Below are 144,179 nucleotides of genomic sequence, written 5' to 3'. Positions count from 1 at the left end.
ATCATCTACTTGAATACCCTGCTGTGAGTAAAACTGCTGGAAATGACTCTCCCCATAGCAAACTGATTGATAAGGTAACTTGCTAACTAATGTATTAGCTATAGTTGTAAAATAGCTACTCAGACTATCTGCAACCATGGTCTTGTCTGATGTAACCTTTCCTACAATATCCAAGCTGAGATTGAGAGCTTTGGTCTTTAATCTGTTTTCTGTAACCTAACAGCTTCGGACACTTCGATAATTGACTCGGATTGTTCCTATTTTTCAACTAAACTAAACTAAACTAAATATTTGTATGAACATAAGAAGATTCAACAACTGAGACATAAACTGAACAAGTTCCACAGACATGTGACTAACAGAAATTGAATAATGTGTCCCTGAACAAATGTGGGGTCAAAATCAACAGTCAGTATCTGGTCTGGCCACCAGCTGCATTAAGTACTGCAGTGCATCTCCTCCTAATGGACTGCACCAGATGTGCCAGTTCTTGCTGTGAAATGTTACCCCATTCTTCCACCAAGGCACCTGCAAGTTCCCTGACATTTCTGGGGGGAATGGCCCTCACCCTCCGATCCAACATGTCCCAGACGTGCTCAATGGGATTGAGATAAGGGCTCTTCGCTGGCCATGGCAGAACACTGACATTCCTGTCTTGCAGTAAATCCCGCACAGTACCAGCAGTATGGCTGGTGGCATTGTCATGATGGAGGGCATGTCAGGATGAGCCTACAGGAAGGGTACCACATGAGGGAGGAGGATGTCTTCCCTGTAGCGCACAGCATTGAGATTGCCTGCAATGACAACAAGCTCAGTCCGATGATGCTGTGACACACCGCCCCATACTATGACGGACCCTCCACCTCGAAATCGATCCTGCTCCAGAGTAACGCCCATTCCTTCGACGATAAACGCGAATCAGACCATCACCCCTGGTGAGACAAAACTGCGACTCGTCAGTGAAGAACACTCTTTGGTCTGGTCCTGCGACAGTGGGTTTGTGCCCATAGGCAAAGTTGTTGCCGATGATTTCTGGTGAGGACCTGCCTTACAACAGGCCTACAAGCCCTCAGTCCAGCCTCTCTCAGCCTATTGTGGACAGTCAGCACTAATGGAGGGATTGTACATTCCTGGTGTAACTTTGGCAGTTGTTGCCATCCTGTACCTGTCCCACAGGTGTGATGATCGGACGTACCGTTCCTGTGCAGGTATTGTTATACGTGGTCTGCCACTGCGAGGACGATCAGCTGTCCGTCCTGTCTCCCTGTAGCTCTTTCTTAGGCGTCTCAAAGTACGGACATTGCAATTTATTGCCCTGGCCACACCTGCAGTCATCATGCCTCCTTGCAGCATACCTAAGGCATGTTCACGCAGATGAGCAGGAACCCTGGGCAACTTTCTTTCGTTTTTTTCAGAGTCAGTAGAAAGGCCTCTTTATAGTGTCCTACGTTTTCATAACTGTGACCTTAATTGCCTACCGTCTGTAAGCTGTTAGTGTCTTAGTGACCGTTCCACAGGTGCATGTTCATTAATTGTTTATGGTTCATTGAACAAGCATGGGAAACAGTGTTTAAACCCTTTACAATAAAGATCTATGAAGTTATTTGGATTTTTACGAATGATCTTAAAACAGGGTCCCGAAAAAGGGACATTTCTTTTTGAGTTTATTTAGTCATTAAAATATTATTTCTTTGCTTTCTGTATCATCCTGTTGACCTCATTTCTTAATTTCTTATAGTCTATAAATATATTATCTGCCCTGTATTTTGTAAACTCCAGAAAGCATTCATTTCTACACTTAATTGCCTTTAAAATGTTATAATTTATCCATGGTTCAGTTTTTTGCTTAATTCTAACTTTTTTTTACTGGAGCCTGCTTTTCTACAGCATGTAAAAACAATGACTTAAAATGGCCCCAGGCATTCTCCACCTCATTGCATTTCAGTACAGCAGACCAGCCAATTTGCTCAAACAATTAACAAAAATATCTGCACTATAATTCTTCATAGCCCTAATTTTTTAGCAAGTTATGACAATTAAAAACTGTTTTCTGAACCTTCCTACTACAGAACATGATGGAATGATCACTGAGCCCATAGTTTACAACCCCACTGTTTGATATCCTTGATCTTTCCGACACCAACACAAGGTCAGTGATGGTTAGGGTAGAAGGACAGACCCTGGTGGGTTCATTAATCAGCTGCTATTAACAAAAAATATTTGTTAAATTCTTAAGAGCTTTAAAAATAACATGGCCAATAACAATAACCTCTGATTTACCAAAGTCTGTACAGTTGGAACAAGTCTCCTCCCAACAACTCATAAAACTTGTACTGATCTGTTGGTCTATAACAGGTTCCAACTATAGTAGGTTTACATTTAAAAAATGTCCAACCACACAGCTTTAATCGCGTCATGGTTTAAATCTGATCTATAGTTGAATCCAATATCTGATCTTTCATAAACACAAACTCCCCGCCTTTTGTGTTTGTGTTTATGTAAGACTTGGAAAACCTTTTTTAGAGTCAAGGTCTCTGTTGGAACTGTCAGCTGAAATTGTTCACTTGAGATGATGGTTGACTCCATGCAGTCCAATCGCCTCAATGAAGCTCCATCCAGAATTCCCGGTGGCATTTGAAAGAGATGGTTGTTGCTCCTTCCCTTCTGACCCTCTCCATTATAGCAAATGGATTTATCGCTAGAAAACAGAACGGGGCACTAATGGACATCTCCAGACAGCAACAGGCACAGTGTAAATATTAGGTTTCCACCCTCTATTTGGCGTTTTTCCCCCGACCATAAACGCCCTTTTGGAGGGACAGTGGCTGCTGGAATATACAAACATGTTAAATAGGGTGTATTTCCTGTGGTCTTCTGATTAAAACCGCATACTTTGTCAAAAGGACATCGACTTCATGTACAAAAAGGGCCAGTATCTATAAACGTTCGTATAAAAGCGTAGATTTAAAAAACACTTGCCAATACGCCAAACTTTCCGGCTGCCATCTTGGAGGTGAGATGTACAATTGAGATGTCTAACAAAGATCTTAATACAAAGTCTCTGGGAAATTCAGAGTACTGGAACTACCCGGTGGGGGGGAAAACATTCCTAGCCTGCCAGAAACCATTGTTGGTCATGAGACATGGGCGAAGGAGCCAATGAGTCCTAACACAACATTAGGGAAGGGGGCTTAGTTTTTTGGAAGTAGTGCCATTATATAAGAAGAATGGTGGCACTTTCCGTTGGTATAAACCCCCTTAACAATCCAAACCAGTCAGTGAAACTGAAATCACATGTTCACCAGAGCTTGACTGGGCTCCAGGCACTCCCCGTGTTTGCTAAGACTCACTATAGAGTCATGTAACATTTATAATTATTTCAAACAGGCCAATTCATGTCCTGGTCCCCTTCATGTTTGTTTCAAGGTTAAATGCACCAACACAAATTTAGACAGTCAGAATGTCATCAGTACTGGCCATGCCATGTGTAGCTTTGACTATTAATTTATTCTGATTGGATTTTGCAGGAAGTTTAGGGTTTTACACAGGCAGCCCAATGCTGATCTTTTTTCCACTAATTGGTATTTTGTCCAATCATATCAGATCTTTTCAAGCAGATCAAAATATCAATTAGTGAAAGAAATATCAGAATTGGGCTGCCTGTGTCAACACATAGTAGAATGAAAAGATCCAGGTCAGTATGAACATTCAACCTGAGATGATGGTCCAGTAGGTGGGTCTATGCTGCGATGAAAAGCCTGGAAAACTGCTCATTTCTAGTCAGACACCTTGGAATGAAGCTGAAATCTTAATTCATTTCCATTACATTTCCAACAGACCCGAGTTTTGCCATTTGTCAAGTTCCCATCGGGGTGATTGCATTCCTATGTGACTTAATGAATGAATTCTCAATGTGATCTCTAGAGCAGAGCACCAACTGCTGGGGATCAGAGTAAGAACGGGGTGAGGATGAGAATGGGCGTCAGCAAGCACATTCGTCCATAGCAGGCCTGGGTTCAAATACTACTTGAAGTTATTTCAAATACTATCAGTAGCCTGTTAGTGCATGTGTGATATATAGGCCTAAAGGCGTCTGCATGCTTCCCAGACAAAACAGTTTGGAAGAGTTTGTGCATGCTGTATATTATTGTAAGGGTTTTCCTGTGGTGAAGGAGAAGCGGACCAAAATGCAGCGTGGTGGTTATTCATGTTCTTTAATAAAGGAACTAGACATGAAATAACTAACAAAACAATAAATGTGCGAAAACCTAAACAGTCCTATCTGGTGCAAACACAGAGACAGGAACAATCACCCACAAACACACAGTGAAACCCAGGCTACCTAAGTATGATTCTCAATCAGAGACAACTAATGACACCTGCCTCTGATTGAGAACCATACTAGGCCGAAACATAGAGATATCCCAAAACATAGAAAAACAAACATAGACTGCCCACCCAACTCACGCCCTGACCATACTAAATAAATACAAAACAAAGGAAATAAAGGTCAGAACGTGACAATTATGATGACATTGTGTGACTTTTTTGTTCGTTTTGGACATCCGTAAGGGTTTTGTCGGCTGTTCGGGCAAACGAAAAATGTTCTCAAGGCAATCCGAAGTCGGTAGTCGAAGTCGGTAGCCGAAAGCCGAAGTCAGTAGCCGAAGTCTATGCCTCTTCGTAGGGAATTGGTCAAAAGTAGGGATTCTTCAATAAAGTCTTTGTTGTCATTCAATGAAAAACGACTCGTTATCATGCATTTTTTTTCCATTGAGAAATACTGCACCAAACATCTTAGTTAGATGTAAAATTGTGCGACTAAGATCTCCAAGGGAAAAAAACTAAAATCGTATGAGTTATCTTAGATTCATTCTAACTATTTTGAGGAAGTGTATACTGGTTACGGTGTCTCAAAATGGACAAACAGTACTAGGTATTTTAAGGGAGTATGCGAGCACAATCGTTCGGTTCCACTAGCTGAGTTCGACTAGGCGCCACCCAAACTGAAGCATGTCGAGACAAGAAGAAGACATAGTATCAGAATAAATTCAACCACACCTTTGTTTCATCACAGAACTGGAGAGCAACATCTGTCCGGTGAAGTCCACAAAACATATTGCATGTAACAAATAGTTACATGACCTCCAGCATGGTCCAGAAAATGAATGTCACTGACTTTTCTGCTCTAATAAACAACTATTGACTTAGATCCATGGAAGTTAGCGCAAGTAGCAAAGAAAACAGGCGCTGCCTCCACTATTCCAGTACCAGCTTAATTTCAACATTGCTTGTGTGTGTGTGTGTGTGTGTGTGTGTGTGTGTGTGTGTGTGTGTGTGTGTGTGTGTGTGTGTGTGTGTGTGTGTGTGTGTGTGTGTGTGTGTGTGTGTGTGTGTGTGTGTGCGCAAGTAGAAAAAACATGTTAACTCAAAAACATATTGACTCAAAAACATGTTGACTTTCATGGGCAACGATGTGCCAGGCAATCAAGTTGGAATTAGCCATCAACATCTAGACACTTTTATTTGTTGCGACAGGACCAAAGCTCCCTTAGTTTAACTCAATGCTGATTGGCTATTATTTTATACTTGTTTTATCAATGGAGGCCAAACGCTTGCTGGCTTCCCTTGCATTCAATTCTACGGGCGACAATAGTGTCATACTCTTTTCGACCAGACAGATGGGCTAAAAATACTGAGTCAGAGGGGGTGCTGTTTCATTAGCCCCCAGAAAATAAAAGGTGATACCACTCTCCCAATTACTCGAAGTAGAGATTCAGTATAGAGGGTATTGATGCTAGTTATTCAAACGCAGCACCTATAACGACTCTGAATGTAGTGTAAATGTAACAAACTAAAAGTCCAAGTCCTGTCTAGGCTATATTCCAGGACATGAAAGTCAGGTCTATAACGCTTAAGACTTGACATTCTTTTTGTCACAGAAAGATAGATCCAGGAGCGAGACGGCACCACTGGTGTGCATATTGATGGGATTGTCAGCGTGTGTGTGTCTGTGGAGCAGGATGAAGGGGACGTCTTAAGTTGAACGGTGGCTCTGAGAGATAAGGAACTAGGCTAGGTAACCTATGGGGTTTGGTGGGTGGAGATGACAGGGGATGATGGGGGAGGGATTAGGAATTGAAATTCAGATCAAACAAATTAAGAGCCATCCCAGGAGGGCCACTGAGGGGATTGAGAGGGTCTGTTTGTCTGTCTAAGACTTATACCAGGGATGGAAAGGAAAACAGTCTCTGTGCAATAAGAAAGGCTGGCTTATCTGCATAACTTCACCCTGTAGCTCACTGTTAGTGTTTCAATAAATTGAAATATTGATAGAAGGTCCAGGATAAATATTATTTAAAGGAATTAAGTTTGCTTTATGTGTGCTATTTCAACATTCTGTCTTTCGTTCATTTGATGATGATCTATACTAGGCATTATATCGTTAAAAGTTCATGAATTGAATGAGAAAGTGCACACTGTCAGAATACCATACAGCTATGGCAGTAATACTGTCTGTCTCCCTGTCTCCATCTTTCTTCTCTCAGACAGCACTTCTCTCAGACAGCAGTGACTTTCTCTGACGCTATCATCCATCAAGGGGCATTAGGGTGCTTCTTCGGAAGGTTAGAGCCCTTAAACCTGATCTTGTGCAATCTGGGCCCCAATGATAAACGTCTCACGCAGCTAAGACTCCCCCCATCTAGCAGTCTCATAAAATAAAATTCACCCACACCCCAACAATCAGCTGCAGTGGCTGAAGCAGCATCAAGGCCGCCTGGCCTCCAATGGCTAAATATCAGCACTTCTGATGGTTAATATTTCCTCTCGTGACATTTGAAGTGCTTCCTGGTCAACTAGGAAAAGGGATGTGCTTCGCTCGCTACTGAGAGGGTAATATGAGAGGGTAATATGATGACAATGTTGGGCATTAGCTGTGAGTACAGAGCAGCCCCTCAGAGCATCAGAGAGTACAGCATTTTGCTGGTACACTTTTTAAACAAGGCAGGTCAATGTCAAAGGCAGGTCAATGTCACCGAACTTCTTGAGGATGAAGTTGGTTGTCTGTGTTCAGCTACATTCTATGAATGTATAGTTTTGTTGTGTGTACCTTTAGCCAATATTCTCCTTCAGGGTTAGAATAGGAGTTATATAGCAAACACTTATTTAAAGCAAATACCAGCTTCTAGCAACTTCTTGTTGTTCCATTCTCCTATTTGGAAAAGATATGACCTGTAAAACACTTTCGACAAATCTTGTGTTGAATTGTTTTTATAATAGCAATGTTTTGTGGTGCTACCATGACAACCTTCTGACAAGCTGGGACTATTCACTGTTGAATAAAGCCTAGAGCGATTGTACTGACTGCTAAACAGACAGGCAAATCTTCTAATGTGTCTCAGAAAACTATCAGGAAAGTCTAGTGGGACTGTCTTATCTATTGAAAGAGAAAGGGATTTTTTATGCGAGTCCCCGAAATCCATTTTTGTCATTACTGAGTTTTGATCATTTGCAGAGGCAGACACTAGCCCTTATCTGGCCAGGTGCATACAGTCATTAATCATTTTGCGGTGTTCAGATTGGGCCTGAGAATAGGACACCTGTGTGCCTCACCGTAACATCCCACCTGATCATCCTTGTTATGATCTGTGTTTGGCCGGGGGGGCACTATCATCTTTCATCCTCTCCCTTTTTTTGCATTGCAGTGAAACTAGAACTGTTTCTCTCGACACTAGGGTGACACAATCTTCTTGAATAAAATATGACTCTGGGATATGAATAATAGGCCTAAATGTTATTTGCATATCAGAAGAGTGAAATGTCTTGTTTCTATATGTGCATGGTTGATTTATATGCTGTTGTTTTCTTAGTTTTGCTGTTGGCATATCCAATACATATCCAATATCCATTCAGTCATCTCTATCATCTCACAGCTGGTTAGACAATGTTAATAAATGCAATGTTACACATACAGTGAGAATGTCTGCCTGTCAGTGACGGTGATGAGGAAGTGAAACTACCAAGCTGCTCGTCTGCCAGTTCATCCTTATACCCAATGACAGTCGGTTTGGCCTGGGGTTTCCTTTGAAGAATTGTGTCAGCAGCAGCCAGGATTCTTTAGATTTCCAAATTCAGATTTGCCGCTCTAAAGGTTTCCCTGGGGGCAGTGGAGGATTTAGACATAGGCAGCCGCCCTGGGCAGCATCTCAGAAGTACGAGATGGGGAGGGGGCGGGGGTAGGTTGACCTCAGGTCTCCCCACTGGATGCCCGGGGTACGGGGAGCAGGGGAATCTATCAAATAGCGTACCTCTAACTTTGTACAGTACTAATGCAATTAGTAATGAAATTAGTTGTGCAATTTAATTTGTATGTTTCTTGTTTGAAGTGCAATAGTGTAATAATCAGGTTACTTCTTTTTGATATTTATGAGTCTTATTTTTGTATATATATTTAGATGTATATAGTTTTAAATGTTACGATTATTAATTTATGTAGTTCCAAATGTCTGAATAAAAATTACAGTTAGTGCAGAGTGGTTATTTTTTATTTGTTGGGGGTGGGGTTCGCCCAGGGAGCCATACAAGCTAGAACCGCCACTGCCTGGGTCACCTGCATCATATCACCTAGGCTGGCTATCACTCCCTGATCTACCACCCTCTTCTCTGGTCTGCTCTGCTCCTCCACCCCTGTATTCAGCCAAGATGACTGTGTAGAACTTATGACTGGGTAGGACTTATGAATGGTACCGGGTGGTTTTGGTTCTTCAATTTAAAACTTCTCTAGGATAGGGGGCAGCATTTGAAATTTTGGATGAAAAGCATGCCCAAATTCAACTGCTTGCTACTCATTCTTTTTTGAGGTCACCCTCTTTTCAATGGATTTTAATTGGGAATTCAGATTTCTAAGGGACTTGCTTGCAGTTCCTACCGCTTCCGCTGGATGTCACCAGTCTTTAGAAATTGGTTGAGGTTATTCCTTTGTGTAATGAAGAAGTACGGCCATCTTGAACGAGGGTCACTTCATGTGTATTGTTTGATAGAAGCGCATGACCAGAAAGCATGCGTCAGTTTGTTTTCTTCCTGTATTGAACACAAATCATCCCGTCTTCAATTTTATTGATTATTTACTTTAAAAAATACCTAAAGATGTATTACAAAGGTAGTTTGAAATGTTTTGTCAAATTTTACAGGTAACTTTTGAGATATTTTGTAGTCACGTTGCGCAAGTTGGAACTGGTGTTTTTCTGGATCAAACACACCAAATAAATGGACATTTTGGATATATATGGACGGAATTAATCGAACAAAAGGACCATTTGTGATGTTTATGGGACATATTGGAGTGCCAACAGAAGAAGCTTGTCACCGTAGCACCTTACCGTGGCTCCTTGCTACACTCGCATACCAGGCAGTCAGCCTGCCAAGCAGTCTCCTCGTGGAGTGCAATGTAATCGGCCATGATCGGTGTCCAAAAATTTGATTACCGATTGTTATGAAAACTTGAAATCGGCCCTAATTTAAAATCAATACACAAGTATATATTTTTAGACCTGCATATTCAGTTAATATTGCCTGCTAACATGAATGTATTTTAACTAGGGACATTGTGTCACTTCTCTTGTGTTCTGTGCAACAGAGTCAGGGTATATGCAGCAGTTTGGGCCACCTGGCTCGTTGTGAATTGTGTGAAGACTATTTATTCCTAACAAAAAACAGCCAACTTCGCCAAACGGGGGATGATTTATCAAAAGCGCATTTGCGAAAAAAGCTCAATCGTTGCACGAATGTACCTAACCATAAACATCAATGCCTTTCTTAAAATCAATACACAGAAGTATATTTTATTAAACCTGCATATTTAGTTAAAATAAATCCAGGTTAGCAGGCAATATTAAACTGGGGAAATTGTGCCACTTCTCTTGCGTTCATTGCACGCAGTGTCAGGGTATATGCAACAGTTTGGGCCGCCTGGCTCGTTGCGAACTAATTTACCAGAATTGTACTTAATGATGACATAACATTGAAGGTTGTGCAATGTAACAGGAATATTTAGACTTATGGATGCTACCCGTTAGATAAAATACGGAACGGTTTCATATTTCACTGAAAGAATAAACATTTTGTTTTCGAAATGATAGTTTCCGGATTTGACCATATTAATGACCTAAGGCTCGTAATTTCTGTGCGTTATTATGTTATAGTTAAGTATATGATTTGATATTTGATACAGCAGTCTGACTGAGAGGTGGTAGGCAGCAGCAGGCTAATAAGCATTCATTCAAACAGCACTTTCGTGCGTTTGCCAGCAGCTCTTCTCTGTGCTTCAAGCATTGAGCTGTTTATGACTTCAAGCATATCAACTCCCTAGCTAGTTAGCGGGGTGCGCGCTAATGGCGTTTCAATCGGTGACCCTCTGAGACCTTGAAGTAGTTGCTCGGCTTTTGTGGAGCGATATCTGGTAGCTGTCGTTGATGTGTTCGTAGTTCGAGCCCAGGTAGGGGCGAGGAGAGGGACGGAAGCTATACTGTTACACTGGCAATACTAAAGTGCCTATAAGAACATCCAATAGTCAAAGGTATATGAAATACAAATGGTATAGAGAGAAATAGTCCTATAATTCCTATAACAACCTAAAACTTCTTACCTGGGAAATTTGAAGACTCATGTTAAAAGGAACCACTAGCTTTCATATGTTCTCATGTTCTGAGCAAGGAACTTATTGCACATATTGCATTTTTACATTCTTCTTCAACACTTTGTTAATGCATTATTTACACCAAATTGAACATGTTTGATTATTTATTTGAGGTATCGGCGTTGAAAAATCATAATCAGTCGACCTCTAATGCAAAGTGCATCTTTAAAAGTTCTTCAAGTATAAATTACACAAGTTACCATATATCGCCATAGATGACCTGTTAATTAACAAAATTACTGGAGATTCTGCTAACTTTGGTAAATTACCGGTAGCTTTGCAGCCCTAGGCCTACTCAATATCCAACACCCCTTTTATCCCTGGAGTAATTAGACAGCATCGCAGATAACCTCAGAGAGGGAAGCATCCAACATTGGAAATGAAAACAGCCCATAGACAAGCAGAGGAACATCATTTGTACCTGGTTCCAATTACAAGTCAGTAATGTGTACTTTTTATCGGGCCCATGCAGCGAATCCCGCGCCTCCCCTTAGACACACAACCCATCGCTTTGTTTATCCATACACTTTTAGAAATCAATCCCCATCGCTCTCAGTAGAAAGAATGGGTGTGTGGGATGCAAGAAAACGGTGTATGTTCATCCCACCCAATCTCAAACAAAGCAGAGCTTAAGTTTAACATGGAAATAACAAACAGGGTTTACTGTATGTGCCATCTGTCTTGTGATATATACAGCAGTTCCACTCATCAAGGGGTTAGAAGTAACATCGTGGGTGACTCAGCCACCGCAAGTGACACACAGTGCAGAAGTCACAGTGTAAATGGGACCACAGGATTATTATTCCATTCACTGTCCCAGACAGAATAGTCTGAATAAACATAGAGAGAGGCAGACAGAGGGAGTGGAGCTGGAAACCTAAGAAACCTAAGAAGGAGATGACAGATGTGTTTTCACTTGGCTATTGAGTGGGGGGGGGGGGGCAAGAGGAATGGGAGTGAGTGGATGGTGGGTTTGGGGGTGAGGTCGGGGCGCAGGAGTAGCTAAGGATTTTGGGGGAGAATGAAATGTGCTTCAGTGTGTGTCCACTTGTCTGCCTTGCTCTGGAGGACTAGTCTCAGCCTCTTTCCTCCTCTAAATATCGTCCAGTCTCAACCCTCTACACCTGCCTACTGCCACACGGGTATAATTAAGTAACTGTCTGTAGGTAAAGCTTGAAAGTGAATCATTTAGATTTGTTTCATTCTTTAAGAATAGAAAAGTGCTGTTACCTGTCCTGGAAAAGTAGATACTTTCATCACATTTTGTCAAACAGATAATCAGAGGTTATTATTGATGCTGCAGGACAAGATTTCCCACATTGTTCATTGTTTCTAAAGGACTTTTAGATGAAAGGCTGAGATAAATGTACCTCTCTGTGGTCTATCCATCCCACTGGCCAAACTGGGAGACTTGGCCCTGTCATCCTCCCTCAGTAACAGGGTGTGAAGCAGCTCTCCTAAAGTCCCTATATTTGCCCACAGCTATATCTGCCGCCTACAGACATGACCCTGGAGCTGTCTCCAATGGCAATTAACTCTGCATACATCATACATCTTCAGTAAATGTTTACCTTGCGATCATCTTTATCAAGTTCTGTCTCCCCCTCCTTTCCTCCACAGCTGACACTCACAGGTCACAGCCGCTACACCACACACACTGTGATGGACATTTTCCGACACCGCATTCTTAACAATCAATCAATCAAATGTATTTATCAAGCCCTTTTTTACATCAGCTGAAGTCACAAAGTGATATACAGAAACCCAGCCTAAAACCCCAAACAACAAAAATGTTGGTGTAAAAGCACGGTAGCTAGGAAAAACTCCCTAGAAAGAAACATAGAGAGGAACCAGGCTATGAGGGGTGGCCAGCCCTCTTCTGGCTGTGCCGGGTGGAGATTATAACAGAACATGGCCAAGATATTCAACAAGTTGGTTAAAGCGAGATTGACCACTCCCAACCCATCATACACCCACTTTAAATCCCTTGATTAGAGGTGGGGGTGCATATAAAGAACTGGGCATGCCTCTATCTTATTTTGTTGTGCTTGGGGGAAAAAAGTCCCTCCCAGCAATGATCATCAGAGACTGGGGGTGATTTGAGATGACTGTTTGCATATTAAATTCCTCAAAGCAGTGGTTTAGTCATGTCATTAGTGAGTATGCTAGTTTGTGGACCACTGACAGGTTACTACAGTGTGGTTGGGGGGCCGAACCGCAGCCTCGTTGAGCGCGCTGATTGAAATCGAGCCCCTTTAATGTCAACTGCCTTTTTCCATCTCCCTCTCCCTACTCTCTTCTGTCTGGCACGGGGAGGCATTGCTGTGGTAAAAACAATGAGAGATGGAAGTGGGCAATTCCTCAGCCTGATTCCAATATGGATATGATCAGAGACAATGTACGCCGGAGATCTGTGGCCTGTCTGGGGACCCTTTCCATAGTTTTGCACCAAGTATGTAGGCACAGACCCCTGCCACCAATCAATCAGATTCACTTGGAAATAAATCATGGTGGAGGATGGGCGTGTGCAGAGATAAGTGCAGGGGCCCTGTCGGCAGGCTGAAAACATCTCTTTCCACCGCGGTCAGGAAACAAGGCTTGTCTGACCCGTAAAAGCCTGTGTGGTAGATGTGGGGAGGCATGAAAAGTTGATTCCAGCGGGAATTCCTGCTGACCTCTCCCTAACTGCCAGGCTGTAATTCCAGCACTCTAAATGGGCCCTTTTAAAGGATTATTTCAGCCGACTGTTACTGGAGCGGAGGAGGACCCCACCATTAAAATGCCCATTGAAATGCCTGGATGAAGAGAACACTGCATTATTCACTTCAGTTTGTGCATTGCTTTGCTAATGGCTTGGCGGTCTACAGCACTAGAGTGAAGAAAACCAAACACAGTCACTGGACCACACAGATCCAAAATGGCTGCCTCATGGTGCTTCCTCTGCAGATGGCCTGATGAGGGCTCTCAGAAAGGCATTTGGAGCAGCCAGATTAACAGACCAGTGGTGTGAATATTGACCCAGCCCGTGCCAAGGAATATACAGAGCTCTGTATTCAAACACCAATCGAATCTTGCCTTACACAAATACCGGACGATCAGCATTCACTGACTTTTCCATTGCTGACATCATTAATGGGGCAATCAACAGCACATTACAGTATGGTAGGGCAGGGAATACATTATGGATGTGTTTCTATATAGGCTGGTCGGTCATGAGGCTGAGACATCCAAACTGGAGACATGGGCAAGAATAGAGTTTCACTTAGTGTTAATTGACATGGGCCTATTGGAGTTAGATGAACTACATTACATCCTCTTAATCCTCCCACACCACCACCACCACCTCCCTCTACTTCACTGCATCCACATACTGTACATTACTAGAGGATGTTGGTATGGGCCCATACAGGCGTTATGTGCTTCTGGACAGTGGTGTGTTGTTCTACGTTGTCAAGGAACAGCCTTTTGAGTGTCTTATGCAATCATCCAGTACCCATGCAAGATAAGTGGATGTACTTCAGGGATTCTGGAAAGATGGGACTCAAATAATAAATATTTTTCTAAATATTAACAACATTTGAAATATAGATAACTGACTAAATAAAGGGCGTTGGGCCACCATGAGCCGTCAGAACAGCTTCAATGCGCCTTGGCATAGATTTGACAAGTGTCTAGAACTCTATTGGAGGGATGCGACACTATTCTTCCACAAGAAATTCCATAATTTGGTGTTTTGCTAAGGTTGGTAGAAAAAAGTTGTCTCAGGTTCTGTTCCAGAATCTTCCATAAGTGTTCAATTAGATTGAGCTCTGGTGACTGAGACACACACACACACACACCCTTTAAACTCCCTATGCTCTTTTGAGACCCCACTTTCAAAGTCCCTGAGATCTCTTCTTCTGGCCATGGGAGCCAAAATAATGGTCAATTAAACATTTTTATACATGACCCTAAGCATGATGGACTGATAATTGCTTAATTAACTCAGGAACCACACTTGTGTGGAAGCACCTGCTTTCAATATACTTTGTATCCCTCATTTACTCAAATGTTTTCTTTATTTTGGCAGTTACCTGTATATATTTTGTTAGAGAAAAAGTATCAGCTATCACACCATGTAAAGAAATGCCAATTTATGTATTTATTTTTTATAAAATGCAATACATTTGATTTATGTCAACTCTGTCAGACACCATAAAACATATGTTTTTGGGAGATGCTGGGTTATCACATATCTGTTCGCAAAATATCCTTTCGGTGGATACCCAGAGGCAAAGTCAGCTATATCTGTTGGGTGATTGGTTGAGGCTTCTTGGATGCGTGACGTCATACCGACTTCTTGCCAAAACACAAAACATGATGGATAGTTTTTCTATTGGCTCAGATCTGAAACCAATAGTAACCACCAACTTCACTAACAGTTAGCTTAAAATTAAAAAGACAAATCTAACATACTAACTCCAATAACATTGTCATCTCAGCCATTTTCTTGTAAAACAGCTCCGCTAACAACTGAAATGCTAATTTCCAGAGATGTGGACTCGAGTCACATGACTTGGACTCGAGTCAGACTCGAGTCACAAATATGATGACTTGAAACTCGACTTTGACTTTAACAACGACTCATGACTTAACTTGGACTTGAGCCTTTGACTCGAACTGACTTGATACCCTCCCCAAGCCCAAATATTAGAAATGATGCTATTAAAAACAGTGTGCAGCACATCAACTCTTCATTTAATGGATTACAGTTTGAATCTGACAGCAGCCAATCAAATTGTGCCAGCCGAGAAAAAGTTGAGCGTGGCATTGCATAGGAACGTCGGCGGGTGAATTCAGATGGAGCCCTTGGAAAGATGATACCCAAAATGATTATGTTCAGATAGAAAGACGCTGTATCAACGGATTGCAACTTGCAAAAAATGCGGGAAGAAAATGACAGACGGAGGCGCATCAACCTCCAACTTTGTTTGACATTTGAAGTTGCACAAGAAACACACATTTAAAGCAGATACATACAGTGGGGAGAACAAGTATTCGACACACTGCCGACGATGCAGGTCCTCCTACCCACAAAGCATGCAGAGGTCTGCAACCTCCACCATAGGTACACCTCAACTGCGAGACGGAATACAAAAAAAAAAAAAGAAAATCACACTGCATGATCTCCAAGCAATCAATCAAGTCGTGGATAATATAGCCGACAGCTATATAATTTATAACTTTGCTAGTGTAGCATCTAGGCTAACGTAACTTTAAATCAATGAGCCTCCACACAGTCAGTCAGTGTGGGAACGTGATCATTGCACCCAAGATTGAACTGGCTAGGTAGTTGGTAGCCTAAATCCTGCCTGTTACTGCTGTTCCTAATACCATTGACATACGTTAGCCTACTGTAACCACACACAGAGAGGGTGTGTGTGCGTGTGTATGTGTTGTGTACAAGCCTACATCGCCTGATTGCGCCCCAAAGCGATCCTCGATAGTTGATCGCTATGGGGGGAGGGGGGGGGTCTTTCTCATGGCTACCCATGTATTTCCATGGAAATATAAAGTTTATTTGGAAAGTAATAGATATATATATGAAAGCATTCATAATTTGTGTAAATGTAATATACTAACTATTACTCTTGTCAAAAATATGAAATGGTATTACATTTGGTGAAGAAGACATTAGGACTTGTTTAGGACTCGAAACTCAAAGTTTAGGACTTGAGACTTGACTTTTACTACAGGTGGTAGCAGAACAACTGATTGCCCACCTCAACAACAGCCCCTTCACATTACACTCCATGCAGTATGACTTCAGAGCGAAACACTCCACAGAAACAGCCAACTGCTTTCTTCTGGAAAATGTGAAGTCCAAGATGGACAAAGGGGGCGTTGTTGGGGCTGTGTTTCTGGACCTAAGGAAGGCTTTTGATACTGTTAACCATGAGATTCTCATCACAAAATTGTCCAAGTTCAACTTTTCCCCCGATGCCTTGAGATGGATGAAATCATACCTTGAAGGCAGAACTCAGTGTGTCAGAGTGAGCAATGAGCTGTCTCCCACTCTTAGCTATGATGGCCCCTCCTGTTCAGCCTGTACATTAATGATCTGCCTTCTGTCTGTACTGGGTCTGAAGTTCAAATGTATGCAGATGATACAGTGATATATGTGCATGCAAGGAGCAAACAACAAGCTGCATAAGAACTCACTACTGTAATGGTCCAGGTTACAAAGTGGCTCAGTGACTCGTGTTTGCATCTCAATGTGAAAAAAAAATGTTTGCATGTTCTTCTAAAAGAGTGCAACAGATGCTACTGAGCCAGATGTCTATGTGTCAGGGGAGAAGCTCCAGGTGATATCTGATTTTAAGTACCTTGGCATCATACTTGATTCCAACCTCTCTTTTAAAAAGCATGTAAAAAAGGTTATTTAGATAACCAAATTCAACCTAGCTAATTTCCAATTTATACTAAATTGCTTGACTACAGAGGTAGCAAAATAGTACTTCAAATCTATGATACTCCCACACTTAACATACTGCTTGACTAGTTGGGCCCAAGCCTGCTGTACAACATTAAAACCTATTCAGTCTGTCTTCAAACAGGCTCTCAAAGTGCTTGATAGGAAGCCCAATAGCCATCATCACTGTTACATCCTCAGAAAGCATGAGCTCCTGAGTTGGGAAAATCTTGTGCAATACACCAACGCATGTCTTGTATTCAAGATCCTGGCTCCCCCTCCACTCAGTATTTTTGTTAAACAGACAATCCAAACATATGGCAGCAGATCCACAAGGTCTGCCATGAGAGGTGACTGTATAGTTCCCCTTAAGGATAAGCACCTTTAGTAAATCCGCTTTCTCTGTGAGAGCTTCCCATGTCTGGAATACACTGCCATCAGACACATACAACTGCACCACCTATCACACTTTCACAAAATGTATGAATACATGGCTAAAGGTCAGTCAGATTTGTGATCATAATCCCTAGCTGTGTATTGCCGCTTTCCATGTTTGTTGTCTGTAGCTTGTGAGGTGTGGAAACACTTTGTTGCTTTTATGAATTTTGTCTTGCTACTTTTTGTTCTATGTTCCTCTGTCTGTATGCTACGTCTTGCTTGTCCTATGTTGCTCTGCGTGTGCTCACTGCTTGAAAATTAGCCGGCTGGCTAAAACTGGCACTTTTACTGAAACGTTGATTAATGTGCTGTAACGCTCTTCTGTGATGGAAGAAGAGGAGGACCAATGCGCAGCGTGGTAAGTGTGATAATTTATTATCATGAACACAAAAACAAAATAACGAGAACGAAACGAAACAGTCCTGTACGGTGAATACACAAAACAGAAAACAATCGCCCACCCCACACAGGTGGGAAAAGGCTACCTAAGTATGATTCTCAATCAGAGACAACTAACGACACCTGCCTCTGATTGAGAACCATAGCAGGCCAAACACAAAAACATCACATAGAAAAAGGAACATAGACAACCCACCCAACTCACGCCCTGACCATACTAAAACAACGACATAACAAAATAACTAAGGTCAGAACGTGACATGTGCACTGTCCCTGTAAAAATAAAATCAACTCAAACTTTAGACTTGTTAGTCTTGAATTGAGACTTCACTCGGACTTGCCTGTCTTGACTTGGGACTTGACTTGGGACTTGAGTGCTAAGACTTGAGACTTACTTGTGACTTTGTGAAATGTAATATTTGTGTCATTCTCAAAACTTTTGGCCACGACTGTACAGCCTTACCTACACCGGCATATGCGAACTGTGCACCCAACTGTAAAGCTAGCTGTAGCGGAGCTTCAAGAAACTAGCGGGCCTGCTAGTGATAGTGGTGGAGCCAGCACTTCCACACGTGGAGATGTATCCACTCAGGTCTACTCCGCGACCCACAGCAATGCAGTCTTCTATGGACCCGTTTATGCCAAAGTCTATGTCTGTAGCAAAACAAGACCAAATTGATATTGCACTTGCTAAAATGATTGCCACCCATTTCCAGCCATTTTCGATCGTGGAGGACAGAGGTTTAAGAAATTATAGCAATAGTCCAAATCCAATGTACACAATTCCAAGAAGGAAAACCCTTTCAAAATCACTTATTCCACAACTGTACGAGAGCATACAGGCTTCAGTGCGGGAAAGAGTCCAAAACGCTACTGCAGTTTGCCTTACCACTGACCGCTGGACATCAAGGGTAACCACTTCTTACATGTTGGTTACATGTCACTTCATTGAAGATTGTTCGCTGTCTAGCTGGCTTCTGGACTGCTTTGAGTTCAGCGACAGGCACACCTCAGAGAACTTGGAAGAGGAACTGTTGTGAGTGGCCAGAGAATGTTAAGTAGATGGAAAAGTGGACCCATTATCCATGTCTTGCCCACACAATCAGCCTGATTGTAAGAGATGTTCTGAAGGAGATGAAGGCCACTGTGGACAAAGTGAAAGCAGCTGTGGAATACTTCCACAGGAGCACAGTAGGTGCTGAAAAACGAAAGTCTACACATCGCCAGATGGGGATGTCTGAGCTGAAGCCTAAAAAATACTGCACTACAAGGTGGAATTCAACATTTTATATGTTAAAGCGGTTTCCTGAGTTAGGATGCCGTCATCTCTACCCTGGCCATTGTCAATGCACCTGTTAATGCTCTGACCCAAGAGGAATGGGACGTGGTGGAGGAGGTGTGCAGAGTCCTGGAACCCTTTGAGCAGATCACTGTGGAGATCAGTGGAGAGAGGTACAGTTATTACTACATCATTATTTAATCTAGTATTATATATGTATATGAGCAGTAGATGAGGATGTAGTATTTGTAGACAAAACATGAACCTGAACTAATAAGTTACTGTTCTGACAGCCTCAAAAATGATAGTCCTGTGTCCGGGTCTGCAGCAAATCACAGCCAGCCGCCAGAGAGAAGCAAATGTAACTGCAGGACTTGTGACAGAGTTCATGGACACCCTATGTTCATCAATGGACAGAAAGTTACACAGAATGGAATATAATCTTGTGCTATCAGAAACCGCTACACTTAACCCCAGGTTTAAGAAGTTAGCCTTCAGTGATGCCAGAGCAATTTATTAGGCTCTTCAAAGAACAACCTCAGCAGCAGGGAGGGACAGCCCCAGCAGTCAGCTGGCTCAGGCACCAGGAAGAAGAGGGATCAGATGGAGCAGAAGCACCAGCAGTATTGCCACAAACATCTGCTGTTTGGATGCTGTTTGACAAGAGAGCAACTGGGGATGCAGCACGAAGGAATCCCTCAGCAGATGCCATAATAGAGGTCCGGTCCTATTTGGAGGAGCCCCTCCAAAGATCTGGTGATCCTCTGAGCTGGTGGAAGAACAAGGCTTCTGTCTACCCACGGATTACTAAAGTCATGGGAGACTCTGCATAGTGGCCACATCCGTCCCCTCTGAGAGGGTCTTCTCAAAAACGGGAGAAATATTTACTGAGAGAAGAAACCGTATCAGCCCCTCGAAAGTGAGGCGGCTTGCATTTCTGAATGCAAATCTCTCATAAAAGCAAAATCTGGTCAGCATTGCTGTGTGCTGCTGGTTATAACATGGCAATAAAGAAGAGAGAGAAAAGAGGGACCTGTTTAATGTTTTAAGTGGGATGCTGCAGTTTTGCACATTGTTATTTATTTTTCTTTGATATGGTGCAATATTCTATTATTATGTTGTTCCGAATGTATTAGTTTTGAATTGTTACATTTACATGCACTTTGTTTATATACTGTACATTAAAAAAGTTGTGCTTTAAATGCAGATGTTTAATAGCATTCTTTTTCATAACAAACCAATGCATTTTGAAATACATTGTGGTTAAGGTAGAGTATGATTTCATTTAATAATTTAATTTGAATTGTTTTCACACCAATCATAGTCAAACTATCGCAAAAATACAAAACATATATTTTTTAAAGATCCGTTATTGAAAATTGTCTTCTGGTAGATGGAAAGGCTCGCCCAAAAACATTCTCAAATCAAATCAAATCAAATCAAATGTTATTTGTCACATACACATGGTTAGCAGATGTTAATGCGAGTGTAGCGAAATGCTTGTGCTTCTAGTTCCGACAATGCAGTAATAACCAACAAGTAATCTAACTAACAATTCCAAAACTACTGTCTTATACACAGTGTAAGGGGATAAAGAATATGTACATAAGGATATATGAATGAGTGATGGTACAGGGCAGCATACAGTAGATGGTATCGAGTACAGAATATACATATGAGATGAGTATGTAGACAAAGTAAAAAAAGTGGCATAGTTAAAGTGGCTAGTGATACATGTATTACATAAGGATGCAGTCGATGGTATAGAGTACAGTATATACGTATGCATATGAGATTAATAATGTAGGGTAAGTAACATTATATAAGGTAGCATTGTTTAAAGTGGCTAGTGATATATTTACATCATTCCCCATCAATTCCCATTATTAAAGTGGCTGGAGTTGGGTCAGTGTCAATGTCAGTGTGTTGGCAGCAGCCACTCAATGTTAGTGGTGGCTGTTTAACAGTCTGATGGCCTTGAGATAGAAGCTGTTTTTCAGTCTCTCGGTCCCAGCTTTGATGCACCTGTACTGACCTCGCCTTCTGGATGATAGCGGGGTGAACAGGCAGTGGCTCGGGTGGTTGATGTCCTTGATGATCTTTATGGCCTTCCTGTAACATCGGGTGGTGTAGGAGTCCTGGAGGGCAGGTAGTTTGCCTCTATTAAATGTTAACTAGCTACAAAGTAGTCTATGCCTATGTGTCAGAATGATATCAAGATTATTTGCATCAATCCAGTGGGCATTTCTTTTGCAAAATCCATCTCACGTCCTACAGAAACGCTGCTAAATAAACAATAGTGCTAGGTGCCTGCACACTTAAATTAAGGGTAACTACTCTCAAAAATATATATTTCATATATTCTTCCCAGACCTCAAAATTGGTCTCCTGATGTGGTTTAAGCATTGTTATGGACTTAGAGCATACAATTCTGTTCTTTTTTTTTGGAACATCTGAATTCTGTGAATTTCTGACTCAGTTTATCTGTATCGATAGTAGACCTACTATTAGACTACTGCACAGTACAGCTTGTGTTTGCCTGACTGTGAAAGACCAATATGGATTTATCAGTTTAGGTCATTCAGAGTGTATGTCACTGTTTCTCATAGAATCTTTCCTATACATCGCAGTTTGGAAAATTCTTGGCAAAATGTTTGTATACAGGGCTATGTGGTAGGGGATTATTGTTATATTTCGATTTACAGCACATTATAGTGATTATTATCCACATTATCCCCAAGACGGTGAAAACGTTGCGCTCTTTAAACCTTTCACTAAAGAAACTAGTCTGTCTCGTCAAGTAAAAGTGACTAAACTATTTAGATGTAGGGCTAAATCAAAGTTCAAGTTGAAAAAGCTTTCTGGTGACACAGATCAGAAAGGCGGTGGTCCGTTTTGCTCACTGCTCCATATAACTTGGTCGGCGCACCGGTGCACATTGTTACCTACGGGTTCAATCGTTATTGGCACACCTTTCCTTTTGAATGCAATCGCCGGTGAATTGTAGGCTAACTTAACTTTAAGTCAGTGATCCTCCACACAGTCAGTCAGTGTGGGAATGTGATCATTGCACCCAAGATTGAGCTACAACTGGCTAGGCAGTTGATAGCCTAAATCCTGCCTGATGTTACTGCTTTTCCTAAAACCATTGACATACGTTCGCCTACTGTAACCACACAGAGAGTGTGTGTGTTAAGGTTGGGCGATTGTGTACAAGCCTACATCGCCCGATTGTGCCCCATAGCGATCCTCGATAGTTGATCACTATTGGGGGGGGTCTTTCTCAAGGCTACAGCTGTCAGAGCAGCTCACAGATTACTGCACCTGTATAATTTAGCCCAAACAACTACCTCTCCCCCTACTGTATTTATTTATTTTGCTCCTTTGCACCCCATTATTTCTATCTCTACTTTGCACATTCTTCAACTGCAAATCTACCATTCCAGTGTTTTACTTGCTATATTGTATTTACTTCGCCACCATGGCCTTTTTTTGCCTTTACCTCCCTTATCTCACCTCATTTGCTCACATTGTATATAGACTTATTTTTCTACTGTATCTAAGACTTATTTTTCTACTGTATTATTGACTGTATGTTTGTTTTACTCCCATTACTCCCATTTACTCCCATTATCTTGGCCCATTATCTTCGCAATTGTAAATGAGAACTTGTTCTCAACTTGCCTACCTGGTTAAATAAAGGTGAAATAAAAAAATAAATAAAATAAGATGTAAATTACATTTTTAAAGGTGTCAGTGTTGTACTGGATACTACCATAGAAATTAAATATTAAACACACTTTTCTATTTATTTTTCAACTTGGCAGGCATTTTGCATACTCACTCATGGAAATGATAATGCAATATATTACATTGCATTTCAATTTAAATACACAGAGACACATACAAAGCTCTCCCTCGCCCTCCATTTGGCAAATCTGACCATAATTCTATCCTTCTGATTCCTGCTTATAAGCAAAAACTAAAGCAGGAAATACCAGTGACTCGCTCAGTGCAGAAGTGGTCAGATGACACTGATGCTACACTACAGGACTGTTACAGGACCTCCTGCCCATTTGCATCACTGCCTGCATCCCCCATATCTGAGATATCGACTGCAGCCCTCATCCTCCACATACAACACCCATTCTGCCAGTCACATTCTGTTAAAGGTCCCCAAAGCACACACATTCCTGGGTCACTCTTCATTTCAGTTTGATGCAGCTAGTTGTGTCTTTCTGTAGGCTGTATATGTGCATCCCACATATGAAGCTGAAGTAAGTCATAAGAATAGATGACCTAATAGTGTGAGCAGCGGTTGTGTCATATGTGGTGTAGTAGGCTCAGTAACATGAGGACATGGTCGGTAGAATTAAGGGGAAGTTTAGTCAGCATACTTAGCACCCCAACACAGCATACAGTACATCATCACCACAGGATTACTCTTCTTCTGCAACTCTGATAACCGTTTTGGAATTGTACTCCCGTTCTGTATGCAATAGGTAGGAGAGAATACCTGTATGTATCGAGTAATGATCTTGGATATTGCACCAGAACACAACAATATGGGTTTAAATGTTTGCTGCTTTTAGATCTTTGTCAGTCAATAACCTGTTTCTCTTACAGTGTGGATCATGGTGGAGAGTACAGGCTGAAATCAGGGCTGAGGAAATGTAAGTCTCTTTAATCCTAATTAACTGCATATTCAGAACTATATTGGAATAGTAACTAATCAATACTTGTACTGTACCCACAAAACAACATTTTATATGAGGACGTGGTTTGATTCAACTCCCCTTTTGTCCACAGATGCATGTCAACTCATCCTGGACCCAAGTACAGCACACCTATTGTCACGACTTCCACCGAAGGTGGCTCCTCTCCTTGTTCGGGCGGCGGTTGGCGTCGCCGGCCTACTAGCCATCACCGATCCATTTTTCTTTTTCCGTTTGTTTTGTCATTGGTTCATTCACACCTGGTTTTCATTTGCTTTCATTTCTGTGTGTATATTTACCTCTGTTTCCGGCTCAGGTTTGTGTGGGATTATTTTCATGTTGCTCGTTGAGGTTTTCCTCGGTTTATTCACTTGTGTACAGTGTGGCCGCCTTGTCTCATCGCGCTCGAGCGACTCCTGTGGCGGGCCGGGCGCAGTGCGCGCTAACCAAGGTTGCCAGGTGCACGACGACACATTGGTGTCGGCTGGCTTCCGGGTAGGATGGCGCTGTGTTAAGAAGCAGTGCGGCTTAGTTGTGTATCAGAGGACGCATGACTTTCAACCTTAGTCTCTCCCGAGCCCGTACGGGAGTTGTAGCGATGAGACAAGATAGTAGCTACTAAACAATTGTATACCATGAAATTGGGGAGAAAAAGGGGTCAAATTCAACAAAAAAACAAAAAAAGAATGGGGGCATGCTCAGTCCTCTTTTTCCTGTAGTCCACAATCATCTCCTTTGTCTTGGTCACATTGAGGTCCCTGACCTCCCTCCCTATAGGTGGTCTCATCATTGACGGTGATCAGGCCTACCACTGCTGTGTCATCAGCAAACTTAATGATGGTGTTGGAGTTGTGTCTGGCCGTGCAGTCATGAGTGAACAGGGAGTACAGGAGAGGACTGAGCACGCACCCCTGAGTGGCCCCCGTGTTGATGATCAGGGTGGTGGATGTGTTGTTACCTACCCTTACCACCTGGGGGGTGGCCCGTCAGGAAGTCTAGGATCTTGCAGAGGGAGCTGTTAAGTCCCAGGGTCCTTAGCTTAGTGATGAGCTTTGAGGGCACTATGGTGTTGAACGCTGAGCTGTATTCGCTGAGCTGCATTCTCACATAGTTGTTCCTTTTGTCCAGGTGGGAAAGGGCAGTGTGGAGCGCATCTGTGGATCTGCTGATGCGGTATGCAAATTGGAGTGGGTCTGCGGTTTCTGGGATAATGGTGTTGATGTGAGCCATTACCAGCCTTTCAAAGCATTTCATGACTACAGATGTGAGTGCTACGGGTCGGTAGTAATTTAAGCAGGTTACCTTAGTGTTCTTGGGCACAGGGACTATGGTGGTCTGCTTAAAACATGTTGGTATTACAGACTCAGACAGGCAGAGGTTGAAAATTTCAGTGAAGACACTTGCCAGTTGGTCAAAGCATGCTCGGAGTATACGTCCTGGTAATCCGTCTGGCCCAGTAGCCTTGTGAATGTTGACCTGTTTAAAGGTCTTACTCACATCGGCTGCGGAGAGCGTGATCACACATTCATCAGGAACAGTTGATGCTCTCAAAATCAAAATATATTTTAGATTCTTCAAAGTAGCCACCCTTAGCCTTGATCACAGCTTTGCACACTCTTGGCATTCCCTCAACAAGCTTCACCTGGAATGCTTTTCCAACAGTCTTGAAGGAGTTCTCACATATGCTGAGCACTTGTTGGCGGCTTTTCCTTCATTCTGCGGTCCAACACATCTCAATCCATCTCAATTGGGTTGAGATCGGGTGATTCCTGTTGAAAAACAAATGATAGTCCCACTAAGCGCAAACTAGGTGGGATGGCGTATCGTTGCAGAATGCTGTGGTAGCCATGCTGGTTAAGTGTGCCTTGAATTAAAAATAAATCACACAGTGTCACCAGCAAAGCACCATCACACCTCCTCCATGCTTCACGGTGGGAACCACACATGCAGAGATCATCTGTTCATCTACTCTGTGTCTCACAAAGACACGGCGGTTGGAACCAAAATCTCAAATTTGGACTTATCAGACCAAAGGACAGATTTCTTCTTATTGGTGTCCTTTAGTAGTGGTTTCTTTGCAGCAATTTGACCATGATGGCCTGATTCACACAGTCTCCTCTGAACAGTTGATGTCATTGAAGTCATTAGCCTTGGGGTTCACATACTTTCTCCAACCTACACTGTGAATTTTTAAATGATGTATTCAATATAGACAAGGAAAATACAATAATATGTGTGTTATTAGTTTAAGCACACAGTTTTTGTCTATTGTTGTGACTTAGATGATCGTTCTCCTGTATATTATGAGTACAGCGACTGCATTTAGAAGGTATCATGTTAATGTTACTACTTAGCTTCAGCTGTTGGAGGTCCTGACGAACCATGTCCATATAAAGCGTCCGGAGTGAAAAAGTTGAATGAAAAAAAGTTGAGTGAGGGAAAAAACTAAAATATAAACGGTAATTAAAAAGTTTAAAAAAGTAAAAAACGTAAAGTTGTCAGGTAGCAAAGTAAGGTTGGCAACAAAACGCACAGCAACACGTACAGCACAGCAACACGTAAACAAGTCTGCAAGTTGTGACCGGAAATGGTGTAAATCCACACAGTGTGATGGTCAGTTAGATTGACTAACTGAGAAGATGTGGTGATAGCCTTTTATAAGGACTAGCTCTGAAGGGCTTCGTCCTCTAACATTGAAGACACTCATTTCCATGTAGCTATTTCCAATCTTTGTGCTGTGAGGAATGTATGAATCAAATGGAAATCTTTACCGTGTCAGAAGAAGTTTCAGAGCAGACAATGGTTGAATAATTCAGGATATTTCAGAGGTTCAACAGCCTTTACAATCACCCTTATTTTGTTGTGTTTATGAACACTCTATCCTTTACATGCGTTTTAAATTTGTTTTAAAATACTTAACCCACATGCATTTCAGACACACAACTCTCTCTAGGCGACCAGTGTCTGCCACCACTCTCCCCATCGCTAACACTCTCCCTAATGTTACTTATAAACACTCACGGTCACAAACAATAGGATGCCAGCTCTCCGTTTGCAGAATGACACGTGCTGTTCCAAATGATCCCATTTTACACACTGTATGCCCACATGTCGTCATAGTTTGAGTCAATGTGTTTGAATGCTCTAGGAGCCAGAGAGAACCAGGAAGAGATCAGGGGAAGGAGATACCTGCCAGGGAGGATGCTTGGCATTGCACCCATCAGCAGTCACCCATGCATGGGGCCTATGGAAGCCAGGCTATTAATGCTGCATGATGTTGGAACGAGGAGCCAGCAGACACACCTCACAGTGCCCTGGACTTGCAGAGCCGTGCATAGGACCTCACTGGGATAGCAGAGCCAAGCACCACCACCAGCAGCATCTCAACATGATGGATATGCCACTCACTGGATTATAGAAGTCTCTATTTGATGTCTGGGAACAGATCAGGGTTTGATTCCAACAGAGAGGGATGCTCAGACCATCAGGGCAATGATTCCCTAACCAAGCAGCTTAACTGTGGCCACATCGACAACCCTGGATTAGCTCTTATCAATACTTCAGAATCTTCTGGCCATAGAGTAGTATCTGGGGGTACAGGCAATTTGGATGGGGTTACATAACCCATTTTGGTCTCTTTGTTACTGTAACTGGGACTTCCTTAAACCAATTGAAATAAAGTTGGAGACTTTGTTCCAAATGATCATTTTGTTAGATTTTTATCAAGGCAATCATTTGTGGCATCTGAAACTCAAATTATAATATAAACTCAAGGAGGCAGACAACATTTCATTACCCTCAGAGTTATTAGGATGTCATTTACAAGCAATATAACTTTCTAAACAGTGAGGCTATTGCTATGTTTCTCTGAAAATCAATATAGTAAAAAACAGTCCCATGGCAATGAATGTCCATCTAGTCTTGTACATTTATACAATATTCTTTATATGGGAATTGAAAGGAACTGCTTCTGTAGTGGTGCAGCCAGCAGTGAGAGTCTGAAGTGAATAAAAACATTCAAAATGCTTCTCCGTTTGACCTTTTATACATTAATAAAAAGTTTACAAAGAAAATGAATTTAACACGGTCAAAAACTAATTTACTCCTTATACTTCTTGCCTAATGAGCTAAGCAATGATGTCAGGGATATGACGTCACGGTCACGCAGGCTAAACTAATGGAGTGTTCTAAAACTAATGGAGTGTTCCAACTTGAGGTGTCATAAAAAGAAATGCAACCCCGACATAAAAAATATTTTCACATGACCTTCCCCTTATGCTGTAAAAACAAATTGCGCTCACCCCTACTCATAGAATTAACTGAAAATAATGTTACGACCACAAATAACAATAACTGTAGTGACCCTGCATTTATAAACGTGGATATCTATTTTGCCACATCAGCCTACACACACACACACACACACACACACACACACACACACACACACACACACACACACACACACACACACACACACACACACACACACACACACAGGGGCAAGAAAAAGTATGTGAGTATGTGATTTCTGCATAAATTGGTCATATAATTTGATCTGATGATCGCCTTACGGCGAAGATAGCTGTGTTGCAAGCCAAGTTTCAGACGCAATCGTTAGGCAAGGGTAATTTCAGTGTAGGAAAGGATGAAACAGCTTCTGTGCTACCAGTAAGTACAGATAGTAGCGTTAGTATAAATCCCCTCGCACGTCTCCGCAGCCGAACAACTTTCTCATGGATTTTGGAGGGAAATGCTGTAGGAATGCTCAACCGGTGTCTGAGCCGACAGAAACTTTCAACCGGTTTTCCCCATTAAGCAGCGAGTCGGAGTCTGAGGCCGAGCCTTCTCTTGTCTCTACTCCTCCCGTTACGGGGTCTGAGACGCCGAAGCTTCCCACCATTAGCTCTGACAAATTGAAAACCCTGTTAGCCAGCCTGCCAGCTTAGTGGAGTCTGCCACTAGCACAGTCAGTGTAGTCAGCTCAGCTATCCCCATTGAGACCGTGTCTGTGCCTCGACCTGGGTTGGGCAAAATTAAACATGGCGGTGTTCACCTTAGCAATCTCACTAGGATAAAGATCTCCTCCATTCCTGTCATTATTGAAAGAGATCGTGATACCTCACATCTCAAAATAGGGCTACTTAATGTTAGATCCCTTACTTCAAAGGCAATTATAGTCAATGAACTAATCACTGATCACAATCTTGATGTGATTGGCCTGACTGAAACAGGGCTTAAACCTGATGAATTTACTGTGATAAATGAGGCCTCACCTCCTGGTTATACTAGTGACCATATCCCCCGTGCATCCCGTAAAGGCGGAGGTGTTGCTAACATTTACGATAGCAAATTTAAATTTACAAAAAAATTGACGTTTTTATCTTTTGTGCTTCTAGTCATGAAATCTATGCAGCCTACTCAATACATTTTTATAGCTACTGTTTACAGGCCTCCTGGGTCATATACAGCGTTCCTCATTGAGTTCCCTGAATTCCTATCGGACCTTGTAGTCATAGCAGATCATATTCTAATTTTTGGTGACTTTAGTATTCATATGGAAAAGTCCACAGACGCACTTCAAAAGGCTTTCAGAGCCATCATCGACTCAGTGGGTTTTGTCCAACACGTCTCTGGACATACTCACTGTCACAGTCATACTCTGGACCTAGTTTTGTCCCAAGGAATAAATGTTGTGGATCTTAATGCTTTTCCTCATAATTCTGGACTATCGGACCACCATTTTATTACATTTGCAATTGCAACAAATAATCTGCTCAGACCCCAACCAAGGAGCATCAAAAGTTGTGCAAAAATTCACAGACAACACAAAGATTCCTTGATGCCCTTCCAGACTCCCTCTGCCTACCCAAGGACGTCAGTTAACCACCTAACTGAGGAACTCAATTTAACCTAGATGCAGTTGCACCCCTAAAAACTAAAAACATTTCTCATAAGAAACTAGCTCCCTGGTACACAGAAAATACCCGAACTCTGAAGCAAACTTCCAGAAAATTGGAACGGAAATGGCGCAACACCAAACTGGAAGTCTTCCGACTAGCTTGGAAAGACAGTACCGTGCAGTATCGAAGAGCCCTTACTGCTGCTCGATCATCCTATTTTTCCAACTTAATTGAGGAAAATAAGAACAATCCGAAATGTCTTTTTGATACTGTCGCAAAGCTAACTAAAAAGCAGCATTCCCCAAGTGAGGATGGCTTTCACTTCAGCAGTAATAAATTCATGAACTTCTTTGAGGAAAATATCATGATTATTAGAAAGCAAATTACGGACTCCTCTTAAAATCTGCATATTTCTTCAAAGCTCAGTTGTCCCGAGTCTGCACAACTCTGCCAGGACCTAGGATCAAGAAAGACACTCAAGTGTTTTAATACTATATCCCTTGACACAATGATGAAAATAATCATGGCCTTCAAGCTGCATACTGGACCCTATTCCAACTAAACTACTGAAAGAGCTGCTTCCTGTGCTTGGCCCTCCTATGTTGAACATAATAAACGGCTCTCTATCCACAAGATCTTCTTGAAGACAAACAATGTATACGAAATGCTTCAGTCTGGTTTTAGACCCCATCATAGCACTGAGACTGCACTTGTGAAGGTGGTAAATGACCTTTTAATGGCATCAGATTGAGGCTCTACATCTGTCCCCATGCTCCTAGATCTTAGTGCTGCTTTTGATACCATCGATCACCACAATATTTTGGAGAGATTGGAAACCCAAATTGGTCTACACGGACAAGTTCTGGCCTGGTTTAGATCTTATCTGTCTGAAAGATATCAGTTTGTCTCTGTGAATAGTTTGTCCTCTGACAAATCAACTGTAAATTTCGGTGTTCCTCAAAGCTCCGTTTTAGGACCACTATTGTTTTCACTATTTTATTTTACCTCTTGGGGATGTCATTTGAAAACATAATGTTAACTTTCACTGCCATGCAGATGACACACAGCTGTACATTTCAATGAAACATGGTGAAGCCCCAAAATTGCCCTCGCTAGAAGCCTGTGTTTCAGACATAAGGAAGTGGATGGCTGTAAACTTTCTACTTTTAAACACAGCTTTTTTCCATCTACGTAACAAAAATCAGAAACGTTCCAACCAAAAATTATGCAGAAAAATGTATCCATGCTTTTGTTACTTCTACGCTAGACTACTAGAATGCTCTACTTTCCGGCTACCTGGATAAAGCACAAAATAAACTTCAGTTAGTGCTAAATACGGCTGCTAGAATCCTGACTAGAACCAAAATATTTGATCATATTACTCCAGTTCTAGCCTCCCTACACTGGCTTCCTGTCAAGGCAAAGGCTGATTTCAAGGTTTTACTGCTAACCTACAAAGCATTACATGGACTTGCTCCTACCTATCTCTCTGATTGGGTCCTGCCGTACAAACCTACGCGTACGCTACGGTCACAAGACGTAGGCCTCCTAATTGTCCCTAGAATTTCTAAGAATACAGCTGGAGGCAGGGCTTTCTCCTATAGAGCTCCATTTTTATGGAATGGTCTGCCTACCCATGTGAGAGATGCAAACTCGGTCTCAACCTTTAAGTCTTTACTGAAGACTCATCTCTTCAGTGGGTCATGTGATTGAGTGTAGTCTGGCCCAGGGGTGTGAAGGTGAACGAAAAGGCTCTGGAGCAACGAACCGCCCTTGCTGTCTCTGCCTGGCCAGTTCTCCTCTTTCCACTGGGATTCTCTGCCTCTAACCCTATTACAGGGGCTGACTCACTGGCTTACTGGTGCTCTTTCATGCCGTCCCTAGGAGGGGTGCGTCACTTGAGTGGGTTGAATCACTGATGTGATCTTCCTGTCTGGGTTGGCACCCCCCCCCCCCCCTTGGGTTGTGCCGTGGTGGAGATCTTTGTGGGCTGTACTCGGTCTTGTCTCAGGATGGTAAGTTGGTGGTTGAAGATATCCCTCTAGTGGTGTGGGGGCTGTGCTTTGGCAAAGTGGGTGGGGTGATATCCTGCCTGTTTGGCCTTGTCCGGGGGTATCATCGGATGGGGCCACAGTGTCTCCTGACCCCTCCTGTCTCAGACTCCAATATTTATGCTGCAGTAGTTTGTGTCCGGGGCTAGGGTCAGTTTATTATATCTGGAGCACTTCTCCTGTCTTATCCGGTGTCCTGTGTGAATTTAAGTATGCTCTCTCTAATTCTCTCTCTCTTTCTTTCTCTCTCTCGGAGGACCTAAGCCGTAGGACCATGCCTCAGGACTCCCTGGCATGATGACTCCTTGCTGTCCCCAGTCCACCTGGCTGTACTGCTGCTCCAGTTTCAACTCTTCTGCCTGCGGCTATGAAATCCTGACCTGTTCACCGGATGTGCTACCTGTCCCAGACCTATTATTTGATCATGCTGGTCATTTATGAACATTTGAACATCTTGGCCATGTTCTGTTATAATCTCCACCCGGCACAGCCAGAAGAGGACTGGCCACCCCTCATAGCCTGGTTCCTTTCTAGGTTTCTTCCTAGGTTTTGGCCTTTCTAGGGAGTTTTTCCTAGCCAACGTGCATCAACACCTGCATTGCTTGCTGTTTGGGGTTTTAGGCTGGGTTTCTGTACAGCACTTTGAGATATCAGCTGATGTACGAAGGGCTATATAAATACATTTGATTTGATTCTCTGTATGTGCACTGCACGCTGGATCTATGTGAGTATGGTATTGGCTGACATGGTTAGTTGGACTCACGCTGCTTGTATTTCTACTGAGTTTCAGTAAACCTTCCATTAGTGTGTTATGGCTGAGTGCTTAGTCTCTTTAAGTGTGATGAATGTGCCATTGCCGCGTTTGATTTGGAGATTTTTCAGCTCTTGGCTAGGCACTTTCTCTCTACTCAGAGGACGTCAGGGCAAACAGGGTGGAATCATACGTTCCTAGTTAAGAGCTGAAAAGTGGCGGGGTTAGAGGGAACTTAGATAGGCGAGCCAGCAACCGGAAGGTTGCCAGTTCAAATCCAGGGTCTGACAGGAAAAAATCTAGGGGGAAGTGAGCTGACCAACTGGAGGGTTGCTGGTATCAAAATCCTAGATACCATCTCCTGCCGTTGTCCCCTTGAGCAAAGCACTTAACCCCCAAAACTGCACCACAGTGCAGATGTCCTTGCTCCGAACTCTCCAACCTGTATATGTGTCTTTTGGAGGCATTGGGATAAAGTGGAAGTTGACCTTGTGCTAGTAAAGCAATTTCTTATTCTCATGGCTTTGTAATTCATGTATGCTACACCGCATCAGCCCACGAAATAAGTGAGTTTACAGGCCCACAGTATGGCCTTATGTGTAAACAGCCTGTGTGTGTGTGATTGTGCTTGTGTGCGTACATGCGCACATGCATTAGAATTTTATATAGAATCGACATTAGCTGACACCATGTGTGTGTGTTCTAAGCCACACAGCGGGCCCTGTCGACATGAGGCCTTATGAAACAGGACTATGTGTTGAGATCTCCTGGAGAGCTGTGGACTCTCTGGGGAGGATCCCAGTGAACAAAACCATTAAGCTCACTTCTTGCACCCAACCTTGATGAGGGACGCTTGGACGTGGGTCGGATTGATGTAGGGATCCTATGGGGGTTGGAGGCCTGGTCTGAGGGAAAGCCTGGTCTACTGAAGGCTCTGGGTTGGCTCCATGTCTCCACTGAGCAGCTTGCTGAAACTAGAGCCATGGCCGGTGGCCCACCGCTTGAGGACACACACTAGGCCAGCAGCAATGCAGCCACGCACTACCCATAAGCCTGCATACAAGATATTTGACATGTAGAAGTGAATTGTTTTCCTTGGCTGTGTGAAAGGATAAGGTTGACCTTGAGACCACAGGCCCATGTTTTTCTGTAACAGACCCTGCCTCCTGCTTGCCTCTTATGGCCCTACTCCTTCCTCCTGTAATACTTGATGTCTGACCTGCAGTATATTATTAAAACACATCTCAATGACCTCTGCCTGCCTTTGAGTTTACATGCACTTACAGTCAACCACGCCTTGACCCTGTTTTAGTTCAGCGATGTAAACTCCCATGCTGTTAAGGAGAAATATACACTGAGTATACAATACATTAAGAACACCTGCTCTTTCCATGACATAGACTGACCAGGTGAATCCAGGTGAAAGTTATGATCCCTTATTGATGTCAGCCTTGAGACAATTGAGACATGGATTGTGTATGTGCCATTCTGATGGTGAATGGGCAAGACAAAAATATTTAAGTGCCTTTTGGACGGGATACGGTAGTAGGTGCCAAGAGCACTGGTTTGTGTCAAGAACTGCAACGCTGCTGGGTTTTTCACTGTCAAGAGTTTCTCGTGTGTATCAAGAATGGTCCACCACCTGAAGGACAAACTTGACACAACTGTGGGAAGCATTGGGGTCAACATGGGCCAGCATCCCTGTGGAATGCTTTTGACACCTTGTTGTCAGCAAACTTAATGGTGGTGTTGGAGTTGTGTTTGGCCACTCGATTGTGGGTGAACATGGAGTACATGTGTGTACTTAGTCCCCTCCTGTACTCCCTGTTCAAACACGACTCCAACACCATCATTAAGTTTGCTGACGGCACAACAGTGGTAGGCCTGATCACCGACAACAATGAGACAGCCTATAGGGAGGAGGTCAGAGAACTGGCAGTGTGGTGTCAGGACAACAACCTCTCCCTCAATGTGAGCAAGACAAAGGAGCTGATTGTGGACTACAGGAAAAGGCGGGCTGAACAGGCCCCCATTAACATCGATGGGGCTGTAGTGGAGCGGGTTGAGAGTTTCAAGTCCCATGGTGTCCACATCACCAACGATCTATCATGGTCCAAACACACCAAGACAGTCATGAAGAGGGCACGACAAAACCTTTTCCCCTCAGGACACTGAAAAGATTTGGCATGGGTTCCCAGATCCTCAAAAGGTTCTACAGCTGCACCATCAGAACATCCTGACCGGTTGCATCACGGCCTGGTATGGCAACTGTTCGGCATCTGACCGTAAGGCGCTACAGAGGGCAGTGCATACGGCCCAGTACATCACTGTGGCCAAGCTTCCTGCAATCCAGGACCTATATAATAGGCTGTGTCAGAGGAAAGTCAGAGACCCCAGTCACCCATGTCATAGGTGTTTTCTCTGCTACCGCACAGCAAGCGGTACCTGAGTGCCAAGTCTAGGACCAAAAGTCTCCTGAAAGCTTTTACCCAAGCCATAAGACTGCTGAACAACTAATCAAATGGCCACCAGGCTATTACTCTCCCTCATTTGTTTTGTACAGTGCTGCTACTCGCTGTTTATTATCTATGCATAGTCACTTCACCCCTAACTACATGTACAAGTTACCTTTAACCTGTACCCCCACACACTGACTCGGTACCGGTACCCCCTGTATATAGCCTCGTTATTGTTATGTTATTGTGTTACTTTTTATAATTTTTTACTTTAGTTTTATTTGATAAATATTTTCTTAACTCTTCTTGAACTGCACTGTTAATGGCTTGTAAGTAAGCATTTCACAGTAAGGTGTACATTTGTATTCGGTGATTTGATTTGCAGAGTCCATGCCCTGACGAATTGAGACTGTTCTGATTGGCAAAAAGGGTTAGTGTTCCTATTGTTTGGGATACTCAGTGTACATGTACATAGTCATAAAGACTGTTTTCTAAAGATATATTCACCGCTTTTAAAAAACTTGCTAATGCAACCATTGACTGTATATACGTGTACAGTACTAGTCAAAAGTTTGGAAACACCTACTCATTCAAGGGTTTTTCTTATTTTTACTATTTTCTACATTGTAGAATAATAGTGAAGACATCAAAACTATGAAATAACACATATGGAATCGTGTAGTAACCCAAAAAGTGTTAAACAAATCAAAATATATTTGATTTGTAGCCACCTTTTGCCTTGATGACAGCTTTGCACGATCGGCATTCTCAAATCACATTTTATTGGTCACATACACATGGTTAGCAGATGTTAATACGAGTGTAGGGAAATGCTTGTGGCATTATTAAAGGGACTAGTGTTCCATTTATTAAAGTGGCCAATGATTTCAAGTCTGTATTTAGGCAACAGCCTCTCTGTGCTAGTGATGACTGTTTTACAGTCTGATGACCTTGAGATAGAAGCTGTTTTTCAGTCTCTCGGTCCCAGCTTTGATGCATCTGTACTGACCTCGCCTTCTGGATGGTAGCGAGGTGAACAGGCAGTGGCTCGGGTGGTTGTGGAGCTAGACTTCCGGGTTGGAGCGAGCGGTCGCATCTGCACTCGGTCCGCAGGTAGTATTACATTTCATTTCATTTCATTATAGTACAACGGTTTGATTTGTCTAATCTTATCAATTTCTTCTTAGCTAGCTACACAGCCGTCTTTGTATCATAGATAATTGCGTAATTATCGTATTTCGTCGTCCTAACGCAGTCTACACTGCCCTGCAGCTAGCCAGCTAGCTAACGTCCACCGTTAGCTAGTCCACCGTCTACCGATTAGCATCACAACTATTACACTCAACTGAACGACTTGATTAGTGTAGTGTTAGCTAGCTACATAGTTGTCTTTGCTGTCTTCATCCCAAGATAATTGTGTAGTTTAGAGTGTGTAGTTTTATGTCGTCCTTAACATAGGAGACTCTGCTAGCTAGCCAACAGCTAGCCAACGTCTACCGAACAGAACTTCTGCACTCAACAATCCGGTCGCATTTCGTTAGCTCCACAGGTAGTATCACATTTTTCATTTCATTTCATTACAGTACAACGGCTTGATTTGTTTGATCGTAGCTAGCTATATAGCTAGCTACATAGCCGTCTTTGTATCAAAGATAATTGTGTAGTCTAGAGCGATTTCCTAGGTTAGTTAGCCAGCTATTGTCGTTCTTTTAACGCAACGTAACGTAATCAACACTGCTAGCTAGCCAGCTAGCCCCGAATAGCAGCACAGTAGAAACTATTACACTCAACGGAACGACTTGATTAGTGTAGTGTCAACAACGCAGCCAATGCCAACTAGCCTACTTAGTCAACAACGCAGCCTCTGCCAGCTAGCCTACTTCAGCAGTACTGTATCATTTTAATCATTTTAGTCAATAAGATTCTTGCTACGTAAGCTTAACTCTCTGAACACTCGTGACGTGTAGTCCACTTGTCATTCCAATCTCCTTTGCATTAGCGTAGCCTCTTGTGTAGCCTGTCAACTATGTGTCTGTCTATCCCTGTTCTCTCCTCTCTGCACAGACCATACAAACGCTCCACACCGCGTGGCCGCGGCCACCCTAATCTGGTGGTCCCAGCGCACGACCCACGTGGAGTTCCAGGTCTCCGGTAGCCTCTGGAACTGCCGATCTGCGGCCAACAAGGCAGAGTTCATCTCCGCCTATGTCTCCCTCCAGTCCCTCGACTTCTTGGCACTGACGGAAACATGGATCACCACAGACAACACTGCTACTCCTACTGCTCTCTCTTTCGTCTGCCCACGTGTTCTCGCACACCCCGAGAGCTTCTGGTCAGCGGGGTGGTGGCACCGGGATCCTCATCTCTCCCAAGTGGTCATTCTCTCTTTCTCCCCTTACCCATCTGTCTATCGCCTCCTTTGAATTCCATGCTGTCACAGTTACCAGCCCTTTCAAGCTTAACATCCTTATCATTTATCGCCCTCCAGGTTCCCTCGGAGAGTTCATCAATGAGCTTGATGCCTTGATAAGCTCCTTTCCTGAGGACGGCTCACCTCTCACAGTTCTGGGCGACTTTAACCTCCCCACGCCTACCTTTGACTCATTCCTCTCTGCCTCCTTCTTTCCACTCCTCTCCTCTTTTGACCTCACCCTCTCACCTTCCCCCCTACTCACAAGGCAGGAAATACGCTCGACCTCATCTTTACTAGATGCTGTTCTTCCACTAACCTCGTTGCAACTCCCCTCCAAGTCTCCGACCACTACCTTGTATCCTTTTCCTCTCGCTCTCATCCAACACTTCCCACACTGCCCCTACTCGGATGGTATCGCGCCGTCCCAACCTTCGCTCTCTCTCCCCCCGCCACTCTCTCCTCTTCCATCCTATCATCTCTTCCCTCTGCTCAAACCTTCTCCAACCTATCTCCTGATTCTGCCTCCTCAACCCTCCTCTCCTCCCTTTCTGCATCCTTTGACTCTCTATGTCCCCTATCCTCCAGGCCGGCTCGGTCCTCCCCTCCCGCTCCGTGGCTCGACGACTCATTGCGAGCTCACAGAACAGGGCTCCGGGCAGCCGAGCGGAAATGGAGGAAAACTCGCCTCCCTGCGGACCTGACATCCTTTCACTCCCTCCTCTCTACATTTTCCTCTTCTCTCTCTGCTGCTAAAGCCACTTTCTACCACTCTAAATTCCAAGCATCTGCCTCTAACCCTAGGAAGCTCTTTGCAACCTTCTCCTCCCTCCTGAATCCTCCTCCCCTCCCCCTCCTCCCTCTCTGCAGATGACTTCGTCAACCATTTTGAAAAGAAGGTCGACGACATCCGATCCTCGTTTGCTAAGTCAAACGACACCGCTGGTTCTGCTCACACTGCCCTACCCTGTGCTCTGACCTCTTTCTCCCCTCTCTCTCCAGATGAAATCTCGCGTCTTGTGACGGCCGGCCGCCCTACAACCTGCCCGCTTGACCCTATCCCCTCCTCTCTTCTCCAGACCATTTCCGGAGACCTCCTCCCTTACCTCACCTCGCTCATCAACTCATCCCTGACCGCTGGCTACGTCCCTTCCGTCTTCAAGAGAGCGAGAGTTGCACCCCTTCTGAAAAAACCTACACTCGATCCCTCCGATGTCAACAACTACAGACCAGTATCCCTTCTTTCTTTTCTCTCCAAAACTCTTGAACGTGCCGTCCTTGGCCAGCTCTCCCGCTATCTCTCTCAGAATGACCTTCTTGATCCAAATCAGTCAGGTTTCAAGACTAGTCATTCAACTGAGACTGCTCTTCTCTGTATCACGGAGGCGCTCCGCACTGCTAAAGCTAACTCTCTCTCCTCTGCTCTCATCCTTCTAGACCTATCGGCTGCCTTCGATACTGTGAACCATCAGATCCTCCTCTCCACCCTCTCCGAGTTGGCATCTCCGGCGCGCCCACGCTTGGTTGCGTCCTACCTGACAGGTCGCTCCTACCAGGTGGCGTGGCGAGAATCCGTCTCCACACCACGTGCTCTCACCACTGGTGTCCCCCAGGGCTCTGTTCTAGGCCCTCTCCTATTCTCGCTATACACCAAGTCACTTGGCTCTGTCATAACCTCACATGGTCTCTCCTATCATTGCTATGCAGACGACACACAATTAATCTTCTCCTTTCCCCCTTCTGATGACCAGGTGGCGAATCGCATCTCTGCATGTCTGGCAGACATATCCGTGTGGATGACGGATCACCACCTCAAGCTGAACCTCGGCAAGACGGAGCTGCTCTTCCTCCCGGGGAAGGACTGCCCGTTCCATGATCTCGCCATCACGGTTGACAACTCCATTGTGTCCTCCTCCCAGAGCGCTAAGAACCTTGGCGTGATCCTGGACAACACCCTGTCGTTCTCAACTAACATCAAGGCGGTGGCACGTTCCTGTAGGTTCATGCTCTACAACATCCGCAGAGTACGACCCTGCCTCACACAGGAAGCGGCGCAGGTCCTAATCCAGGCACTTGTCATCTCCCGTCTGGATTACTGCAACTCGCTGTTGGCTGGGCTCCCTGCCTGTGCCATTAAACCCCTACAACTCATCCAGAACGCCGCAGCCCGTCTGGTGTTCAACCTTCCCAAGTTCTCTCACGTCACCCCGCTCCTCCGCTCCCTCCACTGGCTTCCAGTTGAAGCTCGCATCCGCTACAAGACCATGGTGCTTGCCTACGGAGCTGTGAGGGGAACGGCACCTCAGTACCTCCAGGCTCTGATCAGGCCCTACACCCAAACAAGGGCACTGCGTTCATCCACCTCTGGCCTGCTCGCCTCCCTACCACTGAGGAAGTACAGTTCCCGCTCAGCCCAGTCAAAACTGTTCGCTGCTCTGGCCCCCCAATGGTGGAACAAACTCCCTCACGACGCCAGGACAGCGGAGTCAATCACCACCTTCCGGAGACACCTGAAACCCCACCTCTTTAAGGAATACCTAGGATAGGATAAAGTAATCCCTCTCACCCCCCCTCCCCCTGAAAAGATTTAGATGCACTACTGTTCCACTGGAGGTCATAAGGTGAATGCACCAATTTGTAAGTCGCTCTGGATAAGAGCGTCTGCTAAATGACTTAAATGTAAATGTAAATGTTGTTGTCCTTGATTATATTTTTGGCCTTCCTGTGACATCGGGTGCTGTAAGTGTCCTGGAGGGCAAGTAGTTTGCCAACAGTGATGTGTTGTGCAGACCGCACCACCCTCTGGAGAGCCCTGTGGTTGTGGGCGGTGCAGTTGCCGTACCAGGCGGTGTTACTGCCTGACAGCTTCCTCTCAATTGTGCATCTGTAAACGTTTGTGAGGGTTTTAGGTGACAAGCCAAACCAGCTTCATGAGGAATGCTTTTCCAACAGTCTTGAAGGAGTTCCCACATATGCTGAGCACTTGTTGGCTGCTTTTCCTTCACTCAACTCATCCCAAACCATTTCAAATGGGTTGAGGTTGGGTGATTGTGGAGGCCAGATCATCAGATGCAACACTCCATCACTCTCCTTCTTGGTCAAATAGCCCTTACACAGCCTGGAGGTGTGTATTGGACAATTCTCCTGTTGAAAACAAATGATAGTCCCACTAAGCGGAATGCTGTGGTAGCCATGCTGGTTGTGTGCCTTGAATTCTAAATAAATCACAGACATTGTCACCAACAAAGCACCCCCACACCATCACACCACCTCCTCCATGTTTCACGGTGGGAACCACACATGCGGAGATCATCCGTTCACCTACTCTGCGTCTCACAAAGACATGGTGGTTGGAACTAAAAATCTCAAATTTGGACTCATCAGACCAAAGGACAAATTTTCCTTGGTACATGTATATACATACATACATACATACATACGCACATATACATACACACACACATACGCACACGTACTCAAAAACTAAATTAAAATAAAAACACACACACAAAAAAAAAACATAAAACTTGCAGCAGCACTATCAAGGTTCTTATTAACTATTTCTAGCCTTCGCTGAGACGACGAGCCAATAATTAGTTTTTAGGTTTTACAGTACCTTACACAAAATGTATCTGCGCATTTCCCTAGTCACCCCGTTCACTCTGTCCAGTTTGAAATATAGTTGAATAGTGGGGACCAGAGTCTATCAAACTTGGGCTGTCTCTTGTGGAGGTCATAAGTGAGCTTTTCAAGAGGAAGAAAGTCAACAATCTGGTCAATCCACATTTTAAATGTAGGAGGGGTATTAGAGGCCCACAATAGAAGAATACATTTCTTAGCAAAGTATGTAATAGTCATAAGCAAATTTTCTCTGTCAGGATCAAGAACAAAGTCCTGCTGGGCATTAAGAAGATAGATACATGGGGTCATATCAAACTGTACCTCTAGTATTTTCTGTGCAGCGGTATGTACAGATTGCCAGAATCTGGCAATCTCCCTACAGCTCCAAAATACATGCATATAGGTTCCACATTCAGAGGTACATCTTTTACAGTTAGGAGACATATCTGTTTTCATTCTATGGAGTCTCAAAGGAGTATAATAAAATTTGTAAAAAAATGTGTAATTAGATTCTTTCATTTTTACACTGGTAGAGGAGCAGTATACCTTGTCGCAAACCTCCGCCCATAACTCATCACTAATAGTCAGACCAAGGTCCTTTTCCCAGATTATTTTCAAAGGAGTAAAGGAGGATCTTCCTTTCTCAGAAAGGAGTCTATAGATGCAAGATATTTTGCCTTTAATGGATTGTGCTGTGACAAGAAGGGTTTCAACTTCGTTCAACTGAGTTCTAAACCTCCTCTTGGAGATAAATGAGGAAATTACATGTCTAATTTGAAGATATTTTAAAAAATGGGATCTTGGCACATCGAATTCACTGCAGAGCTCTTGAAAGGATTTCAGTGTAGTGGTTTTCTGATGAAATAGGTCTGAAAAGGTCCTGATTCCTAGAGTATGCCAAAGATTAAAGTTGGCATCCCTCAGGGCTTTTGGCAAGTCTGGGTTGCCTACTATAGGCGAGTGAGAACATATTTGGGAGGAAATGCCCAGGTATTTCTTACAGTCCCTCCACGCTAGTAGGGTGCTGTAAATCACAAAGGATTTGGCTATGTTGCCCACTTCACTAAAGTTATTAATGAATATAATTGAGCTTAAGGGCAATGAACCACAGGATTGGGCTTCTATCTGAATCCACGTTGACGTCCACCTTGTCTGTTTGTGATCCATGTTAGCATGTTGCGGATTTGGGCAGACCAGTAGTACAATTGAAGGGAGGGAAGGGCAAGGCCACCTTTAGATTCGGGTTTTGATAAAGTGGAAAACTTGATCCTAGGTTTTTTATTGCCCCATATAAATAAACTATATTTTTTGATTAATACTTTTTTTTGCTTACTTCATGATTCCATGTGTGTAATTTCATAGTTTTGATGTCTTCACTATTATTCTACATGTAGAAAAAGTCAAAACAAAGAAAAACCCTTGAATGAGTATGTGTTTCCAAGCCTTTGACTGGTACTTTACATATGGTGTAAAAGGAGCAATTATTGGTACAATGATTGTCTTCGGATGTATTACTTAATTTTATGAATATTGGACATGAAGAATGAAGATTTTATTTATTTAATTTTATTTTACCTTTATTTAACTAGGCAAGTCAGTTAAGAACAAATTCTTATTTTCAATGACGGCCTAGGAACAGTGGGTTAACGACAGATTTGTACCTTGTCAGCTCGGGGATTTGAACTTGCAACCTTCCGGTTAATAGTCCAACGCTCTAACCACTAGCTACCCTGCCGCCCCAAGATTGGATCCTGCTTTCTGGAAACAACAGCTTGCAGTATGAGGGGGCAGTCATTCTCCCCTGAATGCAACCCAAAATACGTATGTACACTGTTGTTTATATATATAATCTTTGGATTACATTTGGTTGTGTTGTTACGGGTTAGTGTTTTAGTGTTTGATGATGAATAGGCACGTTTAAGAGGATGCATGACTCTGACCTTGATGTCTGTTCTTTGGTGAGGAGAACATATGACTATCTAGTTTGGAACTTTGAAACTGTGTACTGCTTGTGCTCAGCAGAGTGTGTTGTGGAGTAGTCCACCACGTTGGTAAGGATTTGAAAACCACTTAAGTTACTAAGCAGGGAGACTGTCCCAAAGCTAGTGTTATTACCCAGGTAATATATGGCAGGCTGGCAAGCTTCCCCAAAGCAAGGTCAGGCATAGCATGCTAAAGGCACTTTTTACAAGCTTCCACTGACAATAGCAGGTGACAGAAAAATAACAGCATTTCAAGTTGTATTTCCTCTGTCTGGTTACTAGCAACACAGACCAGTGATCAACATTCATGAATCTCGCAGGAATTTCAAAACTCTAATTGTTTGACAGGATTGTGTTTGAGACATTACATTTCTTCCAATGGTTTCTTCCTAGCGCAAGGGGCTAGTAATGTATGATGCTGCCTGATTAACTGAAGCAAAGGGAGCGATGGAGAGAGAGAAGCAGGGTTAAGTGAGGGAGAAGAGACGTATGTGAGACAGAGAGACGTATGAGATGGGTAAGACAGAGAGAAAGAGATGGAAGCAGAGAGAGAGAGAGAGAGAGGTTGAGGTTGAGGTTCAGATCAGCAGACAGGCCAATGTGTGCCCCAGTCCCAGCAGTAGTTAGAGCCCTACAGGGTTCTGGTCTTGACCAATGGCAGGTTTAACCGTCCAGAGGTGCTAGGCCTGGTTGCCATCGTCGCTGCCTCCCAGCCATGCTCAGGGTCGCACAGGAAGAATAGACTTTCTCCATACAGGAGCAGGCAGTCTTTATGTGCATTCTGTTAAACATTTACAGAGAAGTGGATTCTTCTCTGATCCCTCAAGTCATTCGTGCCTATGATTGACTTCATCTGGGCTCCTCTTTTCTCATCCAATGCCAAAGCGTTTAGCGACGGGGATATAAAGAGATGTTGTACCCCATAACTAGGGCTCAATTTACAATATAGGATGCACAACTGCAGCTACAGACGTTCGAGTATCTTCATGTATGCTAACCCTTCCCAGTCTACACTCATTTCCTTTCACAATCCCAAAATGCGCTTTTTATTTGTTGTGCTGTCAAGGACAAATCGGGAATGAAAAGCTAGGCTAAACATATGGTCCTCTGTAAGTAACAATGGGAGAACATGAGCAAGATGGGACCAGTCTTACCGTTACTGCATGATACACTGGCCTCCTCAGTAGAAACAGCATGCCAGGGCATTGGGAAAAGAGTGAGACACCTTTAGCCATCACAAGGTTCCTTCATGTCGATGCAACTCCTTTGTGGGTTAATGGATGTATGCGTAAGCACCGAGCAGCAAGGTGTTGTCTTCGGTCACTGCCGTAGTGTCTAATGAACACACTGTTCATACTGTTAATGTCCCATAGCCTGGTTAAAACAGACTGAACACTGTGGTCAATGATGGTGAGTGCAGCATTCAGTCTAGTTTAAATCAATATCAGGCCAACTGTCTGAGGCCTTCTAGATCAGTTCTCTGTTCTGTAGCCTAACAAGGTCCTTTATGTTGTTCACTTCACACTGTCTGACAAGGTCCTCACACAGGCCGCTTCATTGAGCTGCAGGGCGTTGTCTGACCAGCCAAGTACAAATGTTGCAAAGGTTTGCTGATGTTTGATTTCTCTTTATTAAACGGTTTGACCGTTTAGATCAGGACAAAGGATGCATGTCAGACCCGGGTATAAACAAGGCTTCTGTCACAACCATAGACCAATACAGTACATCAATATGTCCCTTTTTGTCCCAATGACAAACTGCACAGTATAAAGCCCCTGGAAACCGCTAACTGAATTTCTCTTTTCCTAAATGTAACCAAAAGATCACATCAGTCCCAAACAAAAAAAACGAAAGCCATGTTAATGGCTGTTTATTTTTGCTGTTTAAGACTGTTCTCTGCCCCATGTGGTTCCAATGAGATTCAATCTATTTAAACTCATATCAGATGAAGCGTTTTAGATTAAATCCTTAATTGTAAACGCTAGGGTTGGTCGGCCCACAGACTGCGCTTCTGGAGAGATACTGATCTGCTCTGTGTAAATAAACTGACTTCTAAATGGATTCTCACTTTTGTCGATATTTACCTTGGAGTGAACCCTTGAAGCTCAACTGAAGGTAACAAACAACTTCTATGATAGAAGACGGCATGGCAACGATATTAGTCCAAAACATATATTCTAGTGTCAATTTACTACAAAGTGTAAATAGGATAATTGCAGTCATAAAGTCAGTCTCATCCAAAACAGAGTTCTGTAAGTGTGTTCGTCATGACTTACTTGAGGGTTGGGTTTTGATTTCGACCATGCTTACTTGCCCAGCAACACGGGACACATTGATTGAGCTCTATCCAATCCTACCGCAGAATACACAGACGGTGAGACTGACCTTCAGCAGATCGGACATGGCACACATTTTTTTACTTGAGAAATACTGCACCAGACTACATAACTACAGTAGATGGAAAATTGTGCGACCAAAACCGTGGCAAAAAAAAATCTAAATTAGTTACAGATTTAGATGAATTCATTTATCTTAGATTCATTCTCACTATTTTGAGGAAGTGATACAGGCTTTGGTCCTATTGTGTCTTCTTTAGTATCATGGCATTCTAACATTTTGTTTGTGCATGCCGCCACCTACTGAAGTGCAGACCTGGCTTTTCAAGGTGTCAGATACTGGAGACTGTGATATGCTGGAGTGGAAAGCCTTATATTGCTACCTTGTGATCGATCATGTTACATTTTTTGATACAAAAGTAAAATGGAAGTGGGAAAGTAAAACATTGCACCAACTAACCCTACACTTCTTTTTTTAAACACCCCATTCCACTACTTTGTCCGTATTTGATCCTACACCAGACCGATGGCCTTGGAGGATGGGACACTTTCTTTCAACACACCTTGTAAATCTGCTGCAGTAAAACCTTGTACACCCAAGTACTTCTCTGCAGCTGCCACCCCAAAATCTATTTAAAACACTGAAGCACAGATTCATACAACTTTGTATTGGCCTAGGCGTACTACTCACCTTTGACCCATCATCCTCTACTCTTAATTGCCTCAACATAAGACACAGATAACTGAGATATCCTAACATGACTTTGTCAGGTAAAGAATGCTTCAAAACTGAAGAGCAGACAGTGTCTTCTCAATTTCATTATGCTCGCCACAGGGTTTGCGTTGTACCAAACGGCGGGCGTCACAGACACAGGTCATCTACATTTCAGTTGCTCCACCTCCACACTTAAATGCCACCTCAGTATTCACGCCTTTCAAAGGTGCCCTGCTCCGGAGAGCAAAGCAAGTCACAGATCTTGTCCCGAGGTGCGTGACTTGAAGTGCCCGCTCCTTCTGGGCGGAAGAAACAGAAAATTCAGATTGCTTGACTTTACCGGTGTTACGTTTTCTACTACTCCAGCCGTTTATGACAGACCACCTCAACCCCATGTTTCTGCCACATAAGGGCAATTCAATATCAAAGTCAACTTGAGCATGCAAAGAGGAAGTTAGTCATTTCCATGTAAAACTGCATTCATAGCTTTCCTTAAAGTCTACACAGTGCCTTCAGAAAGTATTCAGACCAGTTGAATTTTCCCACATTTTGTTACTTTACAGCCTTATTCTAAAATGTCCTCAGCAATCTACACACAAAACCCCATAATGACAAAGTGAAAACAGAAATGTATTATTTCTAATGTTTTTAGAAATGTTGGCAAATGTATTAAAATGAATAAACAGAAATACCTTTACCCTTTGCGATGAGACTCAAAATCAGGTGCATCCTGTTTCCATTTATCATTCTTGAGATGTTTCTACAAGTTGATTGGAGTCCACCTGATTAGACATGATTTGGAAAGACACACCTGTCTATATAAGGTCCCACAGTTGACAGTGCATGTCAGAGAAAAAACCAAGCCATGAGGTTGAAGGAATTGTCTGTAGAGCTCCGAGGCAGGATTGTGTCAATGCACAGATCTGAGGAAGGGTACCAAACAATGTCTGCAGCATTGAAGGTCCCCAAGAACACAGTGGCCTCCATCATTCTTAAATGGAGAAGTTTGGAACCACCAAAACTCTTCCTACAGCTGGCCACCCGACCAAACTGAGCAACAGGGGGAGAAGGGCCTTGGTCAGAGAGGTGACCAAGAACCCGATGGTCACTCTGACAGAGCTCTAGAGTTCCTCTGTGGAGATGAGCGAACCTTCAAGAAGGACAACCCTAGCCAGCACTCCACCAGGCCTTAATGTTAAAGTGGCCAAAATGAAGCCACTCCTCAGTAAAAGGCAAATGACAGCCCGCTTGGAGTTTACCAAAAGGCACCTAAAGACGCTCAGAACATGAGAAACAAGATTATCTGGTCTGATGAAACCAAGATTGAACTCTTTGGCCTGAATGCCAAACGTAACGTCTGGAGGAAACCTGGCACCATCCCTACGGTGAAGCATGGTGGTGGCAGCATTATGCTGTGGGGATGTTTTTCAGCGGCAGGGACTGGGAGACTAGTCAGGATCGAGGCAATGATAAACGGCGCAAAATACAGAGAGATCCTTGATGAAAACCTGCTCCAGAGTGCCCAGGACCTCAGACTGGGGCGAAGGTTCACCTTCCAACAGGAAAATGACCCTACGCACACAGTTAAGACAACGCAGTAGTGGCTTCGGGACAAGTCTCTGAATGTCCTTGAGTGGACCAGCCAGAGCCCGGACTTGAACCCGATCAAACATCTCTGGATAGACCTGAAAATAGCTGTGCAGCGACACCCCTCATCCAATCAGACAGAGCATGAGAGGATCTGCAGAGAAGAATGAGAGAAACTCCCCAAATACAGGTGTGCCCAGCTTGTAGCGTCATACCCAAGAAGACTTGAGGCTGTAATTGCTGCCAAAGGTGCTTTAACAAATTACTGAGTGAAGGGTCTGAATACTTATGTCAATATAATAGCAGTTTTTCATTTAAAATAAATTAGCAAAACATTTGACCTGTTTTTGCTTTATTATTGTGTGTACATTGATGAGGAAAAACACTATATAATCAATTTTAGAATAAGGCTGTAACCTAACAAAATGTTGAAAAAGTCAAGGTGTCTGAACTTTCCTGAAGGCACAGTATGTTGGACTGTAGACTCAATTTGAACAGTTTGTTGGAAATTGCATGAAGTTTGGCCATTACAGGATGCCAAGTCTCAAACCCACTGGGCAAAAACTAGTTTGAATCATCGTTGTTGCCACAATTTCAACCAAAACAAATCAATGTGAATGCTGTTGAATTAACGTGGAAAACGGATTGGTTTTACAAATGTGCCTAAATCGTGTAAATTAAAACTAGATGTTGAACTGACATCTGCCCAGTGGGAAGGCTTTTCAGTCGGATCATATTTCATGGCTTTTGGATATTGCATATCTCAGTGGAGGCTGCTGAGGAGAGGACGGCTCATAATAATGTCTGGAACGGAGAATTATGGCAGGCATTATTATGAGCCATCCTCCCCTCCACTGGCATAGCCTCTATTTGGCTAACTGAGTCATTTTAGGCCCTTCTGATAGTGGATAAACAGTTCTTACTGACTGACCCAGTCAGATATAACTAATTTACGGGATAAGGAGCCCTGTAGACGGGGGACATTAATAGGGCTGAAGGACTAACCTTACAGGGAGAAATCATTCCCATATGACCTACAGATGTAGGATCTTAATTTGATCACCCTGTTGCATGAGAACTTTCCTGCAATGCAAGACATTTAACACCTGAAGTGTATTTGAGGTTTTAAAAGGCTTCTGAAGTTTATTGTTTCCACTTTGAAATGTCAGTCTTAAATTTGCCCTTACAAAAATATCAACCCCTACAAAAATGTTGATTAATGATAATTACATTTATTTCTCCAGGATTAATTTCCTGCTGTAGCAAACTGGCTCAAATGAAAATCCTACATCTGTCATTTCCATACCATGGTGTGAAACCAGGGTGGGGTGCATAGAGCTGTCTTGCATCACCATTATTGGGTATCAAAACCCTTCAGTTCACACATGGATCCAGTTACAGACCACTTTCAACACTCTGTCGAGAAATGCTTTGCTTTAGAATTTTACAAGCAACTGTAATGTGGATATGAAATCACATCATATGATGCCTCAACCATTTCCAGAGTGAATGTAGGCTACAATAATGTGAAGTCGGTAGCAACAGTGAGAGACAACACTATGATAATTGTGTCCCTCAGTGTGGAGACACTAATATAATTGTTGTTGGAATGTTTGCTGATGATTTCCACATGGACGTAAGCACACACACACAGAGAGAGAGAGACAGAGACTTATGGGGCGTGCCGTGTAAATTACGGCGTCCCATGTAAGGGCATGAAGACCAAACACGTAAAAAAAACACAGGGTTGAAACCCAAACAAATGAGCGAAGAGTACCTCGAATAAATAACACACGCGCACAATGATTAACACACGGGACTAGAACCGAAATCATCTGCGCAATCCACAAAGGCACGAAAGCCCAAAAACGCACAGATACTCACACCCACCAATGGACATTGTAACAATAATGGACCGCCCAATGGAAACCACAGGGCACACTTCTACAAATACTAATCAGTGGGAATAGGGGACAGTTGTGTGTGATGAAAGTTTGAGGGATCCATGACACAGAACATGTTATTATGTGCAGTCAATTGGTGTAAAAGATGGAGACTCATGATTAACCAGACAAAAACACAGATAATGACTTTTAGAAAACCAGCTACTAAGAAAAGTGTTTTTCAGTTTTATTTTGGTGAAGACATTTTGGAGTTTACTAGCATTTATAAATATTTGTGTATTTATATTGATGAACATGTTACCTTTCCATACGCAACATCTGCCCTGGCTGACTCAGTAAGAAGAGCTCTTGTTATAGAAAAAAACAAAAACACTCAAAGATATTGATTATGCCACATATTCCAAACTGCATCAGACATGCGTTTGCCCTGTTCTGGACTATGCAGCAGGAGTGTGGGGGTGCTAACAGGTATTTTAAAAACAAACATGTTCATAACAGAGCACTACGTTACTTTTTAGGTGTCCACAAGTTTGCACCTGTACTTGCAATAACAGGGAACTTGTTGTCTACCACATGCATCTTCTCTTTGTGTCAGAGTGGGTTCAAGTGACTTCTGTTTTTTTTCTGTATTTATTTGTGTGTTTATGGTATGTATGTATGTATGTATGTATGTATGTATGTATGTATGTATGTATGTATGTATGTATGTAACACGAGACGTATGTGGCAGGGTCTACAGTCAATCACGGATTAGAAAAGTAAGGCAGCCCCATCGCGGACACCAACGTCTTGCTCCCAGACAAATTAAACAACTTCTTTGCTCGCTTTGAGGACAAGACAATGCCACGGCTCGCTACCAAAACCTGTGGGCTCTCCTTCACCATGGCCAACATGAGTAAAACATTTAAACGTGTTAACCCTCGCAAGGCTGCCGGCCCAGACGGCATCCATAGCCGTGTCCTCAGAGCATGCGCAGACCAGCTTGCTGGTGTGTTTACGGACATATTCAATCAATCCCTATCCCAGTCTGCTGTGCCCACATGCGTCAAGAGGGCCCCCATTGTTCCTGTTCCAAAGAAAGCTAAGGTAACTGAGCTAAATGACTATCGCCCTGTAGCACTCACTTCTGTCATCATGAAGTGCTTTGAGAAACGAGTCAAGGAACATATCACCTCCACCCTACCTGATACCCTAGACCCACTCCAACTTGCTTACCGGCCCAATAGGTCCACAGACGATGCAATCACAATCACACTGGACACTGCTCTAACCCATCTGGACAAGTGGAATACCTACAGCTGAAGTCTGAAGTTTACATACACCTTAGCCAAATACATTTAAACTCCGTTTCACAATTCCTGACACTTAATCATAGTAAAAATTCCCTGTCTTAGGTCAGTTTGGATCACCACTTCATTTTAAGAATGTGAAATGTCAGAATAATAGTAGAGAGAATGAATTATTTCAGCTTTTATTTCTTTCATCACATTCCCAGTGGGTCAGAAGTTTACTCAAATACTCAATTAGTATTTGGTAGCATTGCCTTTAAATTGTTTAACTTGGGTCAAACATTTTGGGTAGCGTTCCACAAGCTTCCTACAATAAGTTGGGTGTATTTTGGCCCATTCCTCCTGACAGAGCTGGTGTAACTGAGTCAGGTTTGTGTGTGCTCGCACACACTTTAGGTTCTGTCGACAAATGTTCTATAGGTTTGAGGTCAGGGCTTTGTGCTGGCCACTCCAATACCTTGACTTTGTTGTTCTTAAGCCATTTTGCCACATATTTGGAAGTATGCTTGGGGTCATTGTCCATTTGGAAGACCCATTTGCGACCAAGCTATAACTTCCTGACTGATGTCTTGAGATGTAGCTTCAATACATCCACGTAATTTTCTTTCCTCATGATGCCATCTATTTTTTGAAGTTCACCAGTCCCTCCTGCAGCAAAGCACCCCCACAACATGATGCTGCCACCCCCGTGCTTCACGGTTGGGATGGTGTTCTTCAGCTTGCAAGCTTCCCCCTTTTTCCTCCAAACATAACGATGGTCATTATGGCCAAACAGTTCTATTTTTGTTTCATCAGACCAGAGAATATTTCTCCAAAAAGTATGGTCTTTGTCTCCATGTGCAGTTGCAAACCGTAGTCTGGCTTTTTCATGGCGGTTTTGGGGCAGTGGCTTCTTCCTTGCTGAGCGGCCTTTCAGGTTATGTTGATATAGGACTCGTTTTATTTTGGATATAGATACTTTTGTACCATTTTCCTCCAGCATCTTCACAAGGTCCTTTGCTGTTGTTCTGGGATTGATTCTCACTTTTCGTACCAAAATACATTAATCTCTAGGAGACAGAACGCGTCTCCTTCCTGAGCGGTATGACGGCTGCATGGTCCAATGTTTATACTTGCGTACTATTGTTTGTACAGATGAACGTGGTACCTTCAGGCATTTGGAAATTGCGCCCAAGGATGAACCAGACAAAAAAAATCAGAGGTCTTGGCTGATTTCTTTTGATTTTCCCATGATGTCAAGCAAAGAGGCACTGAGTTTGAAGGTAGGCCTTGAAATACATCCACAGGTACACCTCCAATTGACTAAAATTATGTCAATTAGCCTATCAGAAGCTTCTAAAGCCATGACCTCATTTTCTGGAATTTTCCAAGCTGTTTAAAGGCACAGTCAACATAGTGTATGTTAACTTCTGACCCACTGGAATAGATGTTGAATTGACATCTGTTCCCAGTTGGTTGAAACTCTCGACACGCTCCACTGCAGCCCTGTCGATGTGGATTGGGGTGCGCTCGCTCCCCCATTTCCTCTAGTCCACGATCAGCTCCTTAGTCTTACTGACATTGAGGGAGAGGTTGTTGTCCTGGCACCACACTGCCAGGTCACTGACCTCCTCCCTGTAGGCTGTCCCATTGTCGCCGGTGATCAGGCCTACCATTGCTGTGTTGTCAGCATACTTGATGGTGGTGTTGGAGTCGTGTGTGGCCACACGATCGTGCGTGAACAGGGAGTACAGGACAGGATTAAGCACACACCCTTGTGGGGCCCCTGTGTTGAGGGTCAGCGTGGTGAAGGTGATGTGCCTACCCTCACCACCTGGGGTCGGCCCATTAGTAATTCCAGGATCCAGTTGCAGAGGGAGGTGTTCAGTCCCAGGGTTCGAAGCTTGCTGACGAGCTTGGAGGGGATTATGGTAATAATAATCATACATGGGATTTATATAGCGCTTTTCAACAACCCACAAGTGTTGAACGCTGAGCTGTAGTCAATTAACAGCATTCTCACATAGATATTCCTCTTGTCTAGGTGGGTGATGGCAGTGTGGTGTGCAATGAGATTGCATCGTCTATGGATCTGTTTTAGTGGTACGCAAATCGGGGTGGGTCTGGGATGATGGAGTTGATGTGTGCCATAACCAGCCTTTTAAAGCACTTCATGATTACAGATGTATGCTACAGAGCGATAGTCATTGTGGCGGGTAGTCTTAGAGTTCTTGGGAACAGGAATGATGGTAGTCAGTTTGAGACGTGGGGATTACAGACTGGGACAAAGAGAGGTTGAAAATGACAGTGAATATGCCTGCCAGATGTTCTGCGCATGCTCTGAGAACGCACCCTGGAATACCATCCGGCTCCGCTGCCCTACGAGTGTTGACCTGATTGATAAACGTACTCACTTCGGCCTCGGAGAGTAGATCACCCAGTCCCCTGGGTGAGTGGGGGCCCTTACTCATGACTCAGTGTTGTTTTTGTCGAAGCGGGCATAGAATGCATTGAGTTTGTTTGGTACAGAGGCATCGTTCCTATGGGTGAAGGAAGGATCACATGATTCCATCCGGGTCATCAGGAGGGATCAACCAACAAATTATACTTGTGTGTAAACATTACATAACTGTAGGTGGCAGTAAATTGCCATCCTTGGCTTTATACCTGTTCAAACACACTCTAGATGGCAGTACGCACCTTTTCAGTTTGTTTAACAACTCATAGAAGTAGTCGAAGAAGAAAAATATAAGTGGGGTGTTTTGTTTGAACAGGTATAAAGCCAAGTTTGGCGATTTACTGCCACATACAGTTATGGAATGTTTACTCACAAGTGACCAGTGAGCTGAGATAAGATGGGGCTTTACCTAGCAGAGACTTGTATATGACCTGGAGCCAGTGGGTTTGGCCACGAGTATGAAGCGAGGGCCAGCCAACGAGAGCGTACAGGTCGCAGTGGTGGGTAATATATGGGGCTTTGGTGACAAAATCCGTGATAGACTGCATCCAATTTGTTGAGTAGAGTGTTGGAAGCTATTTTGTAAATAACACCGCCGAAGTCGAGGATCGGTAGGATGGTCAGTTTTACGAGGGTATGTTTGGCAGCATGAGTGAAGGATGCTTTGTTGCGAAATGGGAAGCCGATTCTAGATGTATTTTTGGATTGGAGATGTTTAATGTGAGTCTGGAAGGAGACTTTACAGTCTAACCATTCTTCAAGCGCTGTCAAATTGGTTGTTGATCATGGCTAGACCACCATTTTCAGGTCTTCCCATTTATTTTCAAGTAGATTTAAGTTTAAACTGTAACTCGGCCACTCAGGAACATTCACTGCCTGTCAGGACCCGGTTACGAACCCGGGTCTCCGGAGTGAGAAACAGTCACTTAACCAACTGAGCCACGAATAGTCGGCAGAACCCAGAAGATGAGGCAGACACAGCAGTACTTGAGACGGTGTATTTAATGTAGTAAAAAGTGAAGTCCTTCAGGAACACATGTAACTCCACAACCTCAAAAGGAATTCCACAAGAACAAAGGTAATCCTCCAAGACAAAAAAGGTAAATCCACAAGGTGGTAGGTATAGCACAAAAAGCCTCAAAAGATACTCAAAAATAAATAAACAAGAACAAAAAACAGAATTCCACAAGAGCGTCCACCGGGATCAACAAGAGTTAACAGAATACTAGGGCTGGGTGCTAACATACAAACACAGAGCAAAGGACTGAGGAAAACAAAGGGTTTAAATACAATCAGGGGAAACGAGGCACAGGTGCAAATAATAATGGGGATCAAGGGAAAACAAAAGGTCAAAAGGCACAATGGGGGCATCTAGTGACCAAAAACCGGAACAACCCTGGCCAAATCCTGACAGAATCCCCCTAGGAACGGCTCCTGACGTTCCTACCAGCTCTCTCAGGGTGGAGAGCCCTGAACTGACGAATGAGGTCAGGGTCCAGTATGTCTTTGGCAGGAACCCAGGAGCGCTCCTCGGGACCGTAGCCTTCCCAGTCCACCAGATACTGCCAGGACCGCTGCACCCGGCGGGAATCCAGTATCCGATGGACGGTATAAGCCGGCTGGCCTCCAATGACACGAGGCGGAGGGGAGGTCTGTCTGCCGGGACAAGGGGAGAAAAACAACAGGTTTTAATAAGGAAATGTGAAATGTGGGATTAATCTTAAGGGATCTGGGTAAGTGTAGGCGATAAGAAACTGGGTTAACTCTCCTGGCAACCTTAAAGGGACCGATGTATTTTTGGGACAGCTTGCGAGACTCCACCCGTAGTGGTAAGTCTCTTGTGGAGAGCCAGACTCTCTGGCCGGGCGCAGGGTAGGCCCGGGACGGCGACGTCTGTTGGCTTGTTGTTGGTACCTCTGTGAGGAACGCATAAGATTAAGACGGGTCTTCCTCCACATAAGCCGACAGCGTCTGACGAACTTCAAGGCTGAAGGCACTCTGACTTCTGCCTCCTGGTCCGGGAACAATGGAGGGGCATAGCCAAACTGACACTCGTGCGGGGACATACCAGTGGAGGAGGAGCGCAAGGTGTTTGTGCGCGTATTCGGCCCAAACAATGAAGGACGACCATGTGGACGGGTTGTTACGAGTCATACATCGGAGGGTGGCTTCCAGCTCTTGATTCATCCTCTCTGTTTGGCCGTTGGACTCGGATGGTACCCTGAAGATAGACTGGCAGAAGCACCCATGAGTTGGCAGAAGGCCTTCCAAAACCTTGAGGCGAACTGGGGACCTCTGTCAGAAACCATATCTTGAGGAATGCCGAAGACTCGAACACATGATTAATTACCAACTCAGCCGTCTCCTTGGCAGAAGGTAACTTAGTCAGAGGGACGAACCTGGCCGCCTTTGAAAACCTGTCGATTATGACTAGGATAGTAGTATTGCCATGGGATGGAGGAAGGCCAGTAATAAAGTCCAACAAGATATGGGACCAGGGTCTGTGGGGAATAGGTAAAGGGTGAAGGAGTCCTTGAGGGCGGAGGTGAGAAGATTTGCCCTGGCAGCACACGGGGCAGGCATTGACGAAAGAGGCAACGTCTTCTCTTATGGTAGGCCACCAGAACTTACGCTGGATGAACTCCAAGGTGCGACCTACGCCCGGGTGACAGGTGAGGCGAGAGGAGTGCCCCCACAGAAGGACCTGAATCCTCACTGCCTTGGGGACAAACAACCGATTGGCAGGACCCCCTTTCGGGTCCGGTTCGATAGCTTGAGCTCGTCTCACGGTATACTCAACTTGCCACGAAATCGGAGCCACGATCTTAGCAGCAGGAAGGACAGGCATGTCCGTGTCATCTCGAATGGCAGGAGCGTAGACTCGGGACAGGGCATCCGGTTTGAGATTCTTCGACCCGGGCCGATAGGTGAGGATAAACTGGAATCGATTGAAGAAAAGAGACCATCTAGCTTGTCTAGAGTTCAACCGCTTCACCTGCTGGATATACTCCAGATTTTTGTGGTCCGTAAGCACTTGAAACGGGTGAGAAGCCCCCTCGAGCCAGTGTCTCCATTCCTTCAATGCCATCTTAACCGCTAGGAGTTCACGATCCCCCACATCGTAGTTCCTCTCAGCCGGGGTAAGCCGGTGTGAGAAGAAAGCGCACGGATGAAGCTTCTTGTCTTCACCCTCTGAGACAGGACAGCTCCAACACCAACCTCTGAGGAGTCTACCTCCACCACAAACGGTTCATCCGTAGTCGGTAGTATCAGGATGGGAGCAGAGAGGACGCGCTGCTTGAGTCCTTGGAAGGCCGTCTCAGCTTCTCTTCCCCACAAAAACCTTGCATTGCCACCCTTGGTTAAAGCTGAGAGAGGGGCTGCCACCAAGCTGAAGTTCTTGATGAACTTGCGGTAAAAGTTTGTGAAGCCCAGGAAACGCTGAACTTCCTTAACGGATTTGGGGTGGGCCAATCCGCTACCACCCCTACCTTCCTGGGGTCCATTTGGACTCGACCGGGTTCCACTACAAATCCCAGGAATTGTACTGGGATGAATGGAATTCACATTTTTCCGGCTTAACGTACAGATGGCTGTCTAGGAGGCGTTTGAGTACTTGTCTGACATGCTTTGTGTGTTCTTGAAGAGAGCTCGAAAAGATGAGGATGTCATCCAAGTAAACAAACACAAATATGTTAAGCATATCCCTAAGCACATCGTTTATGAGCGCATGGAACACCGCTGGGGCGTTGGTCAGGCCGAAGGGCATCACCAAGTATTCATAGTGACCAGTAGGCGTGTTGAACGCGGTCTTCCACTCGTCACCAGGTCTGATCCGCACAAGATGGTATGCGTTCCGCAGGTCAAGCTTAGTGAAAACAACTGCTTCCTGGAGCAGCTCGAAGGCTGTGGCCATAAGGGGTAGCGGGTAACGGTTACGGACGGTTATGGCATTGAGTCCCCGGTAGTCGATGCAAGGACGTAATCCACCGTCTTTCTTGGCCACAAAGAAAAACCCTGCTCCTGCCGGGAGGTGGATGGACGCATGAGGCCTGCTTCCAGAGCGTCCTGATGTAGGTATCCATAGCAGCTCGTTCGGGTGGAGATAGGGAAAAGATCCGACCCTGGGGGCAAGTGCCCGGAAACAGTTCGATGGGGCAATCATACGGTCTATGGGGTGGTAGCATGGTGGCCCTCTGTTTGCTAAATACCAGTTTGAGGTCATGGTAACACTCGGGACCTCGGGTCAGGTCGATGGATTCTAAAGACTCGGGAGTAGAACTCGGGAATTCGGGAAAATACATGTAGCTTGGCACGTAGGACCCCACTGCTTGATAGTGCCCACAGACCAGTCGATGTGAGGGTTATGGCTGTGAAGCCAGGGGTATCCAAGGACGAGAGGGAACTCGGAACAGGAGATCAAATGAAAGTTCATCAATTCCTTGTGTTGTGAAACTGAAAGTCGCAAGGAGGTAGTGACATGAGTGACAAGTCCAGATCCCAAAGGGCTTCCATCCAATGTAGTAACCCTCATGGGGTCACTTAGAGGTTCAAAGGGAACGCCATTCTCCTTCGCCCAGACACCATCCATGAAGTTACCTGCGGCTCCAGAGTCTACCAAGGCTTGAAGGTGAAGCTTGTGGTTGTCCCAGGAAAGGGTGACTGGAATGAGCAGACGGGAGTTGGACGGATGGGAGGAGGTTATGTTTCCCGTTACAGTTCCCCCGGTCTGTACGGGACAGAGCGTTTCCTGGAGCCCGGGACACGTGGAACGGAAATGGCCCGGTTTGCCGCTATATAGACAGCGTCGCTCCCTCATCCGGCGGTCTCTCTCAGCCTGGGAGATGCGTCCAATCTGCATGGGTTCCAGTGGAGCCAGCGAGGATAAAGGTGGGGACTCGGAGCTGGGACTGATAGGGGCTAGAGGTCTACGGTTGAGTTCTCTCTCAGACGCTGGTCAATGCGTGAGGCCAACTTGATCAGGGACTCGAGATTGTCCGGTGGTTCCCGAGTGGCCAGTTCATCTTGGATAGTGTCGGAAAGGCCTTTCAGAAAGCACACAGTGAGCGCCTCGTTGTTCCAACCACTCGCTGCTGCCACCGTGCGGAACTGGATGGCATAGTCCGTCACGCTGCGCCGACCTTCGTGGAGAGTCAGGAGCTGTTTGGCTGAGTCAGGACCACTGCTTGGGCCTTGAAACACTCGTTTGAATTCCTCAGCAAAGGCAGAGTAGCTGGCACAGCAGGAACTATGGGCATCCCACACAGCAGTAGCCCAGGCCAGGGCTTTTTCCGACAGCAGGGTGATGATATATGCGATCTTAGACCGGTCGGTGGGGAACGACGAGGGTTGCAGCTCGAAGGAGAGAGAACATTGGGTGAGAAACCCTTTACAAGCACTTGGATCACCTGAGAACCGTTGGAAGACGAGGTTCAGCCAGAGGGTTAACTGCCATGGGTACGTGAATCTGAGGTACTGGGACGGGAACTGTTGCCGAGGTAAGTCGATCAGATATCTGCTTTATGGAAGTCAGCATCTCCGACAGAAGATGAGAATGTCTAGCCATTAAGGCCTCTTGCTGAACCAGGGCGGCTTCGTGGCGTTGGACAGTCTCCTGGTGGTGGGACAGCATGGCAACAAGGTCCTGGGAACTGGCTGCCTCTGGGTTCATTTTTGGCTCTGTGTTTCTGTCAGGACCCGGTTACGAACCCGGGTCTCCGGAGTGAGAAACAGTCACTTAACCAACTGAGCCACGAATAGTCGGCAGAACCCAGAAGATGAGGCAGACACAGCAGTACTTGAGACGGTGTATTTAATGTAGTAAAAAGTGAAGTCCTTCAGGAACACATGTAACTCCACAACCTCAAAAGGAATTCCACAAGAACAAAGGTAATCCTCCAAGACAAAAAAGGTAAATCCACAAGGTGGTAGGTATAGCACAAAAAGCCTCAAAAGATACTCAAAAATAAATAAACAAGAACAAAAAACAGAATTCCACAAGAGCGTCCACCGGGATCAACAAGAGTTAACAGAATACTAGGGCTGGGTGCTAACATACAAACACAGAGCAAAGGACTGAGGAAAACAAAGGGTTTAAATACAATCAGGGGAAACGAGGCACAGGTGCAAATAATAATGGGGATCAAGGGAAAACAAAAGGTCAAAAGGCACAATGGGGGCATCTAGTGACCAAAAACCGGAACAACCCTGGCCAAATCCTGACACTGCCTTCTTGGTAAGCAACCCCAGTGTAGATGTGGCCTTGTGTTTTAGGTTATTGTCTTGCTGAAAGGTGACCATCTCCCAGTGTCTGGTGGAAAGCAGACTGAACCATGTTTTCCTCTAGGATTTTGCCTGCGCTTAGCTCCATTCTGTTTTTTATGCTGTATAACTCCCCAGTCCTTTACGATTACAAACATACCCATAACATGGTGCAGCCACCACTATGCTTGGAAATTTGGAGAGTGGAACTCAGTAATGTGTTGTATTCGATTTTCCCCAAACATAACACTGTATTCAGGAGAAAAACTGAATTGCTTAGTCACATTTTTTGCAGTATTACTTTAGTTCCTTGTTGCAAACAGGAAGCAGGTTTTGGATTTTTTTTTATTTGTACAGGCTTCCTTCTTTTTACTCTGTCAATTAGGTTTAGTATTGTGGAGTAATGGTGTTGATCCATCCTCAGTTTTCTCCTGTCACAGCCATTAAACTCATTAACTGTTTTAAAGTCACCATTGGACTCATGGTGAAATCCCTGAGTGGTTTTCTTCCTCTCCAGCAACTGAGTTAGGAAGGACGTCTGTATCTTTGTAGTGACTGGGTGTGTTGATACACCATCCCAAGTGTAATTAATAACTTCACCATACTCAAAGGGATATTGAATGTCAGATTTTTTTCTTCATCTACCATTTACATTACATTACATTACATTTAAGTCATTTAGCAGACGCTCTTATCCAGAGCGACTTACAAATTGGTGCATTCACCTTATGACCTCCAGTGGAACAGTAGTGCATCTAAATCTTTTCAGGGGAGGGGGTGAGAGGGATTACTTTATCCTATCCTAGGTATTCCTTAAAGAGGTGGGGTTTCAGGTGTCTCCGGAAGGTGGTGATTGACTCCGCTGTCCTGGCGTCGTGAGGGAGTTTGTTCCACCATTGGGGGGCCAGAGCAGCGAACAGTTTTGACTGGGCTGAGCGGGAACTGTACTTCCTCAGTGGTAGGGAGGCGAGCAGGCCAGAGGTGGATGAACGCAGTGCCCTTGTTTGGGTGTAGGGCCTGATCAGAGCCTGGAGGTACTGAGGTGCCGTTCCCCTCACAGCTCCGTAGGCAAGCACCATGGTCTTGTAGCGGATGCGAGCTTCAACTGGAAGCCAGTGGAGGGAGGCGGAGGAGCGGGGTGACGTGAGAGAACTTGGGAAGGTTGAACACCAGACGGGCTGCGGCGTTCTGGATGAGTTGTAGGGGTTTAATGGCACAGGCAGGAGCCCAGCCAACAGCGAGTTGCAGTAATCCAGACGAGAGATGACAAGTGCCTGGATTAGGACCTGCGCCGCTTCCTGTGTGAGGCAGGGTCGTACTCTGCGGATGTTGTAGAGCATGAACCTACAGGAACGTGCCACCGCCTTGATGTTAGTTGAGAACGACAGGGTGTTGTCCAGGATCACGCCAAGGTTCTTAGCGCTCTGGGAGGAGGACACAATGGAGTTGTCAACCGTGATGGCGAGATCATGGAACGGGCAGTCCTTCCCCGGGAGGAAGAGCAGCTCCGTCTTGCCGAGGTTCAGCTTGAGGTGGTGATCCGTCATCCACACGGATATGTCTGCCAGACATGCAGAGATGGCCACCTGGTCATCAGAAAAAGGAGAAGATTAATTGTGTGTCGTCTGCATAGCAATGATAGGAGAGACCATGTGAGGTTATGACAGAGCCAAGTGACTTGGTGTATAGCGAGAATAGGAGAGGGCCTAGAACAGAGCCCTGGGGACACCAGTGGTGAGCACGTGGTGTGGAGACGGATTCTCGCCACGCCACCTGGTAGGAGCGACCTGTCAGGTAGGACGCAATCAAGCGTGGGCAGACCCAACTCGGAGAGGGTGGAGAGGAGGATCTGATGGTTCACAGTATCGAAGGCAGCCGATTCTAGAAGGATGAGAGCAGAGGAGAGAGAGTTAGCTTTAGCAGTGCGGAGCGCCTCCGTGATACAGAGAAGAGCAGTCTCAGTTGAATGACTAGTCTTGAAACCTGACTGATTTGGATCAAGAAGGTCATTCTGAGAGAGATAGCGGGAGAGCTGGCCAAGGATGTCAAGAGTTTTGGAGAGAAAAGAAAGAAGGGATACTGGTCTGTAGTTGTTGACATCGGAGGGATCGAGTGTAGGTTTTTCAGAAGGGGTGCAACTCTCGCTCTCTTGAAGACGGAAGGGACGTAGCCAGCGGTCAGGGATGAGTTGATGAGCGAGGTGAGGTAAGGGAGGAGGTCTCCGGAAATGGTCTGGAGAAGAGAGGAGGGGATAGGGTCAAGCGGCAGGTTGTAGGGCGGCCGGCCGTCAAAGACGCGAGATTTCATCTGGAGAGAGAGGGAGAAAGAGGTCAGAGCACAGGGTAGGGCAGTGTGAGCAGAACCAGCGGTGTCGTTTGACTTAGCAAACGAGGATCGGATGTCGTCGACCTTCTTTTCAAAATGGTTGACAAGTCATCTGCAGAGAGGGAGGAGGGGGAGGGGGAGGAGGATTCAGGAGGGAGGAGAAGGTTGCAAAGAGCTTCCTAGGGTTAGAGGCAGATGCTTGGAATTTAGAGTGGTGCAGCAGAGAGAAGAGGAAAATGTAGAGAGGAGGGAGTGAAAGGATGTCAGGTCCGCAGGGAGGCGAGTTTTCCTCCATTTCCGCTCGGCTGCCCGGAGCCCTGTTCTACCAATAGGTGTCCTTCTTTGTTAGGCATTGGGAAAGCTCCCTGGTCTTTGTGGGACCTTACAGATAATTGTATGTGTGGGTTACAGACAGTGGTGGAAAAAGTACCCAATTGTCATACTTGAGTAAAAAGCAAAAATACCTTAACAGAAAATGACTCAAGTAAAAGTGAATGTTACCCAGTAGAATACTAATTGAATAAAAGTCTAAAATTATTTGGATTTATATATATTGAACTATCAAAAATGATACTTAAGTATCAAAAGTAAAAGTATAAATAATTTCAAATTCCTTATATTATCCAAAGCAGACTGCACCATTTTAATTTTTTTAATTTAATTTTTTTACAGTTTACAGTTTTTTTACAGGCCTGGGGCACACTCCAACACACATAATTTACAAATGAAGCAGTAGCGATGACTAGGGACATTCCCTTGATGAATGCGTGAATTGGACCCTTTTCTGTCCTGCTAAGCATTCAAAATGTAACGAGTACTTTTAGTTGTCAGAGGAAATGTATGGAGTAAAAATATATATATATTTTAGGAATGTAGAGAAGTAATAGTAAAAGTTGTCAAAAATATAAATAGTAAAGTGAACACGAGTTAAGTAGTACTTAAAATAATTTTTCCTTAAGTACTTTACACCACTGGTCACAGAGATGAGGTAGTTATTCAAAAATCATGTTATTAAACTCTGTTTCTGCACACAGGGTGATTCCATGCAACTTATTATGTGACTTGTTAAGCAAATTTTTACACTTGAACATATTTAGGCTTGCCATAATAAAGGGTATGAATACTTATTGACTCAAGACATTTCAGCTTTTTATTTGTAAACATGTATAAAAACATCATTTGGCTTTTACATTATGAGGGTACTGTGTATAGGCCAGTGACAACACAATATCTACATTAAATCCATTGTAAATTCAGGCTGTAAACAATCAAATGTGGAAAAAGTCCTTTTTTAGCATTTCGAGAGAAAAAGCTAATGATTATTTGTCTCTCTGAAATGAAACCAACAAGTGATAGATTTTAAACAAATACATGTATGTCATTTAACAACCCCATGACATAATTAGATAGTGAAAAAACACGCACATTTCTTTCATTATTTCTTTAAACAATAAAAGTTAATTAACCAACATTTCAGAACATGGATATATAGCGTTTTGGAATGAAACTCTTCTACCCACTGTATAGAGAAGCAGATTAATGAAGTTGGTAAGAGTATGACCACTGACCAACTGGGCCAGTCAGTCACCTGTGTCTAAAGATGTTCAAGTCACTACAATACCCCAAAAAACTGGATTGGTGCAATCCCTTCTTTGTTTCGGCAAATAAAAAAACCTGGAAATAACTTTTTAGTGTTCCTAAAATGTACACACCGTTATGGCCATGCATTGTTGGGAAAACATCATTTTACGACTACAGTAGTACATTACTCTGCCATGAAAGTTATTTGCAAATGTTGTTTTAACCTCAGACTCATGTCCCTGAGTTTGTTATATCCTGTAATTTGCCTTATGTCAAATTGGCCCGTTTTGAGGCCTTTGTGATACAAAAGACAGATGTCATAGGAAGGAGAAAAGTCAGTAAGTGAACAGTGAAGCATAAACAGGTACAGTCTCTCACTTCTAATTAACCCCACAGTGGGAGACTGAAGTTCATGGCTGCCTGGCCATTCTCTAACGTCTACCTGACCCCCTAAACATGGGGTAATGGTGATAACACACACATGCACTTGTCACACACACTTAACACACACATACACTTACAGTCTCTTTCTCACTCACTTTCTTTACGACCTAATTACGGCACCAGTGGAGTAACCACTGAGTCCCAGTTCCCATAGTAACTATAATGTGCAAGCTTTCACGCTGTAAAAGTCCCCTTAATGACCCACCCACCTTATTTTATGGAAAATGCCTGCTTGCACGGTGCTGTGTGTGACAGAGATCAGATTTTACACAGAGTTCCTTGTGTGTCTTGGTCAGATGTTTTCACATTGTAGGAGTCTTCCAGAGGATCCCTGCAGAGCTCTTAACCAGGGAGCTTTGTTTCCCAACAGGAAAAACACAGCTGACAAAATCACTTAACAGTCAATCACCCAGTTCTCTGCAGCATATAGTGGGCGTGTTGAGCATTCAGAGTATCCAATACTTAATTATTCATCAACTTTTTGGGCAATCATTTTTTTGTGTTTTGTGTTAAATGTTTCTTTCCATGATTCGTGAAACACACTGTTATTATAACTGAGCTTTTAAAACAGAGAAGGCAAGTCACAAATGAGGTAGCTACGCATTCATTCTGACTAGTTGTCCTTCCTTGTTGTGGCACTGGGCTGCGACCCCAGAAGGGCCTCCCTGATGTACCGAGGGTCCCCATGGACCAACACACTGTAATTACATAGACCTTAAGGGCCACTCTGAGAATCGAAACAAGCTGCTCTAGGCAGTGCAACATATCCAGTTCTAGTGTCACAAAGATGGAAGAAGTGAAGTTTGTTTATTCAAGGGACGGCTCTTGGTAAGACCATCAAAATGTGTTTATTTGTTTTTAAACACCCTATGTGTTTACAATAACCCAGTGCCATTCCCCAGAAGTAATGGATCAAATGTGCTTCTATCCACTTTGTTACGGCACGCCTTTGATAGCATTAACCTGTGAAGTCAATCAAACATTATGTTTCGGCCATTTTTCTTTTGACTAAAAATATAAACAAAAAAAAATGTAAAGGTGTATAAATGATTTTTTTATTCTCATTAACAGGATCAAATGTGGATGATAAAACACGAGAACCGATCAGGCCACAATCACATAAACACTAAAGCGGCAAGGCCACATTATAGTAAATAGATTTGAAGCTGCAGGAGTTGGCACTTCTGAAGTGGGACAGTGTATTTGATCATCTACATCTACAGACTATCAGTAACATGTCAACTAACTATCTGCTAACCGTAATTCTAGCCCTAATCCTAACCTTCAACCTTATCCTAACCGTAACATTAACCTTTACCCTAAACCTAACCCAAACTGTAACCCTAGCGAGCAGTTGCTTATCAACACATTTATTGATTGTATGACGGACTATGCAGTCTATACAAATAAAATGTGACCAACTAAATGACTGACATAACAAGAGGAAAACTGCTGATGCACTACCCAATTTTGAATTTGCATCTTGTGTATTCTACTATTATAAAGTTGTAATAGTAAAATGCACAAGATGCAAATTCGAAATTGGGTAGTGCATCTGCAGTTTTCCTCTTGTTATGTCAGTCATTGCAGGGTGGCGGGTAGCATAGTGGTTAGAGGGTTGGGCCAGTAACCGAAAGGTCGCTGGTCTGAATACCTAAGGCTGAGTCACTGGCTTACTGGTGCTCTTCCATGCCGTCCCTAGGAGGGGTGCGTCACTTGAGTGGGTTGAGTCACTGACGTGGTCTTCCTGTCTGGGTTGGCGCCCCCCCTTGTGCAGTGGTTGTGCAGTGGCGGAGATCTTTGTGGGCTATACTCGGTCTTGTCTCAGGATGGTAAGTTGGTGGTTGAAGATATCCCTCTAGTGGTGTGGGGGCTGTGCTTTGGCAAAGTGGGTTTGATTATATCCTGCCTGTTTGGCCCTGTCCGGGGGTATCATCGGATGGGGCCACAGTGTCTCCTGACCCCTCCTGTCTCAGCCTCCAGTATTTATGCTGCAGTAATTTATGTGTCGGGGGGCTAGGGTCAGTCTGTTATATCTGGAGTATTTCTCCTGTTTTATCCGGTGTCCTGTGTGAATTTAAGTATGCTCTCTCTAATTATCTCTTTCTCTCTTTCTTTCTCTCTCGGAGGACCTGAGCCCTAGGACCATGCCTCAGGACTACCTAGCATCATGACTCCTTGCTGTCCCCAGTCCACCTGGCCGTGCTGCTGCTCCAGTTTCAACTGTTCTGCCTGCGGCTATGGAATCCTGACCTGTTCACCAGACCTGTCCCCGACCTGCTGTTTTCAACTCTCTAGAGACAGCAGGAGCGGTAGAGATACTCTCAATGATCGGCTATAAAAAGCCAACGGACATTTACTCCTGAGGTGCTGACCTGTTGCACCCTCGACAACTACTGTGATTATTATTATTTGACTATGCTGGTCATTTATGAACATTTGAACATCTTGGCCATCTTCTGTTATAATCTCCACCCGGCACAGCCAGAAGAGGACTGGCCACCCCTCATAGCCTGGTTCCTCTCTAAGTTTCTTCCTAGGTTTTGGCCTTTCTAGGGAGTTTTTCCTAGCCACCTTGCTTCTACACCTGCATTGCTTGCTGTTTGGGGTTCTAGGCTGGGTTTCTGTACAGCACTTTGAGATATCAGCTGATGTAAGAAGGGCTGTATAAATACAGTTGATTTGATTAGAATACCTGAGCCGACAAGGTGAAAAAATCTGTCGATGTGCCTTTGAGAAAGGCACTTAACTCACATCAGAGGGTGATTGAAGAAGACAAAATATTTAAGGGTCTTTGAACGGTGTATGGTAGTAGGTGCCAGGCGCACCGGTTTGAGTGTGTCAACAACTTCAGTGCTGCTGGGTTTTCATTGCTCAATAGTTTCCCGTGTGTATCAAGAATGGTCCACCACCCAAAGGACATCTAGCCAACTTGACACAACTGTGGGAAGAATTGGAGTCAACATGAACCAGCATCCATGTGGAACTCTTTCGACACCTTGTAGGATCCATGCCCCGACGAAAGGTGTTCCTAATGTTTTGTACACTCAGTGTATATACAGTACAGTATAAATAGAGGGGTGTGAACTGTCATGGACGGTGCTTGTGTCCATAGAAATAGATGTGTTGTGGTTATAAGTGAGGTTTAAAGGGGACATTATGTGATGCGAGTTGTGCTGGTGTGGAATATTTCTACTTCAGTTTGTGCAGCCCCTCTTGTCGCTATCTCTCTCTCTCTCTCTCTATCTCTCTCTCACACACACACTCTCTCACTCTCCCTCTCTCCAGATGGGTGGTTGGCAGTTGCACGGCCCACAGAATCGGGATCGGAGCATGTGCATTGCGTGATGATGGAGGAAAAATGGCTGTGCTCACATTCCAGGACATTGCCTCTGGGCAAATGGTCATCTCAATAGCTTCTGGGTTCCAGTTGAAAGGTTTATCTGCCACCTTTGTCTCCTTGAGTCCTTGTTCCCCAGCTGCTTGTCAAGCTCCTGCCAGCAAGGATATGAATGGATACAAATGGATACAACATTTGATTTGATTACTGCCAAATTCTCTAAAACTACATTGGAGGCGGCTTATGGTAGAGAAGTGAACATTCAATTCTTGGGCAACAGCTCTGGTGGACATTCCTGCAGTCAGCATGACAATTGCTCGCTCCCTCAAAACTTGAGAAATCTGTGGCATTGTGCTGTGTGACAAAACTGCACATTTTAAAGTGGCCTTTTATTGTCCCCAGCACAAGGTGCACCTGGGTAATGATCCGGCTGTTTAATCAGCTTCTTGATATGCCACACCTGTCAGGTGGATGGATTATACTTGAAAATGATAAATGCTCACTAACAGGGATGTAAACAACTTTGTGCACAGCATTTGAGAGAAATACCCTTTTTGTGCTTATGGAATCACAAGGGATTTTTTTTTATTTCAGCTCAAACATAGGACCAACACTTTACATGTTGCGTTTATATTTTTGTTCAGTGTATTTTTTGTTATACAGCATGAGGAACCTGAATTTTGACTTACCATGAAAAATTATTTCTTGCTAAATGTCAGCAGCATGTTCAATGAAGCCCAAAGGCCCTAAAATGCCCTCAATTTTCACTTACCTCAGAGTACATTTGTGACCAATATGTACAATGGATATTACTTTAATGGTTTTTAAAGTAGCTTCCCATAGATTGAACGTCAACTAGAAGCATAGAGCGCCGTTGTTCACAAACAGCTTAATGTTAAAAACAGGGAAATTGAACTCGCTAACCATGTAATCTAATACAAGCAAATCCCATTTAAGAAGCTATATGAGCCGACTTGGAGGAGTCCCTATAGAGTTTTTAGGGTAGTAAAATCAAAGCCCTTTCCACCCTGTAATCAACAGTTAGTGTGAAAGCTTAACTCCTGAGTATACGCTCAGAGCCACTGGACGTTGACACACTCCCAGAACGGGAAACACATTGACATCTGGACATTCACTAAAGGATCTAGAGATATTAAAGATACACATAGTTATAGATGTTTTGCTACTATTCTTTGTGTAACTTCATAACACATTCACCAACACCATATACAAATAAGAACATCAACATACTTTAAAAGCCCAGTGCAGTCAAAAAAGTGATTTGTCTGTGTTATATATATCCACACTATGAGGTTGGAATAATATTGTGAAATTGTGAAAAAAAGATAATGCCCATTTAGTGTAAGAGCTGTTTGAAAAGACGGCCTGAAATTTCAGCGGGTTTTGGTAGGAGGGAGTTGTGGCCTTCCATGATGACATCACAATGCAGTAAATTAGTTCATTATTAATAGACCAATCATTTTTTATATTTTTATTTTACCTTTATTTAACTAGGCAAGTCAACAAATTCTTATTTTCAGTGACGGCCTAGGAACAGTGGGTTAATTGCCTTGTTCAGTGGCAGAACGACAGATTTTTACCTTGTCAGCTCGGGGATTCGATCTTGCAACCTTCCGGTTACTAGTCCAAGAAAGGAAGAAATAAGGAGTTTCAAACCTCTGCCAATAACAGCTAAGTTTCAGTTTTCCACTCCCAGAGAGTCCTAGCAAAATTATTACTTGAAAAATTCCTTTTTGCTAAGAAGCCATTTTTGTATTATTTTTGACAATTCTACTTGAAAACAAATCATAGTAAAGTACTTAATTGTTACCCAGAAATGATTGAATATAGAGAAGAAAAAACATCTGCATTCAACCTTTAAAGTAAACAGAATTAGACGTAGTGTACAAACAGAAGGGTAGAGACAGTATTACTGTCACGGCCGTCAAAAGAAGTGGACCAAAGTGCAGCGTGGTAAGCGTACGTTTTATTTTAAAATGCCACCAACAAACGAAAGCCACAACCGTGACATTTACAGGGCTAAGCGCCACTAACAAAGTTAACTACCCACACTGGAGGGGGAAAGGGCTACCTAAGTATGATTCCCAATCAGAGACAACGATAGACAGCTGTCCCTGATTGAGAACCATACCCGGCCAACACATAGAAATAAAGAAACATAGAAAACAAAACATAGAATGCCCACCCCACATCACACCCTGACCTAACCAAATAGAGAAATAAAACAACTCTCAGAGGTCAGGGCGTGACAATTACCTCCACAACTTATTATAATCAGATAACTAAGCGATGCACCAGATGTGATATAATTGACTTCTCTGACTGGCCAGTCGGTCCCATCAGCGGTGATGGAGATCTGTGTTGCCACCAGCTGTGATATAGGAACATCATCACCACCATATCCCCTGGGCCATGCAGGAGCTGTTCTCTGCTGAAGGGCTCTACTAGTGAACCTCCGATTCACATTACAAGCCTCCCTGCAGTGACAGTGACAAGTCAAGATGTTGTCTTTTTTTTATGGTCCTGCGCTGCACTCAGCACCTATATCCGTGCTTTTGACATGAGATAACAATTGATTGAAAACTGAATTGTCAGAGGCAGAGCACGTCATTTGAAGGACACTTGGTTAGACAGCCAAAGTATCATGAAGTACAATTTAGGCTACAGCACAAGCCTTCTATGCCATTTTGTTCATTCCTTTGCCAACACCATATTACAGTTTCTCTGCTAAATGGAAAAGTTATGGTGTGGTTATGGTTTATGTACATTATAATATAAAAAAGGACATAATGTGTTTCCTACATCACAACCAACCACACTTACGGAGGGAGAGAAAACAATTAGGCTATCCCACCTTCTGTTCTTTACAGTCACATGCACTTTCCGCAGATCATAAAACATAGTTATCTCTTTCATAGAAACAATGTTAGACTTTATGTACTCTGAAAGATTTAGAACATGTTTTGTAAAATGCCACTTATTTTGCCAGACTAAAGTTTGTGAGCATAAGCAAAGCCATTTGTTTATTGAGTTGAATAGGCAGATGAAAATCTCTAAAGGGTCACTCATCTCTCATAAGTGAACACTCATTAAATCCGGGTCCGAATGAAGAAATAATAGGATTGTATTGTGAAATATGCAAACGGAAAACATATACCCGCAATCAACCATAGAAATATAATCCATAGATAGCAGTTCCCATTCAAGTCAGGACTGGCATACATTGCTCGTGCACACATGAGTTTCACAGTCAAATTGCCAGGGTAAGAGGTTACAAAACCCTTCTGTGAATGATATGTCTATGGCCACACTGCAACAAGCTGTAGCCTATATTTGTTGAGCATGCTGCCCACACTGTGGCCTTGACATTAGGCATACTGGTAATTGCAAAAATAAAGGAAGCACTTGAGTAAACAAGGGATAGAAAGTATATGTTATGTTGTGGGGTGTATTTTCCAGGCATGGTTTAGGTCCACTTGTAGAATCTATGCCAAGGCGCATTGAAGCTGTTCTGGCAGCTTGTGGTGGTGCAACGTCCTTTTAAGACACTTTATGTTGGTGTTTCCTTCATTTAGGCAGATACCTGTATGTGCTTGTGATAAAACATAATAAACTATTAAATTTATGTGGCTAAATTATGCTCTCTGGTGTATTTTGAACATTGAGAGCGAGCTCCTGTGTGTAACGTCTGCTTCCAACTCACACTCTCAAACACGTAGATCCCCTGAACGCAGCTCACTTTCCAGTTCACACTGTCAAACACATAAATCCCCTGAACGCAGATCCCATTCACCTGAATTCTAATCAGCTGTTCACACACCTGTATGTCATTATCACACAGTATTTAGTTAAGGTCTTTGCACCCCATCATTGTGAGGTATTGTTTGTTTTGTGACACGCTTCTTTCGGAGCGCTGTACGCGTCCGGTGAATGATGTTTTTTGCCTGCCTCACTAATGACACCTTTTTCCTATTCACTGCCTGTACTTTAGCCTATTGGATTTCCTGTTATCAACCTATTGCCCGATCTCCCGGACTAAGTTGCTAGTCTTTTCCCTGCCTGTACTGTTGCCATTTTGGACAGATAAACTGTGTACTGTATATATAATATATACAGTATACATTTCCTTGACATTGAGACTGATGTTTTGCAGGTACTCTTTAATAAAGCTGCCAGTTGAGGACTTGTGAGGCGTCTGTTTCTCAAACTAGACACGCTAATGTACTTGTCCTCTTGCTCAGTTGTGCACCGGGGCCTCCCACTCCTCTTTATATTCTGGTTAGAGCCAGTTTTCACTGTTCTGTGAAGGGAGTGGTACACAGCGTTGTACGAGATCTTCATATTCTTGGAAATTTCTGGCACGGAATAGCCATCATTTCTCAGAGCAAGAATAGACATGAGTTTCAGAAGATAGTTATTTGTTTCTGGCAATTTTGAGCCTGTAACTGAACCCACAAATGCTGATGCTCCAGATACTCAACTAGTCAGATGTATTGCTTCTTTAATCAGAACTACAGTTTTCAGATGTGCTAACATAATTGCAAAAGGGGTTTCTATTGATCAATTAGCATTTTAAAAGGATACATTTGGATTAGCTACCACAATGTGCCATTGGAACACAGGAGTGATGTTTGCTGATAATGGGCATCTGTACGCCTAATGTATGTAGATATTCCATTAAAAATCAGCCGTTTCCAGCTACAATAAAAATGTCTACACTGTATTTCTGATCAATTTGATGTTGTTTTAATGGACAAAAAAACAAAAAACAAGTACATTTCTATGTGACCCCAAACTTTTGAACGGTAGTGTACATCAAAATAAAAATAATTCAGCCCGTAAACCCCTGCATTAATCCGGCCTTGATGAAATCAGACAGTTGTTTGCATGCACAGTGGTGTGGTCTACTTTTATACATAGTACTGTCTTACAGTATTTGTCCCTGTGAGCAAACACACTACAGGCAGCAGCCAGCACATGTGCAAAAAAGAACAGTCGACTTTATGAAGACTTTGGTTTACAAAGGTGCTGAACTTTAGTATGTACATACAGTAAGTGATGGTTGTACGACATTACACCATAAAATTCTTCCCAGTACTTTATCATTTGTTTTAATGGATTAGATTGCAACCTCTTGCTCAACAAGCAAACCTTTGGATTAATGATGTAGTAGCACCGGGAATGTCTGGGCTTATTCAAGGTCCCCAGCCATGTCTGTGGGCTGACGGAGCCTCGGAGGACACCTTGCACCTGAGTCTCAGCCAGTAAGAGGGGAAAGCCACCGCAGTTACAACAATAAACACCGGGTGATTGGACGACAACTGACTTCAGACAAATGGGCCATGCCTGATTGGCTCTGATTGAGCTAATTAAAGTCTATTTGATATGAGGGTTTAATACATGGTGACCATGGTGACCTGCTTTTAATGGGAGAGTGGTTCACAGAACCAAACTAAGGAGGTAAGAATGGAAGGAAAAGCTGATGATTATAACAGTGAGGTCTGACTCTACCTCGTCAGTCACATGTTGGCCTAGCATAGATTATAACTATGATAAAAAATATATATAGTATACAAATATATTATGTACACTTCTCATCATCAGTCCTTTGCAGAGGGCACATACTGTGAATATATATATTTCTTCATCTACAAGGGCTCCCAAGTGGCTAGAGGTGTCACTACAGACCCTGGTTCAATTCCAGACTGTATTACAACCGGACGTGATTGGGAGTTCCACAGGGCGGCGCACAGTCGTCCGGGTTTGGCTGCGGTAGGTCGTCATTGTAAATAAGAATTTGTTCTCAACTGACTTGCCTTGTTAAATAAAATAATAACAAAATATGTTCACTGTATGTGATCATTCATGCAGGTAGATACATTTTTAGATACCCATTCAATCTGTATCACAGAATTCCCTTGCCATACCCTGGTTGGGAATGCATTTCAGTCATACTGACTTCCAACTCATACAGTTGTGGGAGACCTGCCAGCAGAAAAGATGTAGTGGGATAATGGAGTGTGGTAATGCAATCACTTCTGCATTAAAATGGGCCCATACAGAGGCAGAAAAAGCCTGGCATGGTTAGCTTGATTTACAGTAAATCAGGAGCAGGGAGGGAGATTCCCGTTTTGCATGGAGGATTTCCACAGAGCGCCACTGTAACCCCACTGTATATTGTAATTCACATCTATGCTAGTGGCCACTAGTTATGGTCCTTCCACTACAATAAGCTTCACTACAGTAATAAATACTACACTTTATACCAAGTATACCCCCCTAGCCTCAATTTGTCGGAGCATGGACTCTACAAGATGTCGAAAGCGTTCCATGTTGACTTCAATGCTTCCCACAGTTGTGTCAACCCAGCAGCGTTGCAGTTCTTGACACAAACCGGTGCGCTTGGCACCTACTACCATACCCTGTTCAAAGGCACTTACATATTTTGCCTTGCCTATTCACCATCCGAATGTCACACATACACAATCCATGTCTCAATTGTCTCAAAGCTCAAAAATCCTTCTATAACCTGTCTCCTCCCCTTCATCTACACTGATTGAAGTGGATTTAACAAGTGACATCAATAAGGGATTGTAGCTTTCACCCGGATTCACCTGGTCAGTCTATATCATGGAAAGAACAGGTGTCCTTAATGTTTTGTATACTCAGTATATATTTTGTGGGACTAAATGTACAGTATATTCCTTTCTGTCAGCATCTGAACATAAGTACCCTCCTTTGTCTTAATTTTACTGTCTGAATGAAAGCTGTTGGCTCCTGAAGTTACAGTTGGTAGAGGCTCCAGGAAGAGGTTTTAAGTGAACTGTCATTCGACAATGTTTTGAAAGAAATGGCGAATGACTTCCACTCAAATGGTTCCATCCATGTGTTGTTTAATGGTTATGCTTTTTAGACTGGTCGAGGATTGTAGAGGATTTCTGTTTCACATAGTGGATCTGATTCTCACGCTGATAACAATGGTTTTACAAGTAGCAGTACCATGTTAGCCAACAACAAGGCCAGATGTTAACACACTTCATGGAGGAACGTAATTGACCAAAGGGAAAGTGGAAACAGACATGTAGATCAGTGTTGCTTCCTTTGTTACAAAGCCATGTGTGTCGTCTTCCAGCGAAGCCTGGACTGTGAGGCTTAGCAGCAGGACAAACCCAGCCTCCGTAACAGTCTCACAAGGGAAGTGGAAATATAGGCTGTGTTACATGCTCCTTGGGAACATCTAGGTACATGATGTCATAGCGAGACAGATAAGTAACAATATGGTCAAAGTCTGTTAAAATCCATTCCGTAAATCTTTATAATGTAATGTGATGTTAGTCAATGGTGTGTGCCATATCAATCTGAGCCGTTTTCCCCACCAGTGCCCTCCAATAGGAAGGGCTAAGACATGAGCTAAACAAGCCATACTCCGGCAGACTGCATTCCGGATCCGGACCTAGACGCAGAACAGGGTTTATTACGGACCACGGGTCCCAACAAAGAAAAACTTGAATGTCCCAAAGGTTGCGAGCTCGAATCTCATCACAGACAACTTTAGCATTTTAGCTAATTAGCAACTGTTCATAAACTTACTACTTTTTAACTACTTAGCATGTTAGCTAAACCTTCCCCTAAACCTTTAACCTAACCCTTAATCTTAACCCTAACCCCTACCAAACGTTAGCGAGCTAGCTACCTAGCTAGAATTCATAACCTATCATACCCTTCGCAAATTCGTAACATATTGTACGTTTTGAATTTCGTAACATATTGTACTTTTTGCAAATTTGTAACATATAATACTAATTTTAATTCATAACATATCATTCGTGATGAGTGATGGACATCCACAAATGAATACATACCATACCAAACGCAACATATCATAATAAATGAGGTATCATGCATTTACGTACAGAATAATAGGAAATGCTCCGAAACCAGGTTGTGGCAAATTGACCTATAAAGCAAGTATGGTATGATTGTATTGTATCTTCATGTCATGGGCCTAAATGGAAGTCAATTGCACGTTTCTTTATGTATCAAGTAGCTAAGTATTAGCATATTAGTTGACGTGTCAGACTACAGCAATAAAACACATGTCAAAACGAATTAGCATTAGGCCTTCATTGTGGTTTAGGTATAGCCTACTGATGAGGCTTGTGACAAAACACTGATAAATCACGAGGCCACCAGACTGTTAAACAGCCACCACTAACATTGAGTGGCTGCTGCCATACATGTAAAAAATGTATCACTAGCCACTTTAAACAATGCCACTTAATATAATGTGTACATACCCTACATTACTCATCTCATGTGTATATACTGTACTCTACACCACCTACTGCATCTTGCCATCTTTATGTAATACATGTATCACTAGCCACTTTAAACAATGCCACTTAATATAATGTTTACATACCCTACATTACTCATCTCATATGTATATACTGTACTCGATACCATCTACTGCATCTTGCCTATGCCGTTCTGTACCATCACTCATTCATATATCTTTATGTACATATTCTTCATCCCTTTACACTTGTGTATAAGGTAGTTGTTGTGAAATTGTTAGGTTAGATTACTCGTTGGTTATTACTGCATTGTCGGAACTAGAAGCACAAGCATTTCGCTACACTCGCATTAACATCTGCTAACCATGTGTATGTGACAAATAAAATGTGATTTTATTTGTTATTTGACAGGAATAATCCATTGTTTAAGAATATTTACATTCCCTAAGACTCAGCTCTCAAGAGTAATCTGTCAGAAATTCACTTTACATGATACTTTCAAATTGTTAAAACTAAACTGTAGAGTTTGGGAATAACGGTTCCTCTGAAAATTGAATTCCCAAATATACCTACCTCCCTGTAGACAGTCCCTGTAGTTATGCCGCGTTCCAGTACTCCTCGGAACTAGGAAGTTGGGAAATTTCCGACTTGCTAAATGGTTGTAGTTATACACGTGCCGCATTCAACGAATCACCAATTAGGACATTCCCGAGTTTCCTAGTTCCGACTAGCATAGGAACGCAGCAGAAGTAAACTTCTCTACTGTTTTCCAGCGTGCTCGATTTCCGTATCAAACGGGGGACATCCATTTCCATCATCACCATAGGTTAGTTAGAGGGAGTAACGGTGTCAGAAGTACAGAAAGTCCCGATTTACGTCTTCGCTAAACAGCCGAGGCACCTTGGAGGCACAAAGCTGGAACACATTAGGAAACAGTAATATATCGTGGTGGAAGAACGAATTCAAACTTTATTATTTGCTCCGAGGCAGTTTTTTTTCTGGACTTGTTCTCCGCTGATACAAGTCTGACAGTTAACAACAAAGTAACTTGTACGGTGATTCTCAACAGGTAAGACCGCATATTTAAAGGCTACATTATATTGCAGTAATTTAGGCTACAGTACTGTCTTGAGTCAATTACTAGGTGTTACTTTGAATTCCAGTTAAATAACTTTATCAACTTAGCTGGTAGCTTGTTTTGCTATGCAGTTGATTTCTCCAGACTATCCTTCGCTTTTTGGGCTTCATGCAGAGAGAGCACACATGTAGCCTGTAATTTGTTAGAATATAACGTTGTAGGCTTGTTGCTATATGTTTAGAAATGTAGTCTACCACAACGTTATATCACGTTCATATGTTAGCTACGTGCGATGAATGTGTTAAATGTACATATAGTCCCTATAGCATACTAAATTAATATACAATCAAATGTAGCCTTACATAAAGGTCTGGACAAACAAAATTAGCACGGCTGATTACATCAATGATTTACTTTTCAGTAGATCGTTTTCACGTGTGATTATCCTACTAGTGAGCATAAAAGATGCCAGTTGATTGCTGCATTCAGTATTCCTCAAACTAAAGGAATGCATAGGGGTTATGGCTCTCTCATGCACAGATTTAAGGAATGTGACGAATCAAAACATGCATTCAGAGCACTTTGAGGAGGAACAGCTGAGAGGCGTCTAGTGCTAGTATGTGAGAAGCATGCCTTGTCGAACAATTGGCGCGATTACTGGCAGGGTCTCATAGCTTGAGTGCCATAGTGATGGCCCGTCTCTGTGTTGCAAAGGCTGTGTCTGATGCAGCGATAAAGACTGTTTATACTCTTATAACAATGTTACTACATCTGCATCAATGGCTTTTCAGACCAAGATATGACAATGAGATCGTTCATCACGGCTGCGTTGGACCTTTGACCGTTTGTAACCCACGTAAATGGTTTCAATTCCCCAAAATTAACATGTCTTTTAAAATAATCACGCATTTATAGTCGAATTTGTCGTTTCAAAATATACGTTTTCGTATGTTTTTCAAGTTTTGAACAGATCTTTTTGTAAATGTCATCCGTTGCTGCGTTGTCTGTTATTCATTCAACGTGTTGTGTTTCTGTGATACTCAAGAGGCTGAGAAATTGGCGATTGAGCTAATTTGACATATGGTACGACATAAAATAGCCACTAATAGGCAATATAATATATATTAGCTTTACATTTGGAACGCTATGGGCTATCAACTCATTTCCAATTGCATCTGAAAGATGAGAATTTTGACTTGTTATAGAGACATTGGCAGGACATTTTAGCATACATGTTTACATATAGAGCTGGGGACTCCAAATCTGGGGTGGCTCCATTTCTACGGAACAAAAATAAACGCAACATGCAACTGAAATTCATTAGGCCCTAATCTATGGATTTCACATGACTGGGCAGCGGCACAGCCATGGATGGGCCTTGGGAGCCAGGTCAACCCACTGGGGAGCCAGGCCCAGCCAATCAGAAGGAGTTTTTCCCCTCAATAGGGCTTTATTACAGACGTGAATAAGCCGGATGTGGATGTCCTGGGCTGGTGTGGTTACACGTGGTATGCCTGTTGGACGTACTGCCAAATTCTCTAAAACAACATTGGAGGCGGCTTATGGTAGAAAAATGAACATTAAATTCTCTGGCAACAGCTCTGGTGGACATTCCTGCAGTCGGCATGCCAATTGCACGCTCCCTGAAAACTTGAGACATCTGTAGTATTGTGTTGTGTGACAAATGTTTAGAGTGGCATTTTATTGTCCCCGGGACAAGGGGCACCAGTGTAATGATCATGCTGTTTAATCAGCTTCTTGATATGCCACACCTGTCAGATGGATGGATTATCTTGTGCGTATGAACATTTTCTGGGATCTTTTATTTCAGAAAATGAAACATGGGACCAACACTTTATATGTTGCATTTATATTTTTGTTCAGTATATATATTTTCAGGATGCATACTGTACATCTACCTCTGTGCCAAATGTGATGCTTCTCTCACAAAATTGACTAGTGAGTCCTAATTTTCAGCTTATTCACCACTAGTATACAAAAGAAAGATAATTTTCCATTCTTCCCATATTAACATTAGAACCGCCTGGCCTTTCAGCATACAGTGCCTTCGGAAAATAGTCAGACCCCTTGACATTCTCCACATTTTGTTAGGTTACAGCCTTATTGTAAAATTGATTAAATCATTTTTTTTAAATCAAATCAAATTGTATTTGTCACATGCGCCGAATACAATACACTCTAGTAGACCTTACAGTGAAATTCTAACTAGCCCTTATCCAACAATGCAGTTTTAAGAAAATACACCCCCACCTCCAAAAAAAGTAAGAGATAAGAAAAACAAATAATTACAGAGCAGCAGTAAATAACAATAGCGGGGCTATAAACTGGGTGGATTGGTACAGAGTCAATGTGTCAATGTGCGAGGGCACCGGTGTCGAGGTAATTATGTACACGCAGCGGGGGGGGGGCCTAGACTTGGTGCTCCAGTACTGCTTGCCGTGCGATAGCGGAGAGAACAGTCTATGACTAGGGTGGCTGGAGTATTTGACCATTTTTAGGGCCTTCCTCTGACACCGCCGGTCCTGGATGGCAGAAAGCTTGACCCAGGTGATGTACTGGGCCGTATGCACTACCCTCTGTAGTGCCTTGCGGTCGGAGGCCGAGCAGTTGCCATACCAGGCAGTGATGTAACCTGTCAGGATGCTCTCGATGGTGCAGCTGTAAAACCTTTTGAGGATCTGAGGACCCATGCCAAATCTTTTCAGTCTCCTGAGGGGGAATATGTTTTGTCGTTTCTTCACGACTGTCTTGGTGTGCTTGGACCATGCTAGTTTGTTGGTGATGTGGACGCCAAGGAACTTGAAGCTCTCAACCTACTCCATTACAGCCCCGTCGATGAGAATGGGGGCTTGCTTGGTCCTCCTTTTCCTGTAGTCCACAATCATCTCCTTAGTCTTGATCACGTTGAGGGAGAGGTTGTTGTCCTTGCACCACATGGTCAGGTCTCTGACCTCCTCCCTATAGGCTGTCTCATCGTTGTCGATTATCAGGCCTACTTAATGATGGTGTTGGAGTTGTGCCTGGCCACGCAGTCATGAGCAAACAGGGAGTACAGGAGGGGTCTGAGCACACACCCCTGAGGGGCCCCCATGTTGAGTGTCAGCGTGGCAGATGTGTTCTTATCTACCCTTACCACCTGGCCGTGGCCCGTCAGGAAGTCCAGGATCCAGTTGCAGAGGGAGGTGTTTAGTCCCAGGGTCCTTAGCTTAGTGATGAGGTTTGAGGGCGCTATGGTGTTGAACGCTGAGCTGTCAATGAACAGCATTCTTACATGGTGTTCCTTTTGTCCAGGTGGGAAAGGGCAGTATGGAGTGCAATAGAGATTACATCATCTGTGGATCTGTTGGTGCGGTAAGCAAATTGGAGTGGGTCTAGGGTTTCTGGGATAATGGTGTTGATGTGAACCATGACCAGCCTTTCAAAGAATTTCATGGCTACAGATGTGAGTGCTACGGGTCGGTAGTCATTTAGGCAGGTTACCTTAGTGTTATTGGGCACAGGGATTATGGTGGTCTGCTTGAAACATGTTGGTATTACAGACTCAGACAGGGAGAGGTTGAAGACACTTGCCAGTTAGTCAGTGCATGCTGTACACGTCCTGGTAATCCGTCTGGCCCAGCGGCCTTGTGAATGTCTTACTCACATCGGCTACGGAGAGTGTGATTACACAGTCATCCGGAACAGCTGATGCTCTCATGCATGCATTTCTCTCTCATCAATCTAACCACAATACCCCATAATGACACACTCATGGCCGTAGCATTCATGTCTATTAATAAATTTAAAAAAAACTGAAATATCACATTTACATATACATTCAGATCCTTTATTTAGTACTTTATTGATTAATTTTTGACAGTGATTACAGCCTCAAGTCTCCTTGGGTATGACGCTACAAGCTTGGCACACCTGTATTTGGGGAGTTCCTCCCATTCTTCTCTGCAGATCCTCTCAAGCTCTGTCAGGTTGGATGGGGAGCTTTGCTGCACAGCTATTTTCAGGTCTCTTCAGAGATATTAGATCGGATTCAAGTCCGGGCTCTGGCTGGGCCACTCAAAGACATTCAGAGACTTGTCCTGAAGCCACTCCTGCATTGTCTTGGCTGTGTGCTTAGGGTCGTTGACCTGTTGGAAGGTGAATCTTTGCACCCAGTCTGAGGTCCTGAGCACTCTGGAGCAGGTATTCATCAAGGATCTCTCTGTGCTTTACTCTTTGCCTCGAACCTGTCTAGTCTTCCAGTCCCTGCCGCTAAAAACATCTCCACAGCATGATGTTGCTACCACCATGCTTCACCGTATGGATGGTGCCAGATTTCCTCTAGACGTGACACTTGGCATTCAGGCCAAAGAGTTCAATCTTCGTTTCATGAGACCAGAGAATCTAGTTTCTCATTGTCTGAGGGTCTTTAGGTGCCTTTTTGGCAAACTCCAAGTGGGCTGTCTTGTGCCTTTTACTGAAGAGTGGCTTCTGTTTGGCCACTCTACCATAAAGGCTTGATTGGTGGAGTGCTGCAGAGATGGTTGTCCTTCTGGAAGGCTCTCCCATCTCCACAGATGAACTCTAGAACTCTGTCAGAGTGACCATCCCTGACCAAGGCCCTTGTCCCCCGATTGCTCAGTTTGGCCAAGTGGCCAACTCTAGGAATAGTGTTGATGGTTCCGAACTTCTTCCATTTAAGAATGATGGAGGCCACTGTGTTCTTGGCAACCTTCAATTCTGCAGACATTTTTTGGTACCCTTTCCCAGATCTGTGCCTCGACACAATCCTGTGGACCTGATATAGACAGGTGTGTGCCTTTCCAAATCATGTCTAATCAATTGAATTTACCACAGGTGGACTCCAATCAAGTTGTAGATGCATCTCAAGGATGATCAATGGAAACAGGATGCACCTGAGCTACATTTTGAGTCTCATAGCAAAGGGTCGGAATACTTGTAAATAAGGTATTTCTGTTTTTTATTTTTTTATAAATTAGCAAAAATGTCTAAAAACCTGCTTTCACTTTTTCAATATGGGGTATTGTATGTAAATTGCTGAGGATAATTTATTTAAAAACTTTTTAGAATAAGGCTGTAACGTAACAAAAGTCAAGGGGTCTGAGTACTCTCCAAAGGCACTGTATAAGTACCCTCTAGAGAACGTTGCTGGGCCTTTAGCATATGCATCAGATGCATATCATCTCACAAGGTGTGCAAACATGCTTGTTTAATAAACCCTTGATACATAGTGCATAAACTATTGTAAGGGATTGATTGCATGAATAAATATTTATAAATAAATATGTCCCCCCCAAAGAATAACAACAATATATGTTCTATATAATTCTACAAAGTCTTAGAAAAAACATAAGCCTATAGCCTGTTTTCATTTCCCACAATAAAAACATTACAGTGTAGTCCATTTGATCAACTGCATTTGTAGATTTGATTAGTAATATAGTTATAGTAATTAACAGTCCAGTTACAACTTCTTTAGACAAAGTAGTAGAAAAAAAGATTACACTATTATTAATAATAGTAATAATTATATTACTTGCCAGGTGTGCAGTTGAAATGATTTTCTCTATTCCTTAACAAAAGCACCAGTGCGAGAACAATTGTAAAGGATTCATTGCATAAAAAAATATGAATGGAAATAAATTCATGACAGGATATAAAAAACCAATCCTTTGTTGATCGTATCAGACACTGTATTGTCTGTCCCCTTATACCCGTGCCTTTACACATGAATCAATCGCGTCTTCTGTTTGTGATTCAGGTTCCACGCTCAGCACACAGCTTCAGGGCTTTGTGTGAGCAAGCCGCTAATACAAATTGGTTACACTGCACACAATTTGTATGGGCCTTGTTTTGTATGCACCTGCTGACTTGACACGGTTTCTTCTTTTTACTGAGTGGGAGCTGTGGTGCTTGGGGAAGAGGGAGAGCAGGACCTGCTGCCTGCTTGGAGCTGTGGTGCTTGGGGAAGAGGGAGAGCAGGACCTGCTGCCTGCTTGGAGCTGTGGTGCTTGGGGAAGAGGGAGAGCAGGACCTGCTGCCTGCTTGGAGCTGTGGTGCTTGGGGAAGAGGGAGAGCAGTACCTGCTGCCTGCTTGAAGCTGTGGTGCTTGGGGAAGAGGGAGAGCAGGACCTGCTGCCTGCTTGGAGCTGTGGTGCTTAGGGAAGAGGGAGAGCAGGACCTGCTGCCTGCTTGAAGCTGTGGTGCTTGGGGAAGAGGGAGAGCAGGACCTGCTGCCTGCTTGGAGCTGTGGTGCTTGGGGAAGAGGGAGAGCAGTACCTGCTGCCTGCTTGAAGCTGTGGTGCTTGGGGAAGAGGGAGAGCAGGACCTGCTGCCTGCTTGGAGCTGTGGTGCTTAGGGAAGAGGGAGAGCAGGACCTGCTGCCTGCTTGGAGCTGTGGTGCTTGGGGAAGAGGGAGAGCAGTACCTGCTGCCTGCTTGAAGCTGTGGTGCTTGGGGAAGAGGGAGAGCAGGACCTGCTGCCTGCTTGGAGCTGTGGTGCTTGGGGAAGAGGGAGAGCAGGACCTGCTGCCTGCTTGGAGCTGTGGTGCTTGGGGAAGAGGGAGAGCAGGACCTGCTGCCTGCTTGGAGCTGTGGTGCTTGGGGAAGAGGGAGAGCAGTACCTGCTGCCTGCTTGAAGCTGTGGTGCTTGGGGAGGAGGGAGAGCATGACCTGCTGCCTGCTTGAAGCTGTGGTGCTGGGGGAGGAGGGAGAGCAGGACCTGCTGCCTTGGCGGCCTGCTTGACGGCTTTAGCTTCTTTCGTGGCGTTCACGTGGTTCTTACGAAGCTCACATGCCAGAACCATGATACAATCTCTCCTGCTGATTGTCTTGTCAAGGCATTGTTTGCACAACAGGTGCGTGTTGAAAGCAGCAATGCCGAGCACGTTGTAGAACACCGTAACCGGCCAGGGGCGCGTACCTCCTTTTACAGAGTACTGTCTTGCCATCTGGTTGAGTGCATCCACACCAACCTATTGCAAAAAAATAAAATAGAATAGAAAAGGTTAGAACTATATACAATTATAGTACTAATAGCAATAACAGTAATATTATTGTAATATAGTTAAAGGGTATAATATTTGGTGTTTGGCAGTTGAAAAAGCTACCTGTATATAGCAGAGATATACACTACCGTTCAAATGGTTGTGTTCACTTAGAAATGTCTATGTTTTCCATGAAAACACACATGAAATGAGTTGCAAAATGAATAGGGAATATAGTCAAGACGTTGACAAGGTTATAAATAATGATTTTTAATTGACATAATAATTATGTCCTTCAAACTTTGCTTTCGTCAAAGAATCCTTGATTTTCAGCAATTACAGCCTTGCAGACCTTTGACATTCTAGTTGTCCATTTGTTGAGGTAACCTGAAGATATTTCACCCCATGCTTCCTGAAGCACCTCTCACAAGCTGGATTGGCTTGATGGGCACTTCTTACATACCATACGATCAAGCTGCTCCCACAACAGCTCAATAGGGTTGAGATCCGGTGACTGTGCTGACCACTCCATTATAGACAGAATACCACCTGACTGCTTCTTCCCTAAATAGTTCTTGCATAGTTTGGAGCTGTGCTTTGGGTCATTGTCCTGTTGTAGGAGGAAATTGGCTCCAATTAAGCGCCATCCACAGGGTTTTGGCATGACTTTGAAAAATTGAAGTGATAGCCTTCCTTCTTCAAGATCCCCTTTACCCTGTACAAATCTCCCACTTTACAACCACCAAAGCAACCCCAGACCATCACACTGCCTCCCCCATGCTTGACAGATGGCATCAAGCACTCCTCCACCATCTTCGTTTTTTCTGCATCTCACAAATGTGATCCGAACACTTCAAACTTAGATTTGTCTGTCCATAACACTTTTTTCCAATCTTCCTCTGTCCAGTGTCTGTGTTCTTTTGCCCATCTTAATATTTTATTTTTATTGGCCAGACTGAGAAATTGCTTTTTCTTTGGAATTCTGCCTAGAAGACCAGCATCCCTCTTCACTGTTAACATTGAGACTGGCATTTTGCGGCTACTCTTTACTGAAGCTACCAGTTGAATACTTGTGAGGCGTCTGTTTCTCAAACTAAACACTCTAATGTACTTGTCCTCTTGCTCAGTTGTGCACCGGGGCCTCCCACTCCTCTTTCTATTCTGGTTAGAGCCAGTTTGCACTGTTCTGTGAAGGGAGTAGTACACAGCGTTGTATGAGATCTTGTTTCTTGGCAATTTCTCTTATGGAATAGCCTTAATTTCTCAAAACAAGAATCGACTGACGAGTTTCAGAACAAAGTTCTTTGTTTCTGGCCATTTTGAACCTGTATCCACAAATGCTGATGCTCCAGATACTCAAGTAGTCTAAAGAAGGCCAGTTTTATTGCTTCTTTAATCAGTACAACCGTTTTCAGCTGTGCTAACATAATTGCAAAAGGGTTTTCTAATGATCAATTAGCCTTTTAAAATGATAAACTTGGATTAGCTAACACAACATGCCATTGGAACACAGGAGTGATGGTTGCTGATAATGGGTCTCTGTACGCCTATGTAGATAAAATATCTGCCGTTTCCAGCTACAATAGTCATTTACAACATTAACAATGTGTACACTGTATTTCTGATCAATTTGATGTTATTTTAATGGACGAAAAATTTGCTTTTCTTTCAAAAACAAGTACGTTTCTAATGACTAAACTTTTGAACGGTAGTGTATACTTTTGTGCTATTGTAGTCTGCCACCGTCTCCATTTCTTCTTCTGGTCACTGACGATGGCAACAGTGAGATGCATGGTGCTGAGGATGCAAACACTGGTATTTGTTTTACATCTGTACACCGTGAGTTGCTTTACCACTCTCCATCACTGATGTGGAGTACAGCTCAACCAGTATGTTGTTTTGCGCAGAGCGGGGCAGCTCCCGCCTTTGTTTGTTCACTGTTCCGAGTAGACTAGTCTTCTTAGCAATCAACTTGTCTGCCAGGGAAATTGATTTGAAGAAGTTGACCATGGTCACCTTTCTGCCTTTGCCTATGTAAGGCTCCACGAGTCTCAAAAGCACAGTCTCAGACAGTAGCTCACCCACTGGCCTGGTTTCATCTTTCCCCAGATATGGAAAGCCATTGAGAAAGTACTTGGTTTCGACATTGGTCTCATGTACTATTTTATTTTTATTGACATTTTATTATGTTACTAGTTTTTGCTTAGTAGCCAGAGCAATGCTGCCGCACGAGAGGTCATGTGCTGAAAGCATAGACAGCACTGATATTCTTGGTAAAAGTGAAATTTGGAAATAGAGCTGCACCTCTTGAATTATGAGAGTTTTTAGACAAAGTGTCATACAAACTTCAGAATATCCTCTTTCAGATACTATATATAAATCAAAATGTTTTACCTACATGTAACTCTGTAGGAGGATTTGATAAAGCGATGCTCCTTTCCCTGCATCTGTAAATTACAAGATCCCATCTCTTCCTGTACAATTTGACAACTGATAGGCCTAATATTGTCATTCATCAAATTATTGTCCATTTAATCTCGTCTATAGGCTAACTCTTATTATTTGTGAAATTAGTTTCGGTATAGTTTAGGTGTAGTTTCGATAGGCCGGCTGTGGAGGCTGAGTGGCATCGTTTATTCCCTGCTCATCAACTTGGATAGAGTCAAGGATATGTTTAGCATTATTCTAAAGGTTATTCATTATTCTACTGCAACACATAGCATGTTTTTGTTTCCCTTACAATACATTTGATTAATAATAAATAATAAACAATACAGTCCTGTAACAGCTTATTTTTACAAAGTAAAACATATGAGAAAATAGTATCAACCTGCGCGGTCAAATTATACGCTGATAAATAGGCGTAGCACAAACTCATCATTACACTATTGTTGTTATAATTAAAAATCAACCTTTTAACCCACATCATTCAGTTAGGCCTAATTTAAATTCAATTGTGAAGTAACTTGCACAATTATCACCCATTCCATCCATTTGTCATTCATTCAGTGGACTGAGATCGTTTGCTTCGCTAGATAGATTCATTGATATGCTTTGTATTATTCTAAAGGCCTACTGCCACATGTAGCGTGTTTTCATTCCCCTTACAATACGTTTGATTAGTAATTGAGTTATCGTAAATAAAACAGTCCCATAACAGCTTATTTTTACATAGTCAAATGTCAAACATAATGGTATCAACCCACAAGGCGCACGGTCAAATGACTTTCTGCTGATAAATAGGCACAACACAAACACTATTGTCTTTCTGCATTACATTAACCTCTTCACCCTCCGTATCATTCAGTTAGGCCTAATTTCAATTCAATTGTGAAGTAAGATGCACAGTTATTGCCCATTCATCCATTTGTCATTCATTCAGTGAGGAGAGAGAGACGTTAGCGACTGACTGGGTACCAACATCCTACAGCACATTGTCTTGGCGGATTAAGTTGGGAATATGTGTGGTAAAAAAAATGGCAAAAAGACTAAATACTTTTCTGTTTTTGTGATTTCAATTTTTTTTTTTTACAAATGGAACAGTGTAAAATAGAACATTTAGGTCAAGTCAGGGAAGTTTTTTTATTTACAATATCAAACGTAAGTGGCGGTTCTGGTGTTTTAGTGTTAAAACAAGTTCTACAATTTCAGAAGCATCAATAAGAGGGTTTAGAAATTACGAAATGGTTTAACACTTGGTGTCAAAATGGACCACTTTCAGCACTTTTAGTGTAATGGCATTTCTCGCATTGTCCATTGTCCTGGATCTGACAGGCTGACATGTTTCCTCAATAGCACTAGCTCTCCATTGTCAGCATCCACATTTCTAGCTTTGACCTTTATTTTAATAGTTGGCCTCGTTGTTTATTGAGCTCTTAAAGCTGAGCCATGAGTGAAACTGGGCGACTTTTGTGGTGCATCTCCTTCATGCAATGCATTCTCCAGATGTTATGTGTATTGTGCATGGCACTTTACATGCTTTGAAGCACATTGAATGGTTCACTTGTAGGCCCTTGTGGCAGACTACTCAATTTACAGCTCTGTCTGTCAAGCTTGTACCAACATCCCGACAGGACTTTGTTTAGATGTTTTCTCATTTATCAGTCTTCATTGTTACATTTTGCTGTAAATTCAGATTCTTCACCCTTCAGAGGAAAGTGTTGAGAAAACAGAAGCAAAATAGAGCCTTTTCCTTCTCAAATTGTTACTCCCAATGCAGAAGTCACAGTACGCCCTTCCTAAAAAAAGGATAAACGGGATCCTTGGGACTTCCCAACTATGACCTTTACTCAATTCAGATAATGATTTATGGGTGACCGTTTTTGCTTTTCTCTCTTCCTTTTCGCACGGCCTGTGTAGCTCTGGTTCATATCCTTGCACTGGAAGAGGGAATTCATTTAACCGTGTTAAGACCTATGCTTTGAATCCTTTGCAGTTGACCCCACATTCCTCAAACTCTTCCTGCTCTCTTGGTGACCCAGGGTCAGTGACATCTTAGACCTGTAACTGAGGAGAAATGTGTCAATTTCCTGTTTTATGTTCTTCTCAGAGGAGTGATGTGAATCGGTGGACAACATGTGAGGATGGATGTGTTCTTTGCTACATACCCCAAACCTCATACATCATCTGGATATCTTACATCCTCCAGTAAGAGTTAATACCAGTGCCACACCCAAAGACAAATGACTACACTCCAGAACCCCCAGCTGTTTTTCATTGTTTTGATCCCTTCATTGGGCTCGGTTAGCATAATGAAGCTAACATAAAAGTTCCTTCAAAGGGCACCGTGCTTTCCACAGCAATCCTTCTCCATGACTATTCGGAATTCAGAATGAACAATCATACTCATATAATTTATTCTCAGATACGCTGGTTAATTCGCTACAGCAGTTTTAGACAAACAACAGCAGCAGTGCCAACTATGTTTATTTCCCGTCTGTCCCGTTCACTCATCTTGGTGACAAGCATTGAGCCAGTTTCCTCTGCCCCTTCATGAAAGTTCCCATTATCTTGGACAAGCTAAACAGCGCTGGGCAGATCCCGTGCCACTGGGCCTCAATGGGCCTGTGTTGCTGCTACATCAACATTTTTTTTCTCCCTTTGACCTCTCTGGGTCTCAGTGCCATTCCGTACCCTCTGTGGCTACAGCTCAGGGCCAATCACAAACTGGAACAAGGCATGGCCTGTGTCTATTTGAGACATCCCTGGCTGGATCGGTCCAGGGGGTCGGTCTCTGACTGTCCATCTGTCCCTGGCTGGCTCACAAAAAGAGCCGTTCAGATCACACCCGTACTTTTCAGACTACTCATCTCAGGCTGGCATTTACATTGACATTTTAGTCATTTAGCAGACGCTCTTATGAAGAGTGAGTTACGGTTAGTGCGTTCATCTTAAGATAACTAGGTGGGACAACCACATATCACAGTCATAGTAAGTAAATCTTTCCTCAATAAAGTATCTATCAGCAAAGTCAGAGCTAGTAAGGGGGAAAAGAGTCAAGTGTGAGTGTTACTGGCAGACAGTGAAATTCTCTTCATGTTTTTCTGTGCTGAAGTGTGCATTTCTGAAAAGCTTCTCGGATGCGGCCTCCTGCTATACATACACTGCGAGCACATTCTGTGGCTATATTTTGACATGCCTATTTGAGTGACCTCACGCTGCTGTTTACTAGTCAAGTATATTTTGGAGCCGAGGTATTCTGCATGCTTAGTTTGCTGCTGCAGCGAAGCTCTCGTTTTTAAGACATATTTCTATTGAAATCTCTGTGTGAATCCTGTTGTGCTGCACTTGCTATAAAATGATGGGGAGCTTTGACCTCGGTTCGCCTGTGCTTAATAGCATCTCGTTTACATACTGAGTTTGTTCTGGTGTGACTGCCAAAACATCCCAAGTAGGATCTCAGCTTCGTCAAGGCTTTTACAGGTACTATCGAACAAGGATACCATATTGGGAAGGAAAGCTGTGCCCTGCTCAGACTGAGCTGTGTTGATATCTTACTCATCGGCTCAGAGTTGTTATTTAGCAGAGTGTATTTCGGTAGATGAGGTCAGATATAACATGTCCTATTACCTTTAGAGGTTAGAGTTCCTCAGGACTCAGAAAGACTTGCCTGGCTGTTACTCCACCATAAGTCATTCTCAGTGCAACACTATGTTGCAGCATCGGTAATGTCCGGCTTGCTGACTAATGGGGTGGATTTCCTGACTGAATGTAGCCGGTGACAACTGCCTTTGTCTGGGTTGTTGGCAAGCTCGCCTGGGCTCGGCCTCTGGCTGTTTGAACCAACATTTGACATGAAAGCTACTGCTGATGGATAAAAAGGGACTTTTACAAGGCATCTATCAATAAAGCACTGGTGAGGTAGTCACCCAAATGATTAGACAACACATTTAAGATTCCTATCAGCTACATTATGTGTGCTGTAGTTGGGCTGTAGTGGACTAAGAAATGATCAGGGTCCACACACACCAACACAGTTGTGAAGAAGGTACGACAATGCCTCAGGAGGCTGAAAAGATTCGGCATGGGCCTCAAAAAAGTTATACGGTTGCTCTTTTGAGAGCGTTTTGATTGACTGCATCAGCGCTTGGTATGATAACTGCTTGGCCTCTGACCGCAAGACGCTACAAAGAATAGAGTGTACGGCCCAGTACAGCACTTGCAGAAACTGTTTTTACTCATCACATACGCTGCTGCTACTGTCTTATCGACCCTGTTGCCTCGTCACTTTCTCCCTACCTACACTACATGTGTGTGTGTACCCCATGTACAGGGCATTCGGAAAGTTTTCAGAACACTTGACTTCCATATTTTGTTACATTACAGCCTCATTCTAAAGCTTTTGTTAAGGAATGGAGAAAATCATTTCAACTGCGCACCTGGCTAGTAATATTATTATTATCATTATTAATAATATCGTAATCATCTTTTTTTCCTACTACTTTGTCAAAAAGAAGTTGTAACTGGACTGTTAATTACTATAACTATGTTACTAATCTAATCTACAAATACAGTTGATCAAATGGACTACACTGTAATGTTTTTATTGTGGGAAATGAGGCTTATGTTTTTTCTAGGACTTTGTAGATTTATATAGAACATATATTGTTGTTATTCTTTGGGGGGGGGATATTTGCATAGATATTCATTCATGCAATCAATCCCTTACAATAGTTTATGCACTATGTATCAAGGGTTTATTAAACAAGCATGTTTGCACACCTTGTGAGATGATATGCATCTGATGCATATGCTAAAGGCCCAGCAACGTTCTCTAGAGGGTACTTATACAGTGCCTTTGGAGAGTACTCAGACCCCTTGACTTTTGTTACATTGCAGCCTTGTTCTAAAAAGGTTTTTAAAAATAAATGATACTCATCAATCTACACACAACGCCCCATATTGAAAAGCAAAATGGGTTTTTAGAACATTTTCCACATTTATTACAAATTAAAAACAGAAATACCTAACAGGTGCATCCTGTTTCCATTGAACATCCTTGAAATGTTTCTACAACTTGATTGGAGTCCACCTGTGGTAAATTAAATTGATTGAACTTGATTCGGAAAGGCACACAGCTGTCTCTATACGGTCCCACATATGACAGTGTATGTCAGAGCAAAAACCAAGCCATGAGGTTGAAGGAATTGTATGTAGAGCTCCAATAAAGGATTGTGTTGAGGCACAGATCTGGAAGGGTACCAAAAAATGTACGCATCATTGAAGGTCACCAAGAACACAGTGGCCTCCATAATTCTTAAATGGAAGAAGTTTGGAACCACCAAGACTCTTCCTAGAGCTGTCTGCCCGGCCAAACTGAGCAATAGGGAGAGCAGGGCCTTGGTCAGGGAGGTGACCAAGAACCCAATGGTCACTCTGACAGAGCTCTAGACTTCCTCTGTGGAGATGGTTGTTCCAGAAGCACAACCATCTCTGCAGCACTCCACCAATCAGGCCTTTATGGTAGAGTGGCCAGACGGAAGCCACTCCTCAGTAAAAAGGCACATGACAGCCCGCTTGGAGATTGCCAGAAGGCACCTAAAGACTCAGACCATGCGAAACAAGTTTCTCTGGTCTCATGAAACCAAGATTGAACTCTTTGCCAAGCATCACGTCTGGAGGAAACCTGGCACCATCCCTACAGTGAAGCATGGTGGTCGGCAGCATCATGCTGTGGGTATGCTTTTCAGCGGCAGGGACTGAAAGACTAGTCAGGATCGAAGGAGAGATGAATGGAGCAAAGTACAGTGAGATCCTTGATGAATACCTGCTCCTTACCGCCCAGGACCTCAGACTGGGGCGAAGGTCCACCTTCCAACAGGACAACAACCCTAAGAACACAGCCAAAACACAGGAGTGGCAAGTCTCTGAATGTCCTTGAGTGGCCCAGCCAGAGCCCGGACTTGAACCCGATCAAACATCTCTGGAGAGACCTGAAAATAGCTGTACAGCGACGCTCCCCACCCAGACAGAGCTTTAGAGGATCTGCAGAGAAGAATGGGAGGAACTCCCCAAATACATGTGTGCCAAGCTTGTAGTATCATACCCAAGAAGACTTGAGGCTGTAATCTCTGCCAAAGATGCTTCAACAAAGTTCTGAGTAAAGGGTCTGAATACTTATGTAAATGTGATGTTTATTTATTTTTTATGTTTTATGAATGAGCAAAATGTTCTAAAAAACTGTTTTTGCTTTGTCATTATGGGGTATTGTGTGTAGATTGATGAGCGACAAAGACTGTTTCATCCATTTTTGAATAAGGCTGTAAATAACTAAATGTGGAAAAAGTCAAGTGGTCTGAATATTTTCCGAAAGCATTGTATATAGCCAAGTTATTGTTGCTCATTGTGTATTTATTCCTTGTGTTATAATTTTTTCTGTTATTTATATTTTTGTCTCTGCATTGTTGGGAAGGGCCCATAAGCTTTTCACTGTTTGCAAACACCTGTGGTTTACAAAGCATGTGACAGATCAAATGTGATTTGATTTGTTAACTTTATCATGATCGAAATGGTAGCTCCTCTTGGGAGGAAGAAAATGACTCAGAAATGAAAGCCTCATACCAATCGGAGGGATAGGTTGGGCCATGTTGTTCCAGTACCACTGAAGGGATGTCTGGTCCTGCTCTTTTCTGAAGGACTAAAACAATCTGGCTGAAGGGGAAGAGAGTAAAGTGAAACCACAAATAGAGTTTGGAAGATGAGCTTCAGGGTTTAAGTAGTGAACCTTTATTTAGCAGAGGCTTGAGGGGGCCGTTTCTTTGTGTAGCCTTAGATAACTAGTCAATCTTTCTTGAGAGAATATATTATTTCAGTGCTTGATAGGATTAATGTCTAACACTTGCCATATTGGGTTGCAATTCAACTTTAATGATCCGTACTTAACCTCTCTCTCATTATCTGGAGAGTGTTTAGATGGAATGTATTTCTGTTTCAATAGCCTGCCAGCTAGCTGATGACAGTTTTTGATAAGCCTGTGTTTGATGATTTGGCTCAATGTTTTATCTATTCTAGAGGACTGATAGTTCCAGGTGTAGGTGGATCCCTCATACAGGCTTCAGTATTCAGATCCTCTTGATCATGAAGTGACATTTAAACTGGCTATAAAACAGGTTTATAATAATATACGTTTTGAGAAGTACCTCAGCATAATATGATATTTTATGGAGTGTTAAATGACATCACGCTGTGGTGAAAATGAACAGTACAAAGTGGAACCTTCGGGCTTCTCACTGGAAGAGACGGAGCCCATGTGAGCCAGTGAGAAGACGGGCTGTTTGTGATCATGGGACTACCAGTGTCAACAGCCAAGCTACAGAAGGAACATGAATGGACATTACTGCAGGAGACTCTCATCCATGTTCTGACCTCAAGAGGATTTAGTCCATACCTAACGTCCATAGGCTAGTCGTTAGCATCAATTATTATCCGAGACAGAGGATCTCACTGCATATTGCCTGACTATTCCTACCATTGACCTCGCTGTGTACTCTGTTAGAGCAGGAAACCGTCTTATTGTTGTTTCAGGAAATCGTTTGTACCCCACATCACAAGACCTTATGATGTTCATTTGCAGTAGCAATACGTAAAGAGTACGAAAAATCCTTTGGCAATACGCTTATCTATTCCCTTAGCCAGCACCCCTATCCAATGTGAATGAGTAGCCTAGCTAACGCCCCCAGTAGGCTTAGCAGGGACATTACACTTGTTCCAGACAGAGTTGTTCACATGACCTAGTCTCTCTCAGAGCACGGAACAGTCAGTTCCTGGAATGAGTTTGTTTTCTAGCCGGGATTTCACCCCTCTCTGTTCCCCAATCTGAGATCAAATCAAAGTGTATTATATGCACAGGATACACGTGGTGTACACAGTACAGTGAAATGCATCCGTGCAAGCTATCATCTCAACAGTGTGGCAACACAAAACAAAATGTTCAATGAAAGACAATAAGTAGAAGATCATTGTTTTGTTCATTTCTATCCATTACAATAGCAACCAGAGTAATAACACAGATAGAACAAGGAGCCAGATGTTTCACCGGATGTATAGATCTGAAGCATCCGGTTGGAATTTCCACTCCCCACCAAATATGGTGAGGAGAGGAAGCCTAGTGGCAGGCAGTGGGAGAAGATGGAACTGGGTCAACATTCAGCTGATTTTCTCATTTAAAAAAAAGTAAGAGCTCAATGTGATTTTCTGTTTCCAAAACGAGAATCTGTTACAAACAGAGTGCAGGTTTTGTAGATGTGACCCTTTGACAAAGTATTAAAAAAAATGGCTTTCTTTACAAGGACTGCAAGGGCGAATGGAGTAATTGGACACACTCAGTTCACAGAGAAGGTCCCCAACGTAAATATGCACATACATGCAAGAATGCACCAATAGGATCTCGCTATGTCGTGCTTGGCTCTGCCCACCTTCTTGCTTGTTTTGCCCACTATGCTTCATTTGCTCCAATTGAAAATGACGCAGATGAACTATCTTGAGTTAGTTATAAATATCTTTGGTAATAATATAGTAAATACACCTACTTCTAGGAAATATCCTATGACAATATGTAACCTTGTCTTTGAGCCACAGAGTCTGATTTCTGTCCAGTGTTAATTAGTAGCCTTACTCCGTGGTTCCCAAACCTTTTCACTCAGCCCCCACCCCCCCCTAGTTCTATGGGCACAAAGCACTGTTCATGACACAAACTGTTCACACCCCTCTTGTTGGTGGAGAGAATTTTTCAGGTTTAAAGCTTATTTTCTTGCAATTCTATACATTTTACCATGCCTAATGTGTTTTCATGTGATATTTGAGTTACTAAAAAGTTACAACAATATCTATGGGCAAAAAAACCTAACCTAGTTGATCTGGACATTTCTGGACATTTCGGACAAGTTAAAAATAGCTCTCTAAGGTATTTACATTTACATTTAAGTCATTTAGCAGACGCTCTTATCCAGAGCGACTTACAAATTGGTGCATTCACCTTATGACCTCCAGTGGAACAGTAGTGCATCTAAATCTTTTCAGGGGAGGGGGTGAGAGGGATTACTTTATCCTATCCTAGGTATTCCTTAAAGAGGTGGGGTTTCAGGTGTCTCCGGAAGGTGGTGATTGACTCCGCTGTCCTGGCGTCGTGAGGGAGTTTGTTCCACCATTGGGGGGCCAGAGCAGCGAACAGTTTTGACTGGGCTGAGCGGGAACTGTACTTCCTCAGTGGTAGGGAGGCGAGCAGGCCAGAGGTGGATGAACGCAGTGCCCTTGTTTGGGTGTAGGGCCTGATCAGAGCCTGGAGGTACTGAGGTGCCGTTCCCCTCACAGCTCCGTAGGCAAGCACCATGGTCTTGTAGCGGATGCGAGCTTCAACTGGAAGCCAGTGGAGGGAGCGGAGGAGCGGGGTGACGTGAGAGAACTTGGGAAGGTTGAACACCAGACGGGCTGCGGCGTTCTGGATGAGTTGTAGGGGTTTAATGGCACAGGCAGGGAGCCCAGCCAACAGCGAGTTGCAGTAATCCAGACGGGAGATGACAAGTGCCTGGATTAGGACCTGCGCCGCTTCCTGTGTGAGGCAGGGTCGTACTCTGCGGATGTTGTAGAGCATGAACCTACAGGAACGGGCCACCGCCTTGATGTTAGTTGAGAACGACAGGGTGTTGTCCAGGATCACGCCAAGGTTCTTAGCGCTCTGGGAGGAGGACACAATGGAGTTGTCAACCGTGATGGCGAGATCATGGAACGGGCAGTCCTTCCCGGGAGGAAGAGCAGCTCCGTCTTGCCGAGGTTCAGCTTGAGGTGGTGATCCGTCATCCACACGGATATGTCTGCCAGACATGCAGAGATGCGATTCGCCACCTGGTCATCAGAAGGGGAAAGGAGAAGATTAATTGTGTGTCGTCTGCATAGCAATGATAGGAGAGACCATGTGAGGTTATGACAGAGCCAAGTGACTTGGTGTATAGCGAGAATAGGAGAGGGCCTAGAACAGAGCCCTGGGGACACCAGTGGTGAGAGCACGTGGTGTGGAGACGGATTCTCGCCACGCCACCTGGTAGGAGCGACCTGTCAGGTAGGACGCAATCCAAGCGTGGGCCGCGCCGGGAGATGCCCAACTCGGAGAGGGTGGAGAGGAGGATCTGATGGTTCACAGTATCGAAGGCAGCCGATAGGTCTAGAAGGATGAGAGCAGAGGAGAGAGAGTTAGCTTTAGCAGTGCGGAGCGCCTCCGTGATACAGAGAAGAGCAGTCTCAGTTGAATGACTAGTCTTGAAACCTGACTGATTTGGATCAAGAAGGTCATTCTGAGAGAGATAGCGGGAGAGCTGGCCAAGGACGGCACGTTCAAGAGTTTTGGAGAGAAAAGAAAGAAGGGATACTGGTCTGTAGTTGTTGACATCGGAGGGATCGAGTGTAGGTTTTTTCAGAAGGGGTGCAACGACTAACATGACAGGAGGAAATGATGATGCACTACCCAGTTTCTACTATTACAACTTTGAAGAGTAAGTTTTAAAGCCAGACTGAGTTCCTTGAAAAAAATACTACTGCCCTAGCTAATGCTTTTAGTAGGCCTACCAGGGATGTCAAACCATAACACTCCTGTCCAGTGTGAAGTAGTAGCTAATATAAGTGAAGGCCCTCAGAGAGTTGTCCCCAGTGTGACTAATGGCAGACAAGAGAAGCTCAATGCCAAGGCACAGCCATCCCTTCCTCAAGCTTCCGCCAGGCCGATAATCAAAAGCACCTTTGTGAGCTAGAAGAAAGGCTGGGCTTCTTGGCTAGGCTACCACACTGTGGCAATTAAACATGTTGGTAAACATGGACCTCCTCTCTCTCTCTCTCTCTGTGTGTAACTCCTCTTAGCGCCTACCACAACACAACTCCACACTGCCGCCTGGATTTGCAAAATCCATGATGGACGCACTGATTATGGTGCTCTAAAGATGCAGTCTTTAGATGGTGCTTATAGATGTACTGATTGTTGGTGCATTATGTGGATCGCCGTCTGATTTGCTCCCTAGCGTTTCCTTAAATATTTGGCCTTGTATGACCCTTAAATAGATGTACTGAATGTCCTTCCCAGTGGTTGACCCAGGGAGTATCAATAACACACGCCTCTCAAACATCCCATTTGGTATGCGAATCCTCTTGTTCCATTTTCCTGTTATGTGGTGTGTGTGTGTGTGTGTGTGTGTGTGTGTGTCTGCGCCTGTGTGAGTGTATGCGCGAGCGCATGTGTTCTTGCGCGTGCACGTCTATTGCTTTCAGTGTTATTCCGAGCTCTAATATATTGTGTGTGTCACTGTGTTTATCTTAGAAAAAACAGAGTGAGGCTACTTATTCCTGACCTCGCACTTCCTCCCAACTCTTCCACATGAGTGACCTCACACGCAGGAAGTAGAGTTCACTGGGCTGCCGGGACACTCAGGATGTGTGTTGATTTCATAAATGAACCATTAAGCCATGTTCTCCTCAGATATTTCAGTTCAACTATTCATGATTTCCTAAACCGACACTTCATTTGCATGCAAATAAGCTATTTGCTTCGTTTCATGCTGCTATTGTAAGCGTTTTCTTGCAAATGAATTTAGATTATTTATTTTCTCCCTCACTAATAACATTATAAAGGCTAGGAAATTTGTCTTGAAAAGAAAGGGTTCATTCCAGTTAGCCTAATTAAATAACAAGAAGACGATAGCGTGACAGATTGAACTATTTAACTGTGAGCTCTGTTAGCATCCCTCATAGCACAGTTTCCCCATCATTGCACTCCAGCAGTGGGATCTACTGTTTATCCAGATAGAAGAGTGCCCCCTACTGGCCCTCCAAAACCACCTGCTGCAGCAGTCCTGATCATCTCTCATCAAAAGCTGGCCCGACCCTGCTTAGCTTGCAGTGGTAACCACCAGAGGGGCAGTGTGGTACGAAGAGTGTTGCTGACAGACTAAAGCATTTAGGGGCAGTGTGGTACTAAGAGTGTTGCTGACAGACTAAATCATTTAGGGGCAGTGTGGTACTAAGAGTGTTGCTGACAGACTAAATCATTTAGGGACAGTGTGGTACGAAGAGTGTTGCCGACAGACTAAAGCATTTAGGGGCAGTGTGGTACTAAGAGTGTTGCTGACAGACTAAAGCATTTAGGGGCAGTGTGGTACTAAGAGTGTTGCTGACAGACTAAATCATTTAGGGACAGTGTGGTACGAAGAGTGTTGACGACAGACTAAAGCATTTAGGGGCAGTGTGGTACTAAGAGTGTTGCTGACAGACTAAATCATTTAGGGACAGTGTGGTACGAAGAGTGTTGCTGACAGACTAAAGCATTTAGGGGCAGTGTGGTACTAAGAGTGTTGCTGACAGACTAAAGCATTTAGGGGCAGTGTGGTATTAAGAGTGTTGCTGACAGACTAAATCATTTAGGGGCAGTGTGGTACTAAGAGTGTTGCTGACAGACTAAAGCATTTAGGGGCAGTGTGGTATTAAGAGTGTTGCTGACAGACTAAATCATTTAGGGGCAGTGTGGTACTAAGAGTGTTGCTGACAGACTAAATCATTTAGGGACAGTGTGGTACGAAGAGTGTTGCTGACAGACTAAATCATTTAGGGACAGTGTGGTACGAAGAGTGTTGCTGACAGACTAAAGCATTTAGGGGCAGTGTGGTACTAAGAGTGTTGCTGACAGACTAAATCATTTAGGGACAGTGTGGTACGAAGAGTGTTGCTGACAGACTAAAGCATTTAGGGGCGGTGTGGTACTAAGAGTGCTGCTGACAGACTAAAGCATTTAGGGGCGGTGTGGTACTAAGAGTGCTGCTGACAGACTAAAGCATTTAGCAAATTTAGCATTTCAGTCACTCTTTGAAAAGGGAGAATAGTAAAGGTTTCTTAAAATACATTGCAATGGCCATTTCGATGTGGACCTTAACCCATAAGAGTCTAAGCCCTGTCTAAGCCGGTGGAGGGGGGAATTGTTTTCCAATATGTAAAACATTTTGGAATTGTTTTCCAAAATTCCATTATGGAATTGTTTTAAGAAGGTCATACCAAGGATCATTTTGCGATCTTAATTTTAAGACCCCTTGAAGTATCACTACATGGAACAACAAAAAGTCCGCCCAAAAAATCAAAAGGAAGTTTATTTGGAAGTGTCTGTCCTATATCTGAGAGATATACAGTAAGAAAGATCCAGAAACATTATTATTATATATTTTTTACATGTATTTAACCCCTTATTTTTGTCACTAAACAGTTTCTGGCTTAGACAGGGCAAAGACGGTACAGTGATTTATTAACATTATTTTCTGCTTACATATGCAACTAAACAAAGTCAAATATTCCCTTCAAGATAGCTACATTTAATGGATTTCTGACTGTTCACAGGAAGGAAACGACCGTCAGCATTTCTCACATAAATGCATATAAATCCTGTAATCAGTGTTAGCTTTTTTGAGAAAGAGTTGTTCGGGTTTTTTCCCCATGGAAGGCAATGGGACAAGATGGTGGCCTATGACTGTCTGGAGCTTTCTGCATATTGTTGTCCAGAATTTGTTTCTCCACTGAAGCGTTATAAATCCTTGCCACTGCGCAAACCAGTGCATTACATTATTATCACTCAAACAAGCAGGCAGATGGTTGGTTAAAATAAAAATAACATCGCTGTCGCAATACGCAGAGAAACATTACATTGATAAAGACTGTTCGGACTATCGCAGAAATCCATAGACGCCTTCCCTCCCTCTCTCTTTGTCCGCCTCTGAATGCGCCACCTGGGGACAGCAGTTGGAGCTGTTCGGTTCTGCTTCACGGTTGTTTAATGCAACGCATTCACACAGTTTGAGGGGTCCCCACTTAACATGGAAATGGGGTTGACCTCACGCATGCTGCGTAGCCAACTCTGGACATAAATGGGACATCAGGAAAGTATCTGAATACACCCATTGTCTGGGGCACTTGATGAAGTTTGGGGTTGAAGGGTTTGATCCCATTTTAAAACCATTAGCAAGTGTTGGCCTCGCTCGCCTTCCCTGAAGGAGACCACTGGAAAACACAGTCCAGAGGATGCCAGTGGTTTCTGCCCCAAACTGGGAGAATAACTCAGAGATCCATGAGATCTTTCACAGAGGCGTTTCCATGAGCATTGTTCTCCTTTTAGAGACTGTGGTTGAGAATGATGTACCATGTGCAGATGTGACCACAGGACAGACATGGACACAGGGCATACTATAGCCTATCCTCAGTGCAGCTGTTGGTCTGGGTTTGACTGTGCTGGCTTTTCCAATAGACATGTGGGAACTCTCACAGACAGGCTCAGTCAACTCATTGGACACTACACAGGCACATGGTATGAGGCAAGACCAAGTGGTACAACATGCTATCACAATTTTAGTTTGCTAGCTAAATAACACGTACAACCTAGTAATGGCCATAGTGTTACTGCATTCGAATAGTTAGCTACTGATTAGGAGATACTGTCTCTGCTAGACACACATATACAGCAATTGGGCTTCTGGATGCTAATTAGTGTATGCACATTGTCATTTTCTTGTGGCTATATTGGTACACATATAAGTACACATTTTATTTTAAAGTGCCCTTCAGCCTCACTGAGACCTCCATGCCAATTATGGGCACTGACTCTTTTTCAGGAAGTCTCTGTTATTTGTAAGGGGATATTAATAACTTGAATAACTGAGAAGCAATTCATGTGGAGACAGTTTATCTTCAGTGTGTGAGAAGAATATGGGAGAATATTTTTGTTTTTGTGAAAGGGCCATTCATTGTTTTTTGTTTGGCATACATTTTAAAAAGGGAAAAATCGAATTCTCATTCTGTTACTGTGGAATTGCCCGAAAGCAATTTTCAGAACTGATGTTGATCCAAAATGAGTGTTCCAAGTGATATAACCTCAAAGATGACTGTCACGTTCGTTGGAAGCATACTCAGACCAACGTGCAGCGTGATCTGGGTTCTGTCACGCCTTGGTCTTAGTATTTTGTGTTTTCTTTATTTCTTTACTTCGTCAGAGGAGGAGATAGAAGAGAGCCGTTACAGGTTCCACATCTTTTTTATTTAAAGTAAGTAAACCACACAACAAAACAATAAAGAATGAATGAAACAATCAAAAACCGTAACAAAGAGGTGTAACATACACTAACTCAAAACAATATCCATAAAACACAGGTGGAAAAAAATGCTACTTAAAATATGATCCCCAATTAGAGACAACGATAGCCAGCAGCCTCTAATTGGGAATCATACCAAACACCAACATAGAAAAACTAAACTAGAACCCCACATAGAAAAGAATAACTAGAAAACCCCCCCAGTCACGCCCTGACCTACTCTACCAGAGAAAATAAGGGCTCTCTATGGTCAGGACGTGACAATGACGTATCATCATTTTGTTCTTTATCAGGTCAGTTTCAGATGTGGAATGCCAAGTGATTTTGCAATAAATTATTTATATCAAATCAATAACAATGAAACAACTTTCTGATGATGAACTGAAGATATGAATAAACTCATGATTGATGTACTGTTATTGCACTATGGGAGCCAATATAGGATCCAAAGGTAATGAAGTTTCTATGAGGCTCAGTTTGTTTTTTTGGTAGCGTCATAATCCAGCTCTGTGGTTCATGCATGAGCTAGCTGGTGTTTGCCTGTTCACTTCCACATGGGTGATTGAACTAAGAATAGGCCTACCTAATAGTCTTACTCAAATCAACTGAGCTGACTTCACGCTTGTGTGAATTATAATACAGTACCTATTCTGAAATGGCAATTTAGAAATTGGGAATTATTCACAGCATGGCCACGGCCGAGAGGCCCACGAGGCGGCGCCCAATTGGCCCAGCATCGTTCGGGTTAGGGGAGGGTTTGGCTGGCCGGGATATCCTTGTCCCATTGCGCTCTAGCAACTCCTGTGGTGGGCCGGGTGCACGCTGACACGGTCGGTGTTTCCCCCGACACATTGGTGTGGCTGGCTTCCGGGTTAAGCGAGCAGCGTATAAAGAAGCATTGCGGCTTGGCGTGTTTCAGAGGACACATGGCTCTCGACCTTCGCCTCTCCCGAGTCCATAGGGGAGTTGCAGCGATGGGACAAGACTGTAGCTCCCAGTTTGTATATCACGAAAATTGGAGAGAAAAAGGGGTAATAAAAAGAGAAAGAAATCAGAAATGAGGAAGTATAGTATCCAGAAACAAGAGACTGAACGGACATGAGTTCCTTGGTTCTGATCTGTCAACGTAAAGAGGTATTTAATTGACTATGCCTATTGGCAACGTCCAACATCCTCACTTCTCCTCAGCTTCGAAAAGTGCATTTAAATATAATTATATTTAAATGCACCTTGCCAAGGGGATAGGACCCATGTGAATCACAGACATAGGTTGGGTGCTTCAACAAAGTTGTATCTTTGCATGTGTGTTTCTCACACTACCTTGTCTTTGCTGATGCCATTGTGATTGACCCAGCAGCTAAACTGTGAACTCAACAGCCTTTCATTATGTGGAGTCTAACTAAATCCATATGAAGTCCCTCTTCCCCCCTCCCTCCCTCCTCATATCTACTCAGTGTAAATCTTTTCAGAAGCTCTCTTATGCATGTCCAAGAACATCAGGAATCAAAATGATTTTTATTAGCAGCGATGGAAAAGCTTTGGCATTCAGCTCTGCCTGTTAGTTGCCAGTGTGCAGGGAAAGCAGCTGGAACTGGGTACTGCGGGCTGTGGGGAGAGATTATGTCAGTGTGTGTATGTGCGTGAGTGTGTAGGGAAAATCTGTGCCTGTCAGGAGAGGGTCCCATCATCCACTCTCAGGACTGGGACAAGACTATTGGACTGTTAGCACATTGCTGATTCTGCTGCAGTGGAGGATAGGAGCTCTCAGAATATGCAAGAGGAACACTGATTAGGGCTGTGAGGGAAGATGGCAAGAGTAGCAGGTGCATCATACAGGCATTTTCATGTAAAAAGCACCATGAGCTCTAACATGTGAAGTTTATAGGAGCACATCAAAAACCCATGAGCACCTTCTCTTTACATTCACTGTAACCAGCCCTCTCACCCACTGAGTACATTATCTTTACATTCACTGTAACCAGCCCTCTCACCCACTGAGTACCTTCTCTTTACATTCACTGTAACCAGCCCTCTCACCCACTGAGTACCTTCTCTTTACATTCACTGTAACCAGCCCTCTCACCCACTGAGTACCTTCTCTTTACATTCACTGTAACCAGCCCTCTCACCCACTGAGTACCGTCAGGTCTTTCCAAATATGAACCAAACCTACAGTTGAAGTCGGAAGTTTTACATACACCTTAGCCAAATACATTTCAACTCAGTTTTTCACAATTCCTGACATTTAATCTTAGTGAAAATTCCCTGTCTTAGGTCAGTTAGGATCACCACTTTATTTTAAGAATGTGAAATGTCAGAATAATAGTAGAGATAATTATTTATTTAAGCTTGTAGTTATTTCATCACATTCCCAGTGGGTCAGAAGTTTACATACACTCAATTAGTATTTGGTAGCATTGCCTTTAAATTGTTTAACTTGGGTCAAACGTTTTGGGTAGCCTTCCACAATAAGTTGGGTGAATTTTGGTCAACTCCTCCTGACAGAGCTGGTGTAACTGAGTCAGGTTTGTAGGCCTCGATGCTCGCACACGCTTTTTAAGTTCTGCCCACATATTTTCTATAGTATTGAGGTCGGCTTTGTGATGGCCACTCCAATACCTTGACTTTGTTGTCCTTAAGCCATTTTGCCACAACTTTGGAAGTATGCTTGGGGTCATTGTCCATTTGGAAGATCCAGACCCCCGCCATAAAAAAGCCAGACTACGGTTTGAAACTGCACATGGGGACAAAAATTGTACTATTTGGAGAAATGTCCTCTGGTCTGATGAAACAAAAATAGAACTCTTTGGCCATAATGACCATCGTTATGTTTGGAGGAAAAAGATGGCGGCTTGCAAGCCGAAGAGCACCATTCCAGCCGTGAAGTACAGGGGTGGCAGCATCGTGTTGTGGGGGTGCTTTGCTGCAGGAGGGACTGGTGAACTTCACAAAATAGGTGGCATCATGAGGAGGGGAAATTATGTGAATATTTTGAAGCAACATCTCAAGACATCAGTCAGGAAGTTAAAGCTCTGTCACAAATCGGTCTTCCAAATGGACAATGACCCCAAGCATACGTCCAAAGTTGTGGCAAAATGGCTTAAGGACAACAAAGTCAAGGTATTGGAGTGGCCATCAAAGCCCTAACCTCAATCCTATAGAAAATTTGTCGGCAGAACTGAAAAAGCATGTTCGAGCAAGGAGGCCTACAAACCTGACTCCATTACACCAGCTTTGTCAGGACGAATGGGACCAAATTCACCCAACTTATTGTGGGAAGCTTATGGATGGCTACCCGAAATGTTTGACCCAAGTTAAACAATTTAAAGGCAATGCTACGAAATTTTAATTGAGTGTATGTAAACTTCTGACCCACTGGGAATGTGATGAAAGAAATGAAAGCTGAAATAAATAACTCTACTCTTATTCTGACAATTCACATTCTTAAAATAAAGTGGTGATCCTAACTGACATAAGACAGGGAATTGTTACTTGGATTAAATGTCAGGAATTGTGAAACACTGAGTTGAAATGTATTTGGCTAAGGTGTATGTAAAACTTCCGACTTCAACTGTACGTAGTGTAGCACGTGGCAAACAAACAATAAAGCTTGTAAGGTAGCAAGGCAATAGCAGGCAATCATTTCATCACAAAGGCAACTGCACAAAAGGTGCATAAACAATGAACATGTATTGGTTACCAGCTACACGTATCGAAGAAAAACAGATACATGACTAAATGGCTGCTTGGCTTGGCCAGAAGCACGTGACGGCAATTAGCGTCCAAAATCCTACACAAACAAAACAGAGTTGAGGAAGTCCTCTTAGTCCTCTTCTATGCAATAAAAGCTGTTTGTACTCACATTCAATGATGAATACTGGTTGTTGTGAGAGTTGTTGGTGTGCTCAACTACTCAACTCTGTCTGGGTGAAGGTATAAGGTATAAATACCTGGCCATATAAATAAATTGAGTGCCCACCTGCCACAGGTGCACTCCGTCCTCACGTGACCATAAAGTTGAGTAGAGGGCACACCTGCCACGAATGCCCTCTGCCCAACTCCACGTCACCGATCAGGGAATTCTGTACAACCAATAATAGCAAAAGTGTGTTACTACAACTGTTTATTGGTGTAAATCCTTGGAAAGTGTCTGTTTAATTTGAACGGTTTATTTTTATGTATCTCATTTCACTTGCATGGAAACTTTTTCTCGTTTGAGTTATTTTGGTAATTTATGTTTTTATGTTTTGTAATGTAATAGATGAGATCATAGGCTTGTTAAAAGTTTTGGTCAGAGAGGAAAACTTTCTTCCAGATGATTTAACTTGTGTCCCATTTTGTGATAAAAACGGGCCCAATACTTTCTGAAATATTCTGCACTGTTAATGCACAGATGGCCTAATTACGCAGTGTGAGCCGTGCGCGTGCGTGTGTGTGTGTGTGTGTGCCTCGTCTGTGTGAGCACGCGGTTGAGTAAAAAGCTCAGACTGACTGCATCTAGTGGAAGCCCTAGTGGAAGTGAAGTGTGAGAATGTGACCGACCAGCCAGTGGAATGCAGAGTGAGCTTCCACAGCGACAGACATGTCTGTTCAGCAGCTGCTTTGTTTCCTGGCCACCATGACTAGCCTAACTGGCTAACTAACTACCCCACCAGTCAGAGACAGAACTCTGGACCTCTCAGCCTGATTAGTCTCCTACTATGCACATCTCGCTGCCCCCCATCCTGTCCACACTGTCTGTGCTCCCTAGGTGGGCCCCTGGTCTGTCGCTCTCTGTTAAGTTATAGACAGACCCATGGGATGACTGGACTGGAATATACGAAGACAGGGACATACTCTAGGCGTTGTAAAGGCATTGTATGCAAAGTGTTGAAAAGGCTTTGATTTATTTGTTGATGGGTCATTTGAATGGATTATTCTCCATTAAGCACACGTAGGTATGCGTTCCACCTCTGACACGATCACAGCAATGTAAAAAGGCCTTGTCGTGATTTCATCATTGCAAGATATGCCTTGGGGATTGTCCAAAAGTGTCCGTTGCCATAAGCTCTGAGCGGGCCTCTCTGTTTTAAAGTGTTTGCCATCTGTAAGTCTCCAAATCCACTTTTATGTTACTTTTCTAGTGTATAATAGAGTGAATGATGACTGCAATTTCTTTAGTGCTTTATAGACCTCAGCATAAAAAACAGGCTCAAAGTTCAAATGGTTCACATGAGGGCCTATATTATAGTTGCCTGTAACAGAGCTTATATTAGAGGCCTGGGCCCCACCATTATCAAAAACTGAACCAGCAGATATGAAATGCTTGTTAAAAACCCCAACAATATCGGCTTTGGGGCGCTTGTTTGGGATGCTCTGGATCGAGTGGGACAACATTCCACAGGCCACAATCAACAGCCTGATCAACTATGTGAAGGAGATGTGTCGCGCCGCATGAGGCAAATGATACCGACTGGTTTTCTGGTCCAAGCCCCTACCTTTTTATTAAGGTATCTGTGACCAACAGATGCATATCTGTATTCCCAGTCGTGTGAAATCCATAGATTAGGGCCTAATGAATTTATTTCAATTGACTGATTTCCTTATATGAACTGTAACTCAGTAAAATCAGAGAAATTGTTGCGTTTTGCGTTTATATTTATGTTCAGTGGATGTATCGTTTATCTTTTTAAATTCTGTTTTCCTGTTGGAACTTGGAGCCCATGAAGACTGACCCGGCTCCAGCATTCTCTGAATAGAATTGCAGCGTTAACAACTTGAGGCATCTCCCTCGCTGGACCACACTGCACCAAACACCACAGGAAGGGCCCTTACTCGCTGACAAAAAGATCCCCATCGCTAAGGCCCGCTCGCAGGCCTCTCCAGTGAAGAGAGAAAGGATGGGAGGCCCCACTTCCTCTCACTGTGGGTCTGATGGAGGTCAAACAAATGTAGGCCTGATTGCTGTGCCACTGAGGGGATGGCTCTCATTGGATTTACTGTAATCATTGCAACTTCATTAGTCTCCCTTCCTGATTGTTTAATCTTAAACCCCTGAATGTTTGATGTAAAATATGAAGCACATTTGTTTCCTTTTACCAGGCCACCACTGGTGTTCATCCTTAGTGTGTAGGCTGTATGCATGTACAGATGGAGTAATTATCACAGGTTTTTGGTAAAGACTAGCTCAGTCTGCTAAATGAAGTCAGATGTAGTGTAAAAAGCTTTCAGAGTCGTTATTAATACATCCAGTGTGCAGTGTTTAAGCGTTGTCATCTGTTGAATACTTTACGAAAGAGTGCAAAAGGTCAGAAAATTGAAAGAAAATGTCTTGAGGGGATTTGTTCCTTTTCTTTGTCGGCACACCTGATATTCTTTGAGTGTCGTGTAAGATCTCTTCTCCTTTGATAATCCTCGAGATCGAACATCAAAGATAGTATTCTCTCTCAAAGAAGTGAGTTTCCGTCTATATCCCCAAGCTCGTACATTGGCACCTTAAATGGACAGTTTTTAACTTAAGCTTTTGTACCATTTTCCAAGGACGATGAAAATACTAGCCAGGAGATTCTGGACATTGCTAAAGAACCAGCGAACCCGTTTAAAAACGGTTTGGAGGAAACAACTCCGGAGAGGTCGTAAATGAGCTAAAACTTCCAAAAAGTGAACTGTCCCTTTAAGGTTTCACAGGAGAACAGGAAAACAAAAGCATTGGAGTGTGAAGTCTGGTTTCCCGGAATGAAGGAAACGCTTGGATCAGGGGGAGATTAATTTTAAGGAAGAAAGAAAAATACCAGTTGCCAGTTCATTGCCATTATGTTCCACAGGCTTATGGTTTGGGAGCCACAACAAAAACGAAAACTAATGACATGTTGACTTTACGTTCGGTTTTAAATAGAAAAAAAGGAGAAAAATTGCTCTATTAAAAATGCCCCGTCCTCAGTTATCGTTTCTCTTTATTCCCTCCTTCCCTCTCCTCTCCTGCGCCCTCCACTCACCAATGAGAACTGAGTGGGACCGGAGGACTGGGGCTGGAAACAGAGAACCCAGGCCCTGACTGTAGTCTGATTTTCTAATTGAATGAGTGCAGCGTGAGCTGCGGTTGGGGGGGGGACGGGGGGGGGACGGGGGGCAGCAGCAGGCATGGGAATACGTAACAGCTTTTAGAGAAAAAGCCCACAAGAAAGAGAGAGAAAGCGAGACAGAGGCTGAGCAGCAGAATGGAGAAAGATGCCACTCAGACTCTGAACTGCAGGGCAAAATGCAACATGAGCTCACGGATTGGACTGGAGGTTCTCGGTCGCTCAATGTCAACCTGCACTCTTCCCACTTAGACACTCACTGACTCATTCTAACCTCAGGTCTGACATATTTGGCACATAAGTATGTAGTCGTGCTATTGCAACATCTCTGCTCGATAGATTACTTATCAAGTCTAAAATAGCATCTTGAGTGTTGAAATAAACCCATGAGACATTTGGTCCGGTTGATCATGGGAAAACTCCTGTATGTCCAAAGACCCAAAATAGACTGCGGTTGGCTATGCTAACTACTATGACATGCACAGTAAATGTAGTGTCTGTTCTGACTCTTATCTTCTAGGACTAAATTCACTCCTAAAAAGGGATACGATGGCCGTCACACATGCATTGCTTCTTGCACTGCAATATTTCCATGTGTTTGTGGTTGTACAATATGGTAATAATTACCATCACACACACACACACACACGAGCAGTTGATGTTTACCTGGAGTTGTGTGTGTTTCAGGTGTATTACTGCTGTTTACTGGGGCCTCCCCAGTCCTTTCATGGCCCCTGAATGACATTCCCCACTCTCCTGCAATCTCTCTCATTCACAAAATACACAGCCTACCGTCACATTAGACTCCATTCTGGCTTCTACAAACAACTACCCACAAAAAAATAAAAACTTCTTCCACTGTGAGCCTGTTCTTTACAGCAGCTGTCTCTGTATATGGTTTGTACTGTAAAATGTCCCCGTCCATGTTGTATTTTCATCAAAAGCGTCAGCTTGTAGTTCAGCCCGTTTCTCTCTCTTTTGTTTGACAGGCCATCCCATTACAACCAGGGGTCCCACTGCTTCGGTTCTGTTTGCCTCCACCACATCTAAGCCGGTAAGACGTGACATCGCCTTGTATCCCTTTACACTCATACCAATATATACGGGTTGAAAATTGCAGATGTGTGCACTGATAAGTGCCTTTAATTGGAACACAGTGGCTGTAGAGTAACACGCTATACATGATGTCAGAGCTCTGCCTCTGCGCGTCACAGCTCTGTGTGGGTTTTGACTGACAGCCGTTCTGAACTTGGGCACCTCGAGCAAAAAGAATGTGCCTCCCGCTAATTTGATAACTTTTGCACATTTTTTGTTGTCTGAGGGAAATGCTGTAAGTTAAGAGGACTGAGAAAGATGAGACGTTGAGGATTATTATAAATCCCTCTTTGATGTCATACAAGCAAGCCGAACACCTGCGAGTCCAAGTGCATAGCATAAAACCGATGCCCTATACAGTGTCAACTTGTGTCAATTTATGATCACTGTTTGATGTACAGTTACAAGATGACATCATACCCTGGGTTGTTCTGAACAGAATGAGCCTGTGTTTGTCTATTGTGAAGAACATTCTCTGCGGCACACACACCTGAATGCAGTTATGGCCCCTTTCTATAGCAACACACGTGCCCTGCCCACCTGAGGATCTGTCGTTTTCAGCCATCTATTTCCTGTTTGAAGGGCCCAAAAATCCACTGGTCACTTAAATCACGCCAGATGGATTGCTTTCATTTTACTCCTGCAACTCTTTCATGCTCTTGCTTGTGCCTTTTTTCTCCCAGTAACGTTACGACCACAGAAATGTTTGTAAGGACCTGTCAAACACACACCGGTAATGGTTGAAATGGGCTCAGTGGAATACATCGTCTTTCTGTTGAATCTATAAACACTGAACTCTATAAGAACACATTTAACACATCGTCTCGACACTTCTCACAAGATAAGAAAATGAATTTATTTTGATGGGTGCTAATTTTTTGTGAAGTAATCTATTTAATACAGTTGAAATGTTTACGAATTAGATGGCCTGAAATGAAAACGACTTTGGAAAATGAACACTTGGATTATAGTGATATGTCTGGCCTTGTACTCTTACAATCTCTACCCAGCACAGCCAGAAGAGAACTAGCCACCCCTCAGAGTCTGGTTCCTCTATAGCTTTCTTCCTAGGTTCCTGCCTTTCTAGAGCGTTTGTCCTAGCCACCGTGCTTCTACATCTGCATTGCTGGCTGTTTGGGGTTTTAGGTTGGGTTTCTGTATAACACTTTGTGACATCTGATGTAAAAAAGGGCTTCATAAATACATTTTATTTGATATTGCAAACAATGTAAAGTATGTGTAGAGAGGTGTAATCGAGAGCCAAGCATGTTGATTTTTAATCTGAGGGTATCCTGCTATTGACCCACTTGTTGAATTGTACAACAGTAATTACTCAGGCTGAGACAGAGCAGGTGAGTGCAGGCAGGCTGAGACAGCAAGTTATTGATGGTTGCAGCCTTGTTTTACCCAGTCATGTTAATTCAGTCAAATATACCCCTTCTACAGTATTTCTTCAAATTAAACCGCTTTTCTTTATTTTAGCTTAAACACATTCCTGATTCCATTAGGAAAATGTACACTGCTCAAAAAAATAAAGGGAACACTTAAACAACACAATGTAACTCCAAGTCAATCACACTTCTGTGAAATCAAACTGTCCAGTTAGGAAGCAACACTGATTGACAATAAATTTCACAGGCTGTTGTGCAAATGGAATAGACAGGTGGAAATTATAGGCAATTATCAAGACACCCCCAATAAAGGAGTGGTTCTGCAGGTGGTGACCACAGACCACTTCTCAGTTCCTATGCTTCCTGGCTGATGTTTTGGTCACTTTTGAATGCTGGCGGTGCTTTCACTCTAGTGGTAGCATGAGACGGAGTCTACAACCCACACAAGTGGCTCAGGTAGTGCAGCTCATCCAGGATGGGACATCAATGCGAGCTGTGGCAAGAAGGTTTGCTGTGTTTGTCAGCGTAGTGTCCAGAGCATGGAGACGCTACCAGGAGACAGGCCAGTACATCAGGAGACGTGGAGGAGGCCGTAGGAGGGCAACAACCCAGCAGCAGGACCGCTACCTCCGCCTTTGTGCAAGGAGGAGCAGGAGGAGCACTGCCAGAGCCCTGCAAAATTACCTCCAGCAGGCCACAAATGTGCATGTGTCTGCTCAAACGGTCAGAAACAGACTCCATGAGGGTGGTATGACGTCCACAGGTGGGGGTTGGGCCCAACACTGTGCAGGACGTTTGGCATTTGCCAGAGAACACCAAGATTGGCAAATTCGCCACTGGCGCCCTGTGCTCTTCACAGATGAAAGCAGGTTCAGACTGAGCACATGTGACAGACGTGACAGAGTCTGGAGACGCCGTGGAGAACGTTCTGCTGCCTGCAACATCCTCCAGCATGACCGGTTTGGTGGTGGGTCAGTCATGGTGTGAGGTGGCATTTCTTTGGGGGGGGGCCGCACAGCACTCCATGTGCTCACCAGAGGTAGCCTGACTGCCATTAGGTTCCGAGATGAGATCCTCAGACCCCTTGTGAGACCATATGCTCGTGCGGTTGGCCCTGGGTTCCTCCTAATGCAAGACAATGCTAGACCTCATGTGGCTGGAGTGTGTCAGCAGTTCCTGCAAGAGGAAGGCATTGATGCTATGGACTGGCCCACCCGTTCCCCAGACCTGAATCTAATTGAGCACATCTGGGACATCATGTCTCGCTCCATCCACCAACGCCACATTGCACCACAGACTGTCCAGGAGTTGGTGGACGCTTTAGTCCAGGTCTGGGAGGAGATCCCTCAGGAGACCATCCGTCACCTCATCAGGAGCATGCCCAGGCGTTGTAGGGAGGTCATACAGGCACGTGGAGGCCACACACACTACTGAGCCTCCTTTTGACTTGTTTTAAGGACATTACATCAAAGTTGGATCAGCCTGTAGTGTGGTTTTCCACTTTAATTTTGAGTGTGACTCCAAATCCAGACCTCCATGGGTTGATAAATTTGATTTCCATTGATAATTGTGATTTTGTTGTCAGCACATTCAACTATGTAAAGAAAAGTATTTAATAAGAATATTTCATGCATTCAGATCTAGGATGTGTTATTTTAGTGTTCCCTTTATTTTTTTGAGCAGTGTATATAAGTGCATTAAGAAAAATACATTTCACAATAAATGTAATACCAGAATTCACACCAAAATCCCTGAACGTTCATTATTTGTCAGTCAATATCTGATGGATTTAAACTGTTTGGAGTATATTCAACCATTGTCCAACTGTTGCATTTATTAGAATCGTTTAAAAATATATAATGGCTGTTGCTACTTTCTACATACACCAAAATGACCTGTTTCTGATGCCAACCTGAACCAGATTGCGATTTATCATGGACTGTTTTCGGATTGTGTAAACAGTAATTGTGTGATGGCGGGGATGCAGGGTTGTGATCCAACCAAACTAACTACAAGTGTGCTTGTTCCTCAACGGCACAGCTGGGAGATAAAAAATGAAAACTTAGTTGAAGACTGATGCATTGAAATGACTTAGGAACTGTGTACGATGTGCAGAGGTATGTCATTTTTGTTCCACCTACCCCACATTTTCCAGGAATATTCTTATGTTACTGAATGCATCTGGAGTATTTACAATTGCCGTCATCAACAAATGTAGCAAAAAGTACAGAATGTAAAATGCACATAAAAGCAAATGTAAAGTTTGGATTCTGTTGTGTGTCAGGTGAACTGCTGTGCCCTCACCTTTGGTCTGATAATTTTCCCATAATCTCCAAACTGTTCCCTTTCAATGCAGCTATGCCTTTATTTCTTTCTGTAAGAAACGTTTCAATTTAGCCCGGTTACGTACACCTCTTGGGGGGGGGGGGGCACAACACCCTGCTACATCTCAACTCCCCGTGGAGTGAAAAAGTATGTGATCGTAGGTGCGGGGAAGGACGACAGAGGCAGAGAGAAATGTATGTGATCGTAGGTACGGGGAAGGACGACAGAGGCAGAGAGAAATGTATGTGATCGTAGGTGCGGGGAAGGACGACAGAGGCAGAGAGAAATGTATGTGATCGTAGGTACGGGGAAGGACGACAGAGGCAGAGAGAAATGTATGTGATCGTAGTTGGGGGAAGGACGACAGAGGCAGAGAGAAATGTATGTGATCGTAGGTGCGGGGAAGGACGACAGAGGCAGAGAGAAATGTATGTGATCGTAGGTGCGGGGAAGGACGACAGAGGCAGAGAGAAATGTATGTGATCGTAGGTGCGGGGAAGGACGACAGAGGCAGAGAGAAATGTATGTGATCGTAGGTGCGGGGAAGGACGACAGAGGCAGAGAGAAATGTATGTGATCGTAGGTGCGGGGAAGGACGACAGAGGCAGAGAGAAATGTATGTGATCGTAGGTGCGGGGAAGGACGACAGAGGCAGAGAGAAATGACGTTCACAGGGAATTTATTATTCCTAAACACAGTAAGTTGAGTTAATTGGAAAAAGGGTCTGGATGAAACCAAAGCAAAGAAAGTAAAATTTAAAGAGTCCCCTCTCCTACATTACCACTTCTTATCTAACCTTAAGCACCACCTGGCGCACTAACCAAAATACAGGGGGTGGTCCGCCCAGGTCTTCCCTAGTGTACATAGACAGATTACATACTACAGGTTAGTATGCCCGCAGACCTCTTGCCTAAACACTCCCAAGGTGCGTTCCCCTTCCCCCCCCCGGAGAACAAATGAAACAGAATAATAACTAATACTTAATGAACAATTTCAATAACCAAAAACAAGTCCTATTAGCAGACACATACCTCAGAAGGAGCAGCTACAAAATAATGTCCACAAAACCTTTACTGACCGCCACAAAAATCAACACATGACATTAAAAAAAAAGGTCCTTTCTGACAAAGGAACACAGTATAAGTTGGTAATTGAAGAGACAGCTGTTTCCCCTGATGAGAGGGAGGGGTCAGAGAGCCAATCAGCGATGGGGCAGACCAATCAGCTACTTTAGGATTCCAGGAAGCCATTTCCTAAAATACACACACATACAAATCCACAACAACACAGAAACTGGGGAACGTAACAAGCCCTGTCCATATAGGCCAATTCCCACCAGTGTAAATGACTTACTTTCTTCCAGTCTTGTGATAGCCTATTTATGTGTACCCTAATAATTGTGAAGCATTTGTTATTGTGTACCCCATCAAACTTGAATAATTGTGAAGAATTTGTTAGTTGTATAAGTTTTTCAAAGGATTTCAGTATCTAGGCCATGGCGGCAGATAACTTAGTGGTCAGAGCGTTGGACTAGTAACGGAAAGGTTGCTGGATCGAATCCCTGCGCTGACAAGATAAAAATCTGTCTTTCTGCCCCTGAGCAAGGCAGTTCCTGGATGTTGATTATGGCAGCACCTCTCTGATTGAGGGGTTGGGTTAAATGCAGAAGACACATTTCAGTTGTACAACACACTAGGTATCCCCCCCTTTCTTTGAAAAAGAATGAAGACATGAATCAAATGATCTACCAAACATAGTTTCATGACTTTGTTTTCAAATTACCACTGGGCTTCCCCAAATACGGAAACCATGAAATCCCACTTGGCGAAAACAGGTTTAATCAACGTTGTTTTCACATCATTTCAACCCCCCCTCCCCCTGAATTTTTGGGTTGATTTCACGTTAAGTTCACGTTATCTAAACAACTTCATGTTGAACTGACGTCTGTGGCCAATGGGATCAGATGTATTGTTTTTTAATCTGGTTAGGGTTAGGGCTCCTCCTGTGTTTCATGATTCATTATGTTGTTATGTGGTGGAAAATACCTTCCTGATTTGATTCCCCTACTGCTTTAGGACATTTTATACCCTCTCTATTAGGAGGGAAAACCCTTTTGGGTATTTTGGGTAGTTTACACACAAAGGCTCTTAATGGGCCTACCAGGAAGTACACTCCTGGGGCTAAATTAGAGGCTACCCAGAGAGGGTGGCTTGCTGCTGGAACAGGGCCTGCTTCTTTTCTGGCAGTCTCCAAGGCCCTGGGTTCAGTGGCAACAGGAAAGACCCCCTTACTCCTATAGCCGTCTGTGAGTTTTCCCAATTTGCCCAGCATCACAAGACCAAGGCCTAAACCCCAGGCAACTATATGCACCAGGAGAGTGTTCTGTTCAGTTCCAGCCCTGGCCCTGTCTCAGTGGTGTAGTAATTAATACTGCCCCCAGAGGACAGTAGGCACACATGGAAGCACACTAGGAAGCCCCGGTCCTGTCTCAGTAGTGTAGTAATTAATACTGCCCCCAGAGGACAGTAGGCACACATGGAAGCACACTAGGAAGCCCCGGTCCTGTCTCGGTAGTGTAGTAATTAATACTGCCCCCAGAGGACAGTAGGCACACATGGAAGTACACTAGGAAGCCCCGGTCCTGTCTCAGTAGTGTAGTAATTAATACTGCCCCCAGAGGACAGTAGACACACATGGAAGCACACTAGGAAGCCCCGGCCCTGTCTCAGTAGTGTAGTAATTAATACTGCCCCAAGAGAACAGTAGACACACATGGAAGCACACTAGGAAGCCCCGGTCCTGTCTCAGTAATGTAGTAATTAATACTGCCCCCAGAGGACAGTAGGCACACATGGAAGCACACTAGGAAGCCCCGGTCCTGTCTCGGTAGTGTAGTAATTAATACTGCCCCCAGAGGACAGTAGGCACACATGGAAGTACACTAGGAAGCCCCGGTCCTGTCTCAGTAGTGTAGTAATTAATACTGCCCCCAGAGGACAGTAGACACACATGGAAGCACACTAGGAAGCCCGGCCCTGTCTCAGTAGTGTAGTAATTAATACTGCCCCAAGAGGACAGTAGACACACATGGAAGCACACTAGGAAGCCCCGGTCCTGTCTCAGTAATGTAGTAATTAATACTGCCCCCAGAGGACAGTAGGCACACATGGAAGCACACTAGGAAGCCCCGGTCCTGTCTCAGTAGTGTAGTAATTAATACTGTCCCCAGAGGACAGTAGACACACACTAGGAAGCACCTTTCTCAGTAGTGTAGTAATAGGAAGTAGGCACACATGGAAGCACACTAGGCCCTTTCTCAGTAGTGTAGTAATTAATACTGCCCCAAGAGGACAGTAGGCACACAGTAGGCACACTTGGAAGCACACTAGGAAGCCCCGGTCCTGTCTCAGTAGTGTAGTAATTAATACTGCCCCAAGAGGACAGTAGGCACACATGGAAGCACACTAGGAAGCCCCGGTCCTGTCTCAGTAGTGTAGTAATTAATACTGCCCCCAGAGGACAGTAGACACACATGGAAGCAAGAGGATTTGGGAATCTTTGAAGTCTCAAGCATCAAGGCTTCCTCTCCAGTTTTAATTCATGTCAGATCTAAACCAGAATTAGCTTCTTTTACATTAATAAGAGAGAACTTGAGGTTCAGGAGCTCCAATTAAAACTAGGTACACCAGGTGCTAGGACAAACTGCGAAACCAGGGTGCAGAGCAGAAGAATAATTACATCTGCGTCTTGCTGACCAAGAGCGAAGTGTCCTGTCAGCAATTACCAACAATAAGTCCCTCCAGCTCACACAAACTTTGGCCCAGAGAAGCACAGTGTTTTCATTAACTGAGCTGTGAACCCACGCTTGGTATGCCGGTCAGGCTGGCTGGTCTGAGAGTGTATGTATACTGCCCAGTGCCCAGTATAGTAGTGACCTCTGGCAGGGAGTTTCCATGCTGCAGTGTTCCCTATTGGGAACTCAGTAGCGTAGCAACATCTGCTACTTGCGTTAGCCCAGTGAAAAGGGGATCACCCAGGGAAATATCTATTACCTGGGGGGAAATTGGGGAGGGAAAAGCAAATAAAAGCCCAGAGTTGTCACCATAAATCCCCACAAGGAGGTAGAGCTGTGCTTGCTGCCTTTTGACTGAGCCCCTTTTTTCAAACTTTTTAAAGGTTTTTGCTTTTTTTTATCCTGCTCTGCCCACCTCCACTCCTTCCACTCTTGAGGTGTTTGAGGAAGACATTTAATGGACTTATCTAACATCTTTCAATTATATTCTGCTCTGCTACTTTGCATATCCTCTCCTCCTCATGAGCCCGTATTAAAATTATTTGATTTAACAAGCACGTGAAATTCACTGTAGCTACTATAGCATATCGCTGTCATAGATGCATGTAACACTATGGTTGTGGTGTCAGCAATTGCTGTCAAGAGGTAACCAACTGTGACTTGTTCATATGTTTGGGTGTTTCTGTGGTATGTGTGTGGGTGCGTAATATGCATGTGATGTTTTGTGTGTTGGGTATAGCCTGAAGTCGGACTTTCGTTGGAAAAACACTTTCTAAATGCTCAGACACAGGGTTGATAAACTTTTGCCTGCCGACAGTACTTAGCACCTCTGAACGCAGTGTCGGCAGTCAATCTCTTTTGTGTTCACACATTAAACACCTTGTTAAAATACTCCAAACCAGAAGGGGGCAGTAGTGTTGTTTGGCAATGCATATCCGTGCGTATTGCTCATTGTCTACCTTCCAAACTAGCTGTGCTAATGTTGCTATTTTGTAGAACGCCCTTGTTGATACTAGCCAGATGACCACAGGTAGATAACTACATATCAAGATGACGAAGAAAAAATGTAATTCAATCTCCATAATCCCATACTGCCAGTGCCAGCCCATAGCCAAATGTTTAGCTAGCTAACATTAGCATATTCGCTAGCTAGCAAAACATAGCTAGCTAGCTAAGGACACTACACTCGGTAGCAAATTAAGGCATCGGTTTCATGGAAACTAGCTAATCCGTTGTGATTTAATTATAATGTCAATACTAGCTAGCGTGGAGGAAGCATTTAGTGTTGTGTGCATTGCGTCTGTGCACCTAGCTAGCTACCATCCCATAGTCTACATTGCATATGAAGTGTGATTTGCTCATCCATGGATGTATGGACAAAATTGACTTTTTTTTGGTTGGCTCCCCCATGTGGGAGTTTGTGCTCTCTGATTGGCTCAAAGTCATGTCCTTTCTAGGGAGTTTTTCCTAGCCACCGTGCTTCTACACCTGCATTGCTTGCTGTTTTAGGCTGGGTTTCTGTACAGCACTTTGAGATATCAGCTGATGTACGAAGGGCTATATAAATACATTTGCTTTGATTTGATTTGATGTTGTTGGACCGTGGCCACTGAGGAGCATTGGGATTCTACAAGTAGAATCGGTAGGTTTGTCGCTACAGGGTCAACACGTAGCAGGTACCACTTTGTTTCATAAGTGTTTATTGACAGTGAGATTCTCGGTGTGTCTCATTTTCAAGGTTATGATCTTAGTCTAACATCCCGTTGTTGAATTGTTATTGTCACGCTAGACACCCACTTGTCTCTCAAGTCTTTGTATGTCCAATGCCGTCTCTGTCCTGACACAACCCTTTGCACTGCACATGTTACAGCAGCTACACATTCTGTTGTAAATGCTGAGAGAGCTAGCGAGAATAAGAGCGCAGGTGAAGGGAGGGTGTAGGAAGACATAGTTGTGTGGCTGCATCAGCATGGGCACAGTGCACATTAAAGTCAAACTGAGTAGGGTGTCCTATTTCACAGGCTCAGTTATGTGTTTTGTGTTATAACATCAAGACCTTTCTTCTTTCTTCTTGAAGTTACAGTGCCGTCAGAAAGTATTCACACCCCTTGCTTTTTCCAAATTTTGTTCTGTTACTGCTTGAATTTAAAATGGATTAAATGGAGATGTTGTGCCACTGGCCTACACACAATACCCCATAATGCCACTGGCCTACACACAATACCCCATAATGTCACTGGCCTACACACAATACCCCATAATGTCACTGGCCTACACACAATACCCCATAATGCCACTGGCCTACACACAATACCCCATAATGCCACTGGCCTACACACACATACCCCATAATGCCACTGGCCTACACACAATACCCCCATAATGCCACTGGCCTACACACAATACCCCATAATGCCACTGGCCTACACACATACCCCATAATGCCACTGGCCTACACACAATACCCCATAATGCCACTGGCCTACACACAATACCCCATAATGCCACTGGCCTACACACAATACCCCATAATGCCACTGGCCTACACACAATACCCCATAATGCCACTGGCCTACACACAATACCCCATAATGCCACTGGCCTACACACAATACCCCATAATGCCACTGGCCTACACACAATACCCCATAATGCCACTGGCCTACACACAATACCCCATAATGTCACTGGCCTACACACAATACCCCATAATGCCACTGGCCTACACACAATGCCCCATAATGCCACTGGCCTACACACAATACCCCATAATGCCACTGGCCTACACAATACCCCATAATGCCAATGCCACTGGCCTACACACAATACCCCATAATGCCACTGGCCTACACAATACCCCATAATGCCACTGGCCTACACACAATACCCCATAATGCCACTGGCCTACACACAATACCCCATAATGCCACTGGCCTACACACAATACCCCATAATGCCACTGGCCTACACACAATACCCCATAATGCCACTGGCCTACACACAATACCCCATAATGCCACTGGCCTACACACAATACCCCATAATGTCACTGGCCTACACACAATACCCCATAATGTCACTGGCCTACACACAATACCCCATAATGCCACTGGCCTACACACAATACCCCATAATGCCACTGGCCTACACACAATACCCCATAATGCCACTGGCCTACACACAATACCCCATAATGCCACTGGCCTACACACAATACCCCATAATGCCACTGGCCTACACACAATACCCCATAATGCCACTGGCCTACACACAATACCCCATAATGCCACTGGCCTACACACAATACCCCATAATGCCACTGGCCTACACACAATACCCCATAATGTCACTGGCCTACACATAATGCACTGGCCTACACACAATACCCCATAATGTCACTGGCCTACTGGCCCTACACACAATACCCCATAATGCCACTGGCCTACACACAATACCCCATAATGCCACTGGCCTACACACAATACCCCATAATGCCACTGGTCTACACACAATACCCCATAATGCCACTGGTCTACACACAATACCCCATAATGTCACTGGTCTACACACAATACCCCATAATGTCACTGGCCTACACACAATACCCCATAATGTCACTGGTCTACACACAATACCCCATAATGTCACTGGCCTACACACCCATAATGCCACTGGCCTACACACAATAATAATGCCACTGGCCTACACACAATACCCCATAATGCCACTGGCCTACACACAATACCCCATAATGTCACTGGCCTACACACAATGCCACTGGCCTACACACAATACCCCATAATGTCACTGGCCTACACACAATACCCCATAATGCCACTGGCCTACACACAATACCCCATAATGCCACTGGCCTACACACAATACCCCATAATGTCACTGGCCTACACACAATACCCCATAATGCCACTGGCCTACACACAATACCCCATAATGCCACTGGTCTACACACAATACCCCATAATGTCACTGGCCTACACACAATACCCCATAATGTCACTGGCCTACACACAATACCCCATAATGTCACTGGTCTACACACAATACCCCATAATGCCACTGGTCTACACACAATACCCCATAATGCCACTGGTCTACACACAATACCCCATAATGCCACTGGCCTACACAAATACCCCATAATGTCACTGGTCTACACACAATACCCCATAATGTCACTGGTCTACACACAATACCCCATAATGCCACTGGCCTACACACAATACCCCATAATGCCACTGGTCTACACACAATACCCCATAATGCCACTGGTCTACACACAATACCCCATAATGTCACTGGTCTACACACAATACCCCATAATGCCACTGGTCTACATAATGCACACACACAATACCCCATAATGTCACTGGCCTACACACAATACCCCATAATGTCACTGGCCTACACACAATACCCCATAATGTCACTGGTCTACACACAATACCCCATAATGCCACTGGTCTACACACAATACCCCATAATGCCACTGGTCTACACACAATACCCCATAATGCCACTGGCCTACACACAATACCCCATAATGCCACTGGTCTACACACAATACCCCATAATGCCACTGGCCTACATAATGTCACAATACCCCATAATGTCACTGGCCTACACACAATACCCCATAATGTCACTGGCCTACACACAATACCCCATAATGTCACTGGCCTACACACAATACCCCATAATGTCACTGGCCTACACACAATACCCCATAATGCCACTGGCCTACACACAATACCCCATAATGCCACTGGCCTACACACAATACCCCATAATGCCACTGGTCTACACACAATACCCCATAATGCCACTGGTCTACACACAATACCCCATAATGTCACTGGCCTACACACAATACCCCATAATGTCACTGGTCTACACACAATACCCCATAATGCCACTGGCCTACACACAATACCCCATAATGTCACTGGTCTACACACAATACCCCATAATGCCACTGGCCTACACACAATACCCCATAATGCCACTGGTCTACACACAATACCCCATAATGCCACTGGTCTACACACAATACCCCATAATGTCACTGGTCTACACACAATACCCCATAATGCCACTGGTCTACACACAATACCCCATAATGTCACTGGCCTACACACAATACCCCATAATGTCACTGGCCTACACACAATACCCCATAATGTCACTGGTCTACACACAATACCCCATAATGCCACTGGTCTACACACAATACCCCATAATGCCACTGGTCTACACACAATACCCCATAATGCCACTGGCCTACACACAATACCCCCCATAATGTCACTGGTCTACACACAATACCCCATAATGTCACTGGTCTACACACAATACCCCATAATGCCACTGGCCTACACACAATACCCCATAATGCCACTGGTCTACACACATATGCCACCCCATAATGCCACTGGTCTACACACAATACCCCATAATGTCACTGGTCTACACACAATACCCCATAATGTCACTGGCCTACACACAATACCCCATAATGCCACTGGTCTACACACAATACCCCATAATGTCACTGGTCTACACACAATACCCCATAATGTCACTGGCCTACACACAATACCCCATAATGCCACTGGCCTACACACAATACCCCATAATGCCACTGGCCTACACACAATACCCCATAATGTCACTGGCCTACACACAATACCCCATAATGCCACTGGCCTACACACAATACCCCATAATGTCACTGGCCTACACACAATACCCCATAATGCCACTGGTCTACACACACACAATACCCCATAATGCCACTGGCCTACACACAATACCCCATAATGTCACTGGCCTACACACAATACCCCATAATGCCACTGGCCTACACACAATACCCCATAATGTCACTGGCCTACACACAATACCCCATAATGTCACTGGCCTACACACAATACCCCATAATGTCACTGGCCTACACACAATACCCCATAATGCCACTGGTCTACACACAATACCCCATAATGCCACTGGTCTACACACAATACCCCATAATGCCACTGGCCTACACACAATACCCCATAATGTCACTGGTCTACACACAATACCCCATAATGTCACTGGTCTACACACAATACCCCATAATGCCACTGGCCTACACACAATACCCCATAATGCCACTGGTCTACACACAATACCCCATAATGCCACTGGTCTACACACAATACCCCATAATGTCACTGGTCTACACACAATACCCCATAATGTCACTGGCCTACACACAATACCCCATAATGCCACTGGTCTACACACAATACCCCATAATGTCACTGGTCTACACACAATACCCCATAATGTCACTGGCCTACACACAATACCCCATAATGCCACTGGCCTACACACAATACCCCATAATGCCACTGGCCTACACACAATACCCCATAATGTCACTGGCCTACACACAAATACCCCATAATGCCACTGGCCTACACACAATACCCCATAATGTCACTGGCCTACACACAATACCCCATAATGCCACTGGTCTACACACAATACCCCATAATGCCACTGGCCTACACACAATACCCCATAATGTCACTGGCCTACACACAATACCCCATAATGCCACTGGTCTACACACAATACCCCATAATGCCACTGGCCTACACACAATACCCCATAATGTCACTGGCCTACACACAATACCCCATAATGCCACTGGCCTACACACAATACCCCATAATGCCACTGGCCTACACACACACCCCATAATGCCACTGGCCTACACACAATACCCCATAATGCCACACACATACCCCATAATGCCACTGGCCTACACACAATACCCCATAATGTCACTGGCCTACACACAATACCCCATAATGCCACTGGCCTACACACAATACCCCATAATGTCACTGGCCTACACACAATACCCCATAATGTCACTGGCCTACACACAATACCCCATAATGTCACTGGCCTACACACAATACCCCATAATGCCACTGGCCTACACACAATACCCCATAATGTCACTGGCCTACACACAATACCCCATAATGTCACTGGCCTACACACAATACCCCATAATGCCACTGGCCTACACACAATACCCCATAATGTCACTGGCCTACACACAATACCCCATAATGTCACTGGCCTACACACAATACCCCATAATGCCACTGGCCTACACACAATACCCCATAATGCCACTGGCCTACACACAATACCCCATAATGTCACTGGCCTACACACAATACCCCATAATGTCACTGGCCTACACACAATACCCCATAATGCCACTGGCCTACACACAATACCCCATAATGCCACTGGTCTACACACAATACCCCATAATGCCACTGGCCTACACACAATACCCAATAATGCCACTGGTCTACACACACCCCCATAATGCCACTGGCCTACACACAATACCCCATAATGTCACTGGCCTACACACAATACCCCATAATGCCACTGGTCTACACACAATACCCCATAATGTCACTGGCCTACACACAATACCCCATAATGCCACTGGCCTACACACAATACCCCATAATGCCACTGGCCTACACACAATACCCCATAATGCCACTGGTCTACACACAATACCCCATAATGCCACTGGCCTACACACAATACCCCATAATGTCACTGGCCTACACACAATACCCCATAATGCCACTGGCCTACACACAATACCCCATAATGCCACTGGCCTACACACAATACCCCATAATGCCACTGGCCTACACACAATACCCCATAATGCCACTGGTCTACACACAATACCCCATAATGCCACTGGTCTACACACAATACCCCATAATGCCACTGGTCTACACACAATACCCCATAATGTCACTGGCCTACACACAATACCCCATAATGCCACTGGCCTACACACAATACCCCATAATGTCACTGGTCTACACACAATACCCCATAATGCCACTGGTCTACACACAATACCCCATAATGTCACTGGCCTACACACAATACCCCATAATGTCACTGGTCTACACACAATACCCCATAATGTCACTGGCCTACACACAATACCCCATAATGTCACTGGCCTACACACAATACCCCATAATGCCACTGGCCTACACACAATACCCCCATAATGCCACTGGTCTACACACAATACCCCATAATGTCACTGGCCTACACACAATACCCCATAATGCCACTGGCCTACACACAACTGGCCCCATAATAATGCCACTGGCCTACACACAATACCCCATAATGTCACTGGCCTACACACAATACCCCATAATGCCACTGGCCTACACACAATACCCCATAATGCCACTGGCCTACACACAATACCCCATAATGCCACTGGCCTACACACAATACCCCATAATGCCACTGGCCTACACACAATACCCCATAATGTCACTGGCCTACACACAATACCCCATAATGTCACTGGCCTACACACAATACCCCATAATGCCACTGGCCTACACACAATACCCCATAATGCCACTGGCCTACACACAATACCCCATAATGCCACTGGCCTACACACAATACCCCATAATGCCACTGGTCTACACACAATACCCCATAATGCCACTGGTCCTAATGCCACTGGTCTACACAATACCCCATAATGTCACTGGCCTACACACAATACCCCATAATGCCACTGGCCTACACACAATACCCCATAATGTCACTGGCCTACACACAATACCCCATAATGCCACTGGCCTACACACAATACCCCATAATGTCCACTGGCCTACACACAATACCCCATAATGCCACTGGCCTACACACAATACCCCATAATGTCACTGGCCTACACACAATACCCCATAATGCCACTGGCTACACACAATACCCCATAATGCCACTGGCCTACACACAATACCCCATAATGCCACTGGCCTACACACAATACCCCATAATGTCACTGGCCTACACACATAATGCCACTGGCCTACCCAATACATAATGCCACTGGCCTACACACAATACCCCATAATGCCACTGGCCTACACACAATGGGCCTACACACAATACCCCATAATGCACTGGCCTACACACAATACCCCATAATGCCACTGGCCTACACACAATACCCCATAATGCCACTGGCCTACACACAATACCCCATAATGCCACTGGCCTACACACAATACCCCATAATGCCACTGGCCTACACACAATACCCCATAATGCCACTGGCCTACACACAATACCCCATAATGCCACTGGCCTACACACAATACCCCATAATGTCACTGGCCTACACACAATACCCCATAATGCCACTGGCCTACACACAATACCCCATAATGCCACTGGCCTACACACAATACCCCATAATGCCACTGGCCTACACACAATACCCCATAATGCCACTGGCCTACACACAATACCCCATAATGCCACTGGCCTACACACAATACCCCATAATGCCACTGGTCTACACACAATACCCCATAATGCCACTGGTCTACACACACAATACCCCATAATGTCACTGGCCTACACACAATACCCCATAATGCCACTGGCCTACACACAATACCCCATAATGTCACTGGCCTACACACATACCCCATAATGCCACTGGCCTACACACAATACCCCATAATGTCACTGGCCTACACACAATACCCCATAATGCCACTGGCCTACACACAATACCCCATAATGTCACTGGCCTACACACAATACCCCATAATGCCACTGGCCTACACACAATACCCCATAATGTCACTGGCCTACACACAATACCCCATAATGCCACTGGCCTACACACAATACCCCATAATGTCACTGGCCTACACACAATACCCCATAATGCCACTGGCCTACACACAATACCCCATAATGTCACTGGCCTACACACAATACCCCATAATGCCACTGGCCTACACACAATACCCCATAATGTCACTGGCCTACACACAATACCCCATAATGCCACTGGCCTACACACAATACCCCATAATGTCACTGGCCTACACACAATACCCCATAATGTCACTGGTCTACACACAATACCCCATAATGTCACTGGTCTACACACAATACCCCATAATGCCACTGGCCTACACACAATACCCCATAATGTCACTGGTCTACACACAATACCCCATAATGTCACTGGCCTACACACAATACCCCATAATGCCACTGGTCTACACACAATACCCCATAATGTCACTGGTCTACACACAATACCCCATAATGCCACTGGTCTACACACAATACCCCATAATGCCACTGGCCTACACACAATACCCCATAATGTCACTGGCCTACACACAATACCCCATAATGCCACTGGCCTACACACAATACCCCATAATGCCACTGGTCTACACCCAATACCCCATAATGCCACTGGCCTACACACAATACCCCATAATGTCACTGGCCTACACACAATACCCCATAATGTCACTGGCCTACACACAATACCCCATAATGTCACTGGCCTACACACAATACCCCATAATGCCACTGGCCTACACACAATACCCCATAATGCCACTGGCCTACACACAATACCCCTGGCCTACACACAATAATGCCACTGGCCTACACACAATACCCCATAATGTCACTGGCCTACACACAATACCCCATAATGTCACTGGCCTACACACTGGTCTAATACCCCATAATGTCACTGGCCTACACACAATACCCCATAATGTCACTGGCCTACACACAATACCCCATAATGTCACTGGCCTACACACAATACCCCATAATGCCACTGGTCTACACACACCCCATAATGCCACTGGCCTACACACAATACCCCATAATGTCACTGGTCTACACACAATACCCCATAATGTCACTGGCCTACACACAATACCCCATAATGTCACTGGGCCTACACACAATATAATGTCACTGGCCTACACACAATACCCCATAATGCCACTGGCCTACACACAATACCCCATAATGCCACTGGCCTACACACAATACCCCATAATGCCACTGGCCTACACACAATACCCCATAATGCCACTGGCCTACACACAATACCCCATAATGCCACTGGTCTACACACAATACCCCATAATGCCACTGGCCACACAATACCCCATAATGTCACTGGCTGGTAATGCTACACACAATGCCACCCTACACACAATAATAATGCCACTGGTCTACACACAATACCCCATAATGCCACTGGCCTACACACAATACCCCATAATGCCACTGGCCTACCCCACACAACAATACCCCATAATGTCACTGGCCTACACACAATACCCCATAATGCCACTGGCCTACACACAATACCCCATAATGCCACTGGCCTACACACAATACCCCATAATGCCACTGGCCTACACACAATACCCCATAATGCCACTGGCCTACACACAATACCCCATAATGCCACTGGCCTACACACAATACCCCATAATGCCCATAATGCCACTGGCCTACACACCCCATAATGCCACTGGCCTACACACAATACCCCATAATGCCACTGGCCTACACACAATACCCCATAATGCCACTGGCCTACACACAATACCCCATAATGCCACTGGCCTACACACAATACCCCATAATGCCACTGGCCTACACACAATACCCCATAATGCCACTGGCCTACACACAATACCCCATAATGCCACTGGCCTACACACAATACCCCATAATGCCACTGGCCTACACACAATACCCCATAATGTCCACTGTCACTGGCCTACACACAATACCCCATAATGCCACTGGCCTACACACAATACCCCATAATGCCACTGGCCTACACACAATACCCCATAATGCCACTGGCCTACACACAATACCCCATAATGCCACTGGCCTACACACAATACCCCATAATGCCACTGGCCTACACACAATACCCCATAATGTCACTGGCCTACACACACAATACCCCATAATGCCACTGGCCTACACACAATACCCCATAATGCCACTGGCCTACACACAATACCCCATAATGTCACTGGCCTACACACAATACCCCATAATGTCACTGGCCTACACACAATACCCCATAATGTCACTGGCCTACACACAATACCCCATAATGCCACTGGCCTACACACAATACCCCATGGTCACTGGCTACACAATACCCCATAATGTCCACTGGCCCCACAATACCCCATAATGCCACTGGCCTACACACAATAATGTCACTGGCCTACACACAATAATGCCACTGGCCTACACACAATACCCCATAATGTCACTGGCCTACACACAATACCCCATAATGCCACTGGTCTACACACAATACCCCATAATGCCACTGGCCTACACACAATACCCCATAATGTCACTGGCCTACACACAATACCCCCACTGGCCTACACAATACCCCATAATGCCACTGGTCTACACACAATACCCCATAATGTCACTGGTCTACACACAATACCCCATAACTGGTCTACACACAATACCCCATAATGCCACTGGTCTACACACAATACCCCATAATGTCACTGGCCTACACACAATACCCCATAATGCCACTGGCCTACACACATACACACAATACCCCATAATGCCACTGGCCTACACACAATACCCCATAATGCCACTGGCCTAATACCCCATAATGCCACTGGTCTACACACAATACCCCATAATGCCACTGGCCTACACACAATACCCCATAATGCCACTGGCCTACACACAATACCCCATAATGCCACTGGCCTACACACAATACCCCATAATGTCACTGGTCTACACACAATACCCCATAATGCCACTGGCCTACACACATACCCCATAATGCCACTGGCCTACACACACATACCCCATAATGCCACTGGTCTACACACTGGTCTAATACCCCATAATGTCACTGGCCTACACACAATACCCCATAATGCCACTGGTCTACACACAATACCCCATAATGTCACTGGCCTACACACAATACCCCATAATGTCACTGGCCTACACACAATACCCCATAATGCCACTGGCCTACACACAATACCCCATAATGCCACTGGCCTACACACAATACCCCATAATGCCACTGGTCTACACACAATACCCCATAATGCCACTGGCCTACACACAATACCCCATAATGCCACTGGTCTACACACAATACCCCATAATGCCACTGGCCTACACACAATACCCCATAATGTCACTGGCCTACACACAATACCCCATAATGTCACTGGCCTACACACAATACCCCATAATGTCACTGGCCTACACACAATACCCCATAATGTCACTGGCCTACACACAATACCCCATAATGCCACTGGCCTACACACAATACCCCATAATGCCACTGGCCTACACACAATACCCCATAATGCCACTGGCCTACTACACACAATACCCCATAATGCCACTGGTCTACACACAATACCCCATAATGTCACTGGCCTACACACAATACCCCATAATGTCACTGGCCTACACACAATACCCCATAATGCCACTGGCCTACACACAATACCCCATAATGTCACTGGTCTACACACAATACCCCATAATGCCACTGGTCTACACACAATACCCCATAATGCCACTGGCCTACACACAATACCCCATAATGCCACTGGTCTACACACAATACCCCATAATGTCACTGGCCTACACACAATACCCCATAATGTCACTGGCCTACACACAATACCCCATAATGTCACTGGTCTACACACAATACCCCATAATGCCACTGGTCTACACACAATACCCCATAATGCCACTGGTCTACACACAATACCCCATAATGTCACTGGCCTACACACAATACCCCATAATGTCCACTGGCCTACACACAATACCCCATAATGCCACTGGCCTACACACAATACCCCATAATGTCACTGGTCTACACACATAATACCCCATAATGTCACTGGTCTACACACAATACCCCATAATGCCACTGGCCTACACACAATACCCTATAATGCCACTGGCCTACACACAATACCCCATAATGCCACTGGTCTACACACAATACCCCATAATGCCATAATGTCACTGGTCTACACACAATACCCCATAATGCCACTGGTCTACACACAATACCCCATAATGTCACTGGCCTACACACAATACCCCATAATGTCACTGGCCTACACACAATACCCCATAATGTCACTGGTCTACACACAATACCCCATAATGCCACTGGTCTACACACAATACCCCATAATGCCACTGGTCTACACACAATACCCCATAATGTCACTGGCCTACACACAATACCCCATAATGTCACTGGCCTACACACAATACCCCATAATGCCACTGGCCTACACACAATACCCCATAATGTCACTGGCCTACACACAATACCCCATAATGTCACTGGCCTACACACATATCCCCATAATGCCACTGGCCTACACACAATACCCCATAATGTCACTGGCCTACACACAATACCCCATAATGCCACTGGCCTAATACCCCATAATGTCACTGGCCTACTGGCCTACACACAATACCCCATAATGCCACTGGCCTACACACAATACCCCATAATGCCACTGGCCTACACACAATACCCCATAATGTCACTGGCCTACACACAATACCCCATAATGTCACTGGCCTACACACAATACCCCATAATGCCACTGGCCTACACACAATACCCCATAATGCCACTGGCCTACACACAATACCCCATAATGCCACTGGCCTACACACAATACCCCATAATGCCACTGGCCTACACACAATACCCCATAATGTCACTGGTCTACACACAATACCCCATAATGCCACTGGCCTACACACAATACCCCATAATGTCACTGGTCTACACACAATACCCCATAATGCCACTGGCCTACACACAATACCCCATAATGCCACTGGCCTACACACAATACCCCATAATGTCACTGGTCTACACACAATACCCCATAATGCCACTGGCCTACACACAATACCCCATAATGTCACTGGTCTACACACAATACCCCATAATGCCACTGGCCTACACACAATACCCCATAATGCCACTGGCCTACACACAATACCCCATAATGCCACTGGCCTACACACACATACCCCATAATGCCACTGGTCTACACACAATACCCCATAATGTCACTGGCCTACACACAATACCCCATAATGTCACTGGCCTACACACAATACCCCATAATGTCACTGGTCTACACACAATACCCCATAATGCCACTGGTCTACACACAATACCCCATAATGCCACTGGTCTACACACAATACCCCATAATGTCACTGGCCTACACACAATACCCCATAATGTCACTGGCCTACACACAATACCCCATAATGCCACTGGCCTACACACAATACCCCATAATGTCACTGGTCTACACACAATACCCCATAATGTCACTGGTCTACACACAATACCCCATAATGCCACTGGCCTACACACAATACCCTATAATGCCACTGGTCTACACACAATACCCCATAATGCCACTGGTCTACACACAATACCCCATAATGTCACTGGTCTACACACAATACCCCATAATGCCACTGGTCTACACACAATACCCCATAATGTCACTGGCCTACACACAATACCCCATAATGTCACTGGCCTACACACAATACCCCATAATGTCACTGGTCTACACACAATACCCCATAATGCCACTGGTCTACACACAATACCCCATAATGCCACTGGTCTACACACAATACCCCATAATGTCACTGGCCTACACACAATACCCCATAATGTCACTGGCCTACACACAATACCCCATAATGCCACTGGCCTACACACAATACCCCATAATGTCACTGGCCTACACACAATACCCCATAATGTCACTGGCCTACACACAATATCCCATAATGCCACTGGCCTACACACAATACCCCATAATGTCACTGGCCTACACACAATACCCCATAATGCCCCACACAATACCCCATAATGTCACTGGCCTACACACAATACCCCATAATGCCACTGGCCTACACACAATACCCCATAATGCCACTGGCCTACACACAATACCCCATAATGTCACTGGCCTACACAATACCCCATAATGTCACTGGCCTACACACAATACCCCATAATGCCACTGGTCTACACACAATACCCCATAATGCCACTGGCCTACACACAATACCCCATAATGCCACTGGCCTACACACAATACCCCATAATGCCACTGGCCTACACACAATACCCCATAATGTCACTGGTCTACACACAATACCCCATAATGCCACTGGCCTACACACAATACCCCATAATGTCACTGGTCTACACACAATACCCCATAATGCCACTGGCCTACACACAATACCCCATAATGCCACTGGCCTACACACAATACCCCATAATGTCACTGGCCTACACACAATACCCCATAATGCCACTGGCCTACACACAATACCCCATAATGCCACTGGCCTACACACAATACCCCATAATGTCACTGGCCTACACACAATACCCCATAATGCCACTGGTCTACACACAATACCCCATAATGCCACTGGCCTACACACAATACCCCATAATGTCACTGGCCTACACACAATACCCCATAATGCCACTGGCCTACACACAATACCCCATAATGTCACTGGCCTACACACAATACCCCATAATGCCACTGGTCTACACACAATACCCCATAATGCCACTGGCCTACACACAATACCCCATAATGCCACTGGCCTACACACAATACCCCATAATGCCACTGGCCTACACACAATACCCCATAATGCCACTGGCCTACACACAATACCCCATAATGTCAAAGTTTTTTTTTAAACAAATTACTTAAAAATACAAATCTGAAATGTCTTGAGTCAATAAGTATTCAACCCCTTTGTTATGTCAAGCCTCAATAAGTTCAGGAGTAAACATTTGCTTAACAAGTCACATAATAAGTTGCAATAATAGTGTTTAACATGATTTTTGAATGACTACCTCATCTCTGTACCCGACATATACAATTATTTGTCAGGTCCCTCAGTCAAGCAGTGAACTTCAAATACAGATTAAACGACAAAGACCAGGGAGTTTTTCCAATGCCTCGCAAAAAAAGGGCACCTATTGGTAGATGGGTATAAATAAATACAAATCGGACAATGAATATCCCTTTGAGCATAGTGAAGTTATTAATTACACTTTGGATGGTGTACCAATTTCATGCAGCACAAAACGTCAGTTTAGGTTCTGCCTGTGCAAGAGTTGAACTATTGTCGACCCTCTGACCTTTGAGCAAATTGCTCATACTTCTGAAGCCAATCTTGTACTAGACCGTCCTCAAAATACCAATGTAATTGGTGGTATGCCCCTCAGTCTCTGTAGTTATCCTGTTATTGGCTGGTGAACTTAATCCAGTAGGTTCATTATTATTAGTGGTTGCAACAGGAGAAAAGAGAATTTTATGTCAACACTTTGAAATGTATTGTTTGCAGGGTGTTGTGTTATTTATTGTTTAGATATTCTTTTCACGAGGATCCAGCACTCTTTAGTAAAAATAAGAAGTGGGTATGTTATTGGCCATTATAAATAGTTTTATCCATCCACACACCACTGTGTATTTGACTGCGAGATGTGAAATTGAGGTTGAAATTGAAATGTGAAATTTTGTTGCCTATAATTTAGAGCTGCAATGTGAAGAAGACGAATACACCTTCTTTGGCCTTTCTTTTATTAGACCCCAGAATCGCTAGTTGGAGGACAATGGAACTTCAAAACTAGGCCAGTCACTACAAGTTTCTATTCCATCCCATCACTGGCACACTGCCAAAAGCTCATGATAGGGGAAATCTGATATGAGCTTTAATTTAGTATCTTCATGCACGACAGGCCAGATCGGCAAATAGAAGGGACACAGTTGAGCAGGTTTTCATCTCTGCTACTTTTCCTTACTAATTTTGGTTTTATCAAGAGGGCTGATTGTGTTGCCTCTCCTCTGCAGTGCTCTTCTGTTTGCACTTGAAGAGAAGGACAACCCTTTAGAGTGTCTTTTGAGTGAGTGAAGATTAGTGGGACTTCTTCTTTCATTTGATACATTTACAGGGTACAAATGACTCTCTAAGGGTCTATGTTATAGTCTGTGTTATATGCAGTCACACATACTCTGTTATGTTCAGTTAAACATATTTTAATCACACATGCTATTTTTAAACAAATATCTGATTTCAAACTGTGTGTTATTATTTTCACACTGTTGCCTCACTGGAGCCCACTGGGCACCCCACACCAACTCATTCTAGTTACCGCTCCATTCTCTTATTCTCACTCCATGTGAATCGTCAGACCCTTGGCCCTAATTCTCTTTGCACTGGTTGTTGTGTTTGTTTAAAGTCTGGATTGTGTTTGGTCTCCTGTGACCAGTGGAATAGCAATAGAGGCATGCGAGTCAGTCAGGGATGAGTGAGTCGGGTTAGCGGGCAGTGAGGAGTTAGCAATAGAGACTCATAACAAGGCCTCTGCCCTAACAGCTACTCCCCTCTCTCCCGTCTCTGTATCCCCCTCTCTCCACTCTATCTCTCATTATCACCTTGGCTGTGTACATTTTCTCATTAGCCCTGTAAATATGAGGGAGTTGTCTTGTGTGGTGTCGTTGCCGGCTTGGCTGAAGGAATATTCACACAGCTTGATTGTGCCAAGCCTGCTGCTGGTGGTGGGGCTGACATGGGCTACTAACAGTTCACTCTTATCTCCCAGCAGGCCTGCTGAGACAAGGGTCCACAGTTACACAGTCTACACTAGTAACCATCCACATAAATCGTACAGCAGGGGTGCTGATCAAGGATCAGTTTTGCCATTTAGATCTTAATTACAGTGCATTCGGAAAGTATTCAGACGCCTTCCCCTTTTCCACATTTTGTTATGTTACAGCCTTATTCAGGTTTTTAGACATTTTTGCAAATGTTTAAAACATTTAAAACAGACATACCTTATTTATACAAGTATTCAGACTCTTTGCTATGAGACTGGAAATTGAGCTCAGGTGCATCCTGTTTCCATTGATCATCCTTGAGATGTTTCTTCAACTTGATTGAGTTGTACAGAATCCACCTGTGGTAAATTCAATTGATTGGACATGGCACACACCTGTCTATATAAGGTCCTACAGTTGACAGTGCATGTCAGAGCAAAAACCAAGCCATGAGGTCGAAGGAATTGTCCGTAGAGCTCCGAGACAGGATTGTGTCGAGGCACAGATCTGGGGAAGGGTAGCAAAAAATGTCTGCAGTATTGAAGGTCCCAAAGAACACAATGGCCTCCATAATTCTTAAATGGAAGAAGATTGGAACTACCAAGACTCTTCCTAGAGCTGGCCGCTTGGCCAAACTGAGCAATCGTGGGAGAACGGCATTGGTCAGAGAAGTGACCAAGAACCCGATGGTCACTCTGACAGAGCTCCAGAGTCCCTCTGTGGAAACCCTTATGGAAGGACAACCATCTCTGCAGCACTCCAGCAATAAGGAGGAGGAAACCTGGTGGTGGCAGCATCATGCTGTGGGGATGTTTTTCAGCGGCAGGGACTGGGAGACTAGTCAGGATTGAGGGAAAGATGAACGGAGCAAAGAACAGATATAACCTTGATGAAAACTTGCTCCAGAGCGTTCAGGACCTCAGACTGGGGCGAAGGTTCACGTTCCAACAGTACAATGACCCTAAGTACACAGCAAAGACAAAACAGGAGTGGCTTCGGGACAAGTACCTGAATGTTCTTGAATGGCCCTGCCAGAACCTAGACTTGAACCCAATCGAACATCTCTGGAGAGACCTGAAAATAGCTGTGCAGCGACTCTCTCCATCCAACCTGACAGAGCTTGAGTGAATCTGTAGAAGAAGAATGGGAGGAACTCCCCAAATACAGGTGTGCCAAGCTTGTAGCGTCATACCCAAGAAGACTCGAGGCTGTAATTGCTGCCAAAGGTGCTTGAACAGTACTGAGTAAAGGGTCTGAATACTTATATAAATGTGATATTTCAGATTTGTTGTTATTTATACATTTTCAAAAATGTTTAAAAAAATATGTTTTTGCTTTGTCATTATGGGGTATTGTGTGTTGATTGATGAGGGGAAAAAACATTGAAATACATTTAACGTAACAAAATGTGGGATGCTGGCCTTCTAGGCAGAGCTGCAAAGAAAAAAGCCATATCTCAGACTGGCCAATAAAAATAAAAAATTAAGATGGGCAAAAGACACTGGACAGAGGAACTCTGCCTAGAAGACCAGCATCCATCCATTGAGACTGGTGTTTTGAAGCTAATGAAGCTGCCAGTTGTGGACTTGTGAGGCGTCTGTTTCTCAAACTAGACACTCTAATGTACTTGTCCTCTTGCTCAGTTGTACATCGGGGCCTCCCACTCCTCTTTCTATTCTGGTTAGGGCCAGTTTCCGCTGTTCTGTGAAGGGAGTAGTACACAGTGTTGTACAAGATCTTCAGTTTCTTGGCAATTTCTCGCATGGAATAGCCTTAATTTCTCAGAACAAGAATAGACTGAAGAGTTTCAGAAGAAATGTCTTTGTTTCTGGACACGATGCTGATGCTCTAGATACTCAACTAGTCTAAAGAAGGCCAGTTTTATATAGCTAGTCAGTTAAGAACAAATTCCTATTTTCAATTACAGCCTAGGAACAGTGGGTTAACTGCCTTGTTCAGTGCGGTTACTAGTCCAACGCGCTAACCACTAGGCTACCTGCCATCCCAATTATTTCTTCTTTAATCAGAACAATAGTTTTCAGCTGTGCTAACATAATTGCAAAAGTTTTTTTTAGGGATCAATTATTAGCCTTTTAAAATGATAAACTTGGATTAGCTAACACAACATGCCATTGGAACACAGGAGTGATGGTTGCTGATAATGGGTCTCCATACGCCTATGTAGATATTCCATTAAAAATAGTAATTTACAACCTTAACAATGTCTACAATGTATTTCTGATCAATTTGATGTTATTTTAGTGGACAAACAAGGACGTTTCTTTCAAAAACAAGGACGTTTCTTAGTGACCCCAAACTTTTGAAAAGTAGTGTATGTTAGAATCACCTTCGTCAGCGAGTACAGCTGTGAGTGTTTTCTTAGGTTATTGTCCAGCTGAAAGGTGAATTCTTCTCCCAGTGTCTGGTGGAAAGCAGACTGAACCAGGTTTTCCTCTAGGACTTTGCCTGCGCTTAGCTCCATTCCGTTTCTTTTTCTAAGCTGAAAAACTCCAGAGTCCTTTACAGGCATACAGATAATTATATGTGTGTGGTACAGAGATGAGGTAGTCATTCAAAAATCATGTTAAACAGTATATTATTACAAACAGAGTGAGTCCACTCTATGTCCAAAAAGCAGTGGATGTAACCCCGAACACATACATCACACTGAACAAAGTGCTCTCCAGCTCAGGATCAAAGGCCATGATGATGATGATGATGAATGGCGCATATTACACTTGGCTGGTAGGTAACAGGACCCACCTAGATTGGGATGGTTTTTATTGTAGATGAGTGGATGGAGAGTGTGTGTAGCATCAGAGCAATGTGGTCTGTAGAAGAGCTTAGGGGACTATCTAAAGAAGGTTATTTAACAAGGAGGTATTTGTTTTGATGGGCTGAGGCAAGGTTCAGATTGTATGCTGGAACATTACTGGTGATGTTTCTGAATCACTACTCCGAGGTAAACGACCCCCCCACTACATGGACATGGACCGTTTCTACCCCAGAGTAGATGGCTGTAACATATCTATTTTCATTATCGAATATGCAATCGACCAGTCTGTGACTCTTGTGGTAGTGAACATGTTGGATACGATTGGAGAAGTCAAAGGAAGCGCAACCTCTGATTGTGTTTCCTCGCAATGAGCGCCATCTGGTGAAAGTGACGTAGAACTACATAGGAGTTTATGTCTCCTCCTCTAGGGAAACCCATCCGTTGCTTTTTTGTGTGTTGCCATGGTTTCACCTGTTACTTCTAACATAATAATAATAATACATGCTTTTTATCAGACACTTTCATCCAACGCGAATTACAGTCATGTGCGCATGCATTTCTCAAATGGGTGGCCCTGGGGAACAAACCCACAAAACAGTCGTTACAAGCGCCACGCTCTAGTAACTGAGCCACATAAGTCCTATGTGTGGCTGTAGACCAACTGAGTGCAGTCAATTCCATTGAAATGTTTTTATTACACTGTCAACATTTTGTACAGTGTTTGTTTGAGAGATGAGACTGCTGCTAAAATCGAGCTGTTCAATCATTGCAAAACAAAGTGCATTGAAGAAAACAATCTGAATGTACTGCGGATGTTATCACTCAGCCGGTATTAGATCACACTCTTTCAGATCAGATCCAGGGCCAGTGGATAATTGGATATCTGGGAGGCTGAGACAGAACATCAGAGATGCTGTCTGCTGAAGCAAAGCGCTCCCCTGGGCCATTCAATCATATCCTACTAAGAGCCACTGGACCTACCTCCATGACTCAAAATCAATTTTCTGAGGACAAAATGATCACTCGGTTGTACTGTATGCAGTATGAATGATACTCCCGACTGTACCACTAGAGGGTAGTAGTGTAGTCTCGGTGGCAGAGTCAGTGAAGACGTCATATTGGATTGGGTGGTTTGCACCAGCACTTGCCTTATGTCTAGGGTGTAGTTGATGGCTTTGGATGTAGTCAAATTGAACTATATCACTTCTGTGATCACATTTGAACAAGAAAGCTGTTAAAGTTAAATATGCAATTTGCATTAAGCAAACTTCAGAACCCTGTTCAATTGGAATAACGTATGACTCTGCAGTACTGACTGACGGGCAGAGAGGCCATGAAGGCCCTGACTGCAGATTGATTGGCGTCTTTAAGTGACTCAGCCACTCTATTTCAGGGTTCCCAATCAACCGTCTCATGTGATGTGTGAGGCCAGAAGATCTACTGGTGATTTCCATCATAGATCAGCATTACTTGCGCCAGTCAGTCAGTCAGTCAGTCAGGGGCAATCAAACCATGATGAGATCTGATCTGCCAGTGGCATTCCGTGAACCCCTGCCCTGCCCAAATCAGGAGAAGTGAGCCATCCACCATCCCATAGCTCTCTCTCTCTGTGCTCCGTATCGATCCCAGTTTGGGCTGAGTTCATTCTGTCCTCAATGCCCTGTCATTAATCTCCATCCCCTCCCTGGTTCGTCCCCCGCTGACCCCCTGTCTCAGTCCGGAGGGGCCAGCTGGGTGGGATGGCGTTAGCTGGAGTGAATGCAGGCAGGCGCAGGCAGCCGGCGAGGCTTGTGACCGACCCAACAGGCTTTCACATAACTAGCAGTGTATATGCCGGGGCGCGAGGGGGGTAACAGAATCCCAACGTGATGTGCTGGGCCGCTTAGAGGGGTAAATATAGCAGCACGGAGAGCAGCAACGTTACTGCAGGGCTGGAGCTGAGGCCCACGCTGCCTCTCTGTCTGACCGTCCCTCTCTCACTGCCCCTCGCCCTTCTGGAAGAGCTCAGAAGGATAGAGAGAGCACTGCTGCGATCACAATATGAATCTCCCAGCTTGCCCCATTATAAATACATTGCAGTAGGGTTACTGGCCAAATGGCAGGATGTATCACGTTGCGCATCATGAGGCATGGAGCATCTGTTGGCACGTCTTTTCTCTGCACACAATGCACTTATTCCATTTCAAGTACAATACCATTTCCCCATGAATAGAAGTGCTGTGGTAGAATGTATTTTCCACATTTCATCTAGTTGGGAGGGGGGGAGGGGGGGTCCCAGTAAGGCTGTATAGTATATAGTGTGACTAAACAGACCATATATAACCGTCCTAGGGACTGACTGACCTGCCCTTGGGAGAGTAAATCTCTCCACTCTGAGTGGGGCTTGAACTGCAGCCACCCTGCATCTCGCCCTGCAGTGCGTCAGCGGGCTATACTAGTCCAGTATCAGAACAAAGGCCATGACTGCAGATTGATTGGGGCTCTTTAAGTCCAAACCATGATGATGATGCAAATGTTTATTATTACCACACGCTGGTATGATTACCCTTCCTTTTATGGGGCCGTTAAATGTGTTGATAAGTGATCGTCTTACATCAGGGTGTCATATAATAGGCCTCATGCTTTCCCATGTGCCATTTTGTTGTGGTTAAGAAAGCTAGTTTGCCCTCTGATATTGTCTGGCAGAAAGACAAAAGAAAGTGTTTTGCCTAGATGTTGTTTTGGGAAATAGATCCAGGAGTGTCCAGGTGTGACATGTCACTATAGTTACCTCTGTCTCATTATCAGACGCGTTGAAGGGACTTAATGGGCTCTGCATTCAGCCTGGCTTGGTAAACAGCAGTCTCCTCTATGGTGACTGCATCTTCAAAGTGCCACTCTGTGGTAACGGTAACCTTTGTTATCTGCTTTTACACCGATCAAGTGAACAGAAAACGATAGCAGTTTGCTTTGTAGATCGACGCAATGTCGTCGTAGCCCCAGGTTTTTTTTTTTTGTTGAAATGTTCATATCTTTCCCAATATGTCCCTCATACCATCATGGCCGCTTAATCATCCCCAGCTCCCTATTGGCTCATTCATCCCCCCTGTAACTATTTCCCAGGTCGTGGCTGTAAATGAGAATGTGTTCTCAGTCAACTTACCTGGTAAAATAAGGGTTCCATTTTGATATGATAGACCTATTACAACTGATCAGTTGTTGGGGTGTAATCGTTATATCTCACGTTTATTCCTTCTTTATTACTGGGAGTTTTTGTATAAATCGTCTATGAAGTCATGTCAAATCTCAAAATATCTATACATCTTTGATCGTTATTAATAGGACATATGAGAATATGACCTTTTTCATTCAACCTCAAGAGACACTTGCTTACATTTGTATATTAGCCTAACTACGAGATTATTGTTGTATTTTGATATACTTGTAATTACAGTAGCTAATTGTATTACATCTCCAAATGGTAGACATTATGCTATTTAGAATACCAATATGCTAAAGTTGTGTCATTACAGCTGTGTGCAGCAGCGTTGAATACCAATTTCTCCCCATCTGACACAAATCACATCATTTCCATATCGTTCCATCTCAAGTATTACTTGGTAATAATCTTCACGCTAAGAAAAATAGTGTGTTATGTGCTTCCCCCCTTGGAAGTTTCAAGTAACCTTTTAACTTGAGATCTGGTAACTGAAATCGAGTGCAGATGTTGGAAAAGACCTTACTAATCTCCTTGTAAAAATTCAGTGGACCCCGAGCTGGTGTTAAGTTATACAGAGTGACCGTGTCATTCCAATCAACATCAGGAATTCCTCGATGTTTCCTTGGGGTCAGAGAGCATTCCTTTTGTAGATATGGGCTAGAATACTACACCAGCTTCCCAAATGGTTATTCAATTCAATCAGGAAATTCTGGACCTTTGACTTTGAAAAACGTATCATGCTATGCCAGGAACGAAGTTTCATTGTGATTGTCAATTGTCAATAGTCAATGTTCGTCATAAGAAACGTCTACCGAATCTTATTATACAATTGAACATCATAGCGTAAGCACATTTTTATTGTCATTCAAAATCCATTTCGCTCTTAGATATAATTCCAAATGTTCATTGTTCATGTGATTATATTCAACACAAGGTCATTATCGACAATCGGAATCCAATGCAAAATTAGCATTGAACTAAAACCCAAAATACACAAGAACACAGCATCTTTCTCCGTCATTATTCAGCAAAGGCTGCAAGATCTTTGGTGGCTGTGATAAAATAGGAAATTCAATGTACAAATATAAAATCTACACAAATGAGTCTATGTTAAGCAATGCTAAAAACCACTGTAAATTATTCTCCGTAATGGACAATTAAATGTACCTGCAATACACAAAATAAAACCGTTAATGTTCCTCTACAGAGGGTAGTGGTACGGCCCAGTACATCACCGGGGCCAAGCTTCCTGCCATCCAGGACCTCTATACCAGGCAGTGTCAGAGGAAGGCCCTAAAAATTGTCAAAGACTCCACCCACCCTAGTCATAGGCTGTTCTCTCTGCTACCGGACGGCAAGCGGTACCGGAGTGCCGAGTCTAGGTCCAAGAGGCTTCTAAACAGCTTCTACCCCCAAGCCATAAGACTCCTGAACATCTAATCAAATGGCTACCCAGACTATTTGCCCCCCCCCCCCCTCTTTTACTCTGCTGCTACTCTCTGTTTATTATCTATGCATAGTCACTTTAATAACTCTACCTACATGTACATATATTACCTCAATTACCTCGATTAACCAGTGCCCCCTCACGTTGACTCTGTACCGGTACCCCCCTGTATATAGTCTCTCTATTGTTATTTTACTGCTGCTCTTGAAGTATTTATTACTTTTTTTTCTGTATTTTTCTTCAGACTGCATTGTTGGTTAAGGGCTTGTAAGTAAGCATTTCACTGTAAGGTCTACGACCTGTTGTATTCGGCGCATGTGACAAATAACATTTGATTTGATTTAATGTTAACATTTGGACAGGAACCCATTTAGCTTTGCATTGCTGTAAACTGTCAATCAACTCAGGACTCATTATATTAATTTGCAATGCTAATCTAAACATCTCCAAAACCCAGTCTTTCAGTCCCTCACCTATTTCCTCAATCAAGCTGCTAGATGGTTGCTAACTCTATCAATGGCTAACTCAGCCTGTCCTTTCTCAATTAGGCCTGTTCAACACTTTGACAACAGCCATAAGCCTATGGATCTCTAATCTGTGTGGTACCTCACCGCCAGCCTTGTCACAGATGCTCAGTGACCTTTGGTGACCTTAGGAAAGACCATTCTGGAATCCCCCTGGTTTGGTTGTGTGTTCATTCAGCTGCTCTCCTGTTGTCTCTTCCTATAGATAAAAGTGACTAATACTAATCACAGTCTGTCTAGACAGGTATGCATGGCTCTCTGTGGGATCCATCATGGCTGCCACTGCTGAGTCACACGTGTGATGGCTTCACTCTTTTTATAGGTGTCTCCGGGATTCTCTAGATAAACACACTCCAACCAGACAATGCCTAGGTGGTCACTGACTCACTGCGGTCGTGACCTGAATCCCGCCATGTCGGCCGTCGCTAAATTATTTGCATGCTCGTTGATGTCATCGATTAAGTTTCTGTGAAAAACTCTCTTGTTTTTTTTTTTTTTACAGTGTTGGC

Source organism: Oncorhynchus nerka, linkage group LG25 (assembly GCF_034236695.1).
Source record: "Oncorhynchus nerka isolate Pitt River linkage group LG25, Oner_Uvic_2.0, whole genome shotgun sequence".
NCBI classification, from domain to species: domain Eukaryota; kingdom Metazoa; phylum Chordata; class Actinopteri; order Salmoniformes; family Salmonidae; genus Oncorhynchus; species Oncorhynchus nerka.
The sequence above is the reverse complement of the archived record's forward strand: the minus strand, read 5'-3'. Positions refer to the sequence as shown.